Raw genomic sequence first — 142793 nt, forward strand, 5'->3', positions numbered from 1 at the left:
TCTGAACTCATAAACACATTTCACATCATATATGGTGATTATTTTAATATTGTCTTTTTACCTTACTAATGTCATTTTTTAAAATCATATTTATCCTTGGAATATTACTGCTGAGGTGACCCGTTATCTTGTCAAATACATTTCATTGTATCGTTGACCCTGTGACAACCTACATATGACAAATAAAATGTATTATTATTATTATTATTATTATTATAAACATTCGGTTGCCAACAAACAACTGAAAAAACATATTTAATAAAACGTTCGATGAGCTGCTCCAGGAACAGCAATGTTTGGGCCTCTCATAAGCATCATAACTTTGTAATAAAAATTAAATCTATAATGAAGATAGACACAAAAAGCTGGAGTAGCCCAGCAGGTCAGGCAGCATCTCTGAAGAAAAGGAATAGGTGATGTTTTCTCCAGAGATGCTGCCTGACCCGCTGAGTTACTCCAGCACTCTGTGAAACATCACCTATCCATGTTCTCCACAGATGATGCCTGACCCGCTGAGTTACTCCAGCTTTCTGTGTCTCCTCAAACCTGTACATCTTTGGGATCTGGAAGGAAACCGGAGCACCCGGAGAAAACCCCCGCAGGTCACTGGGAGAAGATACAAACCCCGTACAGACAGCACCCGTGGTCAGGATGGAACCCGGGTCTCTGGCGCTGTGAGGCAGTAACTCCACCGCTGTGCTACTGTTGTGCAATAATGTTTGTGGGGCCCACACGACCTAGTCCACGTCCGACACCTGCCTCTCGGGAGGCTGATGGTCACATGGGGAGGCTCCAAGGACCAGTCTGCCTCCCCCTTGTCCACAAGTTGGAGGGATACATGTTGCCAGGACACAAGGGCCTGAGCTACAGGGAGAGGTTGAGCAGGTGGGACTCTATTGCTTGGAGCGCAGGAGGATGAGAGGGATCATGAGAGGAATAGATTAGGTAGATGCACAGAGTCTCTTGCCCAGAATAGGGGAATCGAAAACTATAGGTTTAAGACAAGGTTGGAAAGATTTAATAGGAACCTGAGGGGAAACTTATTCACACAAAGGGTGGTGGATGTATAGAACACACATTCTTGAGGCAGAGATAGATAGATTCTTGATTAGTACAGGTGTCAGGGGTTATGGGGAGAAGGCAGGAGAATGGGGCTAGGTGAGAGAGAGATAGATCAGCCATGATTGAATGGCGGAGTAGACTTGATGGGCCGAATGGCCTGATTCTGCTCCTATCACTTATGAACGAGCTGCCAGAGGAGGTCGTTGAGGCTGGGTGTATCGCTACGTTTAAGAAACATTTAGACAGGTACATGGATACGACAGGTTTGGAGGGATATGGGCCAAACACAGGCAGGTGGGACTAGTATAGATGGGGCATGTTGGGCAGAGTGGACGTTGGGCCCGTTTCCACGCTGTATCACTCTATGACTCTGACTGTGGGGCAGTTCTGAACTCTAGGCTCACATCACTCCGTGACAGGAGACAACATGGACCATTACAAGGCACTTCCCTCTGGTTCTCAATGTCTAATGATCCGAGATACTGAGGAACAGTTGAAAAACATGCAAATCATCTTTAAAATATTAATAAAAACTTAAAATATATGTTTGCTTCAAATACTTATGGCTTACGTAAATTACTTTGAAGCACCAGCATTCATCAAAATAACATTAAAAATACATTTTCACTTCTCGTTTTAGTAAATGTTGGCGATTTAATTCTGGCGAGGGGGTGTATAAGATATGTCAGTCACGGCCGATGTGGATGACAGACCCATCCATGACCTCAGCATTGGAGGAAGGACTGCAGATGCTGGTTTACACCGGAGATAGACACAAAATACTGGAGTAACTCAGCGGGACGGGCAGCATCTCTGGAGAGAAGGAATGGGTGACGTTTTGGGTTGAGACCCTTCTTCAGACTGAGAATCAGGGGAGAGGGAGATACAGAGATAAGGAAGTGTAAGGTGTGAAAACGAGACATCAGGAGAGTTAGATATAGCTCTTAGGCCTATGGGAATACTCTGACTGATGGAGGCCAATGTGCCAAAAGCCTTTTTGACCACCTTATCTACATGTGACTCCAGCTTCAAGGAACCATGCACCTGCACTTCTAGATCCCTCTTCTCTACCACACTCCCCAGAGCCCTGCCATTCACTGTGTGGGTCCTGCCCATGTCACATTTGTCTGACAGTCATTGTATACATCACCACTGCCTTCCATTTACCATTCAATGCACTTCTCTAGCTGTGAAACAGGGCAGTGTTATTTAGTAAATTCAACCCAATTACTAACCCCTGTTTTTGCAAGACCAAGTGTTGGGGATAGAAAGTTTCAGATAGTTCATCTGTTTTATATCAAATATTCCACCACTCTCACTTTTGTACAGCCTCAAAGATAAATGTTTTAGTTTAGTTTAGTTTAGAGATACAGCGTGGAAACAGGCCCTTCGGCCAACCGAGTCCACACCGCCCAGCGATCCCCGCACAATAACACTATCCCACACACACCACATTTTATACCAACCCAATTAACCTGCAAACCTGTACGTCTTTGGAGTGTGGGAGGAAACCGGAGCACCCGGAGAAAACCCACGCAGGTCACGGGGAGAACGTACAAACTCCGTACAGACAGCGCCCGTAGTCAGGATGGAACCCGGGTCTCTGGCGCTGTGAGGCAGCAGCTCTACCCGCTGTACCACCGTGGACGGCAAAGCTCTGATTCAAAACTTCCATTGTTGCTCTCAAGTTCCTCTTCCCCCTCTCTGTCTCGGTAACCTCCCACAGCGTGAAGTTCTCCATGATCTCCATCTCTGGACCAGCACACGTCCCATTATCCTTTGCTCCAACTTTGCTGGCTCTGCCTTCAATTACCAAGACCCCAAGCCCACTTGCTTCGCAAGAAACTCAGTGAATTGTGGAGGCAGCCCAGTGTTAGCTGGAGATTGTTGCTGACACGAGATATTTATAGCTCTGCCCAAGCTCGCTAACCTGCTGTAAAGTAAATGGCGCTTAATACAGTGATTACCACTTTTAAATTCATCAAGAGCATGTGTTTGGGTTTGTCAACATCTCATTGCAACTTCAAAATAATTTATTTTCATTTTTCCCTAAACAGGAATCTAAGTGCTGGCTGTTCAGGGAGCTAAAGTGCATGCAAGGAGATAAATGACTGGAAATAAGGACAGTGTGGTTGGGATGTTACTGCTTGGCCCGCCCAGCGAGGGGAAGCAGCTTACAGTGTGGTTGGGAGGTTACTGCTTGGCCCGCCCAGCGAGGGGGAGCAGCTTACAGTGTGGTTGGGAGGTTACTGCTTGGCCCGCCCAGCGAGGGGGAAGCAGATTTTCACTGCGGCTTTTTCTCTTTCTGTCACTGTGACCAACTCGCTTTTGTCAGGATTGTTTGAAAGCAAAACAAAGCGAGTTGTGAAGAGCACAGGTTGTGTTTCCTGTGCTGTTCCCTCTCTTGTACACACATTATTCCAGGCTGACGTGAACCGTGTGGCATGTTCACAAGAGAGGGCAAGCACTACTTGAGGTGGGACTAAGGTCATATGTGATAGGAGCAGAATTAGGCCATTCGGCCCATCAAGTCTACTCCGCCATTCAATCATGGCTGATCTATCTCTCCCTCCTAACCCCATTCTCCAGCCTTCTCCCCATAACCCCTGACACCCGCACTAATCAAGAATCTGTCCATCTCTGCCTTACAAATACCCATTGACTTGACCTCCACAGCCGTCTTTAACCAAGTCAATGGGTCGGGCAGGAGGACGGAGTAACGGCAGCATTAAACGATAGTTCCTTGCTGCTACTTAGTCCAAGTCCATCTTTGGAAAGGGTGCAGAGGAGGTTTACTGGAATGATGCCTGGGTTAGGACGTATTAGATACTTGGATTGGTTGGACAGACTTGCATTGTTTGCTCTACGGTGTCAGGTTAATGGGGAGGCCTGATGCATTACACTATAGCTCATCTTTACAGGACTATATATATATATATATATATAGTATAAGACAATAACTGCGGACGCTGGTACAAATCGAAGGTATTTATTCACAAAATGCTGGAGTAACTCAGCAGGTCCGGCAGCATCTCAGGAGAGAAGGAATGGGTGACGTTTCAGGTCAAGACCCTTCTACAGGACTGATCGGCAAATATGATACAAATATTTGCACACCTCCCGATTCAGGGACAGTTTCTCCCCAGCTGTTATTAGGCAACTGAACCATCCTCTCACCGACCAGAGAGCGGTCCTGACCTCCCATCTAACCTCTTTAGAGACCCTTGGACTATCTTTAATCAGACAATACAATACAATACAATATATCTTTATTGTCATTGTACAGGGGTACAACGAGATTGGGAATGCGACTTCCATACGATGCAATAAATTAATTAGCTAGTCAGTATTAATTTAAACAACCCAATGAAATAAATTAGAACAGTTTTAAAACAGAATAAAGTGCAAGTAGATCTGTGCCGGTTCACTGTGCGATGTGACCATCCGGCTCAGCAGGACCGGTTCATAGCAGCTATGGCCCTGGGGATGAAGCTGTTCCTGAGTCTGGAGGTGCGGGCGTAGAAGGCCTTGTAGCGTCTGCCTGATGGTAGAAGTTTGAACAGACTGTTGCAGGGGTGTGAAGAGTCTTTGTGGATGCTGGTGGCTTTTCTGAGGCATCGTGTGTTGTAGATGCCCTCCAAGGCTGGTAGCTGTGTTCCGATGGTCCTCTGAGCTCTATGGACTACCCGCTGAACAATAGACAATAGACAATAGACAATAGGTGCAGGAGTAGGCCATTCAGCCCTTCAAGCCAGCACCACCATTCAATGCGATCATGGCTGATCACTCTCAATCAGTACCCCGTTCCTGCCTTCTCCCCATACCCCCTCACTCCGCTATCCTTAAGAGCTCTATCCAGCTCTCTCTTGAAAGCATCCAACGAACTGGCCTCCAATGCCTTCTGAGGCAGAGAATTCCACACCTTCACCACTCTGACTGAAAAAGTTCTTCCTCATCTCCGTTCTAAATGGCCTACCCCTTATTCTTAAACTGTGGCCCCTTGTTCTGGACTCCCCCAACATTGGGAACATGTTATCTGCCTCTAATGTGTCCAATCCCCTAATTATCTTATATGTTTCAATAAGATCCCCCCTCATCCTTCTAAATTCCAGTGTATACAAGCCCAATCGCTCCAGCCTTTCAACATACGACAGTCCCGCCATTCCGGGAATTAACCTAGTGAACCTACGCTGCACGCCCTCCATAGCAAGAATATCCTTCCTCAAATTTGGAGACCAAAACTGCACACAGTACTCCAGGTGCGGTCTCACCAGGGCCCTGTACAACTGCAGAAGGACCTCTTTGCTCCTATACTCAACTCCTCTTGTTATGAAGGCCAACATTCCATTGGCTTTCTTCACTGCCTGCTGTACCTGCATGCTTCCTTTCATTGACTGATGCACTAGGACACCCAGATCTCGTTGAACTCCCCCTCCTCCTAACTTGACACCATTCAGATAATAATCTGCCTTTCTATTCTTACTTCCAAAGTGAATAACCTCACAATATCTACATTAAACTGCATCTGCCATGTATCCGCCCACTCACACAACCTGTCCAAGTCACCCTGCAGCCTTATTGCATCTTCCTCACAATTCACACTACCCCCCAGCTTAGTATCATCTGCAAATTTGCTAATGGTACTTTTAATCCCTTCGTCTAAGTCATTAATGTATATCGTAAATAGCTGGGGTCCCAGCACCGAACCTTGCGGTACCCCACTGGTCACTGCCTCCCATTCTGAAAGGGACCCATTTATCCCCACTCTTTGCTTTCTGTCTGTCAACCAATTTTCTATCCATGTCAGTACCCTACCCCCCAATACCATGTGCCCTAATTTTGCCCACTAATCTCCTATGTGGGACCTTGTCGAAGGCTTTCTGAAAGTCGAGGTACACCACATCCACTGACTCTCCCCTGTCAATTTTCCTAGTTACATCCTCAAAAAATTCCAGTAGATTTGTCAAGCATGATTTCCCCTTCGTAAATCCATGCTGACTCGGAATGATCCCGTTACTGCTATCCAAATGCTCAGCAATTTCGTCTTTTATAATTGACTCCAGCATCTTCCCCACCACTGATGTCAGACTAACTGGTCTATAATTACCCGTTTTCTCTCTCCCTCCTTTCTTAAAAAGTGGGATAACATTTGCTATCCTCCAATCCACAGGAACTGATCCTGAATCTATAGAACATTGAAAAATGATCTCCAATGCTTCCACTATTTCTAGAGCCACCTCCTTAAGTACCCTGGGATGCAGACCATCAGGCCCTGGGGATTTATCAGCCTTCAGTCCCATCAGTCTACCCAAAACCATTTCCTGCCTAATGTGGATTTCCTTCAGTTCCTCCATCACCCTAGGTTCTCCGGCCCCTAGAACATTTGGGAGATTGTGTGTATCTTCCTCAGTGAAGACAGATCCAAAGTAACGGTTTAACTCGTCTGCCATTTCTTTGTTCCCCATAATAAATTCCCCTGCTTCTGTCTTCAAGGGACCCACATTTGCCTTGACTATTTTTTTCCTCTTCACGTACCTAAAAAAACTTTTGCTATCCTCCTTTATATTATTGGCTAGTTTACCCTCGTACCTCATCTTTTCTCCCCGTATTGCCTTTTTAGTTAACTTTTGTTGCTCTTTAAAAGAGTCCCAATCCTCTGTCTTCCCACTCTTCTTTGCTATGTTATACTTCCTCTCCTTAATTTTTATGCTGTCCTTGACTTCCCTTGTCAGCCACAGGTGTCTCTTACTCCCCTTAGAGTCTTTCCACCTCTTTGGAATAAATTGATCCTGCAAACTCTGCATTATTCCCAGGAATACCTGCCATTGCTGTTCTACCGTCTTCCCTGCTAGGGCCTCCTTCCAGTCAATTTTGGCCAGCTCCTGCCTCATGCCTCTGTAATCCCCTTTGCTATACTGTAATACTGACACTTCCGATTTTCCCTTCTGCCTTTCCATTTGCAGAGTAAAACTTATCATGTTGTGATCACTGCCTCCTAATGGCTCTTTTACCTCTAGTCCCCTTATCAGATCAGGATCATTACACAACACTAAATCCAGAATTGCCTTCTCCCTGGTAGGCTCCAGTACAAGCTGTTCTAAGAATCCATCTCGAAGGCACTCTACAAACTCTCTTTCCTGGGGTCCATTTCCAACCTGATTTTCCCAGTCTACCTGCATGTTGAAATCTCCCATAACCACCGTAGCATTACATTTTTGACATGCCAATTTTATCTCCTGATTCAACTTGCACCCTATGTCGAGGCTACTGTTTGGGGGCCTATAGATAACTCCCATTAGGGTCTTTTTACCCTTACAATTCCTCATTTCTATCCATACTGATTCAACATCTCCTGATTCTATGTCACCCCTTACAAGGGAATGAATATCATTCCTTACCATCAGAGCAACCCCACCCCCTCTGCCCACCTGTCTGTCTTTTCTATACGTTGTGTACCCCTGAATATTCAGTTCCCAGCCCTGGTCCTCTTGTAGCCATGTCTCAGTGATCCCTACAACATCATACTTGCCCATGACTAACTGAGCCTCAAGCTCATCCACTTTATTTTTTATACTACGCGCATTTAAGTACAACACTTTAACTTCTGTATTTACCTCCCCTCTCACATCGGACACAAATGGCCCTGCCCTTAATCTCTTTTCCCCTCTAGAACTTCTGTTCCCATTCTTCCGAGAGTCTTTTGCAATATCTCCTGTATTCCTTTTTTTACCTCATCTTCATATTCACAATTTGTTATCCCCTCCCCCCCACTACTTAGTTTAAAGCCACAGGTATCACACAAGCAAACCTGCCTGCCAGAATGTTTGTCCCCCTGCTGTTAAGATGTAACCCGTCCCTTTTGTACAAGTCACCCCTAGCCCAGAAGAGATCCCAGTGGTCCAGAAATCTAAATCCCTGCTCTCTGCACCAGCCCCTCAGCCATAAATTCATACCCTCTATCTCTCTGTTCCTGGCCTCACCAGCACGAGGTACCGGTAGCAGTCCAGAGATAACTACCTTCGACGTCCTACTTCTCAGTCCTTTTCCTAACTCTCTAAACTCCCGCTGTAGCACCTCCTTCCTCTTCCGCCCGACGTCATTCGTGCCCACGTGCACAACGACTTCAGGTTGATCGCCTTCCCTCACTAGGATTTTCTGAAGCCGGTCCGTGATGTGTTGAACCCTGGCACCAGGGAGGCAACAGACCATCCTCAAGTCCCTCCTGCTGCCACAGAATATTCTGTCCGTCCCTCGGACGATGGAGTCACCGACCACTACGGCTCTTCCTGACTTCGGTCTCCCCTGTCGAGTATCCTTGCCAACAGGTCCGCCACTCGGACTGGAAACGTCTTCTGCCCCGACAGTTCCCAAGAGGGTATACCTATTTGCAATAGGCACAGCCACTGGGGTCTCTTGTAGTCCACGTCCACGTCCACCCCTGAAACAGTCTCCCACCTTCGCTCGACCTGGACCCTTGGCGTGACAGCCTCACAATAGGTCCTGTCCCTTCAGGAGCTGCACCTGGACACAGTTCTTGCAGGTGTAGCTCCCAGAAGATCCAGCGACGTCCCTGTCTTCCCACATCCTGCAGGAAACACACTGCACCAACTTTTCCGCCATTACCTTGTGTCTATAAACAGTTCTGGCTTAAAACAATTGTAACCTCCTCACCTCAGCCTCCTCGCTGAAGACTCGCAGCCAAAGACTCGCACTTTTCTCACTGGCCAAAGACTCACACTTTTCTCACTGGCCAAAGACTCGCACTTTTCTCACTGGGCACTTCCCTCACTGGGCACTTCCCTCACTGGGCTGCACCCTTTTGCAAGTCTTGCTTATATCATCAATTAAATTGCCTGATTGTCCAATTTACCAGACTTCTCACTTAAATTAACACTTACTTTTCTTCTCAGCCAACGGGCGTCCTTGCTCTGCTCCCGGACTTTTCAAACTGGAGCGATTGGGCTTGTATACACTGGAATTTAGAAGGATGAGGGGGGATCTTATTGAAACATATAAGATAATTAGGGGATTGGACACATTAGAGGCAGGAAACATGTTCCCAATGTTGGGGGAGTCCAGAACAAGGGGCCACAGTTTAAGAATAAGGGGTAGGCTATTTAGAACGGAGATGAGGAAGAACTTTTTCAGTCAGAGAGTGGTGAAGGTGTGGAATTCTCTGCCTCAGAAGGCAGTGGAGGCCAGTTCGTTGGATGCTTTCAAGAGAGAGCTGGATAGAGCTCTTAAGGATAGCGGAGTGAGGGGGTATGGGGAGAAGGCAGGAACGGGGTACTGATTGAGAGTGATCAGCCATGATCGCATTGAATGGCGGTGCTGGCTCGAAGGGCTGAATGGCCTCCTCCTGCACCTATTGTCTATTGTCTATTGACTACTAGCGTCCTCTTGGCGCTCTTTTTAAACTGCCTTTTCCACTGCAATTAACACTTACTTTTCTTCTCAGCCAAAGGGCGTCCTTGCTCTGCTCCCGGACTTTTCAAACTGAAGAGCTTTCCTCTCTGCCTCCGTGCAGCTGAGGTACCACACAGGGATGCCATGCGTTAGGATGCTCTCTATGGTGCAGCGGTAGAATGTTGTCAGCAGCTGTTGGGGAAGACCAGACTTTTTCAGTGTTCTTCAGTAGAACAGTCGTTGCTGTGCCTTCTTGACCAGCACAGCAGTGTTATTGGACCATGTTAGGTCCTCCGAAATGTGAGTGCCCAGAAACTTGAAGCTGGACACTCTCTCCACACTGTCCCCGTTGATAAAGATCGGGGCATATTCCCCGTTATGTGACCTACGGAAGTTGATGATCAGCTCCTTGGTCTTGGTGGTGTTTAGGGACAGGTTGTTATCAGAGCACTGAACAGCTCGATATAATCATGTATAGTCTTTCCGCTGACTGGTTGGCACGTGACAAAAGTTTTTCACTGTACCTCAGTGCACGTGACAGAAGTTGTTCACTGTACCTCAGTGCACGTGACAAGAATAATAAACTAAGGTTATTTGCATTGTAAAAACACGGATGTATTTTGTTAAATTTGACACACCAAATGTGACAGGATAATTTTGCCATGAAATTTGAGGGATTTTATACAAACAAATGCTTAACATTCTGGTTTGAGTATCAGTTGTCTACATGTTGTAGCAAATTGAAAATAACAAGTTATTTTCAATTTTAAAATAATGAATTGCAAGCGACCTGGGAAAAGCATCAAGATCCTGATAACAGTGTCAGTGTTTCCACTGTAGTTGCTCACGATGCAAATCTGCTAGAAACAGCATATCAGTCACTCACCTAAAATCATTATCATAACATCATAGGTTCTAGGAGCAGAATTAGGTCATTGGGGCCCAACAAGTCTACTCCTTGTTCACTCATGGCTGATCTATCTCTCCCTCCTAACCCCATTCTCCTGCCTTCTCCCCATAACCTGACACCCGCACTAATCAAGAATCTATCTATCTCTGCCTTAAATATATCCACTGACTTGGCCTCCACAGCCTTCTGTGGCAAAGTATTCCACTAATTCTCTCATTCCAATAACACCAGCCAAACCCGTCAGCAAAGTGTTGCTAGATTACTGGCCACACTTTGTGCAGATGACCTGTCTGAGCAAGGGTGTCCTGCTGAAATGTCACCTATCCATGTTCTCCAGAGATGCTGCCTGACCCGCTGAGTTACTCCAGCACTCTGTAAAGGACCGCAGGTAGACCCAAATGCAGCACACGGAACCAAGGAAATGGTTTTAGAAAGAGCTTTATTTCTACCTGCTCGTGGTCGAGGACAGAAGACTGAGGCGTTCACCAGGGCGACGAAGAGCATGAAGGTCGGGAGCAGGCTGGGTCGGCAACGGGAAATCAGTCCGAGAGAGAATGCTGGAGAGTCTTGCATCAGGGCTAAGAACAATTTGGCAAAGAGTGTGTGTGTGCAGGAAGGGTTTATATGCTGGCTTGATTGGTGATCTGGAGCAGGTGAGTGAACAGGTGAGGGGAGTTGGCTTAACGTGGTGGGCGTGGCTGGCAGGTGAATGAACAGGACAGACTGTGACAGAACCCTCCCCTCAAGGGACGGCTCCTGACGTCCCCAAAAGTCAATAAACAGAGACTGGGTGGGAGGAGGGGCCGTGGATGTGGGCTTATACTCTTCGGAGGCGCCGTCCCATTCCATAATCGCAACCGGGTGGGAGGCAGGAGACAGGTGACTGGTGGGGGAATCATCCTCATCAGAGGATGGCCCCTCGAGACTTCCAGCTCTAGTGTGCCCGGGACTGGAAATCTCCTCGTCACCAGATGAGTCTTCTTCATCCGGTGAATCTGGAGCAACAGACAGCGAGGTTATCCGGGGTGCCCCTCTGGAAGATGTAGTGGGCCTAGCCTGTTGGTCGGGGTGTTGAAGATGGAAGGCCTTGATGAGTCGGGAGTGGAGAATGTGTCGAGCAGGGACCCAGGACCTCTCCTCTGGACCATACCCCTCCCAGTGGACGAGGTACAGCAGGCCCCTCCCTCGGCGGCAGGACTGCAGCAGGCGACGGACCGTGTAGACAAGGCCCCCATCGATGAAGCGTGGAGGTGGCGGTGGTGGAGCTGCTGGTGAAAGGGGACTCTCTCGGACCGTCTTCATCTTGGAGACGTGAAACGTCGGGTGGACCCTCATGGTCCGAGGAAGCTTCAGTCACACCGCCGTTGGGTTGATGATCCTCTCAATCTCGAAGGGACCGATAAACCTGGGTGCCAGTTTCTTGGACTCCACCTGAAGAGGGAGGTCTCGGGTGGACAGGCAAAACTTCTGGCCAATCTGGTAGGTGGGGCCTGGAGAGCGGCGTCTGTTGGCTGCTACCAAGTAGCCGTCCGCCGCACGCATCAGAGAAGCTCGTGCTCGGACCCAGGTTCGATGGCAGCGGTGGATGAAGGACTGGACAGACGGACAGGATACCTATTCCTCCTGGGTCGGAAAAAGTGGAGGCTGGAAGCCATAGGTACACTGAAAGGGAGAAAGTTCAGTGGCCGAGCTGGTCAATGTGTTGTGGGCGTACTCCACCCACAGGAGTAGACGGGACCAGGAGGAGGGGTTCTGAGAGACCATGCACCGCAGGGCCGTCTCCATCTCCTGATTCTTTCTCTCCGTCTGGCCGTTGGTCTGGGGGTGAAAGCCGGAGGATAAGCTGACTGTGGCCCCCAGCAGCTTGCAAAACTCCCTCCAGAAAACGGATGTGAACTGGGGCCCCCGTTCGGAAACCACATCAACTGGTAGACCATGGAGCCAGAACACATGTTGGAGGATGACCATGGCTGTTTCTTTGGTGGATGACAGCTTTGGGAGAGGGATGAAGTGTGCCATCTTACTAAACCGGTCTACCACCGTCAGGATGGTGGTATTATTGTCTGACGGCGGCAGACCGGTGACAAAGTCCAGGGATATGTGGGACCACGGGCGATGAGGCACAGGCAGGGGCTGCAGAAGTCCGGCCGGAGCCTTATGGGATGGCTTGTGCTGGTTGCAAACTGGGCAGGCGTTGACATACCCCCGGACATCCTCATCCAGCGTGGCCCACCAGAAACGTTGTTGGACGACGTCCTTAGTCCTCTGGATGCCGGGATGACAGGAACGACAGGAATCGTGGGCCCATTTGAGGATGTCCCCCCTGAGAGCATGGGGAACAAACAGGCGACCCTGGGGACAGGTGCTGGGGCCAGGCTGGTCCTCCAGGGCGGCCCTCACTCTCTCCTCGATCTCCCAGGAACTGCAGCAACCAGGCATGGAGCAGGAAGGATGGAGTCGGGCTCTGGGGAAGGCCCCTCTTCATCTGGAAAGCGGCGGGACAGGGCGTCAGGTTTGACGTTACGGGAACCGGGACGATAGGAGAGGGTGAAATTGAACCTGGTGAAGAAGAGTGACCACCTGGCTTGCCTGGAATTGAGTCGTCTGGCTGTGCAGATATACTCCAAGTTCTTATGATCAGTCCACACCAGGAAAGGCAGCTTGGGCCCTTCGAGCCAGTGGCGCCACTCCTCCAAGGCCAACGACTGCTAGGAGCTCCCAGTTCCCAATGTCATAGTTCCTCTCTGCAGGGGTGAGTCGACGAGAGAAGAAAGTGCAGGGGTGAAGCTTTTGGTCGGCTGCAGCACGCTGAGAAAGGACAGCTCCTACCCCCACATTAGAAGTGTCGACTTCCACCACGAACTGACAGTCTGGATCTGGAACCTGAAGAATGGGCGCGGAGGTGAATCTGGCCGTCAGCTCCCTGATGGTCGTCTCTGCTTCAGAGGACCACCGGAATGGAACCTTGGAAGAGGTCAGCGCGGTGAGTGGAGAGACTATGGTGCTCTATCCTCGGATGGACCTCCGGTAAATATTGGCAAAGCCCAGGAACCTTTGGAGCTGCTTACAGTCCTTCGTGGCTGGCCAGGTGGTCACAGCGGAAACCTTTTCCAGGTCCATCTGGACGTGATCCTGGCGGATGATGTAGCCGAGAAATGTGACGGAGGCAGCGTGAAACTTACATTTCTCAGCTTTGACGAACAGGGATTTCTCGAGGGGCCAGATTGTAATGTAATGGACTGCAGGTAGACCCAAATGCAGCACACGGAACCAAGGAAGTAGTTTTAGAAAGAGCTTTATTTCTACCTGCTCGTGGTCGAGGACAGAAGACTGAGGCGTTCACCAGGGCGACGAAGAGCATGAAGGTCGGTAACGGGAAATCAATCCGAGAGAGAATGCTGGAGAGTCTTGCATCAGGACTCAGAACAATCTGGCAAAGAGTGTGTGTGCAGGAAGGGTTTATATACTGGCTTGATTGGTGATCTGGAGCAGGTGAGTGAACAGGTGAGGGGAGTTGGCTTAACGTGGTGGGATGGCTCGCAGGTGAATGAACAGGACAGACTGTTTCACACTCTGTGGAACGTCACCTATCCATGTTCTCCACAGATGCTGCCTGACCCGCTGAGTTACTCCAGCACTCTGTGAAACGTCACCTATCCATGTTCTCCACAGATGCTGCCTGACCCGCTGAGTTACTCCAGCACTCTGCATGTCTTGTTTGCAATCGAGCATCTGCAGTTCCCTGCATCTGCACGTCTCTGACATTGTACTGAGTGAGTCTAGCCCTCTCTGCCTGCTACCCACACTCTGCGGCTGAGGCTGTTATTGAATGTACAACAACGTGCTGATCAACATTTACCCTGAAGCCACTTGCCCTGAACCACAGGATGAGATTTCGCAGCAATATCACAAGCACAATTGTCAAGGGCAGTAGGAACAGGCACGAACAACACGATCCATAAACATGAAGGTTGCCAGTGGAGTTATGTTCCTGGCATGTGTAACACAGCCAGGCTCCCTACCATAGTTTTAGATGACTTTTTCTTTTAAACTCTCCAGATGCCAAAAACCGATAGAATTGATTATATAAATTGTTGCCCCATTTGCTCAGAAAAACATTGCTGTGTAAATTCTCCAACCACTGCCCAGAAACCACAGTGCCTGAACTCAGCAAAGATCAAACACCGCGGATATACGAGTGCCTGTTGGAACATTAACAAGCGTGCAGTAACGGGGCATTTCACTGATGTTGTGAGGAGCTGTAAGTTGTGCTACATCACCTTCACAGCAGGCTGCTGGAGACAACAGCAAGGTCACTGGAGAGGTCAGCTCCTATTAACCAGACTAAACAGCACTGCAAGCGGGGAGGATTCAAGGACAAGCGTTTGCATTCAGGGGCTCAGTGGGGTGGCAGCAGTCTGGCAGGCAGATCTTTAGTTGAGTTTGTTGTCACGTGTACCGAGCGAGGTACAGTGTAAAGCTTTTTTGTTGCGTGGCTAACCAGTCAATGGAAAGACAATACATGATCACAATCGAGCCGTCCACAGTGTACAGATACATTCCAAAAACGTTTGGGTTTGTAGGTTAATAAAAAATAAAGGGAATAACGTTTAGTGCAAGATAAAGTACAGTAAAGTCCGATTGCAGATAGTCCCAGGGTCTCCAATAAGGTAGATGGGAGGTCAGGACCAAAGATACTAGAGGAGCAAGATGAACCACTCCGTTGAAATCGCCTATGCTGAAGTGTAGTCCGCAAAGGAGCGTGACGTCCGCCATTTTAGTAAGCAAACCCGCCGCTCGCTCTGCTTCTCACAGTGTGATCAGTGTTTTGGAGGAACAGTATGTGTCATGATACCATTAAAATGCAGAATATATCTCATCTATCAACACACAGATTTTTGTTATTTTTCTTTTAAAATGTTTCTGCAAGTTTCTGCCTACTAAAATGGCGCCGTGACGTACTACGGATTGTAGGGTGGAGTGGTCTGTCTTGCTCTGCTCTATTATCTGTGGTCAGGGCCGCTCTCTAGTTGGTGAGGGGATGGTGTGCTTTGTCACACTTCTGCACCACTTGCCCAATAAGAGAGGGGAAAGACCGGGGTGGGACCTGTCTGATCAGTATCTGCTTTGATCTGTTATTTTCACATTCTCTTTGTACCCTTTACATATCTCGAGTTTCCCTCTCCCGACTCTCAGTCTGAAGAAGGGTCTCGACTCGAAACGTCACCTATTCCTTCTCTCCAGAGATGCTGCCTGTCCCGCTGAGTTACTCCAGCATTTTGTGTCTATCCTCGGTGTAAACCAGCATCTGCAGTTCCTTCATACACACTTTAAAAATAATTATAGTTGACCACTTTAGTACAAAAAGTTTGCTACTTTTTTGAAGAAAAGTTAGTTTATTGTCAGCATATGCACCTTGAAGGATTATATGTGCTCGGTAATGTGTCTTTTGATATCCTGTTGAACCAGTCACACTGTTAGTTAATGTTCAATGTTGTTAAATGATTCAGTAAATATCAACACCAAAGAGCCCATACACGATGGTTGTGTTCATTGTGATAGCAGCAGAATTAGGCCATTCGGCCCATCAATACTCCCCCATTCAATCATGGCTGATCTATCTCTCCCTCCTAAACCCATTCTCCTGCCTTTCCCCATAACCTCTGACACCCGTACTAATCAAGAATCTATCAATCTCTGCCTTAAAAATGCCCACTGACTTGGTCTCCACAGCCTTCTGTGGCAAAGAATTCCACAGATTCACCACCCTCTGACTAAGGAAATTCCTCCTCATCTCCTTCCTAAAGGCACGTCCTTTAATTCTGAGGCTGTGACCACTGGGTCCCACACTCTGCCACTGATGGAAACATCCTCTCCACATCCACTCTATCCAGGCCGCTCACTATTTGAGGTTATGACAAAGATCATTAAATTCTCTACCCAGGTCCCAGGACCATACCTGCACATGGTCAGCCTCCTCAATAGGTCCTCCTTTCTCATGGAAAAGTACTTTGGTCCCACAACTTGGAATCTAAATTATGTTCTCCATTCAGCACCGACGCACCTCGTTCAAGTGCCTACATTTAAAAAGCACAGAGACTGTTTGCAATACTCAGCAGGTCAGAACCATCTCTGGGAAGAGAAGCAGAGTTAATGTTTCAGGTCAAAGATCCTTCAAAGCTGAGAAAGAGAGAAAAGAAGCACATTAGTGCCTGTGACATGGCAATCAAGTGATGCCAGGCCCACCTTAAACTGACTCACGATGAGACAAAGTTAGATCATTATTAATTTACCAGCCATTGATTAGTTTACCATCAAGCTGAATGGGTGAATTAACAAATTATTGCCAAATCACCAAGGAAGAGGCTTCATCACAATTGGTTCAGTGGAAGCTATTTATTGATTGTAAATTGCATTAATCCTCAAGTGCACCCTTCAGCCAAGTGATGATCTGTATCTCTACTGCTCTCCTGAATGGACACTTCCACTTTGCCAGTGCAGGGAAGATGTCAGTCAGACAAGATGTTGTCAGTCTGAAGAAGGGTATTGAAGAAGGGAATCACCCATTCCTTCTCTCCAGAGATGCTGCCTGTCCCACTGAGTTACTCCAGCACTTTGTGTCTATCTTTGGTGTAAACCGGCATCTGCAGTTCCTTCCTGCACCCTCACTCAGCTAGACCCTCGGACTATCTTTAATTGGACGTTGCTGGCTTTACCTTGCACTAAACGTTATTCCCTTTATCATGTATCTGTACACTGTGGACGGCTCGATTGTAATCATGTACTGTCTTTCTGCTGACTGGATAGCAAGCAACATTAGCTTTTCACTGTACCTCGGTACACGTGACAATAAACTAAATGAAACTGCACTAAGGTGAGCCATGGCGAGAGTGGTCTGTGGAGGCCGGTAACCGGGCAACCGTGGAGCAACTGCGGCCTGAGTGGCAGCCGTCTCTCTGATTCCTGGACATGATTGAACCAATCTCCGGGGTAGATGGGTCTAATAGACCGTGAAATGGGGCAGGAATGGTTTCTGCTCGGCTTCCCACCACTCTGCACCTCGCTTGATATCCTGTCTGTGGCGTTGACAGCAGAGAGAGCAGCTGTCTGCAACCACGAGAAGCCTCGTCGATAGATTAGAATGCAATTAAAATTCCTTCAGCAGATGCCGAGATAAGTGTGCATCCTTCAGTACACCGGGTCCTGTTCTGCGGATGGAGTGTACAGCCTTGCACCTCTCCTCACTGCCACTCCATAGATGGGCCTAGTGGAATACTATTTAGGATTTCCTTTATGCTGCTTATGTCAGGGGATTTGATGATTGTTAGGTGTAAGAAGCAACTGCAGGTGCTGGTTTAAACTGAAAATAGACACAAAAACTTGGAGTAACTCAGCGGGTCAGGCAGCATCTCTGGAGAGAAGGAATGGGTGACGTTTTGGGTCGAGACCCTTCTTCAGACCCAAGGGTCTCGACCCAAAACGTCACCCATTCCTTCCTTCCAGAGATGCTGCCTGTCCCGCTGAGTTACTCCACCTTTCTGTGTCTATCTTTGATGATTGTTAGGGGTATTTTCTGCAGTTCCCGATCCACATTCTGAGCATGTCATTGGTTTAGAAACATAGAAAATAGGTGCAGGAGTAGGCCATTCAGCCCTTCGAGCAGGAGTAGGCCATTCAGCCCTTCAATATGATCATGGCTGATCATCCACAATCAGTACCCCGTTCCTGCTTTCTCCCCATATCCCTTGATTCCTTTAGCCCTTAGAGTTAAATCTAATTATCATATCATATCATATATATACAGCCGGAAACAGGCCTTTTCGGCCCTCCAAGTCCGTGCCGCCCAGTGATCCCCGTACATTAACACTATCCTACACCCACTAGGGACAATTTTTACATTTACATTTACCCAGCCAATTAACCTACATACCTGTACGTCTTTGGAGTGTGGGAGGAAACCGAAGATCTCGGAGAAAACCCACGCAGGTCACGGGGAGAACGTACAAACTCCTTACAGTGCAGCACCCGTAGTCAGGATCGAACCTGAGTCTCCGGCGCTGCATTCGCTGTAAAGCAGCAACTCTACCGCTGCGCTACCGTGCCGCCCTGGAAAACGGTATCTCTTGAAAACATCCAGTGAATTGGCCTCCACTGCCTTCTGTGGCAGAGAATTCCACAGATTCACAACTCTGGGTGAAAAAAGATTTTCCTCATCTCAATCCTAAATGGCCGACCCCTTATTCTTAAACTGTGGCCCCTAGTGCTGGACTCCCCCAACATGGGGAACATTTTTCCTGCATCTACCCTGTCCAAGCCCTTAAGAATGTTATGTTTCTATAAGCTCCCCTCTCATCCTTGTTAAGTCCAGTAACGGGAATGTGCCTCTCAGGTTTTGCAGATCCTTGGCAAGCTTCCCTCACTTCCAATCAAACGTCTGACTCACCCGCCCCAGAGAACCGTTAAAAGTCAATCTTGCTGAGAAAGAGACAGCAGGCATGGTGGCGCAACGGTAGAGTTGCTGCCTTACAGCACTTGCAGCGCCAGAGACCCAGGTTCCATCCTGACTACGGGTGCTGTCTGTACGGAGTTTGTACGTTCTCCCCGTGACCTGCGTGGGTTTTCTCCGAGATCTTCGGTTTCCTCCCACACTCCAAAGACGTGCAGGTTTGCAGGCTTGGTATAAATGTAAATTGTCCCTAGTGTGTGTAGGATAGTATTAGTGTGCGGGGATCGATGGCCGGCGCGGACTCGGTGGGCCGAAGGGCCTGTTTCCGCGCTGTATCTCTAAACTAAAAAGTCCCCCATAGGTCAGAACCAGGAGGATATCCAGCTCTAAATGGCTGGCTCCTTGCAGTAATCTAACAGTTTTATGATCACATTACTGGAACCAGCTTTGTATTCATATTCCTTGTACACAATGCTGCAGTAACTCAGCGGGACAGGCAGCATCTCTGGAGAGAAGGAATGGGTGACGCTTCGGGTCGAGACCCTTGGTATGAAGAAGGGTCTCGACCCGAAACGTCACCCGTTCCTTCTCTCCAGAGATGCTGCCTGACCCGCTGAGTTGCTCCAGATTTTAGTGTCTATCTTCGGTTTAAACCAGCATCTGCACATGTCTCTGAACACCATGGTGAGATTTGTAATGTACTTGCATTGCGTAAATGACAGGTCTCTGGGTTATTCGTCACGTAACACAAATGCTACCCTGTCACCCCCTCCCTCGTGTGACAGGGCGGCTCCCCGTACCTAGAGAAGCTCAGCACCACTCCATCCTGCCCCAATGTGTCGCACAGTTTGAACCCCATCACCAGAAAATGGTTGCAGTTCTCCTTTATTCACCAGCAGCCGAGTCCATTGACAGCAAACAGCATTAAACAGCAGACACGCAGAGAGGTGACAAAATCTCTGTGTTTGCTTTGTGTAGCAAGGAACTGCAGATGCTGCTTTAAATCAAAGTGGCACACAAAAAACTGGAGTAACTCAGCGGGACAGGCAACATCTCTGGAAAGACGCAATGGGTGACCTTTCGGGTCGAGACCCTTCTTCAGACTCGGGGGAGAGGGAGACACAGAGATATGGAAGGGTAAGGTGTGAAAACACAGATTAAAGAGGACGGTGGTCAAGCAGGATGTAGATGTTCATTGTTAGCTGAGGGGAAGGTGACAACGAGGCGTATAAGATTATTAAGGGGTTGGACATGTTAGAGACAGGAAACATGTTCCCAATGTTGGGGGAGTCCAGAACAAGGGGCCACAGTTTAAGAATAAGGGGTAGGCCATTTAGAACTGAGATGAGGAAAAGCTTTTTCAGTCAGAGAGTTGTGAATCTGTGGAATTCTCTGCCTCAGAAGGCAGTGGAGGCCAATTCTCTGAATGCATTCAAGAGAGAGCTAGATAGAGCTCCTAAGGATAGCGGAGTCAGGGGGTATGGGGAGAAGGCAGGAACGGGGTACTGATTGAGAATGATCAGCCATGATCACATTGAATGGCGGTGCTGGCTCGAAGGGCCAAATGGCCTCCTCCTGCACCTATTGTCTATTGTCTATTGAGGCATAAATCAGTAATATTTAATCAGGAGGACAGTGGAACTCGGCGTAGAACTGGGATGGGGGAATCTTCATCTTAACCTTTCCTGAACACCAGTTAACAACACTTGGACAGATATGTGGATAGGAAAGGTTAAGAAGGATGTGGGCCAAACGTGAGTACCTGGGACTAGCCTAGATGGGGCATCTTGGTTGGCATTGGCTGGGCGGGGATACGGTACAACCTGGAAAAGCAAACACAAAAGAAGGGTCTCCCCCCGAAACGTCACTCACTCCCTCTCTCCACAGATGCTGCCTGACCCGCTGAGTTACTCCAGCACTCTGTGAAACGTCACCTATCCATGTTCTCCACAGATGCTGCCTGACCCGCTGAGTTACTCCAGCACTCTGTGAAACGTCACCTGTCCATATTCTCCAGAGATGCTGGAGTTACTCCAGTATTTTTGTCTATTTAAGATTTTTAACTTGCTTTTTATAGACTCATTCATTGTCATAGAGTGATACAGTGTGGAAACAGGCCCTTCAGCCCAACTTGCCCACAACGGCCAACATGTCCCATCTACACTAGTCCCACCTGCCTGCGTTTGGTCCATATCCCTCCAAACCTGTCCTATCCATGTATCTGTCTAACTGTTTCTTAAATGTTGGGATAGTCCCAGCCTCAACTACCTCCTCTGGAAGCTCGTTCCATACACCCACCACCCTCTGTGTGAAAAAGTTACCCCTCTGATTCCTATTAAATCTTTTCCTCTTCACCGTAAACCTATGTCCTCTGGTCCTCGATTTCCCTTTCTCTGGGCAAGAGACTGTGCATCTACCTGATCTATTCCTCTCATGATTTTATACACCTCTGTAAGATCTCCTGAGGTATTATCAGCTAAACAACAGTGACACACTCGGACAGGCATAACAGCTTGGCGGAGCAGCCTCGCCATCTCTGTTGCATCGTGGGGCAACCGTGCCTTGAGGGCAAGGAACACATCTGTTACATCAACACACGGCCAGCTTTATCTGTGAATTCAGTCAGAAAGCCATCTCACCACGCTTCATCACTGCTACCCACAGCTCATCCCACAGCTCATCCCACAGCTCATCCCACAGCTCATCCCACAGCTCATCCCACAGCTCATCCCACAGCTCATCCCACAGCTCATCCCACAGCTCATCCCACAGCTCATCCCACAAACCTATTCATTTTCCAAAGGACAACAGACCAACAGACTTTATTTATTTTCATTTTCAGCAACATTTTCACCAAGGCAAATTTGCCAGTTTTCAAAGCATAGGCTTTCCATTTTTCCTTTTTTTTTTAGCTCAGTGCCCTTTCTAATCTGTCTTTCTGAGTTATCGGATTACAAAGAAAAATGCTTGTTGGAGCAGTGAAGAAATGACCCTATTTATATCAGAATGCCACCAGCAATGGTATGACTGGAACTCCACTCCACTACCTTCTGGACTTCTATATAAAATTAGTATACAGAGGAAAATGATTACAGTCTATAACCGAGTAAGTACTAGAGGTGGCTAACATTGTTTTGGCATTGTTAGTTCTCATAGAATTGTAGTTCAGTTTAGTTTAGAGATACAGCGCGGAAACAGGCCCTTCGACCCACCGAGTCCGCGCCGACCAGCGATCCCCGCACACTAACGCTATCCTATACACACTAGGGACAATTTACATTTACACCAAGCTAATTAACCGACAAACATGCACGTCTTTGGAGTGTGGGAGGAAACCGAAGAATTCGGAGAAAACCCACGCGGTCACGGGGAGAACGTACAAACTCCATACAGACAGCACCCGTAGTCAGGATCAAACCCTTTGTGTCATCTGCAAATTGCTAGTGTTACTTTCAATTCCATCATCTCAATCATTAATATATATTGTAAACAGTTGCAGCCCCAGCACCGAGCCTTGCGGCACTCCACTCGCCACTGCCTGCCATTCTGTCAGAGGATTCATAACGAGAGGATTTGAGTATAGGAGTAAAGAAGTCCTTCTGCAGTTGTATAGGGCCCTGGTGAGACTACATCTGGAGTATTGACTGCAGTTTTGGTCTCCTAATTTAAGGAAGGACATCCTTGCTATTAAGGCAGTGCAGCGTAGGTTCACGAGGTTAATCCCCGGGATGGCGGGACTGTCATATGAGGAAAGATTGGAAGAGAGAGGGGATCTTTGTATGTGTTATTGCATTTTTATTGATTATTCTTATTGGTCTTATTGTTGAACTGCGGGTAATGTTTCATTTCACTGCACATTTATGTGGATGTGATAAATAAACCACTATTGACTATTGACTATCTTATAGAAACGTATAAAATTATTAAAGGACTGGACAAGCTAGATGCAGGACTAATGGTGACAATGTCAGGGGAGTCCAGAACCAGGGGCCACAGTCTAAGAATAAAGGGGAGGCCATTTAAAACTGAGATGAGAAAAAACTTTTTCACCCAGAGAGTTGTGAATTTGTGGAATTCTCTGCCACAGAAGGCAGTGGAGGCCAATTCACTGGATGAATTTAAAAGAGAGCTAGATAGAGTACTAGGGGCTAGTGGAATCAAGGGATATGGGGAGAAGGCAAGCACAGGTTACTGATTGTGGATGATCAGCCATGATCACAATGAATGGCGGTGCTAGCTCGAGGGGCCAAGTGGACTCCTCCTGCACTTATTTTCTATGTTTCTATGCTTCTGCTGACTGGTTAGTATGTAACAAATGCTTTTCACTGTACCTCGGAACACGTGACAATAAACTAAAGTTTCTGTATAAATACCTATCCATGTTCTCCAGAGATGCTGCCTGACCCGCTGAGTTACTCCAGCACTCTGTGAAACGTCACCTATCCATGTTCTCCAGAGATGCTGCCTGACCCGCTGAGTTACTCCAGCACACTGTGTCTTTTTCAGGTAAACCAGCATCTGCAGTTTCTTTGGGTCTAAAATCTTTTGCACGTCGTGCTTCCTAAATGATCGGAGCATAAAATAGATCTTACACATACTAATTTAAATAGTTGGATTTAATTTCTGTCTAATGTGCAAGTCATCTGAGATATTGATTTAGGAATGTTAATGTGTTGCCACGTGTTATTCTGGAATAGCTTTGTTGGCCGATTAATGCTGAAGATTCCTGGAGCTTGAAAATATAAAGGGACATTGCCTCCTGGTGGCTTGCAGCTGCAATAACGTTCAAAGACATACGCATTAAACCATCCCGATCCTCAAAAATACATTTAAGTTGCTTAGCAATCATAACCAGATTAGTTTAGTTCAGAGACACAGCACAGAAACAGATCCTTCGGCCCACCGAGTCCCCACGCCAACCAGCAATCACCCCCTACACTAGCACTGACCTACACACTAGGGACAAGTTTACCAAAGCCAATTAACCTACAAACCTGCACGTCTTTGGAGTGTGGGAGAAAACTGGAGCACCCGGAGAAAACGCACGCAGTCACAGAGAGAACGTACAAACTCCCTACAGACAGTACCCGTAGTCAGGATGGAACCCGGGTCTCTGGTGCTGTGAGGCAGCAGCTCTACCCGCTGCCACCCCATATAAATCATCATGAATATAGATGCATTACATCCACATCAAAAGAACCTACACATAATTCTACTATCAATTACAGATCTTGTTGCTACATTATTGTAGCCACTGAACAAACTTGGCAGCAGATAAAGGCACTAAAATCAAATTGCATTTTTATTTTAATAATTTATAAAAAATCATGTTAATAAATTATCTCACATCTGGGGTACATTAAATACATTAGTAACACATGGGCCACGAGAGACTCAAGGAACTGCAAGTGCTGGATTACAAAAAAAGACACAAAGTTCTGGAATAACTCTGGGTCAGGCAGCATCTGTGGAGAACATGTTTACCTTTTTAATTTGTGTATCTATCCTTGGACCTTGGTTCATTGAGGTTTCTGGTGTGACATTTTCAGAAATAATATCATACGTTTAATAAATGGTTCACTGAATTCCCAAAATCCGTTTTATAAAATTCTCAACAGTGAGATGTTACATAAATTCACTAAATGCACGTTTAAGTATAGAGTATTAGTTAGGAAAATCTGCACAAACCCCATTGTTGGCTCTTCAGTGTGTCTGAAACGTCAGAGAGGAACATTCACGCTCCACGTCTCTGCATTCCACCTTTGATTGTAAGTACAGCAGTCACAAACGCTACCACTGTACAACTGCAATTACAAGTGAAAACTGTAATTATTCAATAACCCAAAAATGTCCCTGTTCATTTGTTTCTGTACGTTGATTTCTTGTTTCTTTCTTATTCCAAATATATTTTGGAATTCTGCAATATTCTTAATTATAAGATTATAAGAAATTATAAATTAAATGAGATTATGATTCATTATTTTAATAAAAACATAGAAACATTGAAAATAGGTGCAGGAGTAGGCAATTCGGCCCTTCGAGCCAGCACCGCCATTCAATGTGATCATGACTGATCATCCACAATCTGTACCCCGTTCCTGCTTTCTCCCCATACCCCCAGACTCCGCTAGCCCTTATAGCTATATCTAACTCTCTCTTGAATATATCCGGTGAATTGGCCTCCACTGTCTTCTGTGGCAGAGAATTCCACAGATTCACAACTCTCTGGGTGAAAAGGTTTTTCCTCATCTCAGTCCTAAATGACCAACCGCTTATTCTTAAACTGTGGCCCTTGGTTCAGGACTCCCCCAACATTGGGAACAGTTTTCCTTTAAGAATTTTATATGTTTCTATAAGATCCGCTCTCATCCTCCTAAATTCCAGTAAATAACATTTGTTATTATCATTTAATTATTTCATTTTTTAATATAATTAAATTATAAAAACTCCTGCGAATGAATTTCAGGAAGAAAAATGAGGTAAGTAATTCTGTTGTAGAAGACAAAGTCGTTAGTGACAATATTGGCGTCGGTTGTTACAATACTTTATCTTTTTTGTCCTCTTGTTAATTGTATTTTATACAGTGTACTATGTTTACATACTGTGTTGTGCGGCTGGCTGCAAGTAAGAGTCATTGTTCTATCTGGGACAGACGACAATAATTCGCTCTTGACTCTCCCTCTTGATCGCCATCCTGATCTTTTCTGAGATGACCTACTCTGAAGGGAAATAACGGTTCCCAGGCCCCCACTCCCTCATCTTTACCATGGATGTCCAGTCACTCTACACTTCCATCCCCCACAAGGATGGTCTCGAAGCCCTCCGTTTCTTCCTCGACCGTAGAACCAGCCAATCCCCATTTACCAACACTCTCCTCCGCCTAGCAGAGCTGGTTCTTACCCTTAACAACTTCTCCTTTGACTCCTCCCACTTCCTCCAAACCAGAGGCGTAGCTATGGGCACTCGCATGGGCCCTAGCTATGCCTGCCTCTTTGTCGGGTACGTCGAACAATCCCTGTTCCGGGCGTACACCGGCCCCATCCCCGAACTCTACCTCCGCTACATCGACGACTGCATTGGTGCTACCTCTTGTACCCATGCAGAACTCGCTGACTTCATACACTTCACTTCCAATTTCCATCCTGCCCTTAAATATACCTGGACTATCTCCGACATCTCCCTCCCGTTTCTGGACCTCACCATCTCCATCACAGGAGACAGACCAGTGACTGACATCTACTATAAACCCACTGACTCACACAGCTATCTGGACTACACCTCTTCCCACCTGGTCCCCTGCAAAAAGTCTATCCCCTACTCCCAATTCCTCCGTCTACGCCGTATCTGCGCCCGGGATGAGGTGTTTCACACTAGGGCATCAGAGATACGGGATGTCCCTGCTAATACGGGACAGTTGGCAACTCTACTGCTGGGAGCCCCTGGGACGATGTGTTCAGGCATCACGGTTGCAGGAATGGTTGACTTACTGTGGTCATGGGGCCCACCTGCAGTGAGGCCGGGTAAAGGTACAGGCATCTCGGCAAAGGCTTCCTGCCGTCGTACAGCCAATGCTTCCAACAGAGAAGCTGCCCATTGCCGCAAGATCCCACCAGTCCCACAGCGTGGTATGTCACCTGGGAAAGTGTGGCGTCGTGGAGGCTGGTAAGAGGAATCAAAGCACAGAAGGTTTTGCAAATGGGAAGTCAGTGTGTGCAAGAGAGGGTCTGCATCTTCAAGTGTCTACTCACAAAATGGCAAGTCCAACAAGTCACAGATGATGAAGGCAAAGGAGTGTTGGCCTTTATTGCAAAGGGGTTGGAGATCAAGAATAGGGCTCAAAATGACAACGTGGAATGCAGCGGATCAGGCAGCATCTGTGGAAGGAATGGGCACATGATGCTTTGGGTCAGGCCCCATCTTATTGATGGAATGGAGGGGAGATTGCTGGCTGAGAGGGGGGAGGGCAGGTGTTGGGTGGACCGAGACTGGAAGGTGAGTTGCTAGGGTGGGTGGGTGGGTGGGTGGGTGGGGAGAGCAGGGTGGGGATGGTGACCAAGCTTGGAGATGTGGAGAAGACAATGGGTCACTGGGACACTGGGACACTGGGACACTGGGAGTGGGACACTGGGACACTGGGACACTGGGAGTGGGACACTGGGATACTGGGACACTGGGAGTGGGACACTGGGACACTGGGAGTGGGACACTGGGACACTGGGAGTGGGACACTGGGAGTGGGACACTGGGACACTGGGACACTGGGAGTGGGACACTGGGAGTGGGACACTGGGAGTGGGACACTGGGACACTGGGACACTGGGAGTGGGACACTGGGAGTGGGACACTGGGAGTGGGACACTGGGGGAGTGGGACACTGGGACACTGGGAGTGGGACACTGGGACACTGGGAGTGGGACACTGGGACACTGGGAGTGGGACACTGGGAGTGGGACACTGGGAGTGGGACACTGGGAGTGGGACACTGGGAGTGGGACACTGGGACACTGGGAGTGGGACACTGGGACACTGGGAGTGGGACACTGGGACACTGGGAGTGGGACACTGGGACACTGGGAGTGGGACACTGGGACACTGGGAGTGGGACACTGGGACACTGGGAGTGGGACACTGGGAGTGGGACACTGGGAGTGGGACACTGGGAGTGGGACACTGGGGGAGTGGGACACTGGGACACTGGGAGGAGTGGGACACTGGGACACTGGGAGTGGGACACTGGGACACTGGGAGGAGTGGGACACTGGGACACTGGGAGTGGGACACTGGGACACTGGGAGTGGGACACTGGGACACTGGGAGTGGGACACTGGGACACTGGGAGGAGTGGGACACTGGGACACTGGGAGGAGTGGGACACTGGGACACTGGGAGGAGTGGGACACTGGGACACTGGGAGTGGGACACTGGGACACTGGGAGTGGGACACTGGGACACTGGGAGGAGTGGGACACTGGGACACTGGGACCTCCGGTTGCTGCAGCGCCACAGTGAGGAGGGAAGCCGACTTTCCTCTCCCTCCTTCACCCTCCCTACCTCTCTCTCTCTCTCCCTCCCTTCCTCCCTTTCTCTCTCACTCTCTCTCTCCCTCCCTTCCTCCCTTTCTCTCTCACTCTCTCTCTCTCTCTTTCCCCTCTCTCTCTCTCTCTCTCTCTCTCTCTCTCTCTCTCTCTCTCTCTCTCTCTCTCTCTCTCTCTCTCTCTCTCTCTTTCCCTCCCTTCCTATCTCTCCCTCAACCCCCTCCCTTCCCTCCCCCTCTGTCCACCTTCCTGTCCCTCACTTTTATTTCCTCTCTCGCCCTCCCCAACATTCCTCACTCGCACCCAATTCCAACCCCAGGAAAAATGCCAAGAGCAGCTCAGCGACCTGCTCGTGACCTTCGTCGATCTGACAAAGGCCTTCGACACTGTCAGCAGAGATGGCTTGTGGAAGATAATTCAGAAGTTTGGCTGTCCCAGCAAGTTCATCACGATTGTCCGGCAGTTCCATGACGGCATGATGGTGAAAGTGCTAGATGATGGAGACGAGTCGGAAGCCTTTCCAGTGACAAACAGCGTGAAGCAAGGTTGTGTTCTTGCCCCTACACTCTTCAGCATGGTCTTCTCTGCCATGCTGACTGATGCCTTCCGTGAATGCCAGGATGGAATACACATCAGGTACAGGACTGACAGCAGGCTGTTCAACCTCAGACGCATGCAAGCTGTTACAAAGGTGAAGGAGACCATCATCAGAGATGTTTTGCTTGCTGATGACTGCGCCCTCAACGCCAGTACAGAGCAGAAGATGCAGCATGAAATGGACTGCTTCTCACAGGCCTGTGACAACTTTGGTCTCTCCATTAGCACCAAAAAGTCTGAGGTTATGTACCAGCCCGCACCTGGAAAGCCCTACCAGGAACCACACATCACGGTGAAGGGGCAGAATCTACAGGCAGTCACCAGCTTTACCTATCTGGGTAGTACACTCTCGCGAGTGGTGAACATTGACACTGAGGTCAACAACAGGATTGCCAAGGCCTGCGCTGCCTTTGGGCGACTCCGTGGGAATGTTTGGGAGCGGAGAGGACTCAGCCTTACCACCAAGCTGAAGGTCTACCGTGCAGTGGTACTCACCACTCTTCTCTATGCCAGCGAGACCTGGACTGTCTACAGCAGACATGCCAAACAGCTCATGCCACTTTCACTTGAGCTGCCTACACAGACTCCTTCACATCAGGTGGCAGGACAAAATTCCCGACACAGAGGTCTTGGAACAGGCCGGAATCCCCAGCGTCCACACCCTCCTACAGAAAGCCCAAGCCAGATGGGCAGGCCATGTCGTCAGAATGCCCGAGAGTCGACTGCCAAAACAGCTTCTGTATGGAGAACTGTGTCGGGGCAAGCGCTCAGTAGGAGGACAGAAGAAACGGTTTAAGGACTGCCTCAAAGTGTCCCTCAAAGACTTGAACATCAACCTCAGCACTTGGGAGTCTCTTGCTCTAGACCGTCCAACCTGGCGTAGCAAGCTCACCACAGGAGCCCGTGCAGCAGAGAACAGATGCACTGCAGAGGCCCAGAGGAAACGCACCGCGCGCAAGGCCCGGGCTACCTCCGCTTCCACTGCAGCAGCCATCCACTTGTGTCCTACGTGTGGGCGTGCCTTCCGGGCCCGGATTGGCCTCACCAGACACTTCCGGACCCACAGTCACCAACCCTCCAACTGAAAGTGAAGTCATGGTCATCTTCGAACCCAAAGGACGAACAACAACAATCTCTGGAGAGAAGGAATGGGTGATGTTTCGGGTTGAGACCCTTCTTCAGACCCAAGGGTCTCGATCCATTCCTTCCCTCCAGAGATGCTCGGGGCTAGCGGAATCTAAGAGACATGGGGAGAAGGCAGGCACGGGTTACTGATTGTGGATGATCAGCTATGATCGCAATGAATGGCGGTGCTGGCTCGAAAGGCCAAATGGCCTCCTCCTGCACCTATAGGGGGCGTGGCTGTGTCGCGCAGCTGGGGCTCACCGGCAGTCTCTCCGTTTTTGTTGTTGTTTTTTTGTCATTGTCGTTGTTAAATGTACGTTTTGTTTTATTTTTAATTCTGTGTATGTAGGGGGGTGGTGGGGGGGTTGGGGGAAACCTTTTTTTCAAATCTCCTCCTCAACGGAGATGCGACCTTTACCGTGTCGTATCTCCGTTCGCGCTACGGCCTAACATCGTGGAGTCGGCGGCCTCCAGCTGGGATCGACCTCAAAGACTCCGGTCGCAGGGCCTGGACTTACCATGTCGGAGGCTTCGGCCGTGGGCCCTGCAGACCGCAACATCGGGAGCTCGCAGGTCCCTGGCTGGCGACCGGCTTTTGGGAGCTCCAGCCGTAGCAGCTTCGACCGCCCTGAAGCGCGAGTTACGATCAACCCGCCCGCAGGCCCTTCATCGCCCTGCGTGGCCCGGCCGCAGCACTTTCCATCGCCCGGTGGGGGCTCAGGACTTTCATCGGCCTGCTCGGCTCGGCCCTGGGACTTTCCATCGCCCGGTGGGGGCTCAGGACTTTCATCGGCCTGCTCGGCTCGGCCCTGGGACTTTCCATCGCCCGGTGGGGGCTCAGGACTTTCATCAGCCTGCTCGGCTCGGCCCTGGGACTTTCCATCGCCCGGTGGGGGCTTCAAAAAGTTGGGAGCCTCGATCACCTCGTGGCACCACGGGAGAAGAATGAGGAGGAGATAAGACTTTGCCTTCCATCACAGTGAGGGTATGCCTAGAGCAATCACTGTGATGGCTGTTTTGTGTAAAAAATTATATCTGTGTGTCTTGTGCTTTTTAATGTCTACTGCCGGACCCTGACGTGAGAGGACGCTGGCGTTGAGTATTTGCCGCTTTTCCGTCAGGATAGTTTGTCTGTTTGTTTCTATGTTAATTGTTTTTGTAAAGCGCTTTGAGCATGTGATAAGGCGCTATATAAAATAAATGGATTATTATTATTATTATTATTGTCTATGTTGCTATGCTGCCTGTCCCACTGAATCACTCCAGTATTTTGTGTCTACGTTTGATGATTGTCACTGGTTAGGGAAAAGGGAAACGAGAGATGTAGACGGTGATGGTAGAGGGAGGGAGATAAAGAGCTGGTGTGGAAATGGGAGAGTTGGCTGTGGCGGCTGATGGAGCGGCAGCTGCTGGTCGCTGTGTGTGTGTGTGTGTGTGGACCGGAAACGCGGCGCGTCCAAGATGGCGGCTGGGAAAGGCCTCTATCCCCGCAGCGCCGGCCGGAAGCGCGACGGCGCACCGCTCACGGCAGCCGGAAGCGCGGCGCGTCCAAGATGGCGACTGGGAAAGGCCTCTATCCCCGCAGCGCCGGCCGGAAGCGCGACGCCGCACCGCTCACGAGAGCCGGAAGCGCGGCGCGTCCAAGATGGCGACTGGGAAAGGCCTCTATCCCCGCAGCGCCGGCCGGAAGCGCGACGCCGCACCGCTCACGGCAGCCGCCGCAACCCCGGGCAACATGGTGTACGTGGCGGACGGTGAGGGAGGGGGGGAAGGGAGAGGGGGAAGGGAGAGGGGGAAGGGAGAGGGGGAAGGGAGAGGGGGAAGGGAGAGGGGGAAGGGAGAGGGGGAAGGGAGAGGGGGAGAGGAGGAAGGGAGGGGGAGAGGAGGAAGGGAGGGGGGAGGGAGGTAGAGGGGGAGGGGGGAAGAGAGAGGGGGGAAGGGAGAGGGGAAGGGGAGGAAGGAGGGGGGGAGAGAGTGAGAGGGCCCGGGGGGGGGGGGGGGGGCAGGCCGTCCCCCCTTTCCTCTTCCCCTAAACCCCGTCACTACAAAGAACCCTCCATCAACTACCGACCCACTCTCTCCCTCCCAACCCACGTACAAACCCCTCTCTCCCCACTCCCTCATCCCTTCATTCTACTCCCTCCCTCCTCTTCCTATCAACACCCATCTCTCCAGCCCTACCTACCTGTCTCCCCCCTCCCTCTCACCCCCCTCTCCTCTCCCCCCCCTTCCACTCCTTCCTCCCCTCCCCCCCCCCTCTCTCTCCCCCCCTCCCCCTGGAAATATGATCAGTAATAACCAGTTCCTCTTTTCCACACTTCTTGTTTACTTTGCTCTTTGTTAATGGTTTAATAACTAGAGCAATCTGCTGGAGGACTGTTGTCAGCCGGGCAGTATCTGTGGAGGGAAATGGATAGATGACACTTCGCATTGAGACCATTCCTCTGGATAATCTGTTCCCGAACTGAAACGCCTGTCCCTTCACTCTGCAGATGCTGCTTGACCCGCTGAGTTCCTCCAGCACTTTGCTCTAAATATGTAGTCTCTGTGTCTCCATCAAACCATTACTGACTGCTTTTAGGCAAAATTGGGTCAGTAACCTTGTAACGTCAGAACACTTAGACTATTGGACTTCCGTGAATCATAGATTTGTTTTTGAAATATAGTATTTAAAGGGGTTGTTGAGAATCATTGTGAACTAGTTCATTTGTTATGGGTTTCAGATGGCAAGTTATCCCCCAAACATCTGTGCAATGTTAAAAATATTGCTGTCATTTTCCAATACTTTCTAAATTTGTCATCTACTTGTACCAATCTGTTAAATATGAGTTTGTGTGCCTGCTCTACCGAGCAATCAGCTTGTAGATTTAGTAAGTTTCATGTTCATAAGTGATCGGAGCAGAATTACGCCTTTCGGCCCATCAAGTCTACGCCATTCAATCATGGCTGATCTATCTCTCCCTCCTAACCCCATTCTCCTGCCTTCTCCCTATAACCCCTGACGCCCGTACTAATCAAGAATATGTCTCTGCCTTAAAAATATCCACTGACTTGGCCTCCACAGCCTGTGGCAAATAATTCTACAGATTCACCACCCTCTGACTAAAGAAATTGCTCATCATCTCCTTCCCAAAAGAACGTCCTTTAATTCTGAGGCTATTACCTCTAGTCCTAGACTCTCTCGCTGATGGAAATATCCTCTCCACATCCACTCTATCCAGGCCTTTCACTATTCCATACGTTTCCATACGTTTCAATGAGGTCCCCCCTCATTCTTGTAAACGCCAGCACGAGTGCAGGCCCAGTGCCGACAAACGCTCATCATGATGTGGGGTGGGGCCCCAGTTCATTGTTCAATGTGCTCTCTGGATTAGTGCCATGTGGATCACTGAGAGGTGCTACTCCAAAATATTAAATGCCATCGTTTGGAAAGCTGCATTATCAACAAGCATTGGATGTTTTGGAGAAGTTCTTCCAAATTTTATCCACAAACCTTCCCACACAAAGGAAAGGTTCCTCAAGGCAACACAACAATCATTTACAAAGGTTTTCTTGGGCTCAGTGCTGGCCATGATACCTGGTCGTACATCACGGAATGCTGTCTGACTCGCTGAGTTACTCCAGCACTCTGTGAAACGTCACCTATCCATGTTCTCCAGAGATGCTGCCTGACCCGCTGATTTACTCCAGCACTCTGTGAAACGTCACCCATCCATGTTCTCCACAAATGCTGCCTGACCCACTGAGTTACTCCAGCACTCTGTGAAATGTCACCTATCCATGTTCTCCACAGATGCTGCCTGACCCGCTGAGTTACTCCAGCACTCTGTGTCTTGTCTTTCTACTTTGCAAAGTTACGTTGATTAAAGGGGCCAGCTGATGAATGGTCAAAGTTCCATCCACTCCGTACGTCTTGTGTAACTGCGTTATAGAATTGGATTAGATCCGTTGAGGTTAAAGGGGGAAAAAGCATCTAAATGTCGCCGTATTATTGTAGACTGACTGGAACGTGTGAACACTATCTTTGGCAGGGCAAGTCGTGGACAGCAGGAGCCAAGCACCATGGAGGCTCTCGTCAATTGTTCAGTTTTTCTGGGGAATAGTGGAGTTCATTGCTTTCTTGTGAGTATCAATATGGACTACAGTGTCTTGTAGTAGAAGCAAACTCTACTACAGACTCGCAACACACTCGATGGGCCGGGACAACTAATCCTGCATCTGTGTCTTCTGATCTTTCTTTCTTAAATATGTTCTATTTAGACAATAGGTGCAGGAGGAGGCCATTCGGCCCTTTGAGCCAGCACCGCCATTCAATGTGATCATGGCTGATCATCCACAATCAGTACCCCGTTCCTGCCTTCTCCCCATACCCCCTGACTCCGCTATTATTTAAGAGCTCTATCTAACACTCTCTTGAAAGCATCCAGAGAATTGGTCTCCACTGCCTTCTGAGGCAGAGAATTCCACAGATTTACAACTCTGTGAAAAAGTTTGTCCTCATCTCCGTTCTAAATGGCCTACCCCTTATTCTTAAACTGTGGCCCCTGGTTCTGCAACTATCTACTGAAAACACTTTTTATTTTACTCTTAGCTTTCGGACGCTGTTCAATCCATCTGGAACCAAATTTAAAGGGACTGGAAATCAATCGTCATGGGGCAGACCTGATGATGGACGAGGGTAAGTGACATTAACCTCTTCACTATTGGCCATGACCTGAGTAAACTCGCGAGTGGCACTGAACAGGTTAAAGCAAACAGAGAACTCTATCGAGATGCTGTCTGGCCCGCTGAGTGACTTCAGCACTTTGTCTATCGTACATTGTTTGCTCATTGTATTTTTTAATCTTTAAGCAAGTAAGAATTTCATTGTTCTACCTGGGACATCTATATACTAAAACTCTTGTTTGTTTGTTCCTGAACTAGAGCCAAAACGGTACCCGATAACGCGATAATTTTAGGCCCAGCTTATTCACCGTCGTCCCTTTGGTGCTAATGGAAGAAGTTTCATTGAAATTGGTGTTATATTTTTTAAGTTATTCTCATTTTAAAGTTTAGATCGATCTCCTAGGAGGGAGGGAGAGGAAGGGGGGAGTGAGGGGAAGGGGGGGGTGAGGGGAAGGTGGGGGTGAGGGGAGGGGAGGGAGGAGAGGGTGCTGTACCAATGCAGGAGAGGTTTGGGTCCAACGGGTCCTCTTGGTCTAGTATGGTAATAAAAGCCCCTTGACTCTCTGAATCTGTCCCTGCACGTGCTGTACTGATAATGGATGTTCGTAAGGAGCTTGTCCCAGAGGTGTGGTTAACCTCCATCACCTGCACTGTTTATTACATGGTGCAGGAGGACAGAGGATGACGTAGTGTCGATCGCTGGATAGAGAACAGTAATAATAAATGGTCACGCAAGGAAATGCAGGTGCTGGAACCTTGAGCAAAACACAAAGTGCTGGAGGAACGTAGCAGGTCAGGCAGGGAATGGACAGGTGATGTTTCAGGACGGGCCCCTTCTTCAGACTGACTGGAGCAGGGGATAGGTGCCCACGGTCCACCAGAGGTTCACCAGACTCTCCAAAGACAGGGGGAGGTGGCGATTGTCCCCAGAGGAGGCATGAAACAGACTGCGCTTGTGTACTCTACAGTCAGAAGAACAAGAGTTGGTCACATTGGGACATTCCAGATACCGGTGGGGCTTGGAGGAGTAGGTGCAGAGATGCTGTTTCCTGGGGCTTGTAGCCACAGCCAGGGTCACTGGCTCAGACTCAAGGCTTGGTGTTCCAGCACGGAGAGAGAAATCTCTTCATCCAAGAGACCTGAAGAGGCTCAGCCACTGAGTTTATCCCAGAGGCGAGGGATAATTTTAGCATCTTATGGAAATCCAGGGGTTGGGAGGTGGAGCTGAGGTGGAAGATCAGTCACGATCGTATTGAACGGTGAAGCTGGCGGGAGGCCAATGGGGCATTCCTGCTGCACCTCCAGTCTACCGTTTACATTAAAGAACAGAGTGCTGGTGTAACTCAGCGGGTCAGGCAGCATCTGTGGAGAACATGGATAGGTGTCGTTTCACAGAGTGCTGGAGTAACTCAGCGGGTCAGGCAGCATCTGTGGAGAATATGGATAGGTGACGTTTCACAGAGTGCTGAAGTAACTCAGCGGGTTAGGCAGCATCTGTGGAGAACATGGATACGTGACCTTATGGGTCGAGACCCTTCAGCAGACTGCACTGTTGCCTGCCCCGCTGAGTTACTCCAGCATATTGGATCTGTCTTCGGTGTAAACCAGCATCTGCTGTTCCTCCTTGTACATTAGAGAACATACTGGTTTCATGAACTCTGAGTTTTTCAGTATGTTTTAAAAGTGAAAATGTTTAATTTAATCATTTATTTTAATAATCACTATTTAACAATTTGCTTTCTTCTGCTGATATACTGAATTAAATATTGGACTATTCTTTAAAACAAAATCTTAAATTAAATGGAACTACGTCCACATTCGTACTTTGATATATTTGTCTCTTGGAATTGTGCGGTGCGATTTCAGAATATTTCTGCCGTGGTATCCACGCCTTATTATATCCACCACCATTGTGTAACACGAGTGCTTTGGTTTGTGAACAGCCCCCCTGGAGTTCCGCGGAGAAGAATGGGTCGGATCAACCACGGCGGAGGGCCGGCACCACCGCCAATGTCAGGGGGATGAGGAAGGTAAGATGTCTCCAAACAATACATGGCGGCTCAGCGGCAGAGCCACTGCTCACAGCCACACAGCTCTTCCCTCACAAACATTACAATCGTCTTAAAGAATTTACTTTTAGCTTGTGCTTGTTTACTGAATACTTCATTTGTGGAGTCATGCAGCCTGGAAACAGGCCCTTCAGCCCAACTTGCCCACGCCGACCACAATGCCCCAGCTACACTAGTCCCATCTGCCCGCGTTTGGCCCATATCCCTCTAAACCTGTCCTATCCATTCATCTGTCTTGTGCATATTTATTTGATCAGCTGTACACTGTAGCAGGTAGTAAATCAATGTTTTATGATTTACAAGCAAGAAGATTGTTAAATCAGTAGACCCATTTATTACAAATAATCACTGTTTATCTCCCTTATTTCATGTGGGTGTGCATGGTATTTATTTTGCAGTCTTTTAAGGGAACTGCCTGTTCTTTCTTTGAACCTGTGCTCTCGATCAGCAGTCTGTGGGCGTTGGTTTGTCACATGGTCGGTTGAGTGGTTGCATTTGAGGTTCACTTGGAAAGGTTCACTCTATTCCGGACACTGACATCAATGAACTGGGTGGTCCAAGACTAACGCCACTGTTCCACGACAGTGCGAGTCTCAAAATCCATCGGTGAGCTTTGATATTTGATATTCAGACAGGAGGATCAGAATTTCGCTGTAATAGTAAGTGAAACATTTGTTTTCCAGGTAAACGCCTGCTTTCCAAAGCAGGCAGTGGGAGGCACATTGCACATTCACAAGGACATGCAAGAACAGTGAGAAGATGGGGAAATGATCGGAGGTTGTCTGGACTTGAAGGGTGGATGTGCTTGTCCATGCAGAAGTGTTGCCCTCTGACTACAGAGATGAATGATGTTGGGCCAGGAACACCTGCAATCAGGTTCTGGCACAACGGAGCGGCAACCCTATGGGATCTTATTTAATAAAAGTGATTTTATTTTTCATGTGTTTCTTTCAAAACTTGTACTTAAATTGTATTGAACTGAACTGCTGTTCTTCCAAATCTTGCTGTTAATAAAGTGTTTAAAAGACTCATGCTGCAATAGTTTAGTTTAGAGACACAGCGCAGAATCAGGCCCCGCGGCCCACCGAGTCCACGCCGACCAGCGATTCCCGCACGCTAACACTATCCCACACACACTGGGGGGCAATTTACACTTATGACAAGCCAATTAGCCTACATACCTGTACATCTTTGGGAGGAAACCGAAGATCTTGGAGAAAACCCATGCGGTCATGGGGAGAACGTACAAAACTCTGTACAAACAGCACCCGTAGTCGGGATCGAACCCGGGTCTCTGGCACTGTAAGGCAGCAACTCTACCGCTGCGCCACCGTGTCACCCCAATACTGTGCCAAGTTAACATCACGGCAATACTTTTGTTTGCTACACCTGTGGGGGCCTCATATAATCAATAACCTCTTGCATGATGTCGCTGATAAATTCACAGAAGTAAAATCCAATTCCGGATTCACCACCCTCTGACGAGAGGGTGAATCTGGAACTTATTGCCACAGAAGGCTGTGGAGGCCAAGTCAGTGGATACATTTAAGGCAGAGATAGACAGATTCTTGATTAGTGCGGGTGTCAGCTTATGGGGAGAAGGCAGGAGAATGGGGTTAGGAAGGAGAGATAGATCAGCCATGATTGAATGGCGAAGTAAACATGATGGGCAGAATGGCCTATCATTGGTTGATCATCACCTGTGCCACCTCCCCATAACCTTCCATTTCTCAGTCTTGCAAATATTTATCAATCTTATGGTTAAATAAAGCACAGCCTCCAACTACCCTCTTGTGGCATAAGCACATTTGGCCAAAGAGCCTGTTCCCATGATGAATGGGAATAGTGTATCCCAGAGGTACACTACCCTCAAAGAAATTTATACACACACCAGTTTTAAATAACCAGCCCCCTGTAATGGACACAAGGTGCTGGAGTAACTCTGCGGATCAGGCAGCATCTGTGGAGAGAAGGAATGGGTGATGTTCTATAAACTGTGAACTGCCTGGGTCACACTGGGGAATCTGGGTTTCAGTGTTGTTTGTGGGCTGTGCTGGGTGGTTTGTTTACTAAGTGACCCATTGTGCTGTGGTCACATGACATGTGCTGCTGTGCTGCTGCAGGAGGTGAGGATGGCCTTGGTCCGCGGGGACACATTACAGTGAAAACACAGACCGGACCCGGGGCCGGAACTGACGTCGCGGCGAGAGGGAGCAGGCGTCGCGGCGGGCGGGGAGACACCGAGACCCCCGGACCCCCGCACGAGACCCCGCTCCCCCCGGCCCCGCCATGACGCAGGTGGAGGCGGAGAACGGCAAGGAGCGGGAGAAGGAGCAGCGCGGGGTGAAGCGGCCCATCGTCCCCGCCGCCATCCCTGAGTCCGTGCTGGAGGTCAGGCCGGAGACCCCACCCCCCCTCCCTCCCTCTCCCCCCCTCACTCCCCCTCCCCCACACCCCCCCCCTCACTCCCCCTCCCCCACACCCCCCCCTCCCCCACCCTCCCCCTCACTCCCCCTCCCCACACCCCCCCTCCCCACACCCCCCCCCCCTCCCCCCCCCCCCCCCTCACCCCCTCCCCCACCCCCCCCTCCCCCACACCCCCCCCTCACTCCCCCTCCCCCACACCCCCCCCTCCCCCACCCCCCCCCTCACTCCCCTCCCCCACACCCCCCCCCTCCCCACACCCCCCCCTCCCCCACACCCCCCCTCCCCCACACCCCCCTCCCCCACACCCCCCCTCACTCCCCCTCCCCCACACCCCCCCCTCCCCCACACCCCCCCCCTTCCCCCACACCCCCACCACTCCCCTCCCCCACACCCCCCCTTCCCCCACACCCCCCCTCACTCCCCCTCCCCCACACCCCCCCCTCTCCCCCACACCCCCCTCACCACCCTCCCCCCCACACCCCCTCCCTCTCCCCACACCCCCCCTCCCCCACACCCCCCCTCCCCCACACCCTCCCTCCCCCACACCCCCCTCCCCCACACCCCCCTCCCCCCACCCCCCCCCTCCCCCCACCCCCCCCTCCCCCACACCCCCCCCTCACCCACACCCCCCCTCACCCCACACCCCCCCTCACCACCCTCCTCCTCCACCCCCCCTCCCCCACACCCCCCCCCTCACTCCCCCTCCCCACCCCCCCCCTCCCCCACACCCCCCCCCCTCACCCACCCCCCCTCACCACCGCCCTCCCCCACACCCACCCTCCTCCTCACCCCTCTCCCCCACACCCCCCCTCACTCCCCCCTCCCCCACACCCCCCCCTCCCCCACCCCCCCTCCCCCACCCCCCCTCCCCCACACCCCCCCTCCCCCACACCCCCCTCCCCCACACCCCCCTCCCCACCCCCCCCTCACTCCCCCTCCCCCACACCCCCCCTCACTCCCCCTCCCCCACACCCCTCCCCCCTCCCCCACACCCTCCTCCCCCACACCCCCCCCTCCCCCACACCCCCCCTCCCCCACACCCCCCCCCCCCTCCCCCACACCCCCCCTCCCCCACACCCCCCCTCCCCACACCCCCTCCCCACACACCCCCCTCACTCCCCCACACCCCCCCTCACTCCCCACACCCCCCCTCACTCCCCCACACCCCCCCCTCACCATCCTCCTCCTCACCCCCCTCCCTCTCCCCCCACACCCCCCTCCCCCCACACCCCCCTCTCCCCACACCCCCCCCCTCACCACCCCTCCTCCCCCACACCCCCCCCACTCCCCCTCCCCCACACCCCCCCCCTCACCACCCCTCCTCCCCCACACCCCCCCTCACCACCCTCCTCCCCACACCCCCCCTCCCCACACCCCCCCTCCCCACACCCCCCCCTCCCCCACACCCCCCTCACACCCCCACACCCCCCTCACTCCCCCACACCCCCTCACCTCCCCCACACCCCCCCTCCCTCTCCCCCACACCCCCCCCCTCACCACCCTCCTCCCCCACACCCCCCCTCCCCCACACCCCCCTTCACCACCCTCCTCCCCCACACCCCCCCTCCCCCACACCCCCCTCTCCCCACACCCCCCCTCCCCCACACCCCCCCTCCCCCACACACCCCCCTCCCCCACACCCCCCTCCCCCACACCCCCCCCTCCCCCACACCCCCCTCCCCACACCCCCCCCTCCCCCCACACCCCCCCTCACTCCCCCACACCCCCCCTCACCCACCCTCCTCCTCCACCCATCCCCTCACTCTCCCCCTCCCACACCCCCCCCCCTCACCACCCTCCTCCCCCACACCCCCCCTCACCACCCTCCTCCCCCCCCCCTCCCCCACCCCCCCCCCACACACCCCCCCCCCCACACACACCCCCCCCACCCTCCTCCTCCTCGCCATCCCACTCACCCTTCCCCTCACCCTCACCCCCCTCCCCCTCCCCCCACCCCCTCGCCGTCTTCGCCCCCCCCTCTCCCCCCACACCCCCCTCACCACCCCTCCTCCCCCACACCCCCCACTCGCCCCCCTCCCCCACTCGCTCCCCCACTCGCCCCCCCCTCCCTCACCACCCTCCTCCCCCACTCGCCCCCCCTCCTCACCACCCTCCTCCCCACACACTCCCTCACCACCCTCCTCCCCCGACAACCCCCCCCTCACCACCCTCCTCTCCCCCCCCCTCCTCCTCCCCCCTCCTCCTCCCCCCCACACACACACCCTCCCCCCCACACCACCCACCCCCCCACACACCCACCCCCCCACACCACCCAACCCCCCCACACCACCCAACCCCCCACACCACCCAACCCCCCCACACCACCCAACCCCCCCACACCACCCAACCCCCCCACACCACCCAACCCCCCCACACCACCCAACCCCCCCCACACCACCCACCCCCCCCACACCACCCACCCCCCCCCACACCCTCTCCCCCCCCACACCCCTCTCCCCCCCACCCCCCCCTTCACTGCACCCCCCTCACCACACCCACCCTCCCCCTCACCACACCACCCTCCCCCTCACCACACCCACCCTCACCCACACCCCCTCCCCCCCACACCTCCCCCCACCCCCCACACACCTCTCCCCACTGGATTGTAACCTGGAATGTTAATGTTTTCCAGCCAATCCAGAGCACCTTCATCGTGGTTATACACGCGGGTTCATCGACGTTGCGGATCGGCCGCGCTGCCGACACGCTCCCTGTGGGGATTCCGCACGTCATCGCCAGAAGGCACAAGAAGCAAGGACAGCCTCGCTACGAGGACCCCTGGCTCCATCGGGACGGGCTCACTGTAAGCTGTCCCTTTCGTTCACAACAATTCTGTTCAGGCTGTTCACTTGCTTCTACTTGCATTGCACAATGGTGCACAGTACAGTGTGAAAACAGGTCCTTCGGCCCACCGTGTCCACGCTGACCAGCGATCCCCGCACACTAACACGGTCCTACACACACTAGGGACAATCTTACCAAAGCCAATTGATCTACAATCCTGTCTGAAGAAGGGTCTCGACCCGAAACGTCACCCATTCCTTCTCTCCCGAGATGCTGCCTGACCTGCTGAGTTACTCCAGCATTTTGTGAATAAATCGATTTGTACCAGCATCTGCAGTTATTTTCTTATACAATCCTGTACGTCTTTGGAGTATGGGAGGAAACCGGAGCACCTGGAGAAAACCCACGCAGGTCATGGGAAGAACGTACCATCTCCAAAGAGACAGGGCCCATAGTCAGGATCGAACCCAGGTCCCTGGTGCTGTAAGGCAGCAACTCCAACGCTGTGCTACCCCGAAGTGTAGAGATACGGCGTGGAAATGGACTCTTCAGCACACCGAGTTCACACCGACCAATAATCCCCAAACACTAATACTATCCTGCACACACTAGGCACAACTTACATTAACCTACAAACTTATACGGGGCCTTTGGAGTGTGGGTGGAAACCGGAGCACCCGGGGAAAACTCTCACAGGTCATGGGGAGTGTGTAAGACGGAACTGCAGATGCTGGTTTAAACTGAAGATAGACACAAAAAGATGGAGTAACTCAGCAGGCCAGGCAGCATCTCTGGAGAGAAGGAATGGGTGACATTTCCCATTCCTTCTCTCCAGAGATGCAGCCTGTACCGCTGAGTTTCTCCAGCTTTTTGTGTCTATCTCAGGTCACGGGGAGAACGTACAAACTCTAAACGGACAGAAGCCGTGGTCAGGATCAATCCCGGGTCTCTGGTGCTGTAAGGCAGCAACTTTACCACAGTGCCACTGCCACCCTGGTGAAACAGTACGCAGTACAATTTAGAAGCAACAATAGCTCTATTTATACAGTATAATTATCGATATAGAAACATGGAAAATAGGTGCAGGAGTAGGCCATTCAGCCTGTCGAGCCAGCACCGCCATTCAATATGATCAGGACTGATCATTCAAAATCAGTACCCTGTTCCTGCTTTCTCCCCATATCCCTTGATTCCGTTAGCCATGAGAGCTATATCAAACGCTCTCTTGAAAACATCCAGTGAATTGGCCTCCACTGCCTTCTATGGCAGATAATTCCACAGATTCACAACTCTCTGGGTAAAAATGTTTTTCTTCATCTCAGTCCTAATTGGCCTACCCCTTATTCTTAAACTGTGAACCCTGGTTCTGGACTCCCCCAACATTGGGAACATTTTTTCTGCATCAAGCCTGTTCAATCCTTTAAGAATTTTATGTGTTTCTATAGGATCCCCTCTCATCAATCTAAATTCCAATGAATGTGAGCCCAGTCCATCCATCCTTTCATCATATATGCCAAGGCACTTCACAAAAAGCATCATCAAAACAAAATATGATTTTTAGCTGCATAAGAAGTTTTAAGAAAAAGAAGCAAAAGATTGATCCCAGCTGTTATCAGGCAACTGAACCATCCAATCAACAACTGGAGAGTTGGTCCTGAACTACAGTCACATACACTGATTTTCCCAATCTACTCTTCTGGATACATCCTCAAAGAACTTCAATTGATTAGTTAAACGGGATTTTCCTTTTATAAAGTTGGTCGATTATATTATTGTTTTTTGGCCGTTCCCTGTTACTGGGGTGGAAGGCATAGCTGGGAATAAAGAGGCCAGTTTGTGCCAAATGCATTTCTCAGGCCAATCTGCACCCGAGAAGACCAATTTCATTTTCACCAACGAAAAACATTTTAACTTATGACTTGATTGTTAATGCAAAGGTGATCTGTTATCAAGACAATTCTCAAATAAATCTTTATTTTTAAAGGGGTCAGAAAGTAATTAGTTAGATCATCCACAGATATATATATGTTTTTTTAATTAAAGAAACCGGAAAGTAACGAGCAAAGACTGAATGGCCTTAAAATGGTGGACCAGGCCATCTGGTCCAAAAAGATGTCGAATGGTGCAAGACGAATCCCAGCTCCACCTGATCAGGTACAGAACTACTCTTCACCAGGGCACTTTAGTAATACTTTAGACATTCAGGGAAGATAGGCCTGCTTATCGTAGAAACAAGATTAATAGCTGCATTTCTTAGTGGAATTAACTGGGTATGATAAAGAATAACTGGCATTTCAAATGATCTTCATTAATTAAAAACACAAAAGTGCTGGAGAAACTCAGTGGGTCAGGCAGCGCCTGTGGAGGGGATGGACAGGCGAGATTTCGTCTGAAGAAGGGCCCAGACCCGTAACGCACGTGTTCCTTCTGCCTGGCCCGCTGATTGTCAGGGGCTATGGGGAGAAGGCAGGAGAATAGGGTTGAGAGGGAAAGATAGATCAGCCATGATTGAATGGCAGGGTAGACTTGATGGGCTGAATGGCCTAATTCTGTTCCTTGAACTTGGGAGTTCCTCCAGCACTTTGTGTTTTTCTCAGGATTCGACCATCCTCATGTCTCGAGCATTATTGATAGTTTGACATTTTCCACTGTGTTTAGGCTTTTAAAGTTCACGCAAGGAATTGGTTGAATTTTAAAGAAGAAAACAACAGCATGTAGGAGGGCAGTGATTACGTCCTCGGTTGTCATGAAGTGAATTCAGAGCTTTCTGAGCATTGGACAACACATTGAAGTTTTATGTATTTCCAGGTGAGGGCGTACAACAAGCAGATGAGACCCGCAGTCCTGGATGCTAATTCTGGAGTCGAATGGACAGACACCTCGCATCAACCTGAGTTTCTTGTAGGCGAAGAGGTAATACTTTGTTTTAATTGAAAAATAAATCTTTTGTTGACGTGTAATTCTTTGGAGAGGAACAGGAGAATTATCCTGATAGCCTGGTCGATATTCATCATGTAAATGTGCTGTAACAGATTATTTATTCATCTTCTACCTTGTCATATGTCAGCTGTAAATGTTTTGCAACATCCCAATGCCATAAATGCTATTTTATAAAAGCAAATTCTTTCATGTCAAAGTTTTTTCTATTTCCTTTTACTTGTTCTATTTTTACTTCTTGTTGTTTCTTAACACATTGAAATAAAAGTTGTAAGGTGGGGCTGTTAGACGCTTGACATCTCTCGTCATTAGGAAGGCACTGGGCTTCCATGCTGACAGACTAACACGTTTTATTCCAACATTTATGTGCTCACGCTAAGGTATTATTTGCAAATTATAAATTAGTCTTTCCATAGCATTTAGCGACTCCATCAGGCATTATATGTCATAGACAATAGGTGCAGGAGTAGGCCATTCGGCCCTTCGAGCCAGCACCACCATTCAATGTGATCATGGCTGATCATTCTCAATCAGTACCCCGTTCCTGCCTTCTCCCCATACCCCCTGACTCCGCTATCCTTAAGAGCTCTATCTAGCTCTCTCTTGAATGCATTCAGAGAATTGGCCTCCACTGCCTTCTGAGGCAGAGAATTCCACAGATTCACAACTCTCTGACTGAAAAGTTTTTCCTCATCTCCGTTCTAAATGGCCTACCCATAAACCTAAGCAGATCATATTTTGATTATTTTCAGCAGTAGTTGGGAATAATCAAACTGTTGGACCAACCAACAGAAACTATCGTATTTGTTGGTCCAACAGTTTGATTATTCCCAACTACTGCTGAAAATAATCAAAATATGATCTGCTTAGGTTTATGGGTAGGCCATTTAGAACGGAGATGAGGAAAAACTTTTCAGTCAGAGAGTTGTGAATCTGTGGAATTCTCTGCCTCAGAAGGCAGTGGAGGCCAATTCTCTGAATGCATTCAAGAGAGAGCTAGATAGAGCTCTTAAGGATATCGTATTTACGTTGTGTCATTTTGCTCATGTTTCCTGCACCAGGCTGGGTAAATGTTGGTCAGTACTTACATTGGTTGCTCAGAGGACTTACCAAGTTTGTATTATCCTTTCTATTATTTCATAATAATAATATATTCCTTTATTTAATTAATTGGTCTCTGTCAATGTTACTAGAATTTGCTAGGCCTGGATTTTAAGTTAATTAATAATATATATAGAGGCAGATATATTTCACCATAAGAGGTTAAACATGATGAAGAATAGTACCGCTCCATTTTCTTCTCTCAGGCATTATATGTCAACCCCACAGACTGCTACAATATACACTGGCCAGTTCGCCGAGGTCAGTTTAACCTCCACCTTGGGCCTGGAGGCTCACTCACCGCCCTGTTGGCTGATCTAGAGGCGATATGGACAGTGGCCATTCAGAAATACCTGGAAATTCCACGCAAGGATTTGAAGGTTCGTCTCTTTACTTCCTCCATTCAAATGGTGCAACTGTACTGTGATAATGTTTATTCCTCCGTCAATCATTTCAACTAGTAACCACGTTAATGAGGGGGGATCTTATAGAAACTTACAAAATTCTTAAGGGGTTGGACAGGCTAGATGCAGGAAGATTGTTCCCGATGTTGGGGAAGTCCAGAACAAGGGGTCACAGTTTAAGGATAAGGAGGAAGTCTTTTAGGACCGAGATGAGAAAGTCTTTTTTCACACAGAGAGTGGTGAATCTGTGGAATTCTCTGCCACAGAAGGTAGTTGAGGCCAGTTCATTGGCTATATTTAAGAGGGAGTTAGATGTGGCCCTTGTGGCTAAAGGGATCAGGGGGTATGGAGAGAAGGCAGGTACGGGATACTGAGTTGGATGATCAGCCATGATCATATTGAATGGCGGTGCAGGCTCGAAGGGCCGAATGGCCTACTCCTGCACCTACTTTCTATGTTAATGATAATGAGAATATTACAGTCCTAACCAAGTTATGTAGAATGTAAATGTGTGCTTCTGTCGTGTTGTTTCCCCATATTATTTCTGTTGTACAAGAAAGTCCTGACAATCCTTTACCGCAAACTGTCACGTCAAATGTAAAGTTGAATTAAACAACAAACTTCATTCAGTGCAAAACTTGTTCCATATTTTTTTTTTTTATAAACATAACTTTCAGAAGTAAAATTAACAACGTATCAGAGAAAATTTTATTAAACGGTCAAAAATGAAGTTGATATTTCCTTACTTAAACTACTTTTTTGCAACTTCCCTTTAATCTCATCGATCTTTGTTGAACCTTTTTCATCTATCATTTTGGAGCTGTTAGCAATTTCATACTGAAGAAGGGTCTCGACCCGAAACGTAAGCCTGAAGAAGTGTGTCGACCCGAAATGTCATCCATTCCTTCTCTCCCGAGATGCTGCCTGCCCTGCTGAGTTACTCCAGCATTTTGTGTGTACCTTCATAGAAACATAGAAAATAGGGGCAGGAGTAGGCCATTCGGCCCTTCGAGCCTGCACCGCCATTCAATATGATCATGGCTGATCATCCAGCTCAGTAGCCTGTACCTGCCTTCTCTCCATACCCCCTGATCCCTTTAGCAAAAAGGGCCACATCTAACTCCCTCTTAAATATAGCCAATGAACTGGCCTCAACTACCTTCTGTGGCAGAGAATTCCACAGACTCACCACTCTCTGTGTGAAGAAATGTTTTCTCATCTCATCTCTGATTTAAACCAGCATCTGCAGTTTTTTTTCCAAAGTAATCTGTAAAGGTTTTGTTTTCCTCACTAAACTGGCAGTAAGGCTAGTTTCTCAGTGCAGTCGACTCTCTTTACAGCCACGCAATTTAAGGAACTTTGTCCTTGCAGAATTTGCAATTCACTATCCAAAAATTTGAGATATCAAATAAAATCGCAGCGGAGTGGCACAGTGACCCGGGGTCAAGCTTGTTTTTATAAAATGTTGATGCATAATTTATATAAACATTGACTTCTCTAACTTCAAATAGCCCTTGCTTTCCCTCTCCATCCCCTCCCCCTTACCATTTCTCCCACCAGTCTTATTGTTTCCGACTACTTTCTATCTTTGTCCCTCCCCTGACATCAGTCTAAAGATGGGTCTGGGCCCGAAACATCACCTATTTCTTCTCTCCAGAGATGCTGCCTGTCCCGCTGAGTTACTCCAGCACTTTGTGTTTACCTTCAATTTAAACCAGCACCTGCAGTTCTTTCTTACATGACATAATTTATTAGATCATCTATTATTGGTTGTTTATAATTTTGAATGATGTACGCAAGTGAATTCTTCTGTCTTTTCTATTGACTGCACAAGTATTACAGGTGTATCCTGCTAATCCCAGACATCTACAACAGGCAACATGTTAAAGAGTTGGTGAACCTACTGTTGAACAATATAGGATTCTCAGGTAAGGATACCTGATGTGATTATTATTGAGGTTAATTTAGTAATTTGTGTGTCCTAGTCTGAAGTTCTTCAGTCTGAAGAAGGGTCTCGACCCAAAACGTCACCCATTCCTTCTCTCCAGGGATGCTGCCTGTCCCGCTGAGTTACGCCAGCATTTTGTGTCTATCTTTGAGAGTTCAAGGGGATCTCTTCCAAAATATTTAACAAACATATTGTTTCTGCACAGATGAAAAGGTTAACATTCATGCATGATCCTTAGAATCTGAACATTTAATTGTTCTTTTAGCTTAGTTTAGAGATACAGCACGGAAACAGGCCCTTCAGCCCACCGAGTCCCACACCGCCCAGCGATCCCTGCACACTAACATTATCCTACACACACTCGGGACAATTTACATTTATACCGAGCCATTTAACCTACAAACCTGCACGTCTTTGGAGTGTGGGAGGAAACCGAAGATCTTGGAGAAAACCCACGCAGGTCACGGGGAGAACGTACAAACTCCGTATAGACAGCACCCGTAGTCGGGATGGAACCCGGGTCTCTGGCGCTGTGAGGCAGCAACTCTACCGCTGCACCACCGTGCTGTCTTTTCAGTTCTTGGTGAATCTTTGTGTATTGTACTTTTTATTGTGAGTTGGCTTCATTTTATTATCATTTATTTCTGTTTAAAAGGGTTTAACTAAGCTTAATAACTGCTCAATTTTAAGTGAGAAATTTAACGTTCATCAAACAAAAATTAGCAGAATTGTTTCAAAGTATTTTTGATGACATCTAATTGTTGAGTGGTGCCGGTCGGTAATGTTTTCCAGGTGTGATTGTGCACCAGGAATCGATCTGTGCAACGTTTGGCAGTGGGTTAAGCAGCGCCTGTGTGGTGGATGTAGGAGACCAGAAGACCAGTGTGTGTTGTGTGGAGGATGGAGTTTCACATCGCAACACCAGGTTAGCATAGCCACGACAGTTCCTGGGTCTCATCAGTGGAATGGCATGACATGCTGTCTTTTATACCCCAGTACAATTTTCAACTTTAGAGATTTTGTTTTACTGTGGAAAGGAATTTTCTACAGTCCACGTCTGCTGGGGATTCCTCATTTGGAGTACAACTCTTATAGAGGTGTATAAAATCATGAGAGGAATAGATCGGGTAGATGCACAGAGTCTCTTGCCCAGAGTAGGGGAATCGAGGACCAGAGGACATGGGTTTAAGGTGAAGGGGAAAAGATTTAATAGGAATCTGAGGGGTAACTTTTCCACATAAAGGGTGGTGGGTGCATGGAACAAGCTGCCAGAGGAGGTAGTTGAGGCAGGGACTATCCCAACATTTAAGAAACAGTTAGACAGCTACATGGATAGGACAGGTTTGGAGAAATATGGACCAAGCGCAGGCAGGTGGGACTAGTATAGCTGGTACATGTTGGCCGGTGTGGGCAAGTTGGGCCGAAGGGCCTGTTTCCATACTGTATCACTCTATGACTCTAACTCCATCCATTTCAATGAATAACCTGGAGTGTAAACCATTTAATGAGAAGGGTGTCGACCCGAAACATCACCCATTCCTTCTCTCCCGAGGTGCTGCCTGTCCCGCTGAGTTACTCCAGCATTTTGTGTCTACAAACCATTTAATGAATGCCACTTTCAAAACGAATCTCTTCACAGGGTTAAATGGAGCTGAAATCTGTTTTTGATTGGGAGTTGTGGCTATAAGATTCTTCTGAGATCATGGCTCGAGCTTGCTGCTGAGTCTCACATCATAAGTGGTCCAAATGTGCTGCAATTTTTCAAATGAAAATCATATTCAAAGATATGCAATGGGAAATGTAACTAGCCCCGAAAAACCATTGTTGTGTTGGGCTATTATTTTTTAGTTTGGTTTACATACAGCTTGGAAACAGGTCCTTCGGCCTACCGAGTCCACGCCGACCATCAATCACACGTACACTAGTTCTATGTCCTACCTACCAGGGCCAATTAACTTACAAACCTGCACGTCTTTGAAGTGTGGAAGGAAACTGGAGCAACCGGGAGGAGACCCAGGCAGTGAGGGAGAATTCACAAACTCTGCACAGGCGTGCAGCACCCATAGTCGGGATTGAACCTGGGTCCCAGGCGCTGTGAGGCACAGGCTTGATTGTTGTGATTGATCTGTTCACAGAAGATGCACATATAAGTTTAAAATTACATCGTTGCCCCTTTCTCAGCTCTGCCTGACAGGGATTTCTTTGAACAGGATTGTTCTGAGCTTTGCTTGAAAACTGATGAAACAGATTGGGCAAAGTGCACAAGACCAGTGCCAAAGTGCACTGTTTATAATGCATGTACATGATTGTCCCTCTAGACACAGGGTGGGTTTTATAATTTATATTAACGTTATCGCCAGTGTGTTGATATAGGAACAAGGAACTGCAGATGCTGCTTTCTGTAGACATGTCCCTGGGGAGAGAAGAGAGAGCAGACCTTGGTCACGGCGATCGGATTTTAAGAAGAGTCTTAGCTAGGGATGTGATAGATTTCAGGAAAGGATTTCCAGAGCACCTTACTAAGTTGACAAGATGCAGCAGCTGATGTCTCATCAAATAGCAGGGATGGAATCTGATTGGGAGCATGCATTGGTGTATGTGAGTTTTTAATAGTTATGTTGATATTTGTATTGTAATGCTATATTGCAGCAAGTCTGGGCATGTTAATGTCCACTGACAGAGGGGTGGTGTTTGTCCGACAGGCTGCGTTTGGCATACGGAGGATCTGACGTGACCAGGTGTTACTACTGGCTGATGCAGAGATCTGGGTTTCCCTACCGTGACTGTCAAGTATTCAGTCGGATGGACTCCCTCCTCCTCCAGCAGCTGAAAGAAACATTCTGCCATCTCGACCAGGTCAAACATGCTCTCAGTTTGAAAATAAAACTCTGGGAAAACGTGTAGAAACATTTAACTTTGGGTTTTGTAACCTTGGGTAAAACAATACTTAAAACGTAAAGTTTTGGGGGGAAAAAAAGATCTTGAAATGAAGCAATTTTTGATTTTTTAATTGCAATTCCATGGATTGTGTAATGATTTTGTTATGGTGCTAATTTTCAGTATGAGCTCTGCTGTGCAGGTCATTAGCAGATCGGTGGGGGTGGGGGTGGGGGGGGGGAGAGTACATGCGAGCTCCACACAGTCAGCTCTGGCTGGGGCGGTGGACGGCAGCGTTACTGCTGCACGGTCGATGAATGATCTACACACTCTCGCTGGGTCAAGAGTCAAATCTCCCTCTGCTCCCCTTCATCAAACAGGATATTTCTGGAATTCAGGACCACGAGTTCAAGATCCGTCACCCTGATTCTCCAGCATTGTTATACCAGTTGAGGCTGGGCGATGAAAAGCTACAGGTAACCAAAGTATTAGTTACTTGAGAATTTGTCACGGCTGAAGAAATCTAGTCTGAATGTTGAAAAAATGTCAAGAGTCAAGAGCGGTTAACTGTGCTATATATCAGCAATGGAACAATGACGTTCTTACTGCAGCAGCATAACAGGCCTGTCAACACAATAGTCATAGAGAACATAAATAAACACAAACATTCAATAAATTAGAAACCCCAAGCTCTCTACTGCTAACGTGTTGATGCAGACAGGATGGTGAATCCAGCAATCAGTTCAGCAGGTCAGCTGCCACCGTTGACAGTAACTTGTTGTTCAATCAGATTGTCAACCTTCTCCAATAATCCAACTCATCGTTGCCTGCGATTCCTCCAACAGCAGTGATGTTTTTGGTGAATTTAAAGATGGAGTTAGAAACATAGAAAATAGGTGCAGGAGTCAGTTCTTCAAGCCAGCACCACCATTCAATATGATCATCCAAAATCATCTTGAGTGGGCAGATGCAGTGTAATGTGGATAAATGTGAGGTTATCCACTTTGGTGGCTAGAATAAGAAAGCAGATTATTATTATCTGAATGGTGTGGGATTAGGAAAAGGGGAGGTGCAACGAGACCTGGGTGTCCTTGTAAATCAGTCACTGAAAGTAAACTTGCAGGTAGAGCAGGCAGTGAAGAAAGCTGATGGCATGTTGGCCTTCATAACGAGAGGATTTGAGTATAGGAGCAAAGAGGTCCTTCTGCAGTTGTACAGGGCGCTGGTGAGTCTACACTTGGAGTATTGTGTGCAGTTTTGGTCTCCTAATTTGAAGGACATTCTTGCTATTGAGGGAGTGCAGCGTAGGTTCACAAGGTTAATTCCTGGGATGGCGGGACTGACATGAAAGAATGGGTCGACTCGGCTTGTATTCACTGGAATTTAGAAGGATGAGAGGGGATCTTATAGAAACGTATAAAATTATTAAGGGATTGGACAAGCTAGATGCAGGAAACATGTCCCCAATGTTGGGGGAGTCCAGAACCAGGGGTCACAGTTTAAGAATAAGGGGGAGGCCATTTTGAACTGAGATAAGGAAAAACTTTTTCACCCATAGAGTTGTGAATTTGTGGAATTCTCTGCCTCAGCAGGCAGTGGAGGCTGACTCACTGGATGCATTTAAAAGAGAGTTAGATTTAGCTCTTAGGGCTAATGGAATCAAGGGATATGGGGAGAAGGCAGGCACAGGTTACTGATTGTGGATGATCAGCCATGATCACATTGAATGGTGGTGCTGGCTCGAATGGCCGCCTCCTGCACATATTTTTTAATTTTTTTTTAAAATCAGTACCCTGTTCCTGCTTTCTCCTCATGTCCCCTTGATTCCATTAGCGCAAAGAGCTAAATCTAACTTTCTAACATCCAGTGAATTGGCCTCCACTGCCTTCTGTGGCAGAGAATTCCACAGTTGGAATTGGAACACAGTTGGAACTGTGTGTGGCGACACACATTCACAGCGAGAATGAGTAGAGCAGAGAGCTGAGCACACAGCCCTGAGGTGTCCCAGTGCTGATGGTAACCGAGGTAAATGTTGTGGCAAGTTGGTACTGATCGTAACCTGTTGATCAGGAAGTCCAGGATCCAGTTGCACAGGGAAATGCAAAGATCCAATTTGAATGAAACTGAAGTTCAAATGGAGTTTTGGAGAGTAAGCATCACTAAATGTTACACTCACGGAGAATGCCAACGTTCTCAATCCATCCGCATCGCATATATTCTACTGAATGACTCTGTTTCCAAATTTAAGATGGGACTGCTTTGTGTGACTGAGAATATAAAAGTTGCTGATAGCACTGTGCATTAATGGTGGTGTAGGATGCTTGGTATTTAGGTTCCCTTCTAAACTTTCCATCCATTGAAGTCAATGGGTCCAGATTTGTGAACTCAGAGTGGGTGTGTTGAATGATTTGCTGCCCCATTGATGTTTTTGGTGTTGGCCTGTATATGTTCATTCATTAAGCTGATTCAGAACCAACCGCGCTGGAAGGTTGTGAGTGTTGGCATGAAGGGTGCAAGTTGAAGGGAAAATCGGAAGTGTCAGTATTACAGTATAGCAAAGGGGATTACAGAGGCATGAGGCAGGAGCTGGCCAAAATTGACTGGAAGGAGGCCCTAGCAGGGAAGACGGTAGAACAGCAATGGCAGGTATTCCTGGGAATAATGCAGAGGTTGCAGGATCAATTTATCCCAAAGAGGTGGAAAGACTCTAAGGGGAGTAAGAGACACCTGTGGCTGACAAGGGAAGTCAAGGACAGCATAAAAATTAAGGAGAGGAAGTATAACATAGCAAAGAAGAGTGGGAAGACAGAGGATTGGAACTCTTTTAAAGAGCAACAAAAGTTAACTAAAAAGGCAATACGGGGAGAAAAGATGAGGTACGAGGGTAAACTAGCCAATAATATAAAGGAGGATAGCAAAAGTTTTTTTAGGTACGTGAAGAGGAAAAAAATAGTCAAGGCAAATGTGGGTCCCTTGAAGGCAGAAGCAGGGGAATTTATTATGGGGAACAAAGAAATGGCAGACGAGTTAAGCCGTTACTTTGGATCTGTCTTTACTGAGGAAGATACACACAATCTCCCAAATGTTCTAGGGGCCGGAGAACCTAGGGTGATGGAGGAACTGAAGGAAATCCACATTAGGCAGGAAATGGTTTTGGGTAGACTGATGGGACTGAAGGCTGATAAATCCCCAGGGCCTGATGGTCTGCATCCCAGGGTACTTAAGGAGGTGGCTCTAGAAATAGTGGAAGCATTGGAGATCATTTTTCAATGTTCTATAGATTCAGGATCAGTTCCTGTGGATTGGAGGATAGCAAATGTTATCCCACTTTTTAAGAAAGGAGGGAGAGAGAAAACGGGTAATTATAGACCAGTTAGTCTGACATCAGTGGTGGGGAAGATGCTGGAGGCAATTATAAAAGACGAAATTGTTGAGCATTTGGATAGCAGTAACAGGATCATTCCGAGTCAGCATGGATTTACGATGGGGAAATCATGCTTGACAAATCTACTGGAATTTTTTGAGGATGTAACTAGGAAAATTGACAGGGGAGAGTCGGTGGATGTGGTGTACCTCGACTTTCAGAAAGCCTTCGACAAGGTCCCACATAGGAGATTAGTGGGCAAAATTAGAGCACATGGTATTGGGGGTAGGGTACTGACATGGATAGAAAATTGGTTGACAGACAGAAAGCAAAGAGTGGGGATAAATGGGTCCCTTTCGGAATGGCAGGCAGTGACCAGTGGGGTACCGCAAGGTTCGGTGCTGGGACCCCAGCTATTTACGATATACATTCATGACTTAGATGAAGGGATTAAAAGTACCATTAGCAAATTTGCAGATGATACTAAGCTGGGGGTTGTGTGATATAAGAAAATAACTGCAGATGCTGGTACAAATTGATTTATTCACAAAATGCTGGAGTAACTCAGCAGGTCAGGCAGCATCTCGGGAGAGAAGGAATGGGTGACGTTTCGGGTCGAGACCCTTCTTCAGACTGATGTCGGGGGTGGGACAAAGGAAGGATATAGGTGGAGACAGGAAGATAGAGGGAGATCTGGGAAGGAGGAGGGGAAGGGAGGGACAGAGGAGCTATCTGAAGTTGGAGAAGTCGACGTTCATACCACCGGGCCGCAAACTGCCCAGGCGAAATATGAGGTGCTGCTCCTCCAATTTCCGGCGGGCCTCACTATGGCACTGGAGGAGGCCCATGACAGAGAGGTCAGACTGGGAATGGGAGGGGGAGTTAAAGTGCTGGGCCACCGGGAGATCAGTTGCGTTAATGCGGACCGAGCGCAGGTGTTCAGCGAAGCGATCGCCGAGCCTGCGCTTGGTTTCGCCGATATAAATAAGTTGACATCTAGAGCAGCGGATGCAATAGATGAGGTTGGAGGAGGTGCAGGTGAACCTCTGTCTCACCTGGAAAGACTGTTTGGGTCCTTTGATGGAGTTGAGGGGGGAGGTGAAGGGACAGGTGTTGCATCTCGTGCGGTTGCAAGGGAAAGTGCCCGGGGTTAGGGTGGTTTGGGTAGGAAGGGACGAGTGGACCAGGGAGTTGCGGAGGGAACGGTCTCTGCGGAACGCAGAGAGGGGAGGGGATGGGAAAATATGGCCAGTGGTGGGGTCCTGTTGTAGGTGACGGAAATGTTGGTGGATGATATGTTGGATCCGCTGGCTGGTGGGGTGGAAGGTGAGAACGAGGGGGATCCTGTCCTTGTTGCGAGTGGGGGGAGGGGGAGCAAGAGCGGAGCTGCGGGATGTAGAAGAGACCCTAGTGAGAGCCTCATCTATAATGGAGGAGGGGAAGCCCCGTTTTCTGAAAAACGAGGACATCTCGGAAGCCCTAGTCTGAAACACCTCATCCCGGGTGCAGATGCGGCGTAGACGGAGGAATTGGGAGTAGGGGATAGACTTTTTGCAGGGGACCGGGTGGGAAGAAGTGTAGTCCAGATAGCTGTGCGAGTCGGTGGGCTTGTAGAAAATGTCCGTCACTAGTTTTTCTCCTGTGATGGAGATGGTGAGGTCCAGAAACGGGAGGGAGATGTCAGAGATAGTCCAGGTATATTTAAGGGGTAGTGTGAATTGTGAGGAAGATGCAGGGTGACTTGGACAGGTTGTGCGAGTGGGCGGATACATGGCAGATGCAGTTTAATGTAGATAAGTGTGAGGTTATTCACTTTGGAAGTAAGAATAGAAAGGCAGATTATTATCTGAATGGTGTCAAGTTAGGAAGAGGGGATGTTCAACGAGATCTGGGTGTCCTAGTGCATCAGTCACTGAAAGGAAGCATGCAGGTACAGCAGGCAGTGAAGAAAGCCAATGGAATGTTGGCCTTCATAACAAGAGGAGTTGAGTATAGGAGCAAAGAGGTCCTTCTGCAGTTGTACCGGGCCCTGGTGAGACCGCACCTGGAGTACTGTGTGCAGTTTTGGTCTCCAAATTTGAGGAAGGATATTCTTGCTATTGAGGGCGTGCAGCGTAGGTTCACTAGGTTAATTCCCGGAATGGCGGGACTGTCGTATGTTGAAAGGCTGGAGCAATTAGGCTTGTATACACTGGAATTTAGAAGGATGAGGGGGGATCTTATTGAAACATATAAGATAATTAGGGGATTGGACACATTAGAGGCAGGAAACATGTTCCCAATGTTGGGGGAGTCCAGAACCAGGGGCCACAGTTTAAGAATAAGGGGTAGGCCATTTAGAACGGAGATGAGGAAGAACTTTTTCAGTCAGAGAGTGGTGGTGTGGAATTCTCTGCCTCAGAAGGCAGTGGAAGCCAGTTCGTTGGATGCTTTCAAGAGAGAGCTGGATAGAGCTCTTAAGGATAGCGGAGTGAGGGGGTATGGGGAGAAGGCAGGAACGGGGTACTGATTGAGAGTGATCAGCCATGATCGCATTGAATGGCGGTGCTGGCTCGAAGGGCTGAATGGCCTACTCCTGCACCTATTGTCTATTGTCTATTGAAGTGACTGTGTGTACATCCCTGTGGCAGGCTCCGATGGCACTCTTCTACCCTGCCACCTTTGGCATTGTGGGCCAGAAGATAACCACCTTGCAGCACCGGTCCCATGGTGATGCTGAAGACCCGCACGATGAACATTATCTAGTGGCCACCCAGAGCAAACAGGAGCAGGTGAGCATCAGAGACTCGCCCATCCTTGCCAGGGGTACTTGCCTCATTTGCTGCTTACCCAGCAATGGAGAGCAGGAACCAATCGTTACTGCAAACTAATGGAAACTAGGCTACAGCATCTGCACATCTGATTCCAATGAACCCGTGCTGCTAATCTCTGAAATAATGACCTGTGTTGTATGCATAGCTGTGTGACATGCTGTAGTTGTAGCTGTGTAACGTGCTGTAGTTCCAGCTGTGTGACGTGCTGTAGCTGTAATGTGCTGTAGTTCAGCTATGTAACATGTATTCATTGCTGTGTAACGTGCTGTAGTTCCAGCTGTGTAACATGTATTCATTGCAGTGTAACGTGCAGTAGTTCCAGCTGTGTAACGTGCTGTAGTTCCAGCTGTGTAACGTGCTGTAGTTCCAGCTGTGTACCGTGCTGTAGTTCCAGCTGTGTAACGTGCTGTAGTTCCAGCTGTGTAACGTGCTGTAGTTCCAGCTGTGTACCGTGCTGTAGTTCCAGCTGTGTACCGTGCTGTAGTTCCAGCTGTGTAACGTGCTGTAGTTCCAGCTGTGTACCGTGCTGTAGTTCCAGCTGTGTACCGTGCTGTAGTTCCAGCTGTGTACCGTGCTGTAGTTCCAGCTGTGTAACGTGCTGTAGTTCCAGCCGTGTAACGTGCTGTAGTTCCAGCTGTGTACCATGCTGTAGTTCCAGCTGTGTAACGTGCTGCAGCTGTGTAACGTGCTCTAGTTCCAGCTGTGTACCGTGCTGTAGTTCCAGCTGTGTAACGTGCTGTAGTTCCAGCTGTGTACCGTGCTGTAGTTCCAGCTGTGTACCGTGCTGTAGTTCCAGCTGTGTACCGTGCTGTAGTTCCAGCTGTGTAACATGCTGTAGTTCCAGCTGTGTACCGTGCTGTAGTTCCAGCTGTGTAACGTGCTGTAGCTGTGTGACGTGCTGTAGTTCCAGCTGTGTAACGTGCTGTAGTTCCAGCTGTGTAACGTGCTGTAGTTCCAGCTATGTAACGTGCTGTAGTTCCAGCTGTGTACCGTGCTGTAGTTCCAGCTGTGTAACGTGCTGTAGCTGTGTGACGTGCTGTAGTTCCAGCTGTGTAACGTGCTGTAGTTCCAGCTGTGTAACGTGCTGTAGTTCCAGCTGTGTAACGTGCTGTAGTTCCAGCTGTGTACCGTGCTGTAGTTCCAGCTGTGTAACGTGCTGTAGTTCCAGCTGTGTACCGTGCTGTAGTTCCAGCTGTGTAACGTGCTGTAGTTCAGCTATGTAACATGTATTCATTGCTGTGCAACTTGGTGTAGATCTAGCTGTGTGACGTGTTGCTGCTGGTCTTGTCTAGGCTGCCAAGGCTATCGCGGAGAGGAAGGCGCTGGCCAAGTATGCTGGCTTTGAGGCGGAGTTGGGAGCCCCCAGCTGTGATGGTGTGGAGAAGAGCCATGAGCTGGAGCTGGCATCCTCTCAGCACGACTGCATGCTGCCCAGCAACGACTCTGAGGACCTGCCTGCTGCCCTGGCGGCCAGGAAAACCACCCTGTCACAGTTTGAGGGCAAGGCTTTGGGCCTTGACAAATCCATACTGCACAGCATCGATTGTTGCGGTAAGTGGGTTGTGAAACGGTGTCACCAAAATAAGTGGTTAGCTTAAAAATGGTTTTACGTAGGAAGGAACTTCAGATGCTGGTTTAAACCGAACATAGGCACAAAATGCTGGAGTAACTCAGCGGGACAGGCAACATCTGTGGAGAGAAGGAATGGGTGACGTTTCGGGTCGAGACCCTTCTCCAGACTGGTTAGGGTCAAGGGAAACGAGAGATATAGATGATGATGTGGAGAGATAAAGAACAATGAATGAAAGATATACAAACAAGTAACAATGATAAAGGAAACTGGCCAATGTTAGCTGTTGGGTGAAAACGAGAAGCCGGTACGACTTGGGTGGGGAGGGATGGAGAGAGGGAATGCCGAGCTACCTGACGTTAGAGAAATCAATATTGTTTTGATGGGTGTTTCTACCACAGGAAGATTGAATACAATAAAAGGAAAAATAATATTTTGAATGTTGTGCTGAGTCTGCAGAGTATAGCAGGAACAAAGAATACAGTTTTAAGGGTCCTGTTTATCAAAACGACATTTAGCCATAGACTTTGTTCAACATTTACTAATCTAATGCTTGAAATAGATGCCGAGTTAAAGGTGCACTTCAGATGTAGTGAGACTGTAAAATACCGTTCAAAAAGCCAGCAGCGCCTCGATGGGTCAAATGGCCCACCGATGGGGTGGAGTAAAGAACAAACTGATGGAAGAACTCTGTGGATCAATGAGTTCTCTCATCATTGATCAATGTGTTGGAAGGAATTGCAGATGCTGGTTTACACTGAAGATAGACACAAAATGCTGGAGTAACTCAGTGGGTAAAGCAGCAATTATGGAGAACAGGAATAGGTATCGTTTCAGGTCGAGACCCTTCTTCAGACTCGACCCGAAACATCACCTGTCCATGCTCTCCAGAGATGCTGCCTGACCCGCTGAGTTACTCCAGCACTCTGTGTAACGTCACCTATCCATGCTCTCCAGAGATGCTGCCTGACCCGATGAGTTACTCCAGCACTCTGTGTAACGTCACCTATCCATGTTCTCCAGAGATGCTGCCTGACCCGCTGAGTTACTCCAGCACTCTGTGAAACGTCACCTATCCATGTTCTATACAGATGATGCCTGACCCACTGAGTTACTCCAGCACTCAATGTCTTTTCAATATATTAATGCAGCTTTCTAATTAAAAATCCAGACTTTCAAACAAGCTTGCCAATTATTTATACATGACTCTAAATTATTTCTTGCCGAGTTACAGGTATCAGACTGCCATGCAGGCATGTGATGGCCATGTGTGCTGATCCCAGAGTGCCCGATACAATCGCCCCAGCCTTTCACATCTTTCCTCGACCTGTAAATCTAGCACCATTTCTCATTGATCTAATAATATTCCACATTGGACTCTGTCTCTGGAACTGTTGCGCTACAATGCTGAGAATATATTCTGTGACTATGACTCTGTAACTTCCCCTTTGCTATTGTACTTGAGTTTGACTTTATTATATTTATGTATAGTTTTGTGCAATATGTTTGGACAGCATGCAACAAAAACCTCAGTACACATGATAATAATAAACCTCAAGGGATTGCAGATGCTGGAATATGGAGCGAAACCTAAATTGGTTGAAGAACTAGACTCAAAAAGCTGGAGTAACTCAGCGGGTCAGGCAGCATCTGTGGAGAACATGGGTAGGTGACGTTTCACAGAGTGCTGGAGTAACTCAGCGGGTCAGGCAGTATGTGTGGGGAACATGGATAGGTGACGTTTCACAGAGTGCTGGAGTAACTCAGCGGGTCAGGCAGCATCTGTGGAGAACATGGATAGGTGACATTTCACAGAGTGCTGGAGTAACTCAGCGGGTCAGGCAGTATGCGTGGGGAACATGGATAGGTGACGTTTCACAGAGTGCTGGAGTAACTCAGCGGGTCAGGCAGTATGTGTGGGGAACATGGATAGGTGACGTTTCACAGAGTGCTGGAGTAACTCAGCGGGTCAGGCAGTATGTGTGGGGAACATGGATAGGTGACGTTTCACAGAGTGCTGGAGTAACTCAGCGGGTCAGGCAGCATCTCTGGAGAACATGGATAGGTGACGTTTCACACAGTGCTGGAGTAACTCAGCGGGTCAGGCAGTATGTGTGGGGAACATGGATAGGTGACGTTTCACAGAGTGCTGGAGTAACTCAGCGGGTCAGGCAGTATGTGTGGGGAACATGGATAGGTGAGGTTTCACAGAGTGCTGGAGTAACTCAGCGGGTCAGGCAGTATGTGTGGGGAACATGGATAGGTGACGTTTCACAGAGTGCTGGAGTAACTCAGCGGGTCAGGCAGTATGTGTGGGGAACATGGATAGGTGACGTTACACAGAGTGCTGGAGTAACTCAGCGGGTCAGGCAGTATGTGTGGGGAACATGGATAGGTGACGTTCGGGTTGGGACCCTGCTTCAGACTGATTGCTGCAGTGCACCCCTGCAGTAAACCTGCATCTTCAGTTTCCCTGACTCTGGGTCTGAAGAAGGGTCTCGACTCGAAACGTCACCCATTCCTTCTCCACAGATGCTGCCTGTCCTGCTGAGTTACTCCAGCATTTTGTGTCTTATCTTCGGTTCAAACCAGCACCTGCAGTTGCTTCCTACACATTTTGTCTGAGTTGCTAGTTTTTACGTGAATACATTGAATGTGTCAGCAACTAGACTGTGCAGAGGGATTCTGGTGTGTGGGACGTGGTTGATTTATGCATGGTGTTATGGACGCATTTTAATATTTTACCTTATTGCCTTTGTAGTGGTGCATACAACGAAATTCAGCCGCACTGCCTGAGCGGAGCTCACGTGTACAAGATAAAAAATAATAAAATAACAGTGAAAAAGTGAGAACAATAAAAAAATGTTACAATAACAAATGTCATTTCCTCCTGTGGAATGAAATGATCTATCTTCTGGATTAAATTTAACCTGTAACATTTCACAGGCTAAATTTCTAAAACCACGAGGGGTGAACATCCTTTGTGTAGGAAGGAACTGCAGAAGCTGGTTTATAAACACAAAATGCTGGAGTGACTCAGCAGGACAGGCAGCATCTCTGGAGAGCAGGAATGGGTGGTGTTTTGGGTCAAGACCCTTCTTCAGGCTCAAGGGTCTGATGAAGGGTCTGAGGAAGGGTCTGGACCCAAACAGTCACCTGTCCCCTCTGAACACCCTTTAGGTTTTTGGTTTCACATTTTGGTTTGCAATGATTTGAATAACTCGTGTGATACGGTGATATGATAATGTGTTCTCTCTGCAGGTTCTGATGAAACAAAAAAGAAGATGTACAGTTCCATTCTGGTGGTGGGGGGAGGTCTGATGTTTCAGGGGGCTCAGGAGTTCCTGCAGCACAGAATCCTCAACAAGATGCCCCCATCGTTCCGCAGAATCGTCGAGAATGTTGAAGTCATCACCAGACCCAAGGTGAGAACCGCTCCTGGCTGTGGCAGTAAAGTGTGGCATCATCTGCTGCTTCAGCCCCTGGTCATCACGGATTCGATGGGCCAAATGGCCTGTTTCCCTGCTGTATATCTAAGCTAAAATAAATGACCACCTCAGTGGAAAATCTCAGGCCGTTTTTTCTCAGGTCTATTTTTTGTTTAGTTTAGAGATACAGCGCGGAAACAGGCCCTTTGGCCCACCGAGTCCGCACCGCCCAACGATCCCTGCACATTAATCACCCTACACACACTAGGGACAATTTATAATGACACCAAGCCAATTAACCTACAAACCAGTACGTCTTTGGAGTGTGGGGGGAAACCGAAGCACCCGGAGAAAACCCACGTGATCACAGGGTGAACGTACAAACTCCTTACAGACAGCGCCCGTAGTCGGGATTGAACCCGGGTCTCTGGTGCTGAAGGCATTGTAAGACAGCATGTCTAGCCTATATCTCTCTGATCCTTTCCTATCCACGTATCTGTCCAAGTGTCTTCTCCTCAACCTGTCGTTTATATTTTCATTGCCATTCACCAGAGCTTTGACAATACAGGGGACTGGGACGAGAGATGAAACAGAATGCTACAGTTTCTGGTCCAGACAACTAACCTGTTTGCACGTTGTTCCCTTCACTATGAGGACATGGATGCCCGGCTGATCGCGTGGAAGGGTGGAGCGGTGCTGGCCTGCCTGGACACAACGCAGGAGCTGTGGATACACCAGCGGGAGTGGCAGCGCTTTGGAGCGCGGATGTTACGTGAGAGAGCACCCTTTGTGTGGTGAACTATCCTGTCCACAGCCAGGCACTACACACAAAGCTGGAGTAACTGGGTCAGGCAGCGTCTGGACAGAAGGAATGGCTGACGTTTCACAGAGTGCTGGAGTAACTCAGCGGGTCAGGCAGTGTCTCTGGACAGAAGGAATGGCTGACGTTTCACAGAGTGCTGGAGTAACTGTGGGTCAGGCAGCATCTCTGGACAGAAGGAATGGCTGACGCTTCGGGTCGAGACCCTTCTGCAGACCAGCCACAATTAGCCGTACAATTTACAGGTTCACAGCTGACGTTTTTGAAAGCAGGGAAGTATATCAGGATCGCTTTGTTCTAATTAACTAGTTTGTCTCCGGGATGCTGGGATTACATTAGTAAGCTTCAGAATTATTTGACGCAACAGATTTATGTACATTATTATTTCACTGTTTTTCATTATTTTATTGTTTTTTATATCAGTTTAGAAATTGAAGAGTAAAGTTTATCCAAGTTCCTGACTGTAAATGATGATGCAGTTAATGTGCAAATATTCCGTCTTAATTATAAATAAAGTTTTACTATGACAAATAACTTAAATTTGAGGTATCTAAGACGTCTGTCTAACAAGCTGCAAACTACCTTTGTTTGGAAGTACTGTGTAATCAGTCTGAAGAAGGGTCTCGACCCGAATTTTCACCCATTCCTTCTCTCCAGAGATGCTGCCTGTCCCGCTGAGTTACTCCAGCATTTTGTGTCTACCTTTGATTTAAAGCAGCACCTGCAGTTCCTTCCAACACGTACTGTGTAGAGGAGTTGATAGTTGCTGCTGTATTCCATTTGACCTTTAGTCTCTCTCTAACGTGAGGGGTTCCTTGTAGCTGATTGACTTTATCACAGCTGTGGCTAATCGGTTGCTTCATTTCTAATCCACTCGTATCTTTGCCAAGAGTTTTGCAAATTGCCACAGCTTTCATGTTGCAGTGGCAGCTCCCTACCCTGAGCTGTGTCAAATACAACCCAGCAGCAATCTAATTGTGTTGTGCAGATTGTGGGCCGAGCAGGATCAGGTGCAGATGCAGATGCAGGACGGGACATATATCTGACAGTTCACATGCGATGTCGATTCATGCTAATGTAATCCCACTTTTTAAAAAGGGAGGGAGAGAGAAAACGGGGAATTATAGACCAGTTAGCCTAACATCGGTAGTGGGGAAAATGCTAGAGTCAGTTATTAAAGATGTGATAGCATTACATTTGGAAAGTGGTGATATCATCGGACAAAGTCAGCAAGGATTTACAAAAGGCAAATCATGTCTGACGAATCTTATAGAATTTTTCGAGGATGTAACTAGTAGAGTGGATAAGGGAGAACCAGTCGATGTGTTATATCTGGACTTTCAGAAGGCCTTCGACAAGGTCCCACATAGGAGATTGGTGTACAAACTTAAAGCACACGGTATTGAGGGTTCAGTGTTGAGGTGGATAGAAAATTGGTTGGCGGACAGGAAGCAAAGAGTAGGAATAAACGGGTCCTTTTCGGAATGGCAGGCAGTGACTAGTGGGGTACCGCAAGGCTCAGTGCTGGGAACCCAGTTATTTACAGTGTATATTAATGATTTGGACGAGGGAATTGAATGCAACATCTCTAAGTTTGCGGATGACACGAAGCTGGGTGGCAGTGTTAGCTGCGAGGAGGATGCTAGGAGGCTGCAGAGTGACTTGGATAGATTAGGCGAGTGGGCAAATGCATGGCAGATGCAATATAATGTGGATAAATGTGAGGTTATCCACTTTGGCGGCAAGAACAGGAAAGCAGAGTATTACCTGAATGGTGACCGATTGGGAGAAGGGGAGATGCAACGTGACCTGGGTGTCATGGTGCACCAGTCATTGAAAGCAAGCGTGCAGGTGCAGCAGGCAGTGAAGAAAGCGAATGGTATGTTGGCATTCATAGCAAGAGGATTTGAGTTTAGGAGCAGGGAGGTTCTGCTGCAGTTGTACAGGGCCTTGGTGAGACCGCACCTGGAGTATTGTGTGCAGTTTTGGTCTCCTAACCTGAGGAAAGACGTTCTTGCCTTAGAGGGAGTACAGAGAAGGTTCACCAGATTGATCCCTGGGATGGCGGGACTTACATATGAGGAAAGACTAGATAGACTGGGCTTGTACTCGCTGGAATTTAGAAGACTGAGGGGGGATCTTATAGAAACATATAAAATTCTTAAGGGGTTGGAGAGGCTAGATGCGGGAAGATTGTTCCCGATGTTGGGGGAGTCCAGAACCAGGGGTCACAGCTTAAGGATAAGGGGGAAGTCTTTTAGGACCGAGATGAGAAAACATTTCTTCACACAGAGAGTGGTGAGTCTGTGGAATTCTCTGCCACAGAAGGTAGTTGAGGCCAGTTCATTGGCTATATTTAAGAGGGAGTTAGATGTGGCCCTTTTTGCTAAAGGGATCAGGGGGTATGGAGAGAAGGCAGGTACAGGCTACTGAGCTGAATGATCAGCCATGATCATATTGAATGGCGGTGCAGGCTAGAAGGGCCGAATGGCCTACTCCTGCACCTATTTTCTATGTTTCTATGTTTCTCCCTCTGGACACAGACTCTATCCACACACTGAGTACACATCTGTGCAGCTACCTCCTTGAGCAGCTGACAGAGGATTCAGCCTGTGGTTCAGGAGATTTGTCAGCGTGGAGTCCTCCAGTGTTTCATTGATTTGCAAAATGAAGCGTTTAAAGTTTCATCTCGCCCTTGATCCTCCAGTTTTCTGGTGCGTTATTTCTGCAGGAACGGCAGCCAATAAGTTCAAAAATTCATAAGTGACAGGAGTAGAATTAGGCCATTCGGCCCATCAAGTCTACTCCGCCATTCAATTATGGCTGATCTATCTCTCCCTCCTAAACCCATTCTCCTGCCTTCTCCCCACAACCCCTGACACCAGTACTAATCAAGAATCTATCTTTGCCTTAAAAATATCCACTGACTTGGCCTCCACAGCCTTCTGTGGCCAAGAATTCCACAGATTCACCACCCTCTGACTAAAATTCCTCCATCTCCTTCCTAAAGGAGTGTCCTTTAATTGTGAGGCTGTGACCTCTGGTCCTAGACTCCCCCACTGGTGGGAACATCCTCTCCACATCCACTCTATCCAGGCCTTTCACTATTCGGTAAAGTTTCAATGAGGCACCTTCTGAACGTCAGTGAGTACAGGCCCAGTGCCATCAAAAGCTGATCATATGTTAAGATCATAATGCCTGAAGCCTTTACTCTTGCAGGTTTTCCTGCCTGCCATGTTTGTTCAGGGTTTCACGTATCGATGCTGTGTGTCACCACTAAACCATCAGTGCCACTAGTGGGAGCTCACACAGCCTGCTGCACAACTCACCCGAAACACAGCAGATTTGTGGCCAGATTTTAAAACATTCATTTCACACACGATGCAAATGTCAGTGCCACTTTACGTGAAAACCTACAAGGAAGTGTAACAAAATACCAAAGGTAATGATGCTAATTTGATGGGGCGGCACGGTGGTGCAGCGGTAGAGTTGCTGCCTCACAGCGCAGGAGACCCGGGTTCCATCCCGACTACGGGCGATGTCTGTACGGAGTTTGTATGTTCTCGTGACCTGCATAGTTTTCTCCGAGAGTTCCGGTTTCCTCTCACACGCTAAAGGCTTGGTGCAATTGTAAATTGGCTTGGTACAATTGTAAATTGTCCCTAGAGTGTGAAGGATAGTATTAGCATGCGTGGATCGCTAGTTCAGCATGCACTCAGTGGGCCCTAGGGCCTATTTCTGCGCTGTATCTCTAAACTCTAAACAAAGCTCTAAAATTGCTTGATATATTTGCAACATGCAAAATGAACAACGTAGGAAAGGCAAACGAACAGCAGGCCGATTGTTCATGTGGGAACAACTGCCATACAAGATCTTTCTTTGGGAACGGAAGCCCGAGCTTTGACTAACAAATTTGGTTTTACAAATTTACAAAAACCGATACTCCACAATTTAAATCAGCGATCGTTAATGTGTTGGCCAGGAAAAAAACTGCAGATGCTGGTACAAATCGATGGTATCACAAAATGCTGGAGTAACCCAGCGGGTCAGGCAGCATCTGTGGAGAACATGGATGGGTGGCGTTTCACAGAGTGCTGGAGTAAATCAGCGGGTCAAGCAGCATCTGTGGAGAACATGGATAGGTGACGTTTCACAGAGTGCTGGAGTAACTCAGTGGGTCAGGCAGCATCTGTGGAGAACATGGATAGGTGACGTTTCACAGAGTGCTGGAGTAACTCAGTGGATCAGGCAGCATCTCTGAAGAGAAGGAAAGGTTGGCTCTTTGTTCCACAACAGGGAGGGAATGAGACATCCAGTTTCTACAGACAGGCGAGGCAACCTCACTGGGCACCTTTTCATAAACAGTGAAGAGGAAGATCCTGGGGAAAAGTACAGAAGAATGAGGCTGCATTGATCTTGCAGTGTGCAGGAACAAGGAACCGCAGGTGCTAGTTTGTACAAAGGAGCACACAGTGTTGGCGTAACTCAGCGGGTCAGGCAGCATCTGTGGAGAACATGGATAGGTGACGTTTCACAGAGTGTTGGAGTAACTCAGTGGGTCAGGCAGCATCTCTGGGGAACATGGATAGGTGACGTTTCACAGATTGCTGGAGTAACTCAGCAGGTCAGGCAGCATCTCTGGGGAACATGGATAGGTGATGTTTCTGTCTTCTCACAAGAACCTCACCTCCCATCACTTTCTGCACACAAAATCTCTACTTCTGGCCACTGTTTGAATGTTCACGACTGTCCGGGTGCACGATTCCACTCTGGTGGAGGAAGATATGATAGTGGTGTTCAAGAGACTATATTGGACAGACACGTGGATATGCAGGGAATGGAGGGATATGGATCACGTGCAGGCAGAGGAGATTAGTTTACCTTGGCACCGTGGTCAGCATGGTCATTGTGGGCCGAAGGGCCTGTCCCTGTATTGTACTGTTCTCTGTTCTACATAATTCAGAAGTATGGAATTAAATAGTTAAATAATTAGGGGCGTGCTTTGTGTTGGATAGTTTGTGTGAAGCTGGTTTAATGTGTTTGTATCTGATGCCTCTGGCGATATGTATAATGGTCCCTGTACCACACTGTACTTGTGCACATGACAAACGTATCAGGACTTGATTTGATTCATTTACCTTCACTTTCACATCACAGTTGCAGCTTCAAAACTTTATTTTTTTTTGTAGTGGCGATTTGCATTTTTTATCTCCTGATCTCTTGGACTTTGCATATTGATCAGTATTTACCTGCAGGAAGAGTTAGGTGACTAATTTTCCCAGGGTGGAAATGTCACATATGAGAGTCCATAGCTTTCTGATGAGAGGGACAAAGTTTACCATACCATACCATACCATACACATACAGCCGGAAACAGGCCTTTTCGGCCCACCAAGTCCGTGCCGCCCAGTAATCCCCGCACATTAACACTATCCTACACACACTAGGGACAATTTTTACATTTACCCAGCCAATTAACCTACATACCTGTACGTCTTTGGAGATGATGACTTTCAGAGGGTGGTGGATGCCTGGAACATGCTGCTGTGGGTAGTGGTGGAGGCAGATATCATAGTGTTGTTTAAGAGACTTTTGAATGGATATCTGAAGATGCAGTGATTGAGAGATATGGATTATGTGCAGACAGAGAAGAGTTGGCAGCATGTTCAGCACTGAAATTGTGGGCCGAGGGGCCTGTTTAGTTTAGTTTTATTTAGCTTAGTTTCGAGATACAGCGCAGAAACAGGCCCTTCGGCCCACCGAGTGTGCACCGACCAGCGATCCCTGCACACTCTATCCTGTACGAGGGACAGTTTTTACATTTATACCGAGCCAATTAACCTACAAACAGTTGCTAAACACTTCAACCCCTCCCATTCCCACACTGACCTTTCTGTCCTGGGCCTCCTCCATTGTCAGAGTGAGGCCCAGCGCAAATTGGAGGAACAGCGCCTCATGTTTTGCTTGGGCAGTTTACACCCCAGCGGTATGAACATTGACTTCTCCAACTTCAAGTAGCCCTTGCTTTCCCTCTCTCCCCATCCCTCCTCCTTCCCAGTTCTCCCACCAGTCTTCCGACTACATTTTATCTGTTTGCGTTGTTGTCACCTTCCAACTAACAATGATCTATTCTACATTTTCCTTGATCTGTTTGTCCCTTTGTCCTGTTTTCACATCTTACACGTCCTTATCTATGTATCTCCCTCCCCTGACATCAGTCTGGAGAAAGGTCTCCACCCAAAACGTCACCCATTCCTTCTCTCCAGGTGCTGGCTTGAAGGGCCGAATGGCCTACTCCTGCACCTATTTTCTGTTTCCTTCTCTCCAGAGATGCTGTCTGTCCCGCTGAGTTACTCCAGCATTTTGTGTCTATCTTCGGTTTTAAACCAGTATCTGCAGTTCCTTGATACACAACCTACAAACCTGTTTGTCTTTGGAGTGTGGGAGGAAATCAAAGTTCTCGGAGAAAACCCACGCAGGTCATGGGGAGAACGTACGAACTCCGTACAGACAGCACCTATAGCCAGGATGGATCCCGGGTCTGTAGCGTTGTGAGGCAGCAACTCTACCGCTAGGCCACTGTGCGGTGAGGCAACAACTCTACCGCTAGGCCACTGTGCTGTGCTGTGAGGCAGCAACTCTACCGCTAGGCCACTGTGCTGTGCTGTGAGGCAACAACTCTACCGCTAGGCCACTGTGCTGTGAGGCAACAACTCTACCGCTAGGCCACTGTGCTGTGAGGCAGCAACTCTACCGCTAGGCCACTGTGCTGTGAGGCAGCAACTCTACCGCTAGGCCACTGTGCTGTGCTGTGAGGCAGCAACTCTACCGCTAGGCCACTGTGCTGTGAGGCAGCAACTCTACCGCTAGGCCACTGTGCTGTGAGGCAGCAACTCTACCGCTAGGCCACTGTGCTGTGAGGCAGCAACTCTACCGCTAGGCCACTGTGCTGTGAGGCAGCAACTCTACCGCTAGGCCACTGTGCTGTGAGGCAGCAACTCTACCGCTAGGCCACTGTGCTGTGCTGTGAGGCAGCAACTCTACCGCTAGGCCACTGTGCTGTGAGGCAGCAACTCTACCGCTAGGCCACTGTGCTGTGAGGCAGCAACTCTACCGCTAGGCCACTGTGCTGTGAGGCAGCAACTCTACCGCTAGGCCACTGTGCTGTGAGGCAGCAACTCTACCGCTAGGCCACTGTGCTGTGAGGCAGCAACTCTACCGCTAGGCCACTGTGCTGTGCTGTGAGGCAGCAACTCTACCGCTAGGCCACTGTGCTGTGCTGTGAGGCAACAACTCTACCGCTAGGCCACTGTGCCGCCCCTGTTCCTGTTATATATTCTATGACAGTGGAATTTCGACTGGAAAGCTGTTGATAAAGGATATGCTGATTTTAAAATATCATTTGCTGGACATTTCTAAGATCATCTCTCGAATAATTTCCTGGATCACGAGAACTTATGTTTTTAAAAAATGCTACTTTCAATCGTTCAAAGTTTCAATGCTACTTTCATTAATTAGCTCAAGGTTATACTTTGTCTACTAATTAAACTGGAATTAAACAGGACTAAATGAAGACAGAAAAAGATAATTCAATTGGTTAGATGATAATGTAAGATGTGTAAAGTCTGTCAGATGGTCTGACAACATTGTTTTTAGAACTCTAGGGATTTATTGCTTTTTTTGATCTCGAATATTTTATCTGGACTGGTGTTTTTATTCAGAGGGAAGAAATTGGAGTTCATTTCTTAAAATATACTGACCTGGAAAAATAAACCTATTTATAATCATACTGGTTTATTAGCCTTGTGATTAAGTGAACCACATCATTCTATGCCATCTCTGCCATCTTATTCCCTGTTATAAGTGGACACAAAGTGCTGGTGTAACAGGCTTAAGAGCAAGAGGGCACAAAGTGCTGGAGTAACTCAGCGGGTCAGGCAGCATCTGTGGAGAACATGGATAGGTGACGTTTCACAGAGTGCTGGAGTAACTCAGCGGGTCAGGCAGCCTCTCTGGAGAACATGGATAGGTGACGTTTCACAGAGTGCTGGAGTAACTCAGCGGGTCAGGCAGCATCTGTGGAGAACATGGATAGGTGACGTTTCACAGAGTGCTGGAGTAACTCAGCGGGTCAGGCAGCATCTGTGGAGAACATGGATAGGTGACGTTTCACGTTGGGACACGTCTGTCTTCTGCTTACTAGACAGATCTGCTTACTGGAGAACATCGGGTTTGAAGTAGGGTCCCGATCTGAAATGTCACCTATCCATGTTCACCAGAGATGCTGCCTGACCTGCTGAGTTACTCCAGCACTTTATGTCCTTTTGTGTATTAACCAACATCTGCAGTTCCTTGTTTCTGGACTAGTTTGTAGAGTTTAGAGGAACCATGCTGGTGTTCACTCCTAGTATGGTTTACTGCATGCATGTCTATTTATTTGTGTCCAATGTAGCTGTAAAGCTGCAGCGTGCAAGAATTGTATTGCTCCAGTCAATGACAGATAAGCAATCTCAACTTGATACCTGGTGAACACCCAGCCAGATTTCCAAAATGTCACTGTCACAGATAGTCCGAGGGTCACCAAAGAGTCAGATAGTAGATCAGGACTGCTCTCCGAACCACTATCTTCCTCATTGGTGACCCTCGGACTATCTTTGATTGGGCTTTACTGGCTTTTCCTTGAACTAAACCTTATTCCCTTATCATGTATCTGTACACTGTGGACGGCCCGATTGTAATCATGTGTTGTCTTTCCGATGACTGGTTAGCACGCAACAAAAGCTTTTCACTGTACCTCGGTACATGTGATAATAAACTCAACTCAAACTGAATCACACCCATGATTTTTAAAGTTGTTATTACAATTAACATTTAAAGAAAAACTAGAGATAGTTACAACGTTTCAACACTTGAAAATAACAGATTTATTTCCACATTCAGAATATCATTTAAGAAAACATTTCATAATGGATTAGCTTCATCTCCAGCTGTGTGGCATTGACCAAATGATGCAACTTAGAAATTCACTGATCGTGGTACACACCTACACACTTTTAAGCGCAGAGTTTCAAATGTAGAAACCCATTTTTAAAAGAAGATTTGGGGATCCTTGGCATTACAATGACACAGAGCATAAAGATAGTTGTGGTAAATCTTGCAGTAGGTCTTGCTTTCTGGGCACAAAAAGACTTGAGAAAGGATGCCACCAGCTTGGAGATTTGTCCAAAGAACATGTACTGAATGCATCAGGGGTTAAACGTTTCCTGTTGTCCTTAGCATAGAGGTCATGAGGTTTGGTAAATGTATTGGCAGAGTAAATACTGAGGAAGAGTTTCTGGTACCAGTGGGATCAGGGTGAGAGGGGTAGGGAAGGACTTAGGGTGAAACTGACTGACATGGGAGATTTCATTCCATCCTGCGGAGATGGTGCAAGTAGTCACAACTTTATAAATACTTGCACAGCTCCTGGGACGTGGTCATAGAGAGGGGAGATTGAAATGAAGCTCTTCCATAGCCTGTACAATGGCCCAAGCCTTGCCTGCTGTCTATCGTGATCATGGCTAACATGGCCCTGTCCTAACTCCTGTGCAGTTCCCCATAGCCCTCAATTCCCTTATCTTTCAAACCTTGGTCTCCCGTCTCTCTCCATCCCTCCTTAGATGTTGCTGAATTCCTGAGATTCACCACCTCTGCAAGAAACTGCTGCACAGCTGTTTAAACATCTGCTCCCTTATCCTGTAACCATGTCTGGTTCGAGACCCTGCCACTAATGGAAACATCTCCACATCTACTCTCCCTTCAGATTTTAGTTATTAATTAACAACCATCGCAAGACCAGCTTCTCATCCCAGCAATTATCTTAGTGAATCTCTTCTGAATGACCTCTTATGTGAGCATCTCATTTCTTAAATTGGAAGCCCAATACTGTATGCAGTAGTCCAAGTGCAGGCAAGCTCACAAACACTGCACAATGATGACAGGTTTTGTCAATGTCCACACTCCAACCCTCTGGCAATAAAGACCAATTTGCCTCCCTAACTATCGGATGCGTCTGCTTTTCTGGTTTAGTGAATGTGATGACCCAGATCCCTCTGGACTCTCTCCTTTTGGTTAATTATGATTTGATTCCTCTCATCAATTGCATGACCTCGCACTTCCCTACAGCAGGAACTGAAGATAGTCTTCCCTTCCCTGGCCAAGGACCCAGGAGGGTCGGGTTGTCAACTTCCTCACTCCCTAATACAGGACAAGGAGACGTCACTGCCCCGCGCCCCACGTGACCTCACCCAGCCAGAGGCCACGTGCTCCCGCTCCACCAATGGCGGCCGCCAGGACCGGGAGGCGGGTTGTGTAGCCATTGATGGAGTGGGAGCACGTGGCCGCTGGCTGGGTGAGGTCACGTGGGGCGCGGTGACGTCACCCTTTGTCCCTTATTTGGGAGTGAGGAAGTTGGCATCCATACTAATACGGGACAAGGGCGGCCCCTTACGGAACAAACTAATTTAGCTCAAAATACGGGATGTCCCGGCTAATACGGGACAGTTGGCGACCCTACAGGAGGGTGAAATTGGTGCCTTCAGTAAGAGCAAGGGTTCATCTGGTATGCGTGTGATCAATAGTTAACAGCTCAATGGGTTTGCAACATCAACGTGAACATTGTCTGCACAATGTCATTCCAACTCCTCCGCGACATTCACAAGTTCATTGGAAGCTGCTTGGGCATTCTGCAACGCTTTTATTTTCAGAATCACATTTTTCATCTTGTGATTGTATGAGACCCTGTGGGTGTAAGCTGGCCATTGAGTGGGTCGTTTACTGTGTATTGCATGTGAAGGGCCGTGCAGATGTTTGAGAAGCTTATTTATGTCTTTGCCAAGGCAGAACTTCAGACAAGGACAGTAAATGCTGGGTATATCTTTGGCTGAACTTATAGCATCAAAATAGACAATGCAATACTTGTGCAGGTGAGAGGCTTTTTGCATATCACTGCAAAATGTATTAAAGGCCATGGAATACATGTCCCCTGAGTATCCCAGTCTCTGACCCATGTTGGTTTTGCAACAAATGGCATCCCATTTACTTCTGGCACTTTTGGAGATGATGATAATGATCTTCTCAGCCTTGTCTCTCTGGACAGCGAGCCACTGTGCAGGGCCCATCTCAGCGATGTTCCTGCTTTGCCAGATGTCCACAACTACCTGGATTCCATTCACACTGTGCAAGAAGTCAGCAAAAGCCCCCACGGCAGTTTGGAAGAGTTGACTGTCTGCAGAGTAAATGATGAGGACTGTGACAGGTTGCAGCGGCTCAGTATTAGCAGCAGATGCATTCGTCTCATCGGCTCGGCCTACAAATGAATGATTGATTGTTTGGTTACTTTAAATTTAAACTGCAGATTCAAATCACAAATAAAATTGAACCACATCGCAGATTAATTTCAAGAGACACAAAGTGCAGAAGTACTGATGCGTCAGACAGCATCTGTGGAGAACGTGGATAGGCGACGTTTCGAGTCGCGACGTTTCGAGTCGGGACCTTTCAGACTGATTGTAGAGCGGTGGGGGGCAGAAGAAAGCCAGGCAAGTGATAGGTGGAGACAGATACAAAAAGCTGGAGTAACTCAGCAGGACAGGCAGCATCTCTGGAGAAGGAATGGGAGATGTTTCAGGTCAGACCCTTCAGACATCGGCCATTCCTTCTCTCCAGAGTTGCTGCTTGTCCTGCTGTTACTCCAGCATTTTGTGTCTATCTTCGGTTTAAACCAGCATCCGCAGTTGCTTCCTACACGTGATCAGTGTATGTAGGTGAGGAGGCAGGGGGTTTGATTGGCAGATGGTTGGACAAAGGCCTGAGATGTAAAGTGTACCATAGGAAGAAGAGGCGTAAAATGTGAAGCCAGAGAAAAAATATAGTAAGTAAGCGATGAGGGGAAAGGGGAACTGTGTTTGCATCCTGTTGGTGCACAAGAGAGAGGTGGGGGGAGGGAGGGAAGGTGTTAGTAGGCCAATGATCTCAAATTGGCAAATTCAATGTTCCTACCAGTCTGAAGAAGGGCTCCAAATCGAAACGTCACCTATCCATGTTCTCCAGCACTTCGTAGAGGAGTTACTTCAGCACTTCGTAGAGGAGGTGCACGTGACACTACATGCAGTGGAGGAGGGGCACGTGACTGCATGCAGTGGAGGAGGGGCACGTGACTGCATGCAGTGGAGGTGCACGTGACTGCATGCAGTGGAGGTGCACGTGACTGCATGCAGTTGAGGAGGTGCACGTGACTGCATGCAGTGGAGGAGGTGCACGTGACTGCATGCTGTGGAGAAGGTGCATGTGACTGCATGCAGTGGAGGAGGTGCACGTGACTGCGTGCTGTGGAGGAGGTGCACGTGACTGCATGTGGTAGAGGAGGTGCACGTGACACTGCATGCAGTGGAGGAGGTGCACGTGACTGCATGCTGTGGAGGAGGTGCATGTGACTGCATGCAGTGGAGGTGCACGTGACTGCATGCAGTGGAGGAGGTGCACGTGACTGCATGTGGTAGAGGAGGTGCACGTGACACTGCATGCAGTGGAGGAGGTGCACGTGACTGCATGCTGTGGAGGAGGTGCATGTGACTGCATGCAGTGGAGGTGCACGTGACTGCATGCAGTGGAGGAGGTGCACGTGACTGCATGCAGTGGAGGAGGTGCATGTGACTGCATGCAGTGGAGGAGGTGCATGTGACTGCATGCTGTGGAGGAGGTGCACGTGACACTGCATGCTGTGGAGGTGCACGTGACTGCATGCAGTGGAGGAGGTGCATGTGACTGCATGCAGTGGAGGAGGTGCATGTGACTGCATGCTGTGGAGGAGGTGCACGTGACTGCATGTGGTAGAGGAGGTGCACGTGACTGCATGTGGTAGAGGAGGTGCACGTGACACTGCATGCAGTGGAGGAGGTGCACGTGACTGCATGCTGTGGAGGAGGTGCATGTGACTGCATGCAGTGGAGGTGCACGCGACTGCATGCAGTGGAGGAGGTGCACGTGACCATGCAGTGGAGGAGGTGCACGTGACTGCATGCTGTGGAGGAGGTGCACGTGACTGCATGCTGTGGAGGGGGCTAGATGAGGTACACGTGAACCCCTGTCTCACCTGGAAGAACTAATGGGCAAATACTCTTCAATGTTTACAGGTGTACAGTAGAGAGTGTATAGACTGATGCATTACAACCTGGTTTGAAGGAAATCACCAAAAAATGGACAATCATAGGTACTGACCCCACGATCAAAGGGATCTACAGGAGGTTCTGCCTCAAAAAGGCAGCCAGCATCATCAGAGACCCACACCACCCTGGCCACACTCTCACTGACCCACGCCACACTCTCACTGACCCACACCACCCTGACCCACACCACCCTGGCCACACTCTCACTGACCCACACCACCCTGGCCACACTCTCACTGACCCACACCACCCTGGCCACACTCTCACTGACCCACACCACCCTGGCCACACTCTCATTTGACTCCTGCGATCGGGAAGAAGGTACAGGAGAGTGAAAACCGTGATGTCCTGGTTAAGGAGCAGCTTCTTCCCCACAACCACCAGACTCTTGAACACCACAAACATCTACGTAGAAACATAGAACATAGGTGCAGGAGGAGGCCATTCAGCCCCTTGAGCCAGAACCGCCATTCAATGTGATCATGGCTAATCATCCAAAATCAGTACCCCGTTCCTGCCTTCTCCCCAGACCCCTTGATTCCGCTAGCCCGATGAGCTAAATCTAACTCTTTCTCTTGAATACATCGGCATGAAGGATTTTGGATTTGTGTTTTGTACTAATATTTTTTTAATAACATTCAACTTTATTTTGTTTATTATGTTATCTCTGAGGACTGTGTTTACGAACCTGTCACGCTGCTGCAAGTAACAATGTCATCGTTCCGTTTGTGGTACATATGACAGTTAAACACTCTCCGACTTTGACTCCTGGCTCTTGACTTCATCACTGGGGTCCCCGGATCAATGTGAGGGAGGAGGTAGAGATTAATTTCAAGATTTATTTATGCATTTAGACAATTTTAATCAAAGATCTTACTCTAGATTTTCAAAGGAGAAATTGACCATTAAATCATGCTGTGGGCATGCTAGGTGCAGCTTGTGCGGGTGCAGCTTGTGCGGGTGCAGCTTGTGCAGCTTGTGCGGGTGCAGCTTGTGCGGGTGCAGCTTGTGCGGGTGCAGCTTGTGCGGGTGCAGCTTGTGCGGGTGCAGATCGTGCGGGTGCAGCTTGTGCGGGTGCAGCTTGTGCGGGTGCAGCTTGTGCGGGTGCAGCTTGTGCGGGTGCAGCTTGTGCGGGTGCAGCTTGTGCGGGTGCAGCTTGTGCGGGTGCAGCTTGTGCAACATTTTAATCTGCTGCAGTTTCTTTCTTGTCTGCACTCTTTTGTGGTTTGATGTTAATCTTGGAAAAGAGCTGTTGTCTGATATGCATCTAGCAGCCAGGAAGCACGCACGTTTAGTTTAGGGATACAGCGTGAAAAACAGGCCCTTCAGCCCACCGAGTCCACACCGACCTGCGATCCCCGCACATTAATGCTATCGTACACTAGGGACGGTTGTTACATTTATACCAAGCCAATTAACCCACAAACTAGGTACGTCTTTGAGATGTGGGAGGAAACCGAAGTTCTCGGGGAAAACCAATGTGATCATGGGGAGAACGTACAAACTCTGTACAGACAGCACCCGCAGTCAGGATCCAACCCAGGTTGTAAGGCAGCAACTCTACTGCTGCGCCACCGTGCCGCCCCTTGCAAGTTCACCAGTCTTGCAAGAAGGGTCCCGACCTGAAACGTCACCTCTCCATGTTCTCCACAGATGCTGCCTGACCTGCTGAGTTACTCCAGCACTCTGTGAAACGTTACCTATCCATGTTCTCCACAGATGCTGCCTGACCCACTGAGTTACTCCAGCACTCTGAAACGTCACCTATCCATGTTCTCCACAGATGCTGCCTGACCTGCTGAGTTACTCCAGCACTCTGTGAAACGTCACCTATCCATGTTCTCCACAGATGCTGCCTGACCTGCTGAGTTACTCCAGCACTCTTTGTCTTTTTGTTTTCTACAGTCGTGTTACTGACTTAAGAATGACACCTCCTGGCATTCAGGTTCATGGCTTTACAATTGGAAGTGACAACAGAAATGTAGCAAAGCGTTGAGAAAGGAGAATGCAGCAGACGCTAAGTGAGAACCATAATCGAGACAAAATGGCACCGAGCCTAGCAGTGTGCTGGAGAGAATGCTGTGTAACATGGTACCTCATGGGCAGTAATGCTTTGTCAATGGCTCGATTGTAATCGTGTATTGTAGAATGGGTGTCAAGTCTTATGGGGAGAAGGCAGTAAAATGGGATTAGGAGGCAGAGATCAGCCACGATTGAATGGTGGAGTGGACCTGATGGGCCAAATGGCCTAATTCTACTCCTATAACTTGTGAACTTGTCTTTTCACTGACTGGTTAGCACACAACCAAAGCTTTTCACTGTACCTCGATACACGTGACAATAAACTAAACTCAATTTAACAGCATCAATCCATCTTCCACTAGGGATTTGCAAAAATCTGAATAACAACACCGTGCTGGAGAGGTGAGGTTTTGGGTCGGAACCCTTCCTCAGACTCGTACTACAGCTGAATCTGTAGCATCTCAAGTTATCACACAACTATTTACAAAGACTAGATCTATGTAAAAAAAAATCCAAATGACTTACCTCGTTTACAAATTAAAAACAGCCCACATCCCAAAACAGCAAGGACCTCACACAGCCCAATTAAGATAAGGAAATATCCTGTTAGAAAAACAAAATGTCTTAAAATGTAGAAAATAGCTGCACTTTGGCAAAGACAAATCAAACACTAGAGGGCAGAGCTTTAAGGCGAGAGGGGCAAAGTTTATAGGAGATGTGTTAGCTACCTTTATTGACACAGAGGGTGGTGGGTGCTGGAATGTGTTGCCTAGGGTGCTGGAGGCAGATACGATAGTGGAATTGATTTTTGGATAGGCACATTGATGTGCAGGGAATGGAGGGATATGGATCACATGCAGTTGACAACAGCTGAACCCACTCCATATTCAGCACCGACGCCGGCCAAAGGGCATGTTTCTGTACTGCACTGTTATGTGTCATTTCTATGGGTAGTCTGTCTCTGGTGATTCTTTAAGTAATTTTGCCAGACTCCTGGAATAGAAACCGAGGCACTGGTTACAGGACAGTCACAGCCCGAACCTGACCAATTCTCCAATGCAGACAGTCAGGATATTCCACAATGACCTGCCACTCTAAGCCAGGAGACAACACAAATGATGCCTAGCAGGACATACGGAATAAATGAATAGCTGTTCAAAGTGCCTAAATACAATGTTTGTAGTGTATTTCACTGCAACATTATCATTGCCCCTGGTTCTGGACTCCCAACATTGGGAACATTTTTCCTGTATCTAGCTTGTCGAGTCCTTTTATAATTTTATACGTTCCTATAAGATCCCCTCTCATCCTTCTAAATTCCAGTGAATACAAGCCCAGTCTTTCCAATCTGTCCATACTTTGGTTCCTGAGACTGTGCTTCAACTTGAAACACGTCAGCTCTGAGCAACTCATCTGCTTGCTGCCTGTCAAGATATAGAATGACCAAGGATCACAGAATGCAATTCTGAGAGTTTGCTGATAATCAGCTTCGGTGATGCTGTAGGTGGGAGGTTATCAGATATGGTCGTGATGAGATGATAAGACACAGCAAGATCATTGGAGAAAAATACCACAGCTTTCTTTCAGATACAGGGGTGGATATTTGACCTACTTAATATCTAACCAGATATTGTTAACATTTTCCATTCTCTGTCTTAGCTGTGGTAATTATTGAGCACTGTTTCCATCTCTAATTGCACAAAGGGCATTTTATGAGCATCAGTCAAGTGTCCATACTGTTACAAACCAAGAAGCATTATTGATGGTGACCATCCACCACCGTTCACATGGTTCCATGTTATCCCACTTTCTCATCCACTCCCTACACACTAGTGCAATATACAGAGGATACCCACGTGATCACAGGGAGAACGTTCAAACTCCACACAGACAGCACCCGTGGTCAGGATGGAACCCGGGTTTCTGGTGCTGAGAGGCAGCAGTTCTACCTGCTGTGCCAATGTCACATGAAGAGGTTAAACATCTGGTTCCTATTGTCCATTCTCTGTGAATACCCCCTCTTGAGAGACAGGGGTAGATGCGAGAGGTGAATGGCAGACCTGTACTTGTGCAGGCAGGATGATGGCTTGTGATTGGGCTGGGTGATTACTGCCATGTGAGTGTGGACTGCAGCACAGGGGTCCACCTCGATGTGTAACAGTAATTTGTGTGCCACACCTGAACTATTGGGTGCAGTTTTGGTCTCCTAATTTGAGGAAGGACATTCTTGCTATTGAGGGAGTGCAGCATAAGTTCACCAGGTTAATTCCTGGGATGGCAAAAGAAAGGGTCGACTGGGTTTGTATTCACTGGAATTTAGAAGGATGAGAGGGAATCTTACAGAAACATATAAAATTCTTAAGGGATTGGACAGGCTAGATGCAGGAAACATGTTCCCCATGTTGGGGGAGTGCAGAACCAGGGATCACAATTTAAGAATAAGGGGTCGGCCATTTAGGACTGAGATGAGGAAAAACTTTTTCACCCAGAGTTGTGAATCTGTGGAATTCTCTGTCACAGAAGGCAGTGGAGGCCAATTCATGGGATGTTTTCAAGAGACAGTTAGATAGAGCTCTTCAGGCTGATGCAATCAAGGGATATGGGAAAAAAGCAGGAACGGGGTACTGATTGTGGATGATCAGCCATGATCATATTGAAATATGGCTTCTGTTAATGAATAAAGTTATATCCTTTATTCCTGACCCTTGCAGATCAATGATATTTGAAAATGGGTATTTTTGTGTGTCTGAGGTTGGACCGTGAGTTGCCTCTCCTCCAATGTGGAAACTTCACCAGGTGTGGGAATCACCACAACCAACAACAAACTCTTTGCACTTTTATTGGATAGTTTAAGAATTAGAGGATATGATTTCTCTGGAAACACAAAAGACATCAGATGTTGCAGTCGTGAGAGAAACAAAAACTGCTGGTTGAACTCAGCAGGCCAGGCAGCAACTGTGGAGGGAATGTACAGACGACGTTTTGGATCAGACTGGTGGAGTGCAGAGGTTAAAGCTGGAAAAGAGCAATGGCGCTCCCGACCCCAACCTTAAATAGAAACTTTGTCTGTTCATCCCCAGGTCCTGCCTGGCCATCTGAGTCCCTCCAGTACTTTGTTTTATTTTCTCTCATCGTGTTCTTCAATAAAGTTCAGATCATTCATTGCATTTCTCTTACCATTGCCTTCATCGTCTGCTCTTTGCACTTCTGGAAATAAAGCCATTAAATGTTATTATTTTGTTCCAAAAATTGGTGGTATTTAGCAAAGATGGAATCACTTGAATTGAGATTTTATAATTCCTGATGGGAGTATTGGCACCACTGAAGGCACAGAGTTGTGACAGAACATCACCACAAAATAACTATATATAAGTATCTTCTCTCAGGAAAGTATGCTTCAGTTGCACAGTCACAATCACAGCCCATCAGCCATGATCACATTGAATGGCGGTGCTGGCTCGAAGGGCTGAATGGCCTACTCCTGCACCTATTGTCTATTGTCTGGGAATTTCCTGACAGCTGCCCCCAATGTAACCACGCTGAGCTGCAACGATGCAGAGAAAATGTACGAGGATGTTGCCTGGACTCGAGGGCCTGACCTATAGGGAGAGGTTGAGCAGGCTAGAACTTCATTCTTTGGAGTGTAGGAGGATGAGGTGTACAAGATCATGAGAGGAATAGATCTTGTGAAGGCACAGAGTCTCTTGCTCAGAGTAGGGGAATTGAGAACCAGAGGTCATAGGTTGAAGGTGAGGGGGAAAAGATTTAATAGGAACCCGAGGGGCAATGTTTTCACCCAGAGGGCGGTGGGTCTATGGGTCGAGCTGCCAGAGGAGGTAGTTGAGGCAGGTATTATTGCAACATTTAAGAAACATTTAGACAGGCACATGGATGGGACAGGTTTAGAGGGATATGGGACAAATGCAGGCTGGTGGGACTAGTGTAGATGGGACGTGTTGGACAGTGTGAGCTAGTTGGGGTGAAGTTTCCACGCTGTATCACTCTGTCTAATGTCATCAGAAGCACAGCGGGATCCCACGTGGGTGGGTTTCACCCTAATCATAACGCTGAGCCAACAAAGACAGGGAACGAGCATCACTCACAACGACTGAAGCGCAGACTAGACTTTGAAAATGGCATCAACACATGGACCCTCTTTAACGCAAGATCAGTGGACTATTTCTGTACAATTTGATAATCAGGGATGTCCTTCGGTATGGCAATACCTTACTAGACTAGTTGTAAAAAAATAATTTCCCTGTGTGCTTGCACTTCACACATGTGACAATAAAAGCATGGAGTTGTAACAGAACATCGCCACAAAATAACTATATATAAGTATCTTCTCACAGGAAAGTATGCTTCAGTTGCACAGTCACAATCACAGCCCATCAGAACATGACCTGCCTCTACAGCACATGCATCAGGTAGTTAGTGTACATTGGCCAGGAGGTGCATGAGATTAAACAGACTGACAACAGGGGTAGAGCGTTAAATTATTACCACAGCCTGTACACATTATGTTTGCATTCCCTTCAAAGTAGATAGTTGAATTATAATCTAAAGGAGATGTTTAAAGAATATCATATCATATATCATATATATACAGCCGGAAACAGGCCTTCTCGGCCCACCAAGTCCGTGCCGCCCAGTGATCCCCGTACAATACTAGGTTAAATATGGGGAGTTGATATTCCCTGCTGTGGTAATGAGAACAGGAGGCCATTGTCAAATGATTAGATGTGTAGGCAAGAACTGGAGTAACTCAGTGGGACAGGCAGCATCTCTGGAGACAAGGAATGGGTGATGTTTCGGGTCGAAACTCTTCTTCAGTCTGAAGAAACCATCACCCATTCCTTCACTCCAGAGATGCTGCCTGTCCCGTTGAGTTACTCCAGCAATTTGTGTCTATCTTTGATTTAAACCAGCATCTTTCCTACACACATTGATGAGTATTGATGGGTATTGATAGGTACATGAGTACTTGATGAGTATTGATGGGTACTTGATGAGTATTGATGGGTATTGATAGGTACATGAGTACTTGATGGGTATTGATGAGTATTGATAGGTACATGAGTACTTGATGGGTATTGATGGGTACATGATGGGCAGCATAGATATGCTGAGCTGAAGGACTTGTTCGATCAAATACCGGTCCCACTGAGTTACTCCAGCATTTTGTGTCTAATGACAAATGAGAGCTGCCTAGCCAATAATATAAAGGAGGATAGCAAAAGTTTTTTTAGGTACGTGAAGAGGAAAAAAATAGTCAAGGCAAATGTGGGTCCCTTGAAGACAGAAGCAGGGGAATTTATTATGGGGAGCAAAGAAATGGCAGACGAGTTAAACCGTTACTTTGGATCTGTCTTCACTGAGGAAGATACACACAATCTCCCAAATGTTCTAGGGGCCGGAGAACCTAGGGTGATGGAGGAACTGAAGGAAATCCACATTAGGCAGGAAATGGTTTTGGGTAGACTGATGGGACTGAAGGCTGATAAATCCCCAGGGCCTGATGGTCTGCATCCCAGGGTACTTAAGGAGGTGGCTCTAGAAATAGTGGAAGCATTGGAGATCATTTTTCAATGTTCTATAGATTCAGGATCAGTTCCTGTGGATTGGAGGATAGCAAATGTTATCCCACTTTTTAAGAAAGGAGGGAGAGAGAAAACGGGTAATTATAGACCAGTTAGTCTGACATCAGTGGTGGGGAAGATGCTGGAGTCAATTATAAAAGACGAAATTGCTGAGCATTTGGATAGCAGTAACAGGATCATTCCGAGTCAGCATGGATTTACGAAGGGGAAATCATGCTTGACAAATCTGGAATTTTTTGAGGATGTAACTGGGAAAATTGACAGGGGAGAGTCAGTGGATGTGGTGTACCTCGACTTTCAGAAAGCCTTCGACAAGGTCCCACATAGGAGATTAGTGGGCAAAATTAGAGCACATGGTATTGGGGGTAGGGTACTGACATGGATAGAAAATTGGTTTACAGACAGAAAGCAAAGAGTGGGGATAAATGGGTCCCTTTCGGAATGGCAGGCAGTGACCAGTGGGATACCGCAAGGTTCGGTGCTGGGACCCCAGCTATTTACGATATACATTAATGACTTAGATGAAGGGATTAAAAGTACCATTAGCAAATTTGCAGATGATACTAAGCTGGGGGGTAGTGTGAATTGTGAGGAAGATGCAATAAGGCTGCAGGGTGACTTGGACAGGTTGTGTGAGTGGGCGGATACATGGCAGATGCAGTTTAATGTAGATAAGTGTGAGGTTATTCACTTTGGAAGTAAGAATAGAAAGGCAGATTATTATCTGAATGGTGTCAAGTTAGGAAGAGGGGATGTTCAACGAGATCTGGGTGTCCTAGTGCATCAGTCACTGAAAGGAAGCATGCAGGTACAGCAGGCAGTGAAGAAAGCCAATGGAATGTTGGCCTTCATAACAAGAGGAGTTGAGTATAGGAGCAAAGAGGTCCTTCTACAGTTGTACAGGGCCCTGGTAAGACCGCACCTGGAGTACTGTGTGCAGTTTTGGTCTCCAAATTTGAGGAAGGATATTCTTGCTATTGAGGGCGTGCAGCGTAGGTTCACTAGGTTAATTCCCGGAATGGCGGGGCTGTCGTATGTTGAAAGGCTGGAGCAATTAGGCTTGTATACACTGGAATTTAGAAGGATGAGGGGGGATCTTATTGAAACATATAAGATAATTAGGGGATTGGACACATTAGAGGCAGGAAACATGTTCCCAATGTTGGGGGAGTCCAGAACAAAGGGCCACAGTTTAAGAATAAGGGGTAGGCCATTTAGAACGGAGATGAGGAAGAACTTTTTCAGTCATAGAGTGGTGAAGGTGTGGAATTCTCTGCCTCAGAAGGCAATGGAGGCCAGTTCGTTGGATGCTTTCAAGAGAGAGCTGGATAGAGCTCTTAAGGATAGCGGAGTGAGGGGGTATGGGGAGAAGGCAGGAACGGGGTACTGATTGAGAGTGATCAGCCATGATCGCATTGAATGGCGGTGCTGGCTCGAAGGGCTGAATGGCCTACTCCTGCACCTATTGTCTATTGCAGCATAAGATGACAGCCCAGATAATGGAAGCAAGGAACATGGCCAAAGGTGCAGAAGAAATGTGTAGGAAGGAACTGCAGATACGGCAAATTTTCGGTCGGCTCGGTGGCACACCGGTAGAGTTGCTGCCTCACACCGCCAGAGACCAGAGTTCGATCCTGACTAAGCCTGTACGGAGCTGCCTGTACGGAGTTTGTACGTTCTCCCCGTGACCTGCGTGGGTTTTCTCCGAGATCTTTGGTTTCCTCCCACACTCCAAAGACATACATGTTTGTAGGTTAATTGGCTTGGTATAAATGTAAATTGTCCCTAGTATCTGTAAAGTAATGTTAATGTGCAGGGATCGCTGGTCGGTGCGGACTCGGTGGGCTGAAGTGCCTGTTTCCGCGCTGTATCTCGAAACTAAACTAAACTAAAATACTGGTTTACATCAGTCAGAGGGTGTGGACACGGCTGTGACAGTCTCTTGTTGCCCAGGAGCATCAGGCAATAGTGTGTCGACATGCAGATCAACTGAGTCCAGTTTAATATGATGGGTGTGGAGAATCCCAACGCCTTACTTTCATCCCAGGTACTACCGTAGACACGGAATGGGAATTAAAAATATATGTTTGAGAAATCAATAATGACTCCTATTTTCTCAGTTTTACAAGAATGTTGACAGGAGTCAAGTACCTAAGATGCAGGAAGAGGTGGGGCAGGCTGGAACTTTATTCCTTGGAGCGCAGGAGGATGTGGAGTGATCTTGTAGAAGCGTATAAGATAATGAAGGTAATAGATTGGGTGATTTAGATAGAGTATTTTACCCAAGCTGGGGGAATCAAGAACCAGAGCACATAGGTTTAAAGGGTGACTTTTCACTCAGAGGGTGGTGGGTGTATGGAACGAGCTGCCAGAGGAGGTAGCTGAGGCAGGTACTATAAGCAACATTTAAAAGACACAGACAGATATGGATTGGTAAGGTTCAGAGGGATGAGGGCCAATGCAGACCAATGGGACTAGTGTAGTTGGGACATCTTGGTCGGCAGGACAAGTTGGGCAGAAGGACCTGTTTTCGTGCGTGTGACTCAATAGCTTTGTAAAGTTATGATCAACAAAAAGGTGGAATTAATTTATTTTTAAACTGTGAAGCCAGAACATAATTTAGAGTGCACAAACAAAATGTTATAGTGCATTCTGTGCTTCATAGAGAACTCCTCTTTCAATTGCTGTAACTAAATTCCCTCATCCTCAGAGTCATTCTGGTAGGTCAGGTCTTTCCTCAGCCTCCCACTGAGCTGTTTGTTCTGACGTGCGGCGACTCAAATTTCTACATGATTGTGAGCAATTCTGGGTTTGTCGGCAATGGGCCTGTACTTGCTGGAGTTTAGAAGAATGAGGGGGGCCACATTGAAACGTACAGAATAGTGAAAGGCTTGGATAGAGTGGATGTGGAGAGGATGTTTCCACTAGTGGGAGAGTCTAGGACCAGAGGTCACAGACTCAGAATTAAAGGACGTTCTTCTTGGAAGAAGATGAGGAGAAATGTATTTAGTCAGAGGGCGGTGAATCTGTGGAATTCTTTGCTGCAGAAGGCCAAGTCAGGGGATATTTTTAAGGCAGAGATAGATAGATTCTTGATTAGTACGGGTGTCAGAGGTTTTGGGGAGAAGGCAGGAGAATGGGGTTAGGAGGGAGAGATAGATCAGCCGTGATTGAATGGCAGAGTAGACTTGATGGGCTGAATGGCCTAGTTCTACTCCTATCACTTATAGCCTTAAGATCCACTCGCCCAGCTCAAAATTACCGCTCTGCTTTCGACAAGGTCCCACATAGGAGATTAGTGGGCAAAATTAGAGCACATGGTATTGGGGGTAGGGTACTGACATGGATAGAAAATTGGTTGACAGACAGAAAGCAAAGAGTGGGGATAAATGGGACCCTTTCAGAATGGCAGGCAGTGACTAGTGGGGTAACACAAGGCTCGGTGCTGGGACCGCAGCTATTTACAATATACATTAATGACTTGGATGAAGGGATTAAAAGTAACATTAGCAAATTTGCAGATGACACAAAGCTGGGTGGCAGTGTGAACTGTGAGGAAGATGCTATGAGGTTGCAGGGTGACTTGGACAGGTTGTGTGAGTGGGCGGATGCATGGCAGATGCAGTTTATTGTGGATAAGTGTGAGGTTATCCAATTTGGTGGTAAGAATAGGAAGGCAGATTATTATCTGAATGGTGTCAAGTTAGGAAAAGGGGACGTACAACGTGATCTGGGTGTCCTAGTGCATCAGTCACTGAAAGGAAGCATGCAGGTACAGCAGGCAGTGAAGAAAGCCAATGGAATGTTGGCCTTCATAACAAGAGGAGTTGAGTATAGGAGCAAAGAGGTCCTTCTGCAGTTGTACAGGGCCCTAGTGAGACCGCACCTGGAGTACTGTGTGCAGTTTTGGTCTCCAAATTTGAGAAGGATATTCTTGCTATTGAGGGCGTGCAGCGTAGGTTCACTAGGTTAATTCCCGGAATGGCGGGACTGTCGTATGTTGAAAGACTGGAGCGACTAGGCTTGTATACACTGGAATTTAGAAGGATGAGAGGGGATCTTATTGAAACATATAAGATTATTAAGGGGCTGGACACGTTAGAGGAATGAAACATGTTCCCAATGTTGGGGGAGTCCAGAACCAGGGGCCACAGTTTAAGAATAAGGGGTAGGCCATTTAGAACGGAGATGAGGAAAAACCTTTTCAGTCAGAGAGTTGTAAATCTGTGGAATTCTCTGCCACAGAAGGCAGTGGAGGCCAATTCTCTGAATGCATTCAAGAGAGAGCTAGATAGAGCTCTTAAGGACAGCGGAGTCAGGGGGTATGGGGAGAAGGCAGGAACGGGGTACTGATTGAGAATGATCAGCCATGATCACATTGAATGGTGGTGCTGGCTCAAAGGGCCGTATGGCCTCCTCCTGCACCTATTGTTTATTGAATGACTATACCCAGATAAGCAAGGTGCAGATTTGGCCGTGGAAATTATGGCAATTGTGAAGAGGAATGCAAATTAACAAAAATAACAATAAGCACTTACCATCCGTTGTACAAGGTTGTACAATCTTTACGTGTACGGTACAAATAGGAAGACAATGTTCGAAGTGTGGTTTTATCTAAAAATTAAAGTAATAAGAGTCTTATTTCATTACACATTTAATATGACAAAAATACACTTTAACATCCCAATATATGGGAGCGTTCAAAACTGAGTTGTTCAGAATAAAATTACACCTTTGTAACGTAGTCATATATATTCATGAGTAATGAAAGGCACGTGATACGGGCAACTAACGTGCGAGTCTAGTTCTTCATTCTGCCATCCGGAATATAACAAAATTGGCAAAATTTGTACAGCTAAGTTTTAGGTGAATTGTTACACCAGAACAGACAGGATATCGGAGATTTTGAGCGGACTTTCCTCGTCCTTTTTAAATAAAAAGAGAGGGACAAGATGACAGCGTCCACGGGTACATCGGAAACCTTGGCACTTTCGACAAAAGTAGAGAGCCATTCAGCTCCTATATGGAACGAGCGAACATGTTCTTCACGGCAAACAACATAATGGAGATTAGCGGTGAAGGAGAGGTAGCGACTGCAACAAATAAGGCCGTTGGTGAACGTGTGAAAGCGATTCTGCTCACGGAGATCGGCCCTGAAGTGTACGGCACACTCGTGAATCTCCTTGCGCCCATAAAGGCAAAAGACGCGCCATTCAATGACATTATGAAGAAGTAGGAGGAGCACTTCAACCCAAAGCCTCTGGAAATTGCAGAAAGCTACAAATTCGGCACTAGAAACCAGAAGCAGAATGAGAGAATCAGTGAGTACATTGTTGCCTTGAAAAACTTAACTTTTCACTGTAACTTTGGATCCTTTCTCGAACCCGCACCATGCGACAGATTTGTTTGTGGTCTAGTGGATGAACTGAACTCATGAACACTCCAGATCTTACATTCGAGAAAGCATGCAAGATTGCTACCACAATGAATTGGCATCAAAGAATGCTCGCGAGTTTCGTCCACCACAGACTGCAGTGGCCGTTTACAGTGACAAAGCAGCGCCTGTGGCCAAACCAAAAGGGGCCAAACCAAAACCAAAGTATGGTAGGGAGCTGAGTTCAGCCAGTTGTTATCGTTGCAATGGTAATCACTCATCCCAATTTTGTCAGTTCAAAACGGCCAAGTGCTATAACTGCCAGAAGAAAGGCCATATCGCCTCAGCATGTCGGGCAAAGCTTAAAGCAAGAAACAAACAACCAGCAGGAAACAAACGACAACACCAGAAAGGAGATCACAACTTGGAGATGAACCCAGATGGAAATGAACTTGGGTTGTACACCATTTATGTAACCGACATCGATAAGCCTCGAACCAGCCAAGGCAAGGGCTTTCCAACTAAACTAATGATTAATGAACAGTTAATCGATATGTGTATTGACATGGCAGCAGATTGTTCGTTCATGAGCAAAGTCCTGTACAAAACAAAGTTCCCACAGACACCATTGGCTGAGAGCAAGGTCAAGCTGAGAATCTACTCAGGCGATGTTTTGGAGACGTGCGGACAAATGAACTGTAAAGTTCAGCATAATGGCCAGTCAGTAACACTGCCCATCATAGTAGCCAGCTACAGAAATAAACCAACTCTCCTCGGAAAGGATTGGCTAAGTACAATAAAGTTAGACTGGAAGAACATTTTCAGCGGTGATTTGTCCAAATCACGTCTTGAAAACGTCATAAGCAAACATGCGGAGATATTTGCCGACAGTTACACGGGAATAACGGGGTACTCTGCAGATAGTTTTTGACTTTAGCAAGATGTGAGACCTGTGTATTGTCGACCAAGACCTGTACCATATGCGCTAAAGCAACAAGTGGAGGAGGGGCTCGACAGGTTGGAGCTGAATGGAGTACTCGTGGAGACAGACCAGAGCAACTGGGCAACGCAAATTGTGGCCGTACCCAAGGCTGACAAAACTGTTCGATTATGCGATGACTACAGTCACAATCAACCAAGCTGTTGATGACGAACAATATCCGTTGCCAACATCGCAAGAACTGTACACAGAACTTAGCGGGGCAAGAGTCTTCACTAAGCTGGATTTGTCTCACACTTATGCCCAACTCAATGTCGACAAGGAAAGTCAGCGGTACTTGACTATCAACACACATAAGGGCTTGTATTCATGTACAAAGCTGCCCTATGGCGTGAAATCCTCCCCCAAAATCTTCCAGTCTGTCACGGACAAAATGTTGCAAGGCATTCCGTACTGTGTGTGCAACCAGGATGATCTACTGATATTCACAGTGGGCATGGAAGAACATCTGGAGATACTCGAGCAAGTTCTCACACGATTGAACTGCCACAACGTCAAACTGCGACAAAGTAAATATGCATTTGCGCAGTCAGAGGTGATCTACCTTGGACTCAAAGTAGATGCCAACGAACTTCACCCTGTGAAGGCGAAAGTTGAAGCAATAGTGAATGATCCAAAGCCCAACAATGTGTCAGAGCTACGATCATTCCTTGGGATGGTGCAGTTCTATGCACGATTCTATGCAGTTCTATGCACAGTTCTATGCAGTTCATTCCTTGGGATGGTGCAGTTCTATGCACAATTCCTTCCAGATTTAGCAACCGTGCTAAAGCCACTACATCATCTGCTACAAAAAGATGGGAAATGAATGTGGGGAAAGGAACAGCAACGTGCATATGACATCTGCAAGACAAACCTGACAAGTGACAAACTCCTTGTTCGCTATGACACGGCGCGCGAGATGAAACTTGCTTGTGATGCTTCAAGTTATGGTGTAGGTGCAGTGATTTGTCATGTAATGGACGACGGACAGGAAAAGCCTATTGCTTTTGCATCCTGCACCCTCTCACCGAGTGAGCGCAACTATGCACAGATAGAAAAGGAAGCACTCAGCATCGTGTTTGGAATCAAAAAATTCCACCAGTTTCTTCTTGGCAGACCATTCACCCTTGTGACTGATCACAAGCCACTACTCACGATACTGGGTCCCAAGTCAGTTATACCTTCCATGGCGGCATCAAGAATGCAGCGCTGGGCAATTCTGCTGTCCCAGTATGATTACAAGGTGGAGTACAGAAGCTCCAAGTGTAACGCATCACAGATGTGTTGTCCCGATTGCCCTATGAGAACTCTGATGTGGAAGTAAGAACTCAATCTACACATTGCAAGTTGTAGATGAGACTTTCCAGTGACTGCAACAGAAATTGTAGCAGAAACAGAGAAAGACACTGTGCTGAAGAGTGTATATGAACAGACATTGAACAATTGGACTGAAATCGATAGTGGATTGAACTCAGTTCTAAACACAGAACTGAAGCCTTTCCATAATCGACACCATGAATTATCATGTGAGCAGGGATGTATTAAGTGGGGTTACAGTGGTTGTACCAGAGTCTTTGAGAAACAAGATTATGCCGAACATCCTGGCATAGTAAGCATGAAGCAAGTGCCAGACGTTGTGTGTATTGGCCTGGTATTGACAACGACATCGAGTCATGGTGAGCAAATGTAGCGTGTTTTCCAAAATTGCCGGAGAAAACCACCAAAAACACCACTGCAACCCCGGTCGTGACTACGTCGACCGTTTCAGAGAGTTCATGTAGACTTTTGTGAAAAGGGTAATGTTCACTTTCTGGTACTAGTAGATAGTCATTCCAAATGGATTGAGGTTAAGCATATAAGATCAAGCACTACTGCTGAGTGTACCATAGATAAGTTGAGATCAATTTTTGCATGCCATGGTTTACCGGAAGAACTTGTTTCTGATAACGGGCTTCAGTTTCGTTCGGAATGATTCAAAGAGTTCATGCAGTGGAATGGTGTAAAACACACACTTGTCCCCCCACACCATCCAGCCTCCAATGGGGCAGTGGAAAGGTCTGTTAGCGTTGTCAAAGATGCTCTCAAGAAACAGGTTTTGCAGGGTAGTTCAAAGCTCAGCATGAAACATCGTTTGGCTAGTTTGTTGCTGAAGTACAAAACCACACAACACACAACTAAGGGTTACTCACCTGCAGAACTGTTGATGAAGGGAAGGCTAAGAATGCGCCCAAGTCTAGTTCAACCCAATTTGGCCTTGAGAGTTGAGCAAAAACAGTTAAGTCAAAAACGCCACTTTGACTCCCACAAAAAGGAGAGGAGCTTCAAGCCAGATGAGCAAGTTGGTGTTCTCAGTCCTCCCAACAAGCCCAGTCGAGACAAATGGGATGTTGGGGAAATAGTGGAAGTGTGTGGAACAAAAAGATACTTAGTGGAAGTTGGAGATAAGATCAAAAGTGTTCATGTGGATCAAATGATTCCAGCCAAAGATGAACCAAAAACTGAGCATGTATTCCTAATCCCTGAGTATTTATCTGAAAGTGAGTTGGAAAAGACCACTGTGGTTGAAACACAAATTTCAGTTAGTACAGACAAATAAACAGGTTCCTCTGGTCAAAGTCAGTGTACTAAAACAGAGCCAAACAAGCCTACAATTGAGTCAACACCTAAACCTGTTACACCTGTTAGACGATCAGGCAGGATTCCTAAATTAAGTAATTAAGTTAGATTTGTAAGTTAGGTAACTCACTGCACAAGTAAAACGAAAATGTGTAGATATGCAAAATAAATATATCTTATGTTTATCATTTAAAATTTCATAAATACAGGATTAATCAGTTTAAATCAAGTATCACAACAACAAAATTGTAACCAAGTACTTAGATTTAATACTTTTTAAAAAAGGAGAGTGGTGTAGCACATTCATGCATGTTTTACATATATGAGTTGTGTTCAATTTAACAGGGAATGCTGGGTAATAAAATGCAGGTGATGCAGGCAACTAACGCGCGAGGCGAGTCTAGTTCTTCATTCTACTGTCCGGAATATAACAACCTTCATCAGTTTTACTTACACCAACACAAATCTTCTCAGAGAGATCGAGTCTGGTGTTCATCATAAATGTAATCGAGATTCTGGATTCATTTGACTGGATGGAAAAAATGATTTAAAATGTTAGATGATGTAATTATTGTCACAATGTAGCACAGTTCTCATTTAAGACTCATTTTTGTCCATTAAGTGTTCATTCAGCTCTGTGGTGCTAATTCAAAGAGGAAAGGGATTGTGTAGGAAGGAGGTGCAGAGGCTGGTTTAAACTGAAGGTAGACACAAAGTGCTGGAGTAACTCAGCGGGATGGGCAGCATCTCTGGACAGAAGGAATGGGTGACGTTTCGGGTCGAGACCCTTCTTCAGACGGAAGGTCACGGGAAAGGGAAACAAGAGATATAGATGGTGATGTAGAGAGATATGAAACAAATGAATAAAAGATCTGCAAAGAAAGGAATTACACTCTTTGCACTTCCCGATCACCCACAGTTTATGACTTCCATCCTTTGTAAAGAAACATGTCTAAACAATCTCCCCAGCAAGACAGCCCAAGCCTCGTGATTCATGATTCATGAGAACTAAATCTGCACTTTCACAAATGCTGCTGGCTGAATGATTGTCTCTGACAAAAATATGTTTCTTGAGAAAAAAATTTGTTTCAACATGTATTCAAAGAGAAAGATAGAGCTGAATTTGAATAACAAAACAGATCAGGTTTCACTGGAGAACATGGATAGGCGATGTTTCAGGTTTGAAAATGGATTACGAAGAAACGTCATCTATCCATGTTCTCCAGAGATACTGCCTGACCCACTGAGTTACTCCAGCACTCTGTGAAACGTCACCTATCCATGTTCTCCAGAGATGCTGAAACGTCTGTGAAACGTCATCTATCCATGTTCTCCACAGATGCTGCCTGACCCGCTGAGTTACTCCAGCACTCTGTGAAACGTCACCTATACATGTTCTCCACAGATGCTGCCTGACCCGCTGAGTTACTCCAGCACTCTGTGAAACGTCACCTATCCATGTTCTCCACAGATGCTGCCTGACCCGCTGAGTTACTCCAGCACTCTGTGAAACGTCACCTATCCATGTTCTCCAGAGATGCTGCCTGACCCGCTGAGTTACTCCAGCACACTGTGTCTTTTTCAGGTAAACCAGCATCTGCAGTTTCTTTGGGTCTAAAATCTTTTGCATTTCTTTTAAACTGTTAAAATGGTTCAATCGGGATTATAAGCATTGGGAAGGTGAACTTATCAATTACAAATTCTGCTCTTAAATGTTTTTTGTTTTGCTTCCGGTCAATGATAAAAGTGTCATTTACAAAGGTCTAAATGGACAGAAAAGACCACTTTTATTCATCCCACAGCAGATTATCCAGGTCAGCACCATTCCTGGGGTGTAAGAAGCCCATGGCCCCATGAATCGGCTTCCCCCAGCCAGTAACACGTATCCCTGGAGAAAAGCAATAGGTGACTATTCGGGTCTTTGTTTTCATTGTTCAATTGTGCTTATTTTTATTTAATTGAAAAGCCTGAACACGTTTAGGGTTATGAGATTTAGATCTTCCAGGTATTCTTCAGGACTGACGTTTCTATTTTTTCTAAATGGATAAGAAAAGTAGCTGCTGTTTGACAAAATGAATGAAGCGTTAACTGGATGACAAGGACACGTGCTTCAAATACCATGGTTCTTTGGTGAGCCATTTTATTAGCAGTAACAAAAGAATAGCAATCACTGACAATGCACCAGCAATTATAATCTTTTAACACTTCAGAAATAGCTCATGATCCACTCAGCTTGTACAAATGTCAGAAGGTTCAGTCCCACAGCTGTGTACATCGCAACTTCCAAAGAAAATCACTGAATAGCCATTGTATTGGCCGAGAGAGACTCCCATTTACAGATATCTCTCTACATCAACGTCTATATCTCTTGTTACAGCACCTATTCCTTTTGTCCACAGATGCTGCCTGACCCGCTGAGTTACTCCAGCACTCTGTGAAACGTCACCTATCCATGTTCTCCACAGATGCTGCCTGACCCGCTGAGTTACTCCAGCACTCTGAATTGTCACCTATCCATGTTCTCCACAGATGCTGCCTGACCCACTGAGTTATTCCAACACTTTGTGTCTTTTTGGGGAGAAACTTTGTCCTTGTTCCAGATTGCCAAGCTACCTTTGTAGATGTACAAGCCACCTGCTCCACTGTGTAATCTCCTCAAGGTATGCCGATTTTGAAGAAGTTCTCATCCTCTCTCCGACGAGAGTTCTGCAACATCGTCTCGCGCTGCTGAAAAATCTCCCCTGACCCTCAGTCTGAAGAAAGGTCTCGACCCGAAACGTCACCCATTCCTTCTCTCCAGAGATGCTGCCTGACCTGTTGAGTTACCCTTGCACTCTGTGAAACGTCACCTATCCATGTTCTCCAGAGATGCTGTCTGACCCGCTGAGTTACTCCAGCACTCTGTGAAACGTCACCCATTCCTTCTCTCCAGAGATGCTGCCTGACCCGCTGAGTTACTCCAGCACTCTGTGTCTACAAGTTGTTTGCTCTTGGATTCAAGGGCAGGATGCCATGGAACTTCACTCAGCTATTGACAGCCATTGATCACCAATCAAGCGTGACAGTCAACTCAGCAGAGGCTGTCTCAGTCCTTCTCAGAAATGGGAGATATAGCGGACTTTTTATTGTCTTTGGAAAGTCCAAAAGGATGAGATGTGAGGCGTTAGATACGACATCTCACCACTTGTTAAGACAGAATATCATTTTAAAGGTACAAAATGTCTAAAACAAAGTAAAAACCAAGGGTGTGAGGAAACCAAGATAAACACAGAGTGAGGAATTGGCACAGATCTGAAGGTTCAAATGACCTTTGATTTTACAGAATGGCAAAACATGGTGAATTCCTCCTATCCATACACAGAATAGGTTAGTTCTCTTACCTGAGAGATTCTGGTTTTATTAAGTATTGAGTTGTCATTGCGCTTGGTCAGTCTCACATCGTATTTTAAAGAGTTTGCACTTGTGGTAAAACTGATCACAACGTTGGTATTGGCTAAACATGCAGATATATTTGACTGCCAGAGGTCATCTATAAAAATATTAAAAAATAATGAGAAAATAGATGAATGTTGTGGGAGCTGATTCCATCTGGATCTCTGTCTAAGTCCCTTGCACTAAACGTTATTCCCTTATCATTTATCTAATGATCAATTGTAATCATGTATTGTCTTTCCGCTGACTGGATACAACGCACCAAAAGCTGTACCTCGATACACGTGACAATAAGCTAAACGGATACTGAAACTGAACTGATAACTGATGTGTTTAGATGAAAACCGTTTCATAAAGAACAGACTGATACAGTTGTTATTGTGGAATCAATTGATTTGATCAACCATCACATGAACTCAACATGCAGTTCATTGCTCTATGAACACAGGATCTCTGCCCACAGACATGACAATGCACAAAGTCCACAGGCAGCACCAGAGGGAGGGATTGAACCGGTCCTGAGCCAGCAGTTTCCTCATTCCACGGTGCCGCTGAGTCATGGTGAAACTGTATAACATATTAGCTCAGCCACAACTGGGCTTTAGAGAAGCTATGATGGGGTTGAAGAATGAGTGGAAGAGATTTACAAAAACCATTCCAGGGGCTGAGGGACTTTAGCAACGTGGACAGACTGGAGAGGCTGGGAGATCTGATGGAGGTATGATGGAGATCATGAGGGGACAAATGGGTGGAGTGGGAGAGGATGTGGGGAGGGAGGGGGAATGGAGAACCAGAGGCATGGACTGAAAGTTATCTGACAAAAGAATCAAAAATGACAGAACGATGAGTTTTCTTTAAAATAAACCAAATGGGTCGAGTGTAGAACCACATTCTGAACACCACGATGGAATCTTTGGCCAAGTATCTAAATGGTGGGAATCAGCAGGACAAAGGGAGGTGGGCTGCAGCCACACTTGTGCATGGACACGACATGGGACCAGTCCTCGCCATCATGTACACAGTTGCAGGAACGGGTGCGGGGATTGGCTGCAGAATATAAATTAGTTCATTAGTAAATTAGCTAATGAGTAAATTAATTAATTGACTAGCAAATAAAAATAGGGCTCGCTCTCGGAGAGTGACCTGTTGAGGTGAGGTGCCTTGGGAGGTAAAGTGGAAGTCTTTGGCTCAAGAGTCTTCGGCGAGGGGGCTACATTTTTTCGGTTGTGTGTTTAATTTAATTTAGATATTTAAACTTATTGGCGTGATGGCAGGAATATTACTGCGATGCGTTTGTTGTAGGATGTGGGAAGTCAGGGGCACGGCTGGTGTCACTGACCACTACACCTGTGGGAACTGTGTCCAGGTGCAGCTCCTCAAAGATCAAGTTAGAGAACTGGAGCAGCAGCTGGATGACCTGCAGTCCATCCGGGAAGACGAAAGCTTCCTGGACAGGAACTACAGTCAGGTCGTCACTCCAAGAGAACAAGAGGTGAGACAGAAAGAAAGGGGATGAAAAGAGTGCAGGAGGCCTCGGTGGAAGTACCTGTTAAACAGGTACACCCTCTTGGGAGCTGTCGGGGCAGATCACGTTTCCAATCCGAGCGGCGGACGGGTCTGTGACTTGAATCCTGCCGCTGCGACTGGACCGGCACCAGGCAGAGCTACAGTGGTGAGTGGTCTGTCCCGACAGCCCGAGTAGCGGACAGGTCTGTGACTTGAATCCTGCCGCTGCGACTGGACCGGCACCAGGCAGAGATACAGTGGTGGGTGGTCTGTCCAGACAGCCCGAGCAGCAGACAGGTCTGTGACTTGAATCCTGCCGCTGCGACTGGACCGGCACCAGGCAGAGATACAGTGGTGAGTGGTCTGTCCCGACAGCTCGAGCAGCGGACAGGTCTGTGACTCCAAACTGAGACGAGGAAACACTTCTTCACCCAGAGAGTTGTGAATCTGTGAAATTCTCTGCCACAGAAGGCAGTGGAGGCCAATTCACTGGATGTTCTCAAGAGGGAGTTAGATTTAGCTCTTGAGGCTAAAAGAATTAAGGGATATGGAGAGAAAGCAGGAACGGGGTATTGAATTTAGATGATCATCTATGATCATATTGAATGGCGGTGCTGGCTGAATGACCTACTCCTGCACCTATTTTTCTATGTTTCTATACACTGTGGTTTGTTGATCAATGTCACAAACCTCTCTGGATCAGGACTGACCGTGTGATTTCACCCTGTTTTATTATGCTGATGTCCATGAATTATTTTGAAAGACAATGTCACCTTACATCGATTATAAAATCGTCACGGAAACCACTATCAATGTTGTAACATCCTTTGATTTCCATCACTGCGAGGAATTCCCAGCAGTACATAGGAAGAACATAGTGGGAGGAGTGGGCCACTGCCCCACTGGCCTGCCCCACTGCCCCACTGGCCTGCCCCACTGCCCCACTGGCCTGCCCCACTGCCCCTCTGGCCTGCCCCACTGCCCCTCTGGCCTGCCCCACTGCCCCTCTGGCCTGCCCCACTGCCCCTCTGGCCTGCCCCACTGCCCCTCTGGCCTGCCCCACTGCCCCTCTGGCCTGCCCCACTGCCCCACTGCCCCTCTGGCCTGCCCCACTGCCCCTCTGGCCTGCCCCTCTGGCCTGCCTCACTGCCCCTCTGGCCTGCCCCACTGCCCCTCTGGCCTGCCCCACTGCCCCTCTGGCCTGCCCCACTGCCCCTCTGGCCTGCCCCACTGCCCCTCTGGCCTGCCCCACTGCCCCTCTGGCCTGCCCCACTGCCCCACTGGCCTGCCCCTCTGGCCTGCCTCACTGCCCCTCTGGCCTGCCCCACTGCCCCTCTGGCCTGCCCCACTGCCCCTCTGGCCTGCCCCACTGCCCCTCTGGCCTGCCCCACTGCCCCACTGGCCTGCCCCACCATTCCATACAACCATGACTGATCTGCACTGGCCTCAAATTCTCCTCCCTGCCTGTTCCCACAACCCTCAATTCTTCCATCTCTTAAATATTCATCTATCCCCACCTCGGCGTGATATTTGACTCTGCATTAAAATTTGATAAGCAAGTCAACGCTGTGGTAAAAGCCAGCTTCTTCCAACTTCGAACCATAGCTAAAATCAAACCTTTCCTCAAATTCGACGACACAGAAAAAATCATTCACGCTTTCATTTCCTCCCGCCTAGACTACTGCAACTCCCTATACACTGGGATCAGCCAATCATCCCTGTCCCGCCTGCAACTGGTCCAAAACGCCGCAGCGAGACTCCTGACGGGTACCCGTAAAAGGGACCACATCACCCCGATTCTGGCCTCTCTCCACTGGCTCCCTGTACGGTACAGAATCAACTTCAAGCTCCTCCTATTCACGTATAAAGCCCTAAATGGACACTCCCCCCCCTACATCAAAAATCTTCTAACCCCCCTCTCTAACTCCAGGTCCCTCAGATCGGCCGACTTGGGGCTATTCACTATCCCGCGGTCTAGGCTTAAACTCAGGGGTGACCGCGCTTTTGCGGTTGCAGCTCCTAGACTGTGGAACAGCATCCCTCTCCCCATCAGAACTGCCCCCTCCATTGACTCCTTTAAGTCCAGGCTCAAAACATATTTCCACTCCCTAGCGTTTGAGGCTCATTGAGGAGGCGCTGTGAACTGTTTGCGTGCTACTGTATGTTTTCATTTTTTTTTCTATTGGAACCTAATCAGATGTACAGCACTTTGGTCAATGTGGGTTGTTTTTAAATGTGCTATACAAATAAAATTGACTTGACTTGACTTGACTTGACTTAAATATAATGAATATTCTGGCCTCCACCACCCTCGGGGCAGAGAAGACCACAGATTCACCATCCTCTGAACATCTGATCACCTCTGATCTAAATGTCCGGTCTCTTATTTATAAGCGAGTGCCCTTGTTCATGATTTTTTCACTGGTGGAAACATCTCAACACCTACTCTGTCAAACCCTTTAGGCTCTTACATGTTTGAATAAGGTCACCCTCATTCTTAACTCCAAAGGACAGATGCAGTACGTCCTCACTCATACGGCAACCCTCTCATCCTAGGAATCAATGTGGGGAATCTCTTTTGCACTCCAATGCTACAGTATCTGTATTTAGGCAGGGGCTAAAACTGTGTATGGTGCTTCATTAGTGGCCTCACCAACACCCTGTACAGCCGCCACTAAACATCCCCATTAGACTCCAGTTCCTTTGTGGTGAAGTCCAACATGCTGTTTACCATCTGCCCTGGTGATGGACCTGTGTACAGTGCAGACATGTCTCTATCATACATTGAACACTGTGCTTCTGTATCTCAAGAATCTGCATTTTATATAATTTAATATCTATTTCCACAGTTGCTTACCTTCACATAATTTGTGATTTCGCATTGTCGCATCATCACAACCTAACAAAAAACACAGTCAGTTTCACATTTATTATGTAAAGTTTTGTTCATTATGAACAACATTAATAATGCAGAAGTTGCAGGATCAATTTATCCCAAAGAGGAGGAAAGATTCTAAGGGGAGTAAGAGGCACCTGTGGCTGACAAGGGAAGTCAAGGACAACATAAAAGTAAAAGAAAAGGAATATAACATAGCAAAGACGAGTGGGAAGCCAGAGGATTGGGACTCTTTTAAAGAGCAACAGAAGATAACTAAAAAGGCAATACGGGGAGGTACGAGGGTAAACTAGCCAATAATATAAAGGATAGTAAATTCACTGGATGAATTTAAAAGAGAGTTAGATAGAGCTCTAGGGGCTAGTGGAATTGGAGGTAGGGTACTGACATCGATAGAAAATTGGTTGACAGACAGAAAGCAAAGAGTGGGGATAAATGAGTCCCTTTCAGAATGGCAGGCAGTAACTAGTGGGGTACCGCAAGGCTCGGTGCTGGGACCGCAGCTATTTACAATATACTTTAATGACTTGGATGAAGGGATTAAAAGTACCATTAGCAAATTTACAGATGATACAAAGCTGGGTGGTAGTGTGAACTGTGAGGAAGATGCTATGAGGTTGCAGGGTGACTTGGACAGGTTGTGTGAGTGGGCGGATGCATGGCAGATGCAGTTTAATGTGGATAAGTGTGAGGTTATCCACTTTGGTGGTAAGAATAGGAAGGCAGAGTATTATCTGAATGCTGTCAAGTTAGGAAAAGGGGACGTACAACGAGATCTGGGTGTCCTAGTGCATCAGTCACTGAAAGGAAGCATGCAGGTACAGCAGGCAGTGAAGAAAGCCAATGGAATGTTGGCCTTCATAACAAGAGGAGTTGAGTATAGGAGCAAAGAGGTCCTTCTGCAGTTGTACAGGGCCCTAGTGAGACCGCACCTGGAGTACCATGTGCAGTTTTGGTCTCCAAATGTGAGGAAGGATATTTTTGCTATTGAGTGCGTGCAGCGTAGGTTTACTAGGTTAATTCCCGGAATGGCGGGACTGTCATATGTTGAAAGACTGGAGCGACTAGGCTTGTATACACTGGAATTTAGAAGGATGAGAGATCTTATCGAAACGTATAAGATTATTAAGGGGTTGGACACTTTAGAGGCAGGAAACATGTTCCCAATGTTGGGGGAGTCCAGAACAAGGGGCCACAGTTTAAGAATAAGGGGTAGGCCATTTAGAACTGAGATGAGGAAAAACGTTTTCAGTCAGAGAGTTGTGAATCTGTGGAATTCTCTGCCCCAGAAGTGAGTGGAGGCCAATTCTCTGAATGCATTCAAGAGAGAGCTAGATAGAGCTCTTAAGGGTAGCGGAGTCAGGAGGTATGGGGAGAAGGCAAGAACGGGGTACTGATTGAGAATGATCAGCCATGATCACATTGAATGGTGGTGCTGGCTCGAAGAGCCGAATGGCCTCTTCCTGCACCTATTGTCTATTACATAGTCATTTATGAATTCATGAATTTATGAATGTATTTTGATTCAGCAGTCATGGAGTCAAGCTGCGTTTAATCTACACAAGTATTTGATCAAACCAGTCATTCAGCTCAGTACTTCAGCGCAGCATAGCTACGCTGCCCATCAATACCCATCAATACTAATCAACAGCCATCAATATGTGTTGGAAAGATGCTGGTTTAAATCGAAGGTAGACACAAATTGCTGGAGTAACTCAGCGGGACAGGCAGCATCTCTGGAGCGATGGAATGGGTGACGTTTCGGATCGAGACCCTTTTTCAGACTGATGTCACGGCAGTGGGAGGTACAGAGATAAAATGTAGTCGGAGATAGTAAAACTGGTGGGAGAACTGGGAAGGGGGAGGGGATGGAGAGAGAGGGAAAGCAAGGGCTACTTGAAGTTAGAGAAGTCAATGTTCATACTGCTGGGGTGTAAGCTGCCCTAGCGAAATATGAGGTGCTGTTGCTCCAATATTTCCAAATACTCATCAATACCTATCGATACCTATCGATATCCATCAAGTATCTATCAATACCTATGATTGAGAGTGATCAGCCATGATCGCATTGAATGGCGGTGCTGGCTCGAAGGGCTGAATGGCCTACTCCTGCACCTATTGTCTATTGTCTATTGTCTATTGTCTAATACCCATCAATATTCATCGTATCTATCAATACCCATCAATATCTATCGATACCCATCAATATTAATCAAGTATCTATCAATACCTATTGATACCCATCAATATTAATCAACTATCTATCAATACTCTTGGCATTGTGCAGTGCTCAGTATTAGCTTTCTATGCCACGGTGTTTCAGCTGCTCATTCAAACACCTGTGAACTGTTGAGACGACCGTCCTCCACAACCCCCTCAGGTATTATTTCAACGTTCCACCCACCTTCCTGGTAAAAGAATCTTCCACAAATGCCCTGTGATTCTCAGGAACCGGGTTAACCTGCATTTGGCAAGGCAGGGACTAATCAATGGAGACACAAGAAGCTGCAGATGCTGAAGTCTCGAATTAAACACAGTGCTGGAGGTACTCAGCGGGTCAGCCAGCATCTGTGGTGGGAAATGGCGGGGCCCCGACCTGAAACATTATCTGTCCATTTCTCTCCACGGATGCTGCCTGACCCGCTGAGTGCCTCTAGCACTTTGTGTTTTACTCAGGAGCAATCAATGGCGGCAGCATGGTGCTGTGAGTGGGAGCTTCTCTCTGAAGCAGTTACCTGTGGTCGGGCACAAATGGAGTTCTGAGCAGAATACAATCGCATTTCACACAGAGGGTGCAGAGGAGATTTACCAAGATATTGAGTATTTCAGTTCAGCACAAGGACTGGAGATGTTGCAATGGTTTTCCTTGGTACAGAGCAGGAACCAGTGGTACAGAGCAGGAACCAGTGGTACAGTGATGTGGGATTACAAAACTAGGGGGGCACAGATATGGTCAATTAGCAGCATAGATAAACAAGTGACCTTACACATCAGATAGAGAACAAATATAGTACACTGACCTGGAGTCACCAATTCTGCAGATTGTTTAGGTACGTCTTCCTTAATGTTTGCTGTTGGAATGTTGTAACCACTTACTTTGTAGAAGGTTTTTGGATCAACAGGATAATCCATGTAATGGAAATGCCACTTGAAAAAGTAATAAGATATTTTAGTTTAGTTTCGAGATACAGCGCATAAACAGGCCCTTCGACCCACCGAATCCTCCCGGACCAATGAACCCCACACATTAACACTACCCTACACACACTAGGGACAATTTACAGAAGCCAATTAACCTACAAATCTGAAGAAGGGTCTCGACACGAAACGTCCCTCATTCCTTCTCTCCAGAGATGCTGCCTGACCCGCTGAGTTACTCCTGCATTTTGTGTCGACCTTCGATTTAAATCAGCATCTGCAGTTCTTTCCTACACAACCTACAAATCTGCATGTCTTTGGAGGGTGTGAGGAAACCGGAACACCCAGAGAAACGCATGTGGTCACAGGGAGAAGGTTCAAACTCCATACAGACAACACTCGAGGTCAGGATTGAGGATAACACCCGAGGTCAGGATAAGCGGAAGTGGCGGTGCCTAACGGCTGTGGCTCGCTAGCAGTCTGTTCGTCTTTTTTCCTTTTTTTGTTGTTGTGTGTCGGTGTTGGGATGGTTTTTGTTTTTTTTTGGTTGTGTATGTGTGGGGGGTGGTGGTGTGGGTGGGGGGATGGTGGTGTGGGTGGGGGGTGGGGGAAACCTTTCTCTTTTAGGTCTCTTCCTCACGGCGCGGGGTGCGGCTCGGCCGCGGGGCCTTCCATCGCCCGGCGCGGCTCGGCCGCTGGACTTAACAGTGCCCGGTGCGGCTTGGCCGCGGGGCCTTCCATCGCCTGGTGCAGCTCGGCCGCGGGGCCTTCCATCGCCCGGCGCGGCTCGGCCGCTGGACTTAACATCGCCCGGTGCGGCTCGGCCGCTGGACTTAACAGTGCCCGGTGCGGCTTGGCCGCGGGGCCTTCCATCGCCTGGTGCGGCTCGGCTGCGGGGCCTTACATCGCTGGTGCGGCTCGGCCGCTGGACTTAACAGTACCCGGTGCGGCTCGGCCGCGGGGCCTAACATCGCCCGGCGCGGCTCGGCCGCGGGACTTTTCATCGCTGGTGCGGCTCGGCCGCTGGACTTAACATCGCCCGGTGCGGCTTGGCCGCGGGGCCTTCCATCGCCCGGTGCGGCTCGGCCGCGGGACCTAACATCGCCCGGCGCGGCTCGGCCGCGGGACTTAGCTGCGCACGGCTCGGTCGCGGGGCCTTCCATCGCCCGGCTCGGCCGCGGGCTGTTTCAGCGCCCGGTGCGGCTCGGCCGCGGGGACTCCCATCCCCTTGCGGGGACTGTGCGGGTCGGTCGGGGACGAGCTGTCTGTCCGTGGGCGTGGGGAAGAGAGTGGAAGTTTTGTTGCCTCCATCACAGTGAGGGGGTGTTTGGAGTCACTGTGATGGACGTTTGTGTTGGGGTCATGTGTCTTGTGTTCTTTTTTTTGTGTGACTGCTATGTAGTTTCGTTCGGTACCTTGGTACCGAATGACAAATAAAGCTCTGTTGAACTGTTGAACTGTTGAACCCGGGTCTCTGGCGCTGTGAGGCAGCAGCTCTCAGACACCTCTTCCTACTTATCCTTGGACCATGACCCTACCGACAAACACCAAATCTTTAGCATCAGCACCATCACTGACCTCACCATTTCCGGTGATCTACCCTCCAATGCCTCCAAACTCATAGTTCCCCAGCCCCGCATGGCCCGATTCTACCTCCTACCTAAAATCCATAAACAGAACTGTCCCGGCAGACCCATTGTCTCTGCCTGCTCATGTCCCACCGAACTTATTTCCACCTACCTCGACTCCATCCTATCGCCCCTGGTCAAATCCTCCCCACCTACGTCCAAGACACACTCACCATCTCCTCGATAACTTCCGGTTTCCAGGCCCCCACTCCCTCATCTTTACCATGGATGTCCAGTCACTCTACACTTCCATCCCCCACAAGGATGGTCTCGAAGCCCTCCGTTTCTTCCTCGACCGTAGAACCGGCCAATCCCCATCTACTAACACTCTACTCCGCCTAGCAGAGCTGGTTCTTACCCTCAACAACTTCTCCTTTGATTCCTCCCACTTCCTCCAAACCAGAGGCGTTGCTATGGGCACTCGCTTGGGCCCTAGCTATGCCTGCCTCTTTGTCGGGTACGTCGAACAATCCCTGTTCCAGACGTACACTGGCCCCATCCCCGAACTCTACCTCCGCTACATCGACAACTGCATTGGTGCTACCTCTTGTACCCATGCAGAACTCACTGACTTCATACATTTCACCACCAATTTCCATCCTGCCCTTAAATGTACTTGGACTATCTCCGACATCTCCCTCCCGTTTCTGGACCTCACCATCTCCATCACAGGAGACAGACTAGTGACTGACATCTACTATAAATCCACTGACTCCTACAGCTATCTGGACTACACTTCTTCCCACCCTGACTCCTGCAAAAAGTCTATCCCCTACTCCCAATTCCTCCGTCTACGCCGCATCTGCGCCCGGGATGAGGTGTTTCACACTAGGGCATCAGAGATGTCCTCATTCTTCAGGAAACGGGGCTTCCCCTCTCCCATTATAGTTGAGGCTCTCACTAGGGTCTCTTCTACATCCCGCAGCTCCGCTCTTGCTCCCCCTCCCCCCACTCGTAACAAGGACAGAATCACCCTCGTTCTCACCTTCCATCCCATCAGCCAGCGTATCCAACATATCATCCACCAACATTTCTGTCACCTACAATGGGACCCCACCACTGGCCACATCTTCCCATCCCCTCCCCTCTCTGCGTTCCGCAGAGACCGTTCCCTCCATAACTCCCTGGTCCACTCGTCCCTTCCTACCCAAACCACTCCCTCCCCGGGCACTTTTCCCAGCAACCGCACGAGATGCAACACCTGTCCCTTTACCTCCCCCCTCAACTACATCCAAGGACCCAAACAGTCTTTCCAGGTGAGACAAAGGTTCACCTGCACCTCCTTCAACCTCATCTATTGCATCTGCTGCTCTAGATGTCAACTTCTTTACATCGGCGAAACCAAACGCAGGCTCGGCGATCGCTTCGCTCAACACCTTCGCTCAATCCACCTAAACCAACCTGATCTCCAGGTGGCTGAGCATTTCAACTCCCCCTCCCACTCCCAGTCTGACCTTTCTGTCATGGGCCTCCCCCAGTGCCATAGTGAGGCCCACCAGAATTTGGAGGAACAGCACCTCATATTTCGTCTGGGCAGCTTGCAGCCCAGTGGTATGAACATCGACTTCTCCAACTTTAGATAGTTCCTCTGTCCCTCTCTTCCCCTCCCCCTTCCCAGATCTCCCACTGTCTTCCTGTCTCCAGAAGAAGAAAATATGTGCAACTAACCCGCCTCTTTTGGGGATTGCGAATACTTGTGAACGATTCATCATAATTACACCGAAGACAGAATGGGATGGTTTCAATGCAGATCCTTGTTGCTTCAAGTACTCGAATGCTTCCTGGAAAAACAAGTTTGTTTAGAATATTTGATAAACTGGACACTTTGAGGATGTAACTAGGAAAATGGACAAGGGAGAGCCAGTGGGTGCAGTGTACCTGGACTTTCAGAAAGCCTTTGATAAGGTCCCACATAGGAGATAAGTGGGCAAAATTAGAACACATGGAATTGGGGGTAGGGTACTGACATGGATAGAAAATTGGTAACAAAGAGTAGGAATAAACGGGTCCCTGTCAGAATGGCAGGCAGTGGCGAGTGGAGTGCCGTAAAGCCCGGTGCTGGGACCGCAGCTGTTTACAATATACATTAATGATTTAGATGAAAGGATTAAAAGTAACATTAGCAAATTTGCAGATGACACAAAGCTGGGTGGTAGTGTGAACTGGGAGGGGGAGTTGAAGTGCTCAGCCACCGGGAGATCAGGTTGGTTAAGGCAGACTGACCGAAGGTGTTGAGCGAAGCGATCGCCGATGCTATGAGGTTGCAGGGTGACTTGGATAGATTGCGTGAATGGGCAGATGCATGGCAGATGCAGTTTAATGTGGATACATGTGAGGTTATCCACTTTGGTGGCAGGAACAGGAAGGCAGATTATTATCTGAATGGTGACAATTTAGGAAAAGAGGTAGTACAACCAGATCTGAGTGTCCTTGTGCATCAGTCACTGAAAGTAAGCATGCAGGTACAGCAGGCAGTGAAGAAAGCTAATGGCATGTTGGCCTTCATAACAAGAGGAGTTGAGAATAGGAGCAAAGAGGTCCTTCTGCAGTTGTACAGGGCCCTAGTGTCGTATGTTGAAAGAATGGAGCGACTAGGCTTGTATACACTGGAATTTAGAAGGATGAGAGGGAATCTTAATGAAACATACTGTATAAGATTATTAAGGGATTGGACACGCTAGAGGCAGGAAACATGTTCCCGATGTTGGGGGAGTCCAGAACCAGGGGCCACAGTTTAAGAATAAGGGGGGGGGGACATTTAGAACAGAGATGAGGAAAAACGTTTTCACCCAGACAGTCGTGAATGTTATGCTCTGGGGCACACAGGAACTGGACTCAAACGCACGACTCACACACAAGAGTCAATTTGGAGAAAATAAAGGCGTTCTTTAATTTTCACATTAAAGGACACTGCGATTCGAACCAAAAACTCTAAACTTACTCAGCTACAAAAACATTAGTTACAAAAATTACTTACTAGCTATACTACGACCGAGAGCACATGAATGAGAGCACATGAATCACAATATGAACTGGCACAGGACAAAGGGAGGCGTGGACTATATATACATGAGGTAAGGGCACACAGGTGGAAACAATCAAGGCGGGGCTGACAATTACAATGGCAGGAAGTCAAGGGACCTGAAATGAGAATCTAAACACAGAACATGACACAAGACTAACAGATATGATGGGACATTACAGTACCCCCCTCTTTAGGACCGACTCCTGACGGTCCAGGCTGGTCAGGATGAGTCTTGTCAAAGTCCTTGATCAAAGTTTTGTCCAAAATGAAGCTGGCAGGAATCCAGCACCTCTCCTCAGGACCGTAGCCTTCCCAGTCGACCAGAAACTGGCGACCGCGACCTCTCTTGCGGAGTGCAAGAAGTGCCTTAACTGTGTAGACCGGACCACCGTCGACGAGCCGGGGGGGTGGAGGGGGCTTGGAGGCGGGCACGAGTGCACTTTCCTTGACCGGTTTTATTTTGCTGACGTGGAATGTAGGGTGAACCCTTAATGACCTGGGGAGTCGTAGATGGACCGAAACAGGGTTAATGACTTTCGAAATGGGAAATGGACCCACGAACCTTGGAGCCAGCTTTCTGGCGTGGACGTGAAGTGGCAAGTCCTTTGTAGACAGCCATACCTTCTGGCCTGGGCGATAATGCGGAGCGGATCTGCGGTGGCGGTCGGCTGCCGCTTTCATCTGGGACTGACCCCGGAGTAGAACCCTCCGAGCTCCGTCCCAGATTCGGCGACAGCGTCGGATCATGGCGTGGGCAGAAGGCACCGTCACCTCACCCTCATAAGCCGAGAACAAGGGGGGCTGATAGCCGTAGGCACACTGGAAGGGTGTGAGTCCCGTGGCAGCCATAGGAAGCGTGTTGCGTGCGTACTCGACCCAGATGAGATGGTCGCTCCAGGTGGTCTGGTTCTGCGCGATCAGACAGCGCAAGCAGGTCTCGAGCTCCTGGTTCATCCGCTCAGTCTGGCCATTGGATTGCGGATGGTAACCAGAAGACAGGCTGACGGTGGCACCTATGAGGGAACAAAACTCACTCCAAAACTTGGACACAAACTGAGGACCTCGGTCCGAGACAATGTCTGTAGGGAAACCATGGATACGGAAAACGTGAGACATCATTACCTCTGCCGTCTCTTTGGCAGAGGGGAGCTTGGCCACAGCGATAAAATGTACCATCTTTGAAAATCGGTCTACCACCGTCAGGACAGTTGTGTTACCTTTGGAGGCCGGCAACCCAGTAACAAAGTCAATGGAGATGTGGGACCAGGGCCTCTGAGGGACTGAAAGTGGGTGCAGCAGGCCCGCTTGGGCTTGTCTGGAGGGCTTGCTCCTTGCACAGACAGGGCAGGCGGCCACATATTCAGCTACATCCTTCTCAAGTGAAGGCCACCAAAAACGCTGTTTAACCACAAAAACAGTTCTCTTGGCACCTGGATGGCATGTGAGCAGGGACGTGTGAGCCCAGTGGATTACCTGGGGGCGCAATGTCACAGGAACAAACAAACAGTTAGTAGGACAGCCACTCGGTGCTGGAGTCTCATCATTAGCCTGCTTCACATCTGTTTCGATCTGCCAAGACACCGCTCCTACCACACGGTTAAGTGGCAGGATGGGTTCGGGTTCTCTGGTATCAGGTTCAGGGTCATAAAGTCGGGACAGGGCGTCTGGTTTTGTGTTCTGGGAACCGGGCCTGTAAGACAGAGAAAAGTTGAACCTACTAAAAAACAGAGTCCATCTGGCCTGACGTGAGTTGAGTCTCTTGGCTTTACGGATGTATTCCAGATTCTTGTGATCTGTCCATACCAGAAAAGGCTGCTCGGCCCCCTCCAGCCAGTGCCTCCACTCCCCCAATGCGGCTCTGACCGCCAGCAGTTCTTTGTTTCCGACATCGTAATTTTTTTCTGCGGGGGTCAACTTACGTGACAGGTAGGCGCAGGGATGAATCCGGTTGTCCTTCTCCGCTCTCTGGGAAAGTACCGCCCCAATCCCCTCGTTGGAGGCATCCACCTCCACAATGAACTGTCTCTGGGGATCTGGGATGGTCAGAACAGGAGCGTTGGTGAACAATGTTTTGAGGCGCTGGAAGGCGGCTTCGGCCTGAGGATTCCACTGGAACTGGGTCTTGGAAGACGTGAGAGAGTGCAGAGGAGCAGCAACAGCACTGAAGTCTCTAATAAAACGTCTGTAAAAGTTTGCAAATCCGAGAAACTGTTGCACCTTCTTTCTGTTAGTGGGGGTGGGCCAATTGGCCACCGCACTGACTTTACCAGGGTCCATCTGGATGTGGTCGGCCGATATAATGTAGCCCAGAAAGGACATTGTGTCTGCGTGGAAGTCGCACTTCTCGGCCTTCACATACAGACGGTTAGCTAAGAGCTTCTGCAACACACACTTGACATGATAGCGCAGTCGAAAGGTCGATGAAGGAGGTAGGGTGGTGGCCCTGGATTTGTTGAACACCTCCTTCAGTTCATGGTAACATGGTGGAACCTTCGACAGATCAGGATAGTTATCATCATCATTAGAAATCTTTATTTCTTCAGATTTAAGAACATTTATTCCCAAAACCGCCCCGATCTTCCCGTAACTCACCCCTTTGTTCACTGGTTCAACAAGACATGATTGTGTGCACTCAACCCCCCATCGTCTGATCTTACCAGATCGCCAATCAATCTGAGGATTGTGTTTCTGCAGCCAAGGGAAACCAAAGACCAAGGGATGTTGAGCTGAGTCAAACAAGTTAAAAGACATTATCTCCACATGGTTAGCATTGAACATGACTTTGACAGGTTCTGTACGATGAGTTATCTCAAACAACTGACGTCCATCTAAAGCGCTCGCCACAATAGGTTGCAACAAGGGCACAGATTTAACCTTACACGATCGAGCTAGAGTCCAGTCCATGAGACTCTCGTCGGCTCCGGAGTCGATCAAAACCCCCCGAGTCACAATTTGCTGATTCAGAGTGAGGGTGGCCTGTGTCAGAGGTCGAGGAGGTAAGTCCGAAACGGGGAATTGGCTCACCAGTGTCCTCCTTTTCACTGGTGAGCCACCCCTTTTACCGAGCAGTCGGCCAGACGGTGTCCTTGTTGACCGCAGTAAAAGCAGGCTCCATCCTTCAGGCGGCGCTGTCGCTGCTCCGGAGTCAGCCTGGTTCGTCCTAGCTGCATGGGTTCCTCCGACGGCTGAGAGGACGCTGTTTTCTCCGGCCAGCGATGGACAGGGAACGATGACTTCTTCGGTGTGAAGGACCCGGAGGAGCGCCCCTGGTGATTGGGAGGACGATCAGCAGCCTGGTGTCTTTCCTTTTCCTTTATCCTGTTATCGACACGAATAGCCCTGGTAATTAATGTCTCTAGATCACTGGGTAACTCAAAAGGTGAAAGTCTGTCCTTTATAGCCTCCGACAACCCATTCATGAATGCATCCACTTGTGCAGGCATATTCCACCCACTGTCTGTTGCAAGGGTTCGGAAGTCAATGGCATAGTCTATCACTGGGCGAGTGTTCTGTTTTAGCTGCAGTAAGACTCGGGAAGCTTCCTTAGCAGAGGAAGTGTGATCAAAAATACTGCTAAATGTTCTTTGGAAGAGGTCTAGATCCTGACAGACTGTGGAGCCCTGAGACCACTCCGCAGTGGCCCATGCTGCGGCTCGTCCCGTCAAATGGGACACAATAAATGCTACCCTGGCCTGGTCTGAGGGGAAGTGTGCAGGGTTATGCTTGAAGTGGAGATCACATTGTACAAGGAATGATCTACAATTCTCCGAGTCTCCAGAGAACTTATCTGGTGAAGCCAGGCGTAGAATCAGCGTGGGGTTCGCAGGCGTGGCCGGAACAGCAGGCGGATGGCCGGCTGAAGGTTCAACGTGAGCCAGTGGAGAAGCTGCCGAGGTTGGGTCGAGACGAGCCAGAACCTGATGGAGTTGTACAGCGAGGTGGTTAAACTGGGTCGTCACTGATGACTGGAACTCGCCTTGTCTATCGTTCAGCTCGCGCACCCCGTGACTGACTGAGCGCAGCTGCTCCTCCTGGTGCTGGATCTTAGTGCCCTGGTTGGCAAGGGCTGATTTCCAAATCTTAGAGTCGGCTGAGTCCATATTATGGCCAGTTCGTTCTGTTGTGCTCTGGGGCTCACAGGAACTGGACTCAAACGCACGACTCACACACAAGAGTCAATTTGGAGAAAATAAAGGCGTTCTTTAATTTTCACATTAAAGAACACTGCGATTCGAACCAAAAACTCTAAACTTACTCAGCTACAAAAACATTAGTTACAAAAATTACTTACTAGCTATACTACGACCGAGAGCACATGAATCACAATACGAACTGGCACAGGACAAAGGGAGGGGTGGACTATATATCATATCATATCATATCATATATATACAGCCAGAAACAGGCCTTTTCGGCCCTCCAAGTCCGTGCCGCCCAGCGATCCCCGTACATTAACACTATCCTGCAACCCCACTAGGGACAATTTTTACATTTACCCAGCCAATTAACCTACATACCTGTACGTCATATACATGAGGTAAGGGCACACAGGTGGAAACAATCAAGGCGGGGCTGACAATTACAATGGCAGGAAGTCAAGGGACCTGAAATGAGAATCTAAACACAGAACATGACACAAGACTAACAGATATGACGGGACATTACAGTGAATCTGTGGAATTCTCTGCCTCAGAAGGCAGTGGAGCAAGAGAGAGTTAGATAGAGCTCTTAAAGATAGCGGACTCAAGGGATATGGGGAGAAGGCAGGAACGGGGTACTGATTGTGGATGATCACCATAATCACAGTGAATGGCGGTGATGGCTCGAAGGTCCAAATGGCCTCCTCCTGCACCTATTGTCTAACTCTATAAAATATTCCTAGAACAGGAACAGGCCCTTCGGCCCACAGTCCATGCTGTAAACTATCCCAGGTTAACCCATCTCCTCTGTCTGTACGTGATCCATATCCCTCCATTCCCTGCATGCCCTTATGCTGTAAAATGCATAAAGCACAATATTAAAAGGTTGGTATTTTATTCATTGTTCAAAGGGTTATAATTCACTTTTTGAAAAATAGACATGCACAGTGATGTTTCAGTGAACTAGTGAACTTAAAGGGGAAGTGGGAGCAGAACTGGTGAGTTTAAAGGAAGTGTGGAAACCAGGGTGCCGATGTGGGGAGTGGGGTGTAGGAACTGATGGAAGTGATAGCTAGTGAAAAGTCCCTTCAGAAGCCTGATACAGAGGGGATGAAGCTGTTCCTGAATCTGTTGGTGTGTCCTTTCAAGTGTCTGTATCTTTTGCTGGATGGGAGCAGGGAGAAGGAATGACTGGGGTGGGACAACATTATGTTGGCTCATAGACTTGTCCCACCCCAGTCATTCCCTCCCTGCTCCCATCTTCCAGAAGGTACAGTGGCTTGAATGTGATTCTAAAGGAGAAAAGGTGAGGATGGCCATGTTTCCTGCCATGTCAAATAATGCATGAAATAGTTTTGAAACATAAGGTTAAGGTGAGGGGGGAAAGATTTCATAGGAACCTGAGGGGTAACATTTTTACACAAAGGGTGGTGGCTACATGGATTGAGCTGACAGAGGAGGTAGTTGGAGCCGGTACCACCATAACATTTAAGAGACATTTGGTCAGATGCATGGAAGGATAGGTTTAAGAGGGTTGTGGGCCAAGTGCCGGCAGGTGGGTCTAGTGTAGATGGGGCATGTTGGGTGACGTGGGCAGGTTGAACTGAAGGGCCTGTTTCCATGCTGTGACCACTACAACTGCACAATACATTTTATACGAAGACAAAAATGACTTTGAAACTAAATCTTACCATCTGCATTGAGGACCCAGGTGATGTTCAGCATTGGAAGTTGGCTTTCTTCAGACATGTAGAGCTGGGCTTTGATTTGGTAAATATCTGATGGGGTGCTATTATGTTCCAGAAGCCACTCTGGTTCAGGGTTGTAAGCTAAACACAAAGGATGCCATTTCACAATTTTACTTTTGCATTCCATCATATACTACTGAATAAATGTCAAATAAAAATGTTAAAAAGGAAATGATTTACAAGCTTGATAACTTGTACGGTAGCACAGCGGTAGAGTTGCTGCTTTACAGCGAATGCAGCGCCGGAGACTCAGGTTCGATCCTGACTACGGGTGCTGTCTGTACGGAGTTTGTACGTTCTCCCCGTGACCTGCGTGGGTTTTCTCCGAGATCTTCGGTTTCCTCCCACACTCCAAAGACGTACAGGTATGTAGGTTAATTGGCTGGGTAAATGTAAAAATTGTCCCTAGTGGGTGTAGGATAGTGTTAATGTACGGGGATCGCTGGGCGGCACGGACTTGGTGGGCCGAAAAGGCCTGTTTCCGGCTGTATATATATGATATGATATGATATGATAAGAGAATCAATAAATTCAATGTAATTGAATGTAAATGGCATCATTTCGGGGTAATGCGAGGGAACAACATATCTATACTTAAATTTGTTCCTGTAGTTCTTGGGAACCAGAAAGCTGATAAAAATGTGCAGGAGTGTCAGTAAAGGAGAATAAAGTGTTATTAGTTTCACACTGCATGGGAAAATATAAACACAGATGTATTTGTAACATTGAATGGCTACTGGAAAGACAGGTGTAACAAGGTTAAAATGAGGCCAGTCTGAAGAAGGGTCTCGACCTGAAACGTCACCCATCCCTTCTCTCCAGAGATGCTGCCTGTCCCACTGGGTTACTCCAGCAGTTTGTGTCTATCTTTGCACTTTGAGAACTGCGTAAACTGTTAAACCAAAGCTGAGGCAAGGGAGACACAGAAAGAAGAAAGCAAAAGGTTCAGGTACCAGTTCCACAGCCTGAGTATCTGAACTGGATCACAGGGTGGGGAATTAAGTGGAAGGAGGAGAGCAGACCAAAACCAGATGTGACTGGAAGGATCACACTAATTCACAAAGGCAACTGATGGACAAGACTCGCCACCAACAGCTTGAGGTTGAAACACTCTTCCTTCTGTATATGAACATGGATCTTCAGTCCAGGAACCCTGCTCACATTTACAACTTTGCAAATTGATAACGACAATGTACACTTACATTGGACTCCTATGCATGTTACCTGTTGGCAGAAAAGAAATCTTTATTTTAGACAAGTGAATTGAAATGGAACATATACTATTAAGCACTTTGAGTACAAATGACATTGGTGCCCAGAAATGAGAGTTCAAATGGAATCAGCGTGAAAGGAGGCACTATAGCATCCTCTTCATTTCCACCCTCACAAAATGCCACAGGCAAGGCAAACTCAACGCTAGCATTTATATCAAGAGGACTGGAATACAAAAACAGAGACGTAATGCTGAGGCTCTATAAGGCGCTGGTCAGGCCGCATTTGGAGCACTGTGAGCAAATTTGCGACCCATATCTGAGGAAGGGTATGCAGGCTCTGGAGAGGGTCCAGAGGAGGTTTACAAGAATTCCAGGAATGAGTGGGTTAGCATATGATGACCATTTGACAGCATTTGTACTCGCTGGAGTTTATAAGGTTGAGGAGGGACCTCATTGAAACTTACAGAATAGTGAACGGCATAGAGATAATGGATGTGGAGAGGATGTTTCCACTGGTGGGAGAGTCTAGGACCAGAGGTCACAGCCTCTGAATTAAAGGGCACTCTTTTAGAAAGGTGAGGAGGAACTTCTTTAGTCAGAGGGTAGTTTACCTGTGGAACTCATTGCCACAGAGGGCTGTGGAGGCCAATTCAGTGGATATTTTTAAGGCAGAGATAGACAAATTCTTGATTAGAACGGTGTCAAGGGTTATGGGGAGAAGGCAGGAAAATGGAATTAGGAAGCAGAGATCAACCATGATTATATGGTGGAGTAGGATCAATGGGCCGAATGGCCTAATTCTACTCCTATAACTTGTAAACTTGAGGATTTCGTACATCCGCTTTCACTATTCTAAACTCCAGCAGGTAGATGTCTAGCCTGCCCAACCTTTCCTCATACGGCCACCTGCACATTCCAGTTAATAATCTGGTAAATCTTAATTGAAATGCTTGCAGTGCGTTAATACCCTTAGTTAAACAAGAGACCACAGCTTCTCAGACAACTCCAGTGGCAATTGGAATCGAATCATAATTAACATGTTTTGGGGTTCAATTCCCTTTGCAATAAATGATAAACAATTGATGCATTTAGGTTATTTTTTACTATACAGAAGGTTGTGAATAAGGAAGATGAATGGCTATTGAAGCAGAATAAGATTGATTTGTTTAGTTTAGCGAAACAGCCCTTCAGCCCACCGAGTCCACGCCAACCATCGATCACCCGTTCACACCAGTTCTATGTTAACCCACTCCCTACATATTAGGAGCAATGAATCTACAAACCCCCACATCTTTAGGAGGTGGAAGGAAACCATAGACCACGGAGGAAACCCACACAGTCACAGTGAGAACGTGCAAACTCCGCACAGACAGCACCGAGGTCAGGACCAGACATGCGTCTCTGGCACCGTGAGGCAGCGGCCCTACCAGTTGCCCTTCACATTAGATGTGCGCAGTGTTTCAGTAGATCTTTCTCTCCAAGGTGCTGGAAATAGTCATCACAACATTCTTGCTGAGATGTTTTCCCCAGATAGTCTCACTGGAAAGTTTCACATTAAACACTGCTGCTACATCACCGAGGAGTTGGTCATGTGATACCATTCTTAAATCTATTAAAACCCCAGTCATCGAGTCACACAGCACGGAAGCAAGCCCTTCAGTCCAACTCATCCATGCCAACCAAGAAGCTTCATCTACGCTAGTCCCAACTGCCCGCTTTTGGTCCATATCTTTCCTATCACAACTTTTCCTATCCATGTACCTTTTCCAAGTGTCTTTTAAATGTTATCCTACCTGCCTCAACTACCTCTCCTCTGGCAGCTCGTTCCATTTACCCACCACCCTGAGTAAGAATGTTGGTCTTTATTTGTGAATGGTTGTCCTAGGATCATTGTGGTTGTCCATGAGCCACTGTCAGGCTGCGCTGTTCCTACTCCAAGGTCAGCGGTCGGTCGGTGCATCTTCCAGCATCCCCATGCTTAATAAATGTTTTTTAAGCACGCTCTTCCAGCTGCTTCTCCATCATAATCTCCTTATCAGGGGTGTCGTGCTTCATCGCCACTTCCTGTTGCCAGGTTGGGCTTCACTTTGTCTCTTTCTCAAAGTGGTGACAGCTCTTCAACGCTTCTGATGTGGCCATGTGCCTGTCTCTTTGCCATCTCCCTTGGCCTTCATACACTGCTTTTGCAGATCTGGTATCTCTGGTTGTTGAAAAACTTCTGCATATGGGTGTTTCCATAAATACGGCACTCAGTAGTGAAACTGAAGGTCTCCAAACTTCCAGGTTATTTTCCTGTTTTTTTAATGTAATATTCCCATTGTTTAATTTCCTGTATTTTAAGTAGTACTAGACCAAGTGGACCCGTTGGGCCCAAACCTCTCCTGCATTGGTGCAGCACCCTCTCTCCCCCCCCTCCCCTCCTCCCTCCTCCTCCCTCCTCTCCCCCATCCTCCACATCCCCTCCCCCCCACTCCATCCCCCTCAACCCTTATCCTCCCCTCCCCCCTCCCTCCCTAGGCGATAGATTTAAACTTTAAAATGTGAATAACTTTAAAAATGTAAACCGATTTCAATGACATTTATTCCATGAGCACCAAAAGGACGATGGTGAGTAAGGTGGGTCTAAAATAGTGATGTTATCGTGTACCGCTTTGGCTGTAGTTCAGGAACAAACAAACAAGAGTTTTAGTATATAGATAGATCATGGTGTATAGCCAAAAGAATAAGATAAAGCAAAAATAAATAAATCTGTTTTTGCAAAGAAAAATATCAGATATGTCCCTGTGTTTTGTTGTTCTTTTTTGTGACATTTTTCAAGCAGGATTTCATCAAATCCTTAGGCTAATTTATACCAGAATGATTACATTAATTTTGCAATTAAATAACTATATCAGCCAAATTCTGATCATGCTTATGATTTTTATCATTTATCGCACGATAAGATGGTTTTCTGATGCCCCAAGTTTTTGTAGCAGAATGTGAGTAGTGGTTTCTTTATCCAAATTTTGAAAGTATTAAATTTTGGTCAATTTTGATCACAAATTAGCTCAAAAGGATCATAGGTAGACCCAATTTTAATGCTTTGTTATTTAATAACTTTCAAATTTGGCAACCCATGTCACAGGTTGGTACCTTTATTTGCAGAAATACCCATATCCATAAACAAATTGCCAGTGGTTGCTCTTTTTCAATCAATCTTTGCGATCTTGTCACGATACAGGTTCCTGTATCGGTTCATCTGTTGTACTCTGCAGTGATAATTCTTTCTCATCCACCACAGGACAATCTACATCATTGCACTCTTGATATGTGGGTTCAGCAGCTTGAGAGCACCACTCAGCAAGGTCTGCTGAAGGGCCTCTGATATGAAACATTAACTTTGCCTCTCTTTCTACAGACGATGTCTGACCTGCTGAGTTTTTCCAGCATTTTCCGTTTTTAATGAAGGCCGTAATATCGTCTTGTTGCTCGGTGAGAGAATATGGTCTGAAGAAGGGTCTCGACCCGAAACGTCATCCATTCCTTCTCTCCAGAGATGCTGCCTGTCCTACTGAGTTACTCCAGCTTTTTGTGTCTATCTTCAGTTTAAAGCAGCATCTGTGGTTCCTTCCTACACATATGGTTTATTGGTTTCAGTTCACTTCCTCTGGAAGACAGTGTGTATCGGGGGGATATTAATGTGACTCCAGAGTTACATTGCAGTGGCACCACTTGCCCATCCACCAGCAGAGGGGAGCATGGCGCTGCTCCACACCCTATTCTCTCTTTGATCTCAGAGCTTTCCTCCAGGGGCTCCGCTTTCCACCCAAACCCATAAATGTTTCACTAGGTCAGAATAGTTTAGTTTAGTTTAAAGTCACAGCATGGAAACAGCCCCTTGGGCCCACCAAGTTCACACTGACCATCGATCACCCACTCACAACAGTTCTATGTTCTCAAGTTACTCCAGCATTTTGTGTGTATCTTCAGTGTAAACCAGCATCTGAAGGTCCTTCCTACACAAACTCTATTAGAATCTGCTACAAGCCAGAACAGCAGAGCACTACAATTCTCCTATTGTAATGGTCAATTGGTTCTTCATTCTCACATGCACATACCCAGAGTAAAATAATTATTTTTTTGCATACAGTATAGTATATTAATAAAACAGTGGATCTTAACTAAACCAGCTGTTTTTATGTAACTCCTAAAGTAAATTTCAAAATATAATTTCCAGATAATGAGTCCCAATCACTGGATTAAATAATCCAGTGATTATGATGGAAGTGTCAGAACCAAATTAGCTAGAATGTTTATTTTTTTAAATCCACAGCAATTTCCCAGTGCAGTCTCCGGCACAGCAGCACTCTCGTCCGATATGAAGTTGTAAAGGTTTTGTGTCAACTGAAAAGCAATAGATAGCTCGGCAGTAGATAGAACCTTCCCTTCAATTCTACGACTTGGACCAGAATTGAGACACAAATTCAACACCTCCTCTCCCACATCTGGGAAGAGGAGAGCGTCAGAAATGCCGCAAACCAAGGAAAATGGCCAAAGTGTTAAAAAAAACCATGAATGGCTAAAAATGGCAACCAGAAGAAACTTAACAGTTAAGAGTCAAGCCAAGTGTTTTATTGTCATATGTCCCAAAACAGAACAATGAAATTCATACCGAAGACAGACACAAAATGCTGGAGTAACTCAGCGGAACTGGCAGCATCTCTGGGGAGAAGGAATGGGTGAAGAAGGGTCTCGACCCCAAACGACACCCATTCCTTCTCTCCCGAGATGTTGCCTGACCTGCTGAGTTACTCCAGCATTTTGTGAATAAATACCGCTGAGTTACTTAAACAGTGGTGAAAGTTATGCTAGCAAGTAAACCTCAATAAAGCATCGTCTATGTGCGTGGCGAGTGACTACACGTGGATACGTAATGCCCAAAGGGACATTCCAATGTTACAGACAGACACTGACTGGTGTCAGGCACCGATGTTATAAACACCTCTTTCTTCATTCACACAGTGCCGGAGTTAACGGCATTTGGCGTCCGGTGGGAACATCGTTAACATCAACATGGAAATAAAGTGTAAAAATCAGGCAAAGCACCGCACAAAGCAACACGATGCAAACAAGTGTATATAACATCGTATATAACATTTAAACACCAGACATTTATTGACAGGCAGCGTTTCGTGTCGAGGTCTGAGGAAGGATCTCGACCCGAAACGGCACCTGTTCATGTTGTCCCACAGATGCTGCCTGACCCGCTATGTTACTCCACACTCTGTGTCCATGTTCCCCACAGACACTGCCTGACCCGCTATGTTACTCCAGCACTGGGTCAAACGACACCTATCCATGTTCTCCACAGATACTGCCTGACCCGCTGTGTTACTCCACACTCTGTGTCCATGTTCCCCACAGATGCTGCCTGACCCACTGTGTTACTCCACACTCTGTGTCCATGTTCCCCACAGATGCTGCCTGACCCACTGTGTTACTCCACACTCTGTGTCCACCTTCAGGACATCGGGCAGCATCTGTGGAGAACATGGATGTGTGACGATAGTGGGGTCGGGAGCTTTGTTCAGACTGCGTGTGTTGTTGGAGATAGATGCAGCTTACCGGCATAGAGTGGACGGCCAGGGCCAGGTTGGTTAGGTGGAGCAGCACACGATGCGCCACAGTCGCCATGGTCCCTCGCTGTCTACTGCTCGACCACACACGGTGACGCTCTCGCTCTGCGTGGAAACGCAGTCGGGGGGGGGGGGGGGGGGGTTGGGGGGGTTGTTGTCAGGGCCATCTTTACAGCATTATGGGCCCCGGGCAAAGCAGTGTACTGGGGCCCCTACCACAACTACAACTACTCACAGGAATAACAATGTAAATGGTCCATAAAATTAAACACCACCCTTTCCCCAGCACCCCATTTCCCCCACTCTCTCTTCCCCCCCACCCCCGCTGTCCCCCTGTGGGTGGGAGTGTGGGTGGGAGTGTGGGAGTGTGGGTGGGAGTGGGCTGGGGGTGGGAGTGTGAGGGTGGGGGGGTGGGAGTGTGAGTGGGGGGTGGGAGTGTGGGGGTGGGGTGGGCTGGGGGTGGGAGTGTGGGGGTGGGGTGGGCTGGGGGTGGGAGTGTGAGTGGGAGGGTGGGAGTGTGGGGGTGGGAGTGTGGGGGTAGGTGTGTGGGGGTGTGGTGGGCTGGGGGTGGGAGTGTGGGTGGGAGTGTGGGGGTGGGAGGCTGGGGGTGGGAGTGTGGGGGTGGGCTGGGGGTGGGAGTGTGGGTGGGAGTGTGGGAGGGTGGGGGTGTGGGAGTGTGGGGGTAGGAGTGTGGGGGTGGGCTGGGGGTGGGAGTGTGGGAGGGTCAAGTCAAGTCAAGTCAATTTTATTTGTATAGCACATTTAAAAACAACCCACGTTGACCAAAGTGCTGTACATCTGATTAGGTACTAAGGGAAAAAAATGAAACATACAGTAGCACGCAAACAGTTCACAGTGCCTCCTCAATGAGCCTCAAACGCTAGGGAGTAGAAATAGGTTTTGAGCCTGGACTTAAAGGAGTCGATGGAGGGGGCAGTTCTGATGGGGAGAGGGATGCTGTTCCACAGTCTAGGAGCTGCAACCACAAAAGCGCGGTCACCCCTGAGCTTAAGCCTAGACCGCGGGATGGTGAGTAGCCCCAAGTCGGCCGACCTGAGGGACCTGGAGTTAGAGAGGTGGGTTAGAAGATTTTTGATGTAGGGGGGGAATGTCCATTTAGGGCTTTATACGTGAATAGGAGGAGCTTGAAGTTGATTCTGTACCGTACAGGGAGCCAGTGGAGAGAGGCCAGAATCGGGGTGATGTGGTCCCTTTTACGGGTACCAGTCAGGAGTCTCGCTGCGGCGTTTTGGACCAGTTGCAGGCGGGACAGGGATGATTGGCTGATCCCAGTGTATAGGGAGTTGCAGTAGTCTAGGCGGGAGGAAATGAAAGCGTGAATGATTTTTTCTGTGTCGTCGAATTGGAGGAAAGGTTTGATTTTAGCTATGGTTCGAAGTTGGAAGAAGCTGGCTTTTACCACAGCGTTGACTTGCTTATCAAATTTGAATGCAGAGTCAAATATCATGCCGAGGTTTTTGACATGCGGTTTGACTAGGCAGGATAGACTTCCAAGACTGCCTGTTATCGATTTGATGGAGTCGGGGGGGGGGGGGGGGGGGGTGGGGGGGGGGGCGAATAGGATGACCTCAGACTTGCTCTCGTTTAATTGGAGGAAGTTCTGTGCCATCCAACATTTTATGTCCTCAAGGCAGTGTAAGAGGCTGTTTAAATTTGACTGGTTGTTGGGTTTCAGGGGGAGGTAAAGCTGAATGTCATCGGCATAGCAGTGGAAAGAAATGCCGTGCCTTTGAATGATTTGGCCAAAGGGGAGCATGTATAGAGAGAAGAGAATGGGGCCTAGGATGGAGCCTTGTGGAACTCCGCAGGAGAGGCTAGCTGGAGCAGAGGAATAACTGCCTATGTTGATGGCGAAACTCCTATCTTTGAGGTACGAAGCGAACCAGCTCAGGGCAGTGCCATCAATGCCAACCGCGTACCGGAGACGGTCAATAAGGATGGTGTGGTCCACTGTATCGAACGCTGCGCTGAGGTCGAGATGGAGCAGGATTGCACAGTCGCCAGTGTCGATGGCGAGAAGCAGGTCGTTGTGTACCTTCAACAAGGCAGACTCTGTGCTGTGGTGGGCTCTGAAACCTGACTGGAAACTTTCCAGGATGGTGTATTGGTGCAGGTAGGGCACTAATTGGTTTAGAATTGCCTTTTCAAGGACTTTTGACAGGAATGGCAGTTTGGAAATGGGTCTGTAGTTGCTAGGCAAGGTGGGGTCTAGGTTAGGTTTTTTCAGTAGGGGCTGGACCACCGCGTGCTTGAAACTGGTTGGAACAGTGCCAGTGGCCAGAGAACTGTTGATAATAGAGAGGATGCTGGGACCGGCTATTGCAATGACATCCTTCAGAAGGGCAGTGGGGGCAGGATCAAGGGGGCAGGTTGCAGGTTTCATAGCGGAGACAAGCTTTGCAAGGGAGGATAGAGTGACGGGTTGGAAGCAGTCCAATTTAGATGAACAGACTAGTGAGACAGCTAGGTCACGGGTGGGAGGGGAAATGTTCATTCTAATGTTCTCAACTTTGTTGGTGAAAAATTTAGCGAATTCTTCGCACTTAGCAGGGGACCCAACTAAGCTGGTACTGGGGGCGGGACATATGACAGAGGTAATTGTTCTAAATAGGACCTTGGAGTTATGAGAGTTTTTGGAAATAAGGTCGGAGAAGTATTGTGCTCTAGCAGACTTTACTGCTTCCTGGTATTTGAGAAGATTGTTTCTCAGAATTTCGAAGGAAATTTGAAGCTTGTCACATTTCCACCTCCTTTCTGATTTTCTGCACTCCCTTCTTAGGGCTTTGGTGGCGTCATTGAGCCACGGCCGACCTTTGGGCTTTGAGTGGGGGTGGGTCGGGGTGGGAGTGTGGGTGGGAGTGTCAAGTCAAGTCAAGTCAAGTCAATTTTATTTGTATAGCACATTTAAAAACAACCTACGTTGACCAAAGTGCTGTACATCTGATTAGGTACTAAGGTAAAAAAATGAAACATACAGTAGCACGCAAACAGTTCACAGCGCCTCCTCAATGAGCCTCAAACGCTAGGGAGTAGAAATAGGTTTTGAGCCTGGACTTAAAGGAGTCGATGGAGGGGGCAGTTCTGATGGGGAGAGGGATGCTGTTCCACAGTCTAGGAGCTGCAACCGCAAAAGCGCGGTCACCCCTGAGCTTAAGCCTAGACCGCGGGATAGTGTGTAGCCCCAAGTCGGCCGACCTGAGGGACCTGGAGTTAGAGAGGGGGGTTAGAAGATTTTTGATGTAGGAGGGGGAATGTCCATTTAGGGCTTTATACGTGAATAGGAGGAGCTTGAAGTTGATTCTGTACCGTACAGGGAGCCAGTGGAGAGAGGCCAGAATCGGGGTGATGTGGTCCCTTTTATGGGTACCCGTCAGGAGTCTCGCTGCGGCGTTTTGGACCAGTTGCAGGCGGGACAGGGAAGATTGGCCCTATCCCAGTGTATAGGGAGTTGCAGTAGTCTAGGCGGGAGGAAATGAAAGCGTGAATGATTTTTTCTGTGTCGTTGAATTGGAGGAAAGGTTTGATTTTAGCTATGGTTCGAAGTTGGAAGAAGCTGGCTTTTACCACAGCGTTGACTTGCTTATCAAATTGGTGGGAGTGTGGGGGTGGGAGTGTGAGTGGGAGTGTGGGGGTGGGAGTGGGAGTGTGGGAGTGTGGATGGGAGTGTGGGGGTGGGAGGGTGGGAGTGGGGGTGGGAGTGTGGGGGTGGGAGTGGGAGTGTGGGGGTGGGAGTGTGGGGGTGGGAGGGTGGGAGTGTGGGGGTGGGAGTGGGAGTGTGGGGGTGGGAGTGTGGGGGTGGGAGTGTGGGGGTGGCGGTGGGAGTGTGGGGGTGGGAGTGTGGGGGTGGGAGTGTGGGGGTGGGAGTGTGGGGGTGGGAGTGGGGGTGTGGGGGTGGGAGTGTGGGGGTGGGAGTGTGGGGGTGGGGGTGTGAGTGTGGGGGTGGTGGTGGGAGTGTGGGGGTGGGGGTGGGAGTGTGGGGGTGGGGGTGGGAGTGTGGGGGTGGGAGTGTGGGAGTGTGGGGTTGGGAGTGGGAGTTTGGGGGTGGGGGTGGGAGTGTGGGGGTGGGGGTGGGGGTGGGAGTGTGGGGGTGGGGGTGGGGGTGGGAGTGTGGGGGTGGGTGTGTGGGGGTGGGAGTGGGAGTGGGTGTGGGAGGGTGGGGTGGGAGGGTGGGGGTGGGAGTGTGGGGGTGGGGGTGTGGGGGTGGGATGGTGGGAGTGTGGGGGTGGGAGTGTGGGGGTGGGAGTGTGGGGGTGGGAGTGTGGGGGTGGGAGTGGGGGTGGGAGTGTGGGGGTGGGGGTGGGGGTGGGAGTGTGGGGGTGGGGGTGGGGGTGGGAGTGTGGGGGTGGGAGTGTGGGGGTGGGAGTGTGGGGGGGAGTGGGGGTGTGGGAGTGTGGGAGGGTGGGAGTGTGGGAGGGTGGGAGTGTGGGAGGGTGGAGTTTGGGAGGGTGGGAGTGTGGGGGTGTGGGAGTGGGAGTGTGGGGGTGGGAGTGTGGGGGTGTGGGAGGGTGGGGTGGGAGTGTGGGAGGGTGGGAAGTGAGGGAGGGTGGGAGTGTGGGAGGGTGGGAGTGTGGGATTGTGGGGGTGGGAGTGTGGGGGTGGGAGTGTAGGGGTGTGGGTGTGGGGGTGGGAGTGTGGGGGTGGGGGTGTGGGAGGGTGGGGGTGGGAGTGTGGGTGGGGGTGTGGGAGGGTGGGGGTGGGGTGGGAGGGTGGGGGGAGGGTGGGGGGGGTGGGGGTGGGAGTGTGGGGGTGTGGGAGTGTGGGGGTGGGAGTGTGGGGGTGGTGGTGGGAGTGTGGGGGTGGGAGTGTGAGTGGGAGTGTGGGGGTGGGAGTGTGGGAGTGTGGATGGGAGTGTGGGGGTGGGAGGGTGGGAGTGGGGGTGGGAGTGTGGGGGTGGGAGTGGGAGTGTGGGGGTGGGAGTGTGGGGGTGGGAGTGTGGGGGTGGGAGTGGGAGTGTGGGGGTGGGGTGTGGGGGTGGGAGTGTGGGGGTGGGAGTGTGGGGGTGGCGGTGGGAGTGTGGGGGTGGGAGTGTGGGGGTGGGAGTGTGGGGGTGGGAGTGTGGGGGTGGGAGTGTGGGGGTGGGAGTGGGAGTGTGGGGGTGGGAGTGTGGGGTGGGGGTGGGGGTGGGGTGTGGGGTGGTGGTGGGAGTGTGGGGGTGGGGGTGGGAGTGTGGGGGTGGGGGTGGGAGTGTGGGGGTGGGAGTGTGGGGGTGTGGGGTGGGAGTGGGAGTTTGGGGGTGGGGGTGGGAGTGTGGGGTGGGGGTGGGGGTGGGAGTGTGGGGGTGGGGGTGGGAGTGTGGGGTGGGTGTGTGGGGGTGGGAGTGTGGGGGTGGGAGTGGGTGTGGGAGGGTGGGGTGGGAGGGTGGGGGTGGGAGTGTGGGGGTGGGGGGTGTGGGGGTGGGATGGTGGGAGTGTGGGGGTGGGAGTGTGGGGGTGGGAGTGTGGGGGTGGGAGTGTGGGGGGTGGGAGTGGGGGTGGGGTGTGGGGGTGGGGGTGGAGTGTGGGGGTGGGGGTGGGAGTGTGGGGGTGGGAGTGTGGGGGGGAGTGGGGGTGTGGGAGTGTGGGAGGGTGGGAGTGTGGGAGGGTGGGAGTGTGGGAGGGTGGGAGTTTGGGAGGGTGGGAGTGTGGAGTGGGAGTGTGGGGGTGGGAGTGTGGGGGAGTGGGAGGGTGGGGTGGGAGTGTGGGAGGGTGGGAAGTGAGGGAGGGTGGGAGTGTGGGAGTGTGGGATTGTGGGGGTGGGAGTGTGGGGGTGGGAGTGTGGGGGTGGGGTGTAGGGGTGTGGGTGTGGGTGTGGGGGTGGGAGTGTGGGGGTGGGGGTGTGGGAGGGTGGGGGTGGGAGTGTGGGTGGGGGTGTGGGAGGGTGGGGGGTGGGGTGGGAGGGTGGGGGGAGGGTGGGGGGGGGTGGGGGTGGGAGTGTGGGGGTGGGAGTGTGGGGGTGGTGGTGGGAGTGTGGGGGTGGGGGTGGGAGTGTGGGGGTGGGGGTGGGAGTGTGGGGGTGGGAGTGTGGGGGGGGTGGGAGTGGGAGTTTGGGGGTGGGGGTGGGAGTGTGGGGGTGGGTGTGTGGGGGTGTGGGGGTGGGAGTGGGGGGTGGGAGTGGGTGTGGGAGGGTGGGGTGGGAGTGGGAGGGTGGGGGTGGGAGTGTGGGGTGGGATGGTGGGAGTGTGGGGGTGGGGGGGTGGGAGTGTGGGGGTGGGGGTGGGGTGTGGGGGTGGGGGTGGGAGTGTGGGGGTGGGGGTGTGGGGGTGGGAGTGGGGGGTGGGAGTGTGGGGGGGGTGTGGGGTGTGGGAGGGTGGAGTGTGGGAGGGTGGGAGTGTGGGAGGGTGGGATTGTGGGAGTGTGGGAGTGTGGGGGTGTGGGAGTGTGGGGTGGGAGTGTGGGGGTGGTGGGGGGTGTGGGGGGTGGGGGTGGGAGTGTGGGGGGTGGGGTGAGGGGGGTGGGGTGTGGGGGGGTGGGAGTGTGGGGTGTGGGGGTGGGGGTGTGGGGGTGTGGGGTGTGGGGGTGGGGTGTGGGGGTGGGGTGGGGTGGGGGTGTGGGGGGTGGGGGTGGGGTGGGAGGGTGGGGGTGGGGTGGGGGGTGGGGGGGTGGGGGGTGGGGGGGTGGGGGGGTGGGGGGTGGGGGTGTGGGGGTGGGAGTGTGGGGGGGGGTGGGGTGGGAGTGTGGGGGTGGGGGTGTGGGGGTGGGGGTGGGAGTGTGGGAGTGTGGGGGTGGGGTGTGGGTGTGGGGGGGAGGGTGGGGGGTGGGGTGTGGGGGTGGGGGTGGGGGTGTGGGGTGGGGGTGGGGGTGGGGTGTGGGGGTGGTGGGGTGTGGGGGTGGGGTGTGGGGGTGGTGGTGGGGTGTGGGGGTGGGGGTGTGGTGTGGGGGGGGTGGGGTGGGGTGGGGGTGGGGGGTGGGGTGTGGGGGTGGGTGTGTGGGGGTGGGGTGTGGGGGTGGGGGTGGGGTGGGGGGTGGGGTGGGGTGGGGGGTGGGGGTGGGGTGTGGGGGTGGGGGTGGGGTGTGGGGGTGGGTGTGGGGGTGGGGTGTGGGTGGGGGTGTGGGGGTGGGGGGTGGGGGGTGGGGGTGGGGGTGTGGGGGGTGGGAGTGTGGGGGGGGTGGGGTGGGGGGGTGTGGGGGTGGGGGGGTGGGGGGGGTGGGTGGGGTGTGGGGGGTGGGGGGTGGGGGTGTGGGGGTGTGGGGGGTGGGGGGTGGGGGTGTGGGGGTGGGGGTGTGGGGGGTGGGGTGTGGGGGGTGGGGTGTGGGAGGGTGGGAGTGTGGGGGGGTGGGAGTGTGGGGTGTGGGTGTGGGGGTGTGGGTGGGGTGTGGGGGTGGGGGTGGGGGTATGGGGTGTGGGGGTGTGGGGGTGGGGTGTGGGGTGGGGGTGTGGGGTGGGGTGTGGGGGGGTGTGGGTGTGGGGTGTGGGGGTGGGGGGTGGGGGGGTGGGGTGTGGGGGGTGGGGTGTGGGGGTGGGGTGGGGGGTGGGGTGTGGGGTGGGGGTGTGGGGGTGGGGTGTGGGTGTGGGTGGGGGTGGGGGTGGGGGTGGGGGGTGGGGTGTGGGGGTGGGGGTGTGGGGTGGGGGGGTGGGGTGTGGGGGTGGGGGGGTGGGGTGTGGGGGTGGGAGTGTGGGGGTGGGGTGTGGGGGTGGGGGTGTGGGGGTGGGGTGGGGGGTGGGGGTGTGGGGGTGGGGTGTGGGGGTGGGGTGGGTGGTGGGGGTGTGGGGGGTGGGGTGTGGGGGGTGGGGTGGGAGTGTGGGGGTGTGGGTGGTGGGGATGTGGGGTGGGGAGTGTGGGGGTGGGGGTGTGGGGTGTGGGGGGGTGTGGGGGTGGGGGTGGGGGGGTGGGGTGTGGGGTGGGGGTGGGGTGTGGGGTGGGGGTGGGATGGGGTGGGGGTGGGGTGGGGGTGGGGGTGGGGGGGGTGGGGTGTGGGGTGGGGGGTGGGTGGGGTGGGGGTGGGTGTGGGGTGGGGGTGGGTGGGGTGGTGGGGTGTGGGAGTGTGGGGGTGGAGTGTGGGGTGTGGGGGTGGGGTGGGGGGGTGGGGTGTGGGGAGTGTGGGGGTGGGGTGTGGGGTGTGGGGGTGGGTGTGGGGTGTGGGGAGTGTGGGGTGGGGGGGGGAGTGTGGGAGTGTGGGAGTGTGGAGGGTGGAGTGTGGGGTGGGAGTGTGGGGGTGGGAGTGTGGGTGTGGGGTGTGGGGGTGGGAGTGTGGAGGTGGGAGTGTGGGGGTGGGAGTTTGGGGGTGGGGGGTGTGTGGGAGTGTGGGGGTGGGAGTGTGGGGGTGGGAGTGTGGGTGTGGGAGTGTGGGGGTGGGAGTGTGGGAGTGTGGAGGTGGGAGTGTTGGGGGTGGGGTGTGGGGGTGGGGGTGGGAGTGTGGGGGTGGGGGTGGGAGTGTGGGTGGAGTGTGGGGTTGGGGGGTGGGGGTGGGGTGGTGGGGGTGGGAGTGGGGTGGGGATGTGGGGGTGGGATGGGTTGGGGGTGGGGGTGGCTGGCGCTTCTGGAGCGGAGCTCGGCGTTGGCAGTTTCCCGCGACCGCGATCTTGTTGATACTGCACCGACCACCGCAGTTGGGCTTTTAACGTCCAATCCCTCATGCATGCAGTTGCAGATTAAAAGTCAGTGTTTGCAAGCAACAGTTTAAAAGATTGCTAACGATGATAATTGTTTTCACCTGCGTTTAATACGTGTTTTCCAGTCTTGCTTCTTCCAGGTAAGAAAATACTGCTTTCAAAACTATTAACAAGGTGTATTTATGGTTCATTTGTACAAAACTACGATGATTTTGGCGGTTTTATTGACTTTTCCTTGGGTGGGCGATCATCTGATACACACATTGTTCGGAAGAGTGATTTTATTTAACTTAGTTGCTCCTGGGATTGCATAATGACTGATAGAAGATTTCCCATTCAAGAAGACTTGATGTTTTGCCAATCCCATTAGAGATTCCCCCGACCAGCGGTGGTTATCAGCAAATACAATACAATATATCTTTATTGTCATTGTACAGGGATACAACGAGATTGGGAATGCGCCTCCCATACGCTGCAATAATTTAATTAGCTAGTCAGTATTCATTTAAACAACAACCCAACGAAACAGATTGTAACAGTTTTAAGACAGAATAAAGTACAAGTAGGTCTGTGCCGGTTCACTGTGCGATGTGACCATCCGGCTCAGCAGGTCCGGTTCATAGCAGCTATTGCCCTGGGATGAAGCTGTTCCTGAGTCTGGAGGTGCGGGCGTAGAAGGCCTTGTATCATCTGCCCGATGGTAGAAGTTCGAACAGACTGTTGCAGGGGTGTGAAGAGTCTTTGTGGATGCTGGTGGCTTTTCTGAGGCATCGTGTGTTGTAGATGCCCTCCAAGGCTGGTAGCTGTGTTCCGATGGTCCTCTGAGCTCTATGGACTACCCGCACTCTCTATAGTGCAGCGGTAGAATGTTGTCAGCAGCTGTTGGGGTAGACCAGACTTCTTCAGTGTTCTTAGGTAGAACAGTCCTTGCTGTGCCTTCTTGACAACGCAGCAGTGTTAGTGGTCCATGTTAGGTCCTCCGAAATGTGAGTGCCCAGAAACTTGAAGCTGGACACTCTCTCCACACTGTCCCCGTTGATAAAGATTGGGGCGTATTCCCCGTTATGTGACCTACGGAAGTTGATGATCAGCTCCTTGGTCTTGGTGGTATTTAGGGACAGGTTGTTATGGTCAGAGAAAAAGTACACAAAACCAGGAAGTACACAAAACTTTGTCCCGCCCTCCTGGCATCAGTCTGAGGAAGGGTCTCGACCCGAATCGTCGCCCATTCCTTCTCTCCTGAGATGCTGCCTGACCTGCTGAGTTACTCCAGTATTTTGTGAATAAATACCCACAAAACCAAGAAGGTTGCCAATGTCTAAAGTGGTTTAACATCCTGAGAAACGCTTTACCCATCACTTCAGTTCTGCATATTGATGATATTTTCACTGTCTGTGCAACATTATGTAATTTACTGCCATTGGTGTGTAAATGAGATGTTGTTGCACTTATAGATCATTTTGATCAGGTTCAACTTTATGTTCAACCAGATTTGATATGAACTGAAATCCAGAATTTGCTGAGTTTGCAACATGCACATATCAACTCAGAGCTATACATCTCTTACATCGTACTTATTTTGCAAAACAGTTTTGTTATCACGATATATCTATACAGAGCTCATTTATTGTGTTTAATTGATTAGAACTTTGAGACACTTTGGGGCAGCTGGTAGAGCAGCTCCCTCACAGCGCCAGAGTCCTGGGTTCAACCCTGACTATGGGTGCTGTCTGTGTGGAGTTTGCACGTTCTCCCTGTGACTGCGTGGGTTTCCTCCCACATCCCAAAGACAAGACGTGCAGGCTTGTAGGTTAATTGGCTTCTGCAAAATTGCTCTTAGTGTGCAGGGAGTGGATGAGCGAGTGGGAAAGCAGAACTAGTGCGAATGGGTGATGGATGGTCGGTGTGGATTCGGTGGGCCGAAGGGCCTATTTCCATGCTGTATCGTTAAACTAAACAGGGAAGTCTATGTGTCCGTGCATGATTTGCAAAGAGCAAGTCGCAGTTCTGCAAGTAATCTTATTACTGGGAGAGAACTGAGTCGCTTTTCCCCCAAGTCGGGGGAATCTAAAATTCAAGGCCATCACGTTAAGGTGATAGGGGAAAGGTTTAAAAGAGAGCTGCGGGGCAACCTTTTTCCCCCACAGAGGGTGATGCACACATGGAACAAGGTGTCAGAGGAAGTGGTAGAGGGGGATATAATTGCTACATTTAAAAGACACTTGAACAGATACATGGAACATAGAACAGTACAGCACAAGAACAGGCCTCTCGGCGCACAATGCTTGTGCCGAACATGATGCCCAGACCAACTCCTTTCTGCCTGCATTTAATCTGTATCCCTCCATATCCATGTGCCTATCCAAGATACCAAGATACTGTCCCCCATGGTCGGCTGATCCACAAGATTAAGATGCACAGGATTACCAGTGACTTGGTTGTATGGATTCAGAACTGTCTTACTGAGAGAGGACGGAGGGTTGTGGTGGAAGGACAATATTCAGGCTGGAGATTCCACACTGAGCTGTCCTGGGACCTCTGCTGTTTGTGATATATATAAATGACTTGCATATAAACATCTGAACAAGGGACTCAACCTGAAACCTCACCCATTCCTTCTCCCCAGATGCTGCCAGTCCCGCTGAGTTAATCCAGCTTTTTGTGTCTATCTTAAATGTGGAAGGGTTGGTTTGCAAGTTTGCAGATGACACCAAGATTACTGGGATCAGGGAATATGAGGAAGTCTGTCAACGTACACAGTGCAGTTGTAGATATGTACAGAAATTACAGCAAAATGGCAGATGGAGTTTAATCCGAGCAAGTGTGAAGTGGTGCACTTTGGGGGGTCAAATGTAAAGGGAAAATATACAATGAAAGGCATGAACCTTATAGCTGCAAGGTGAGAGGGAGAAAGTTTAATGGAGATATGCAGGGCACGTCTTTTACATAGAGAGTGGTATGGGCCTGAAACGCACTCTCAGAGATGGTGGTGGAAGCAGATACGATAGTGGTATTTAGGAGGCTTTTGGATAGGCACATGGAAGGGGTAATCATATAGAGGTGTATTAAAATCATGAGGCCCAGGAGCGGTTGGAGCGGTTGGTGCAGCGTTGGTTTAAAAACGTTACATCACACTTCAAAAGAAGTGGTCTGGAGGAAGCCGCTGATTGGTGGAAGCGGACTAGAGGAAGCAGCTGATTAGGAGGAACCCCAGGTTTGTATATCTGCTTTCTGTTCGTACTTTTAGTTAAGGGTTCAGTGAGTTAAGGGTTCAGTGAGTTAAGGGTACAGTGCTTTTTAGTAAAGGTACAGTTTAAAGGATTAAGATTTTTTAAGTGGGAGTGAGTTGATTTAATTTGGGGGTAAGACATGTCAGTTGAGATCGGCCCCGTGGATTGCTCATCCTGCAACATGTGGGAGATCAGTGTACCTCGACTTTCAGAAAGCCTTCGACAAGGTCCCACATAGGAGATTAGTGGGCAAAATTAGAGCACATGGTATTGGGGGTAGGGTACTGACATGGATAGAAAATTGGTTGACAGACAGAAAGCAAAGAGTGGGGATAAATGGGTCCCTTTCGGAATGGCAGGCAGTGACCAGTGGGGTACCGCAAGGTTCGGTGCTGGGACCCCAGCTATTTACGATATACATTAATGACTTAGATGAAGGGATTAAAAGTACCATTAGCAAATTTGCAGATTATACTAAGCTGGGGGGTAGTGTGAATTGTGAGGAAGATGCAATAAGGCTGCAGGGTGACTTGGACAGGTTGTGTGAGTGGGCGGATAAATGGCAGATGCAGTTTAATGTAGATAAGTGTGAGGTTATTCACTTTGGAAGTAAGAATAGAAAGGCAGATTATTATCTGAATGGTGTCAAGTTACGAAGAGGGGATGTTCAACGAAATCTGGGTGTCCTAGTGCATCAGTCACTGAAAGGAAGCATGCATGTACAGCAGGCAGTGAAGAAAGCCAATGGAATGTTGGCCTTCATAACAAGAGGAGTTGAGTATAGGAGCAAAGAGGTCCTTCTACAGTTGTACCGGGCCCTGGTGAGACCGCACCTGGAGTACTGTGTGCAGTTTTGGTCTCCAAATTTGAGGAAGGATATTCTTGCTATTGAGGGCGTGCAGCGTAGTTCACTAGGTTAAATCCCGGAATGGCGGGACTGTCGTATGTTGAAAGGCTGGAGCAATTAGGCTTGTATACACTGGAATTTAGAAGGATGAGGGGGGATCTTATTGAAACATATAAGATAATTAGGGGATTGGACACATTAGAGGCAGGAAACATGTTCCCAATGTTGGGAGAGTCCAGAACAAGGGGCCACAGTTTAAGAATAAGGGGTAGGCCATTTAGAACGGAGATGAGGAAGAACTTTTTCAGTCAGAGAGTGGTGAAGGTGTGGAATTCTCTGCCTCAGAAGGCAGTGGAGGCCAGTTCGTTGGATGCTTTCAAGAGAGAGCTGGATAGAGCTCTTAAGGATAGCGGTGAGGGGGTATGGGGTGTAGGCAGGAACGGGGTACTGATTGAGAGTGATCAGCCATGATCGCATTGAATGGCGGTGCTGGCTCGAAGGGCTGAATGGCCTACTCCTGCACCTATTGTCTATTGTCGGTGTCCCTGATGACTACGTGTGCAGGAAGTGTGTCCAGCTGCAGCTCCTGGCAGACCGCATTGAACGGTTGGAGCTGCGGTTGGATTTATACTGGAGCATCCACGATGCTGAGAAGGTCGTGAATAGCATGTACAGTGAGTTGGCCACACCGCAGGTAAAAGATAAGCGGACAGAAAGGGAACGGGTGGCCACTAGCCAGCATAGCAGTAGGCAGGTAGTGCAGGAGTCCCCTGCGGTGATCTCCCTCCTAAACAGATATGCCATTTTGGATACTGTTGGGGGAGATGGCTCATCAGGGGAAGGCAGCTGCAGCTAAGTTCATGGTACCGTGGGTGGCTCTGCGGCAAAGGAGGGGAGGAAAAAGAGTGGAAGGGCTATAGTAATAGGGGATTCAATTGTAAGGGGAATAGATAGGCGTTTCTGCGGCCGCAAACGAGACTCCAGGATGGTATGTTGCCTCCCTGGTGCAAGGGTCAGGGATGTCTCTGAGCGGCTCCAGAACATTCTGGAGGGGGAGGGTGAACAGCCAGTTGTCGTGGTGCACATTGGCACCAAGATATAGGTAAAAAACGGGATGAGGTCCTACAAGGTGAATTTAGGGAGCTAGGAGATAAACTTAAAAGTAGGACCTCAAAGGTAATAATCTCTGGATTACTACCAGTGCCACGTGCTAGTCAGAGTAGAAATAGGAGGATATTTTAAATGAATACGTGGCTTGAAAAATGGTGCAAGGGGGAGGGATTCAAATTTCTAGGACATTGGAACCAGTTCTGGAGGAGGTGGGACCAGTACAAACAGGACGGTCTGCACCTGAGCTGGAATGGAACCAATGTCCTTGGGGGAGTGTTTGTTAGTGCTGTCGGGGAAGATTTAAACTAATGTGGCAGGGGGATGGGAGCATGAGCAGAGAGACAGAGGGGTGTAAAATGAGGGTAGAAGCAATAGGTAGCAAGGTGAAAAGTAAAAGTGGCAGGCAGACAAATCCAGGGCAAAAATAAAAAAGGGCCACTTTTCAACATAATTGTATAAGGGGTAAGAGTGTTGTAAAAACAAGCCTGAAGGCTTTGTGTCTCAATGCAAGGAGCATTTGTAATAAGGTGGATGAGTTGAATGTGCAGATAGTTATTAATGAATATGATATAGTTGGGATTACGGAGACATGGCTCCAGGGTGACCAAGGCTGGGAGCTGAACATCCAGGGATATTCAATATTCAGGAGGGATAGACAGAAAGGAAAAGGAGGTGGGGTAGTGTTGCTGGTTAGAGAGGAGATTAACTCAATAGAAAGGAAGGACATTAGCTTGGAGGATGTGGAATCGATATGGGTAGAGCTGCGAAACACTAAGGGGCAGAAAACGCTAGTGGGAGTTGTGTACAGGCCACCTAACAGTAGTAGTAGAGTTGGGGATGGCATCAAACAGGAAATTAGAAATGCGTGCAACAAAGGTAAAACAGTTATAATGGGTGACTTTAATCTACATAGATTGGGTGAATCAAATTGGCAGAGGTGCTGAGGAAGAGGATTTATTGGAATGTATAACATAACATAACATAACAACACTTTATTGTCATTCGGCACAACACCGAACGAAATTTCAGCAGTCACAAAACACAGCAAAAAGAAAAAAAACACAGGACACCCGACCCCAACACAAACATCCATCACAGTGACCCCCTCACTGTGATGGAGGCAACAAAACTTCCCCTCTCTTCCCCCCGCACCCACGGACAGGCAGCTCGACCCCTACCGAGGCAACCGACACGCACAGCCCCCGCAAGAGGATGGAAGGCCCCGTGGCCGAGCCGCCCCGGGCACCAAAACGTCCCGCGGCCGCACCGGGCGATGTTAAGTCCAGCGGCCGAGCCGCACCGGGCACTGAAACGTCCCGCAGCCGAGCTGCACCGGGCACCGAAACGTCCCGTGGCCGAGCCACACCGGGCGATGTTAAGTCCAGCGGCCGAGCCGCACCGGGCACCGAAACGTCCCGCGGCCGAGCCGCGCTGGCGATGTTAAGTCCAGCGGCCAAGCCGCGCCGGGCACCGAAACGTCCCGCGGCCGAGCCGCACCGGGCACTGAAACGTCCCGCGGCCGAGCCGCGCTGGCGATGTTAAGTCCAGCGGCCGAGCCGCACCGGGCACTGAAACGTCCCGTGGCCGAGCCGCGCCGGCGATGTTAAATCCCGCAGCCGAGCCGCGCCGGGCGATGGAAGGCCCCGTGGGCGAGCTGCGCCCCGGGGAAGAGACCTAATAAAAGAAATGTTTCCCCCCCGCCCCACCCCACCCCCCCCCCCCCCCACACCCCCCCCCCCACACCCCCACCACACATACACAGCCAAAAACAGAAACAAAAACCATCCCAACACCGACACAAACAAAAAAAAAAAGAAAAAAAGACAACAGACTGCCAGAGAGCCGCAGCCGTTAGGCGTAGCCAACTCCTCCCATTTCGGGTTAGTTTTCTAAACCAACATGTAGAGGAACCAACGAGAGAGCAGGCTATTCTAGACTGGGTATTGAGTAATGAGGAAAGGTTAGTTAGCAGTCTTGATGTGCAAGAGTGACCATAATATGGTTGAATTCTTCATTTGGATGGAGAGTGACTTAGTTAATTCAGAAACAACGGTTCTGAACTTAATGAAAGGTAACTTTGAGGTAATGAGACGTGAATTGGCCAAGATAGACTGGCAATTGATTCTTAAAGGGTTGACGGTGGATATGCAATGGAAGGCATTTAAAGACTGCATGGATGAACTACAACAATTGTTCATCCCAGTTTGGCAAAAGAATAAATCAGGGAAGGTAGTGCATCCGTGGCTAACAAGGGAGATTAGGGATAGTATCAAAACAAAAGATGAAGCGTACAAATTAGCAAGAAAAAGCAGCCTACCAGAGGACTGGGAGAAATTCAGAGTCCAGCAGAGGAGGACAAAGGGCTTAATTAGGAAAGGGAAAATAGATTATGAAAGAAAACTGGCAGGGAACATAAAAACTGACTGCAAAAGCTTTTATAGATATGTGAAGAGAATAAGATTAGTTAAAACAAATGTAGGTCCCTTGCAGTCAGAAACAGGTCATGGGGAACAAGGACATGGCAGACCAATTGAATAACTACTTTGGTTCTGTCTTCACTAAGGAAGACATAAATAATCTGCCGGAAATAACAGGGGACCGAGGGGTCAAATGAGATGGAGGAACTGAGTGAAATCCAGGTTAGTCGGGAAGTGGTGTTAGGTAAATTGAATGGATTAAAGGACGATAAATCCCCAGGGCCAGATAGGCTGCATCCCAGAGTGCTTAAGGAGGTAGCCCCAGAAATAGTGGATGCATTAGTGATAATTTTTCAAAACTCTTTAGATTCTGGAGTAGTTCCTCAGGATTGGAGGGTAGCTAATGTAACCCCACTTTTCAAAAAGGGAGGGAGAGAGAAAATGGGGAATTATAGACCAGTTAGTCTAACATCGGTAGTGGGGAAAATGCTAGAGTCAGTTATTAAAGATGGGATAGCAGCACATTTGGAAAATGGTGAAATCATTGGACAAAGTCAGCATGGATTTATGAAAGATAAATCATGTCTGACGAATCTTATAGAATTTTTCGAGGATGTAACTAGTAGAGTGGATAAGGGAGAACCAGTGGATGTGTTATATCTGGACTTCCAGAAGGCTTTCGACAAGGTCCCACATAAGAGATTAGTATGCAAACTTAAAGCACACGGTATTGTGGGTTCAGTATTGATGTGGATAGAGAACTGGCTGGCAGACAGGAAGCAAAGAGTAGGAATAAACGGGTCCTTTTCAGAATGGCAGGCAGTGACTAGTGGGGTACCGCAAGGCTCAGTGCTGGGACCCCAGCTATTTACAATATATATTAATAATTTGGACGAGGGAATTGAATGCAACATCTCCAAGTTTTGCGGATGACACGAAGCTGGGGGGCAGTGTTAGCTGTGAGGAGGATGCTAGGAGGCTGCAACGTGACTTGGATAGTTAGGCGAGTGGGCAAATGCATGGCAGGATGCAATATAATGTGGATAAATGTGAGGTTATCCACTTTGGTGGCAAGAACAGGAAAGCAGACTATTACCTGAATGGTGGCCGATTAGGAGAAGGGGAGATGCAACGAGACCTGGGTGTCGTGTTACACCAGTCATTGAAAGTAGGCATGCAGGCGCAGCAGGCAGTGAAGAAAGCAAATGGTATGTTGGCATTCATAGCGAGGGATTTGGGCAGTTGTACAGGGCATTGGTGAGACCACACCTGGAGTATTGCGTACAGTTTTGGTCTCCTAATCTGAGGAAAGACATTCTTGCCATAGAGGGAGTACAGAGAAGGTTCAGCAGATTGATTCCTGGGATGGCAGGACTTTCATATGAAGAAAGACTGGATAGACTCGGCTTGTACTCGCTGGAATTTAGAAGATTGAGGGGGGATCTTATAGAAACTTACAAATTTCTTAAGGGGTTGGACAGGCTAGATGCAGGAAGATTGTTCCCGATGTTGGGGAAGTCCAGAACAAGGGGTCACAGTTTAAGGATAAGGAGGAAGTCTTTAGGACCGAGATGAGAACTTTTTTTTCACACAGAGTGGTGAATCTGTGGAATTCTCTGCCATAGAAGGTAATTGATGCCAGTTCATTGGCCTATATTTAAGAGGGAGTTAGATGTGGCCCTTGTGGCTGAAGGGATCAGGGGGGTATGGAGAGAAGGCAGGTACGGGATACTGAGTTGGATGATCAGCCATGATCATATTGAATGGCGGTGCAGGCTTGAAGGGCCGAATGGCCTACTCCTGCACCTATTTTCTATGTTTCTATGAGAGGAATAGATCGGATAGATGCACAGAGTCTCTTGCCCAGAGTTGGGAATCGAGGACCAGAGGGACATAGGTTTAATGTGAAGGGGAAAGGATTTCATAGGAATCTGAGGGGTATCTTTTTTGCACAAAGGATGGTGGGGGTATGAAACAAGCTGCCAGAAGAGGCAGCTGAGGCTGGGACTATCCCAAAGTTCCAAAGGTTAAGAAACAGTTCTACAGGTACATGGATAGGAAAGGTTTGGAGGGATATGGGCCGAATACAGGCAGGTGGGACTAGTGTACCTGGGACATATTGGCCAGTGTGGACAAGTTTGTGCCGAAGGGCCTGTTTACACGCTGTATCACTCTATGAAGGGCCTGTTTGCATGCTGTACCACTCTGTGACTCTGTGCAGGAGTAGAGATATCTCCTGCCCCATTTTTGCCCTTCTGATTTCCTTCTTAAGTATGCTTCTCAGTTCCTGAAACTCCTCCAGAGTTACACTTGTTCCTAGCAGCCCATACCTGTCCATGCCTCCTTCTTTTTCCTGAGCAGAGTCTCAATTTCTCTCGTCAACCAGAGTTCTTCACTCCCATCTGTGTTGCCTTTCACGCTAACACAAACATACATGGCTTGAACTCTCATTATCACACTTTTAGGGATAGGGATGAATTGGAGGGTGATGGGCCAAGTGCTGTCAAGTCAGATTAGTTCAGGTAGGCAACTTGGTCAGCATGCATGGGTTGGTCTGAAGGGCCAGTTTCCACGCCCTACAGCTGCACGACTCTAAACATAGGGAGGTTATGTATCGCATTATCACAAAATGCTGGAGTAACTCAGCAGGTGAGGCAGCATCTAGGAGAGGGAACGTTTCGGGTCAAGACCCTTCTTCAGACTGATGTCAAGGGGGTGGACAAAGAAAGGATAAGGGTGGAGACAGGAAGACAGTGGGAGAACTGGGAAGGGGGAGGGGGGGAAAGAGAGAGACAGAGGAACTATCTAAAGTTGGAGAAAGTCAATGTTCACCACCCAGTGATGACCCCTTCTCCCATCTCCAGCGGACCCTCTCCGCTTGGACTCCCCCGGTTGGCCAACTACCCTCACTGGAACTTCACTCTCCAACTGCCGGCGGGACATTAACCGCCTCACTCCCCTGACTCACTCTACCTCTCCCCTCCTGAACGTTCAGCCCTCCACTCACTCTGCAACAACCCTGACTTAATCATCATCCCGCTGATAAAGGAGGTGCTGTGGTAGTCTGGCGTGCTGACCTCTACTGGACCGAGGCCAGACGACAACTTTCGGACACCTCCTCCTACTTATCCTTGGACCATGACCCCACCGACGAGCACCAGACCTTAATCATAAACACAATCACTGACCTCACCAATTCCGGTGCTCTACCCTCTAATGCCTTCAACCTTATCGTTCCCCAGCCCCGCATGGCCTGATTTTACCTTCTACCTAAAATCCATAAACAGAACTGTCTTGGCAGACCCGTTGTTTCTGCCTGTTCATGTCCCACCAAAACTTATTTCCACTACCTCGACACCATCCAATCCCCCCTGGTCAAAATCCTCCCCACCTACGTCCAAGGCACCTCACATGCTCTCCGTCTCCTCAATAACTTCCGGTTTCCAGGCCCCCACTCCCTCATCTTTACCATGGATGTCCAGTCACTCTACACTTCCATCCCCCACAAGGATGGTCTTGAAGCCCTCCATTTCTTCCTCGACCGTAGAACCAGCCAATCCCCATCTAACACTCTCCTCCGCCTAGCAGAGCTGGTTCTTACGCTTAACAACTCCTTTGACTCCTCCCACTTCCTGCAAACCAGAGGCGTAGCTATGGGCACTCGCATGGGCCCTAGCAATGCCTGCCTCTTTGTCGAGTACGTCGAACAATCCTGTTCCAGATGTACACTGGCCCCATCCCCGAACTCTACCTCCGCTACATCGACGACTGCATTGGTGCTACCTCTTGTACCCGTGCAGAACTCGCTGACTTCATACATTTCACCACCAATTTCCATCCTGCTCTTAAATATACTTGGACTGTCTCCGACATCTCCCTACCGTTTCTGGACCTCACCATCTCCATCACAGGAGACAGACTAGTGACTGACATCTACTATAAACCCACTGACTCCCACAGCTATCTGGACTAGACCTCTTCCCACCCTGACTCCTGCAAAAAAGTCTATCCCCTACTCCCAATTCCTCCGTCTACGCTGCATCTGCGCCCGGGATGAGGTGTTTCACACTAGGGCATCAGAGATGTCCTCATTCTTCAGGAAACGGGGCTTCCCCTCTCCCATTATAGATGAGGTTCTCACTAGGGCATCCTTTATATCCCGCAGCTCCGCTCTTGCTTCCCCCTCCCCACATTCGTAACACGGACAGAATCCCCCTCGTTCTCACCTTCCATCCCATCAGCCAGCGTATCCAACAAATCATCCTCCAACATTTCTGTCACCTCCAACGGGACCCCACTACTGGCCACATCTTCCCATCCCCTCCCCTTTCTGCGTTCCGCAGAGACCGTTCCCATCCGTAACTCCCTGGTCCACTCGTCCCTTCCTACCCAAACCACCCCATCCCCGGGCACTTTCCCCTGCAACCGCAGGAGATGCAACACCTGTCCCTTTACCTTCCCCCCCCCCCCCCCCCTCAACTCCATCCAAGGACCCAAACAGTCTTTCCAGGTGAGTCAGAGGTTCACCTGCACCTCCCTCCAACCTCATGTATTGTATCCGCTGCCTTTGATGTCAATTTCTCTACATCGGCGAGACCAAACGCAGGCGATCGTTTCGCTCCACACCTTCGCTCAGTCCGCCCTAACCAACCTGATCTCCCGGTGGCTGAGCACTTCAACTCCCCCTCCCACTCCCAGTCTGACCTTTCTGTCATGGGTGCTTCCTCCAGTGCCATAGTGAGGCCCACCGGAAATTGGAGGAACAGCACCTCGTATTTCGCTTGGGCAGCTTGCAGCCCAACGGTATGAACATTGAATTATCCAACTTTAGATAGTTCCTCTGTCCTCTCTCTTTTACCCCCTTTCCCAGTTATCATATCATATCATATCATATATATACAGCCGGAAACAGGCCTTTTCGGCCCACCAAGTCCGTGCCGCCCAGTGATCCCCGTACATTAACACTATCCTACACCCACTAGGGACAATTTTTTTATTTTTTTTTTACATTTACCCAGCCATTAACCTACATACCTGTACGTCTTTGGAGTGTGGGAGGAAACCGAAGATCTCGGAGAAAACCCACGCAGGTCACGGGGAGAACGTACAAACTCCTTACAGTGCAGCACCCGTAGTCAGGATCGAACCTGAGTCTCCGGCGCTGCATTCGCTGTAAAGCAGCAACTCTACCGCTGCGCTACCCACTGTCTCCTGTCTCCACCTATATCCTTTCTTTGTGCCACCCTCCTGACATCAGTCTGAAGAAGGGTCTCGACCCAAAACGTCACCCATTCCCTCTCTCCTCGATGCTGCCTGACCTGCTGAGTTATTCCAGCATTTTGCGATACCTTCGATTTGTACCAGCATCTGCAGTTATTTTTCTACACTTATGTATCGCATTGATCATTCACATCTGGAATGCTATGTTCAGTATTGATTTTCTTAATTTAACAAAAGACATCAACCAGTTGGATGCAGTTCAGAGAAAGTTTTCAAACTAACACCAAAAATGGATCGAATATTTTATGAGGCCATTTTGGGCATGCAATGATTATATCAGCTGGTGTTTAGAAGAGTGAGAAAGGTCTAAATTGCAACCAAAAAGCCTGAGAGGTCTTTGTGGGAAGGGAAAATGAACAAGGGGATCAGATTTTTAATAAGGCATTGCCCATCTATCTATCTATATACTAAAACTCTTGTTCGTTTTGTTT

General features: G+C 48.8%; 3 protein-coding genes across 5 annotated transcripts; 2 read left to right on the forward strand and 1 right to left on the reverse strand.

The window, feature by feature from the left end:
• The first annotated feature begins 31218 nt into the window (after positions 1-31218).
• On the forward strand, positions 31219-37357 carry selenok (selenoprotein K). Its single transcript, XM_078413912.1, has 5 exons — positions 31219-31335; positions 33613-33703; positions 34173-34259; positions 36190-36276; positions 36999-37357. The coding sequence occupies exons 1-4, from the start codon at positions 31227-31229 to the stop codon at positions 36269-36271; spliced, it is 369 nt and encodes a 122-aa protein (XP_078270038.1). The 5' UTR covers positions 31219-31226; the 3' UTR covers positions 36272-36276; positions 36999-37357.
• A 1139-nt stretch (positions 37358-38496) lies between these two features.
• Positions 38497-64093, forward strand: actr8 (actin related protein 8). Its single transcript, XM_078413913.1, has 13 exons — positions 38497-38706; positions 41375-41545; positions 43570-43680; positions 44335-44439; positions 45771-45944; positions 47803-47896; positions 48709-48841; positions 50619-50772; positions 51174-51269; positions 56788-56928; positions 58263-58521; positions 61802-61965; positions 62623-64093. The coding sequence occupies exons 1-13, from the start codon at positions 38605-38607 to the stop codon at positions 62764-62766; spliced, it is 1848 nt and encodes a 615-aa protein (XP_078270039.1). The 5' UTR covers positions 38497-38604; the 3' UTR covers positions 62767-64093.
• A 7537-nt stretch (positions 64094-71630) lies between these two features.
• il17rb (interleukin 17 receptor B) lies at positions 71631-121019 on the reverse strand. Of its 3 annotated transcripts, XM_078414633.1 has the most exons (13): positions 120918-121019; positions 115302-115323; positions 114043-114180; positions 106856-106968; positions 103442-103568; positions 100383-100424; positions 95968-96116; positions 93042-93116; positions 88154-88229; positions 81193-81222; positions 78541-78618; positions 76682-76780; positions 71631-74135 (listed from the first exon to the last, which is right to left on the reverse strand). In XM_078414633.1, the coding sequence occupies exons 1-13, from the start codon at positions 120984-120986 to the stop codon at positions 73459-73461; spliced, it is 1695 nt and encodes a 564-aa protein (XP_078270759.1). In that variant the 5' UTR covers positions 120987-121019; the 3' UTR covers positions 71631-73458. The 3 variants fall into 3 exon arrangements, with proteins under 3 accessions (XP_078270759.1, XP_078270760.1, XP_078270761.1); XM_078414634.1 differs by lacking the exon at positions 81193-81222; XM_078414635.1 differs by lacking the exons at positions 78541-78618; positions 81193-81222.
• Between the last annotated feature and the right edge of the window lie 21774 nt (positions 121020-142793).

This window comes from Rhinoraja longicauda, chromosome 17, assembly GCF_053455715.1.
Source record: "Rhinoraja longicauda isolate Sanriku21f chromosome 17, sRhiLon1.1, whole genome shotgun sequence".
NCBI classification, from domain to species: domain Eukaryota; kingdom Metazoa; phylum Chordata; class Chondrichthyes; order Rajiformes; family Arhynchobatidae; genus Rhinoraja; species Rhinoraja longicauda.

What these genes read in the sequence shown, in the direction of transcription:
- il17rb (XM_078414633.1), bottom strand. Translation starts at nt 120,986, where the DNA reads ATGGCGACTGTGGCGCATCGTGTGCTGCTCCACCTAACCAACCTGGCC. An exon ending in GCAATCCCCAAAAGAGGCGG is followed by an intron (nt 103,569 to 106,855) that starts GTTAGTTGCACA and finishes TACTTTTTCAAG; the next exon opens with TGGCATTTCCATTACATGGA. An exon ending in CTGAGAAGATTTGTGTTGGT is followed by an intron (nt 88,230 to 93,041) that starts GTAAGTAAAACT and finishes TTTAATTTTTAG; the next exon opens with ATAAAACCACACTTCGAACA.
- selenok (XM_078413912.1), top strand. Translation starts at nt 31,227, where the DNA reads ATGGCGACTGGGAAAGGCCTCTATCCCCGCAGCGCCGGCCGGAAGCGC. An exon ending in CATGGTGTACGTGGCGGACG is followed by an intron (nt 31,336 to 33,612) that starts GTGAGGGAGGGG and finishes TATCTTTGGCAG; the next exon opens with GGCAAGTCGTGGACAGCAGG. An exon ending in GTGGAGTTCATTGCTTTCTT is followed by an intron (nt 33,704 to 34,172) that starts GTGAGTATCAAT and finishes TTTTACTCTTAG; the next exon opens with CTTTCGGACGCTGTTCAATC.
- actr8 (XM_078413913.1), top strand. Translation starts at nt 38,605, where the DNA reads ATGACGCAGGTGGAGGCGGAGAACGGCAAGGAGCGGGAGAAGGAGCAG. An exon ending in TTCCACGCAAGGATTTGAAG is followed by an intron (nt 45,945 to 47,802) that starts GTTCGTCTCTTT and finishes TGACTGCACAAG; the next exon opens with TATTACAGGTGTATCCTGCT. An exon ending in GTTTCACATCGCAACACCAG is followed by an intron (nt 48,842 to 50,618) that starts GTTAGCATAGCC and finishes TTTGTCCGACAG; the next exon opens with GCTGCGTTTGGCATACGGAG.